General features: G+C 35.7%; 1 protein-coding gene across 3 annotated transcripts; it reads right to left on the bottom strand.

Moving 5' to 3' along the window:
* Positions 1-52,054: 52,054 nt before the first annotated feature.
* Positions 52,055-128,047, bottom strand: TBC1D32 (TBC1 domain family member 32). 3 transcript variants are annotated; one of them, XM_039731610.1, is made up of 34 exons: positions 127,997-128,047; positions 125,750-125,904; positions 122,242-122,403; positions 120,880-121,057; positions 120,175-120,246; positions 118,896-119,021; positions 117,931-118,009; positions 117,675-117,775; positions 117,527-117,588; positions 116,894-117,038; positions 116,068-116,127; positions 113,434-113,533; positions 113,036-113,173; positions 111,547-111,639; positions 111,154-111,296; positions 110,310-110,434; positions 109,165-109,366; positions 105,853-105,935; positions 103,363-103,501; positions 102,751-102,838; positions 101,189-101,307; positions 100,489-100,605; positions 96,963-97,051; positions 86,689-86,811; positions 85,331-85,439; positions 84,401-84,494; positions 76,456-76,581; positions 69,175-69,258; positions 60,730-60,799; positions 59,830-59,945; positions 58,723-58,877; positions 57,177-57,317; positions 55,183-55,371; positions 52,055-52,798 (listed from the first exon to the last, which is right to left on the bottom strand). In XM_039731610.1, exons 2-34 carry the CDS (start codon positions 125,902-125,904, stop codon positions 52,640-52,642), a joined length of 3,942 nt encoding a protein of 1,313 aa, XP_039587544.1. In that variant the 5' UTR covers positions 127,997-128,047; the 3' UTR covers positions 52,055-52,639. The 3 variants fall into 3 exon arrangements, with proteins under 3 accessions (XP_039587544.1, XP_039587543.1, XP_039587545.1); XM_039731609.1 differs by lacking the exon at positions 127,997-128,047 and adding an exon at positions 127,329-127,429; XM_039731611.1 differs by lacking the exons at positions 120,880-121,057; positions 125,750-125,904; positions 127,997-128,047 and having other exon boundaries at positions 122,242-122,374.
* Between the last annotated feature and the right edge of the window lie 16,132 nt (positions 128,048-144,179).

Here is a 144,179-nt window from a genome sequence, read left to right as displayed (position 1 = left end):
GTAGAGTGACATTTATGCTCTTGTTTAACTTCTTGTCCTTGAGGCTGGCAGCTTGAGTAACACTGTTTCCCTAACCCAACATCTTGCTAGGGGAAAAAAAGAAAATCAAAAAAAAAAAAAAATCTGGGTTTTACCCCAGGATCAGAGAGGAAACACGATGCCCTGTACACAGCAGTGTTCTGGCTGCTGGTACACTTACAAATGAGAGGAGCAGCCAGCAAACCCTACGTTATTTATGCTTCAGTGTTTCGCTCTTTTTTTTTTCCCCTGTGGGGTCATGTAAGTTTTATCTGGTTTTGTAATTTATACATATTTTAGCTAACACATATTCATAGGGTCTTTGGGCTATGCTTTGGGAAGTAGATCTGTGTTTTAAGGGTAGGCTTGGCAAATGAAGACTGAGGCAGAGTCCCCATTAATTTTGAGATTGGACCACTTTCTCCTGTGTATGGGTGCTGGGGTACAGAGTGGCAAAATGACTTGTCCAAGATACCATCTGTATTTTCAAGCACACAACCACAAATCACTTCTAAAAATTGTATGTACAAGTGATATTTACCACAGCACTGAGAATGACAGGCCCCTAGATATAAGCTTTTCTCAGGAGAGAAGAGTCCACAGGATATCATCAACATCATTATGACATGACACTGTTAATGCTGAAGGTGTGCCAAGTTTTAAGCTTGTGATGATATTTAATGCTACACATTTGGTTTTCAGAGGTGGGGATACCCCTGAGAGTGTTCAAGGCCAGGTTGGATGGGGCTCTGAGCAGCCTGGTCTCGTGGAAGGTGTCTCTGCTGGTGGTGAAGGGATGGGAACTGGGAGATCTTTAAAGTCCTTGCCAGCCCAAATCATTCTGTGATCTTAAATGGAATAGGTGGTGGATGCAGAGAGAGTCTACACATCAGGATCTACACACATGTTGTGGTGATGGGGTGGGGTGAGAAGCAGAGAAGGTCTTCACTTTGTGTGTGCACTGCTCAGTAATAACTAAAGCACCAAATTATCAAGTGTTTTGATCACAAATCCAAAACACAGACCTGTGTCAGATTCTATGTAAAGGAAAATAAGAGCAATAACCAAAATAAAGGGCAACAACAGGAAAAGAGTATGAACAAGTCAGATGTCAGTTTAGTGGGAGTCAGTTAAAGGTGAGAACAAGTGACATTTTTTAATTGACTGTGCTTTTTACCAGTTTTAGGGTTTTGAGGTTTTGTTTGTTTGATTTGCTGGTTTTTTGGGGTTTTTTTAGTAAAGGAAATACATTTCTATTGTTCATTTTGAGGTAGATAGATTGACTTTATAGATTTTAGAATTATGTTGGACTAGGTGATTTTCACAGTTCCTTCCAACTAAATTATGGTATTGTATTCTCTGTCTACCTGTTCATCACCCCACTTCAAACAAGCACCAGATAGTTATGTTCAGAAAATCCTCACATTTATTTTGTCACTGGATACTGGACTTTTTTCTTTTTTTTTTTTCTCAAAACCCAGAGAGGAACATACTGGACTTACCTCACAGCTATGTGTTTTAATATTATTTGCTGCCAGCTGCTTGTAAATACCTGTAAATAATAAAATGATTCTGATGTATTCTCCAAGACATTTGAAGGATTATGACTGAAAGTGCAAACAATAACCTATGCTTAGAGAGAGACACACATAGCCAGAAACATATGGTTTTGAGTTGAAATGATCCTTTTCCTCACTGTGAGACAGTGTGCATAATCCTGAATTATGGAAAAAGAACAGGCAGTTCCTGCCACATTGGGAACCAAGTTATGAATAGTTAATGACAGCATGTAAAGGCAGGATTGATTTGCAGTTTTAGGTGGCTTACCTGCCTTTTCAATGATTTTCCTGGGAAAAGGAAGGAACTCAAGTAATGCGAACATAAGAAATGGAAAATGAAGATCTGTCAAAATAGAGGGGAAAAAAATTGAAAAAGGCAATAATAAGTAGGTAGGTATCTTGGGAGCTTTTTGGTACAGAAATATCCCAAATGGTAGTGTTGGGAAAATTAGGAATAGAATATCTTTATATTTGTCGGGAGACTTCAATTCTTTCATTCATCTGGGGACCTTCTTGTAGGAGTCTGGTATCCATTATTATTCCAAAATCTAACAAATGACATATGGAAAGTCTGTTAGGAGACAGAAAACCATATTAGAATTAGGCTGGGATCTGCTAGGAACCAAAAAGTTTTTTTCTTCCTTTCCATTTGGTCCAGCTCCAGAAAATCACTAACAGAGATCTTTCTGCTATTCATAAAACACTGAGGAATGTCAGGTCGGCCAAGGCCTACTTTGTGTTTCATCTAATTCTGTCTGAGCAGCATTGTGTAGCTGAACAAATGTGTAAGTGATACAACCAGCTCTATCATCCAGTTTCTGCCAATTCCTCCTGAAGATAATAAGCAGCTCCTTGCGTTGCTGAACTGTGATTCCCTGTAATGAGACAGGACAGAGCAAAAAGCAATATACATAGAGCAAAACCAATGCAGATGAACACTGTAGTGGTGTTGCTGAGAGCAATGGAGCCACATCCCACCTGGCCCATTCAATAAGGTTGTGTCACTGACTCCTCTTCCTGTGAAAGATAGAGGAGAAATCTTCTGCTGTGAGTGCACAGCAAGAACTCTGCCCTTCCTTTCCTGACTCTTTGGCCTCTTTTACAGCAGTGGATTGAAAAGAAGGCGCTCAAATGTACCAGGCAGTCAGTTTGAAATAAAGGGAAAAATTGCTTCTGAGCAGTGTTCAGTCATTCAGAAGGTGGATTCAGCACTTGTTGTCTGCAAAATCTTTTGTGTGTATCTCTAGCTTTGAAAATGTTGCAGTACAAATGGTCCTGTGAACTCCCATAAATATTTCTTCTAAAGAATTGTCAAATCAGAATAGAACTGTAATGAAATATAGTGGGCTTGCATTTTTGTCTTTATGTATGCCTTCTAGCTGCCAGTCTTATCTATTCAGCCTGGACCCTGAAAAGCTGCTCATGTTGTTTTTAATTTCTGTTATCAACAGAAATATTTTGGTAATGGAAATCACTTGGCCCTTCCTCTGCAAGGCCAAAGAGTGATATCATTTGGAAGCAGCTACTGTTCCTCTGGCAGGTGTGTACAACTAGCTGAAGATACCTTCTCCCTAGTACACCAAGGACTATTTCCTGAACTTGTCCTTTTCTTGATTGCCTTCCTCCTGATACAGTTTTACCAACTAACTGCAAGCAATTTTCTGTAATAGCTTATTTTAAAGGCTAAAATTTCCACATGTCTGTCTTGTAGGAACTCCTCTACAAGGATGTTTAGAAAACATCTTGTCTCACATTCCTCAGGCTACACGTCAGCTTGTGGAGATGCAATTTTTTTTTTAATCCTATCGCTGTCTGAGTTTGTCTAGACCTGGATTTTGCCACCTATGTATTCCTCTTTTTTAGTAGTATATAGTAGTTTGGGGTTTTCACTCTTGTAAAAAAATTTTCTCCCTTACAGTTTTATGAGGAAACTTAAAATAACAGCAAGATCATGTATTCACCAGTAGCTTAAAAATCTTTATATTTTTATATATGTAGGGATTGAGCTGCTTGAGAACTTGGACAGGATGTGCTGAGCAGGATTGGGCTATCCAGACCGTAGTTGGTTCCATTAATATGATTTAGCTGTTTGATATATTAATAGATCAAATATTGATATATTGATATATTAATATATTTATATATTTGAAAATTAATATTTGCTAATGCTAATAAAAATAAGATAGGGGGAATCTTGCCTTGTAGCAGGCCCAGGGTCTGCAAGGCTTCCCTGGAGCCCAGTAGTCTAAGCTGGGAAATGCCAAGTCATGATGACTGGGCCTTAGACGCCCCTCTCTTTCACCTTTGGACCCTGCTTATCTCTCTGTAAGCCTAGAGGTCACTTTCCTTTGACCCTTAATACTGGACAGTTTCCAAAACCCCTGTAAGGTATATAAACCCCTACTCCTGCCCAGTTCAGCAGAAGAGCTGTCCCTGAGAACCTTGGCAGAAGACCCCAATAAAGAATCTCTTTGGAACCTCACACGGCCTTCTCCTCTCTCTCCCAGCGTCTGCTGCGGCACCTAGCAAGCTAAAGAGCTGAAATCACAAAGAGGTGAAAATCACTAAGAGCTGATATCACTTGAGCTTGCTAAGGTTGTGTGCAGCTAGCAGCTGCTTGAGAACTTGGACAGGATGTGCTGAGCAGGATTGAGCTATCCAGACCATTGCAGCCCACCGCGCATACCCTGTCTGTGGAAGCAGCCGTGTTATTGCCTAATGTTATCCTCTAGAAATGGTTACCTAGCTCTTGTGAGTGAGAAGGGTAGGGGAATAGAAAGTATTTTTGTTATCATGGAGAGTCATCATCAGTGTTTGCTGGCTTGTTTTCATGATGAAGCCTGGACTTTGGTAATGCCTATGGCTGTTGGACTTTGATTAGTGCAGTCAGTCAGAGCATGGTGCTGAAAACACCAAGCTCATGGGTTTGAGCCCTGTACAGGCCATTTACTCAAGAGCTGAACTCAAATGATCCTTGTGGGTTGCTACCACCTCCAAATACTCTGTGATCCTTGCACCTTTGCTTTGAAGTTACAAGGGCTGTGTTCTCTGAAATAGAGGATTTAAGTTGTTCTCTGAATGAAAAAGAACCTTGGTGGCAAATCTTCTGTATAATATAACTTCAATAATTGTATAATTTAGCACCTTTCACCATTGTTCTCTGGGTACTGTATGAAATAAATTATCATTTGCTGATTGATAGAGAAATTTAACTGTAGAGATAGGATTGCCCATTTTTATGGGAAAGTTCAGTTCTTGTGAATTGAGAGCTGAGTTCCTGATGTATTTCAGGGCCTGTCATAAAACCATTTTCTTGTGATACTTTAACGAGACTCTAAGAGTAGTGGAAGTTTATATACTTGTTGAATCTTTATGCAGGATAGATTTATCTTTTCCAAATACGTCAGATTGATTTTTTCAAAGAATTTCACATTGAAGTTCAGAAACTTTTGATGGGTGTTTGAAGGATACAGTTTAGTATTTAAATGTGGAGTGCTCAGACATACCAAGCTGTCCTAATTAAGTGCTAACTTTGATCAAAGGCTCCATCTGAAAGCAAAATTTGTTTTTTAAAGTTAAACAATTTCTGACTGTGTTCTTGATAATTTCAGTCGGTACCCATAGAGATTATGTTGTAATATATCTATAGGTACTGTGGGAAGGTAGGATAGTAGGAAGATGAAGAGATTTAAAAAAAACCAAAACACAATTGGCTTATTAGACAAGTGCAAGTTGTGTTGAAAATAAGGAACTGTCTTGCAGGTGGATTTTTATGTATTGGATTATTATTACATTGTATATGATTATTAATCATATAAATTTATAGGCCTTGTTCAGACCTTTATATGTAAAAGACAGGGTTAAGGTCAATTGGCATATTTCATGGAAGGACAAGAGAGAAAGTAAATGTAAATATAGCTAAGTCTGTACAGCATATACAAGTAAAGGAATCTGAGAGCATTTGCTAAAAAAACAAAGCAAGTACTCTCCTTGTTTGTGTATGCTGAACATAACTTAATGGGAATGACATGCCTCATTTCTTCCCTGTGCTCTAGTTCAGGCTCAACTCCTTTGTTTGCCTTTTAAATAGTGCTCAGTTTATTTGAATTCCTTCTGACAAAAACAAGTCTGCCTTAAAAAATAATGGAGGTCATTCATTTAATTGGTATTAGCTAGTTTTACTTACTGCTTATTTTAAATCTCAGCATTTGTCATCATGGTTAGACTGTGAGGATGAGAAACTTTCATTCTCAGAGGCAGAAAATAATGCATGGATGTGTTCAGTTTTTGAGAAGTCCCTGTCCCTCTCACAAATTACAGATATTAAACATCTAAAAGAAGGTCCACTTGTAGCTGAGCAAATGCATATGTGGAAAGGATTTACATGATTTGCTTGTGTTGATGTTCCACTGACAGTGAAGTAGGCATGCAAGCAGGTCAGGTGCATTGACTCTGCTACATGTTTCTCTAGGTGTAGTGGGTCACAATTTCCAGTGATGGCCATTGGATCCTGACTGAAAGATCAGGGTCTCTCTTATATGTCTATTTCAGTTGGAATCCAAGCAAGATTCCACCTTAACTTCAGAAAACAGACTTTGTTTCACTGAAGTAATACCTAGGTGCTCACATACAAGTCCCTTACACTTGCTTTTCTCTATTTTACTGATTTGCTGTGATTCTCAGATGAGCATGTTTGATTGTCCTTATACATATACATGCAACTTTGACTTAGAGAAAACTCAAGAGACCAACACGATGGGAAGTGCTTATGCAACCCGTATCAGAGAGCTGCTAATATGAGTCTAAAATAGCCTCAAACCACTGCAGTTAAAATGAAGTGCCCTAGAAACTTTGTGATTTCACTTGAGTGACCAGCCTGAAGGAAGGTCACATCATGCTGGGAGATTATCTGGCCTGACATACTGAAACTCTTTTCAGACTGAAAAATATAATTTTACTAAGCAACTGAAAATAGAATATAGTTTATGCTCATTTTCTTTGTTTTGTTCTCAGTGGTGGGCTTGCTTTCTTAAAACAAACTGTCCTTGATCCAAAACCTGAAAACTTGTCTGTGGTGAAAATATGCAGCTGGCATTGTCTTTTTCGTCTTATTTAATTTCTTTATATAGAAACATATAACATATGTGTAACTATGCACGTTTATTTGAGAGTTTATATATATGTTTATATATTTTCTGTGTGTGCAAAAATAAAATTGTGCCCTGTTACAGACTGATACAGAGGGAGAGTTTATTTCCATTCTTAGGATATTTGCCTTCTAGATTTCACTACATCTTAATTTTTTCACCTCCTAAGCAAGGGGAGTGTATGAGAATAGGAACACAGATTTAAAACTACTTTAAGTAGTTTTAAAAAGGAAAAGGAGGATGATTGTGTGTTACTCACACACTGAGAAGTACAGTTTACTTTTGACCTGGCCAAAAATAATTTGGAGATTTCTATAAATAAATCTTAGGGCACCTGATGAGTACTCCTCAGTGCTGGCTGGGGCTTTGGCCTTGGAGAGCTTGCTGTATCCAGCAGCACATAAAGCCAATGCTGCAATGCTGCCCTAGCTCCATATTCCAGGTTCAGCCAGCAGGGAGACTGAGCATGTACCTCCAGCAGATGCACATACAAACAGGTGAATTTACACAAAAACATAACATAGCCACACAGATCAGTGCAGACAGAGACACTCAACACTCACAAACAGCAGTGAGGGCTTCATCCTATTCCCCTCCCTGTCTGACCAAGATAAAAGTTCATTTTTGGGAAATATATACATATCCCCCTACAGTGACCCTGTAGTCTGTAAGTGATCTCAGACAAGGTGTAGTGATGACTCAGAGACTGATGTCACTCCCAGTCCTGGGGGCAGAAACCCTCCTGGGATGTCCTAAGGTGGCCAAGGAAGGGACTCATGTCCCTGACTGGGTGATGAGGGTTCCCTCCCTCACAGCTCTGGGCTGTTCTACTCCTTCATGCCTGGAGAAGCCAACTTCTTATAACCCTCCTAACAGGGCTGCTGGGCAGGTGTTGATTCACTGTCTAAAGGATTAACAAGGTAAACAAGTTTCTCAAGCAGTTTTTAGTTAAATTATCTATCTTTTAATAATTTATCTTTTTTTTTTTTAAATTTTAATTCAACTTTTCATGACCTATGCAAATGTACTGAGGTGTACAGTGTGGTATTAACTAATTGCATTTCTTCCTCTAAGGTGTGTCTGCATGGCTCTGTGGTACTGTAATAACTTGCATGTGCTCATAAAACATTTTGGAGTCCTAAAAGTACTGTAAAACTTACCTCTACATTGCCTCTTCTTCAGATGTTCAAAACTGACTACTTAAAAAAAAAAGTTAGCAACTACTATTTTTTATTCAAACTCAGTAAGGAAGTTGACGGATTTCATGGTCACAGTCTTCAAGTCAAGTGCTTGTACACTTCAAAAGCAGCATTATGGAAATAAAACAAGACTGCAGTCATTAGTACTGAAGGAAACCTTCTCTCCCCAACTCCTCACAATAATGTTTGTTCATGCTTGCTGCTGTAAAATAACAACCTCTCCTAAATTACTGCAAGAACTGCTCATTTTTGAGATTGTATTCTGATAGGCATATAATTACAGTCAAAACAACAGCAAAATACTGTGATTTCAGTTTGAAATTTAATTGCCTTACCTGCATAATCATTGCAGTATAAATTAGGCACAGCTGTAGAGCAGACAGAAGGTTTCTTTTAACTAAAATTATTTCCTTTCTCTTGACTAAGTTGAACACATGTTTTTCAGAGTTCCAGATTTTGAGAAGATCTTGCTTTATGGCTAGAGAGTGTGTATGCATATTTTTTTACATATGGGCAAACATTTTTTTATTGCCATTTTTCTTTGAAATGTCTAAGTAAAACAGTCATTTGCTAGAAATGTCCATTTTTGCACTGGTGTTTCTGTAGCTTATTTATTGAATCCTGGAACTCAAGGATTTGGATTTAGTCAGGTTTGCTCTTCAAAATTAAGGCAGCACATAAATAATCTTGTGGCATTAAATCAAAGTAGTTGTCATGCTTGTCAACTGTTTGTAGTCTACACAATTAAAGGCCCTCAAAAGGAAACAGGGGTGAGGGGCAGTATGGTTTGAAAGAGAATTTACAATGAAAAAGAATCTCCTCTTAAACAATTGACAGGATGTTAATGAGGTCAGAATAAGCAGAAAAGAGTGGGTATTTTTGCTTGGGAGTTAATGCAAGAATGCTTGAGCTTTATCAAAAAGGAAATGGGGAGCTTAGAAGTCTGCTGGCTTCATATGCGTGGAAATTGGTCTCTCTTCAGTACTGTCCCATTTTCCCCAGGGTAGCTGTTAGAAGGCAACCTCTCCCTAGAGTTCTTAATTAAGATCCAAACCCTTAATCTGAAATCTAAAATTATATTCTTCAGAGTTTTTGAGAACAGGGAGAGGGCTTTCATTTTTGTTTGTTAATGATCTGAGGTTTTTTTCATTTAAATCTAGAACTAACTTTCAGAAATCTTTACAAACAAAAATGTATTTGATTTTTCTGATGAAAAGTAGGCAAATGAAGTCATTCATCGTTTGTCTTGAAAACTCATGTCTCTACTGGAAAAAAAAGAGGACTTTCTTAATGTGGCAGCCCATTTTTCAACATATAGAAGAGGAATGAATATTTATTCTCCTCATTTTTCTTGCCTCGGGGGTGCTGGATGATAATATATTGTGGAGCTCTTTTATGATCTTTTAAGGTGTTTGGGGACAAGTGCATATTTAATCATTCAATTGTCTGACTAGACATGGCAGAATAAAATATGTTCATAGAAGACATGTCTTCAAATACTTACTGAGTGTTAAACAGGATATCCTATAGAAGAGGTGGTCATCTTATTAGTAAATAACATCTTAAGAGGATCATCTCCCTTTCATAGGATTGACTTTTGTCTGTGGCCCCCTCGCCTGGGGTTGTGACTCTTTGAAATGGCAAAAGAGAAAAGCTGTGTCTTCCATTCAGATTTTATTCTGTTGCTGGCTTGTTGCTTAAAAGTTTCTTTCCTTCTTGAGATTTTATAAGGCAGGCATTTCAAAGTCCTTTGTGAATCAGATAGATGGAGAGAAACACAGTAGCTGTAGGAAAAAAAAATAACGTAAATACAGAATAAAAGTTTGCATGTACAGAATTCAATGTTATCTTTTAGGTTTTTCAAAGCACTGTGTGAAATTTTTGCCACAGAGGTTCTGTAAGCAAAGCTCTGCATGACTGATAGAAAATGCTGAACTGCTGCTTCTGCATGAGGAAAGGCACACTGTTTAGGTTGAAGTATCACCTTTAATTTTTTTGTCTTGTTTTCTCAAGAGGTCATATTTCATCTAAATATCCATAAGATGAAGAAAAGAATGAACAACCAGTCTGCAGTTGCAAACTTAGCTTACTAAGCATAACTGTTTCTGAAAATTGTTTCATGCATTTTCAATTCCCAGCTGACTTACTATGCCTGTAAATAATGACACCGTTGTGTCCTAGGGTTGTAGTAAACCTGGAAGACAAAATGTTGCCTGTGGAAAGCTCTTGTTAAGTACCTATGAACCAAAGTTTGCATTAATAAATATGCTTATAGTTGGAATGACTGTGCTCACTCTTCCTCTCTGTGTTGTCCACTGTGGGGTAAGGCAATTCTTGCAAACGTTAGTGATATGGTCAAATACAGTGTAGAAAGCTCATTTCTTTTTCTCTCAGATCAGTAATGAGAAATAAGCAGTTCAAGTCTGTGCTGTTCTTTGAGAATCCAAACCCTTTTTTTCAAAGCCCAAAGGCCTGTACTGCCTCTGAACCAATTTGGCAATAAATTGTGTCATCAGGCAAAAGATTTTCAGAGACACCACTCTATCCCTTCCCATGACAATAAGTGTCACTCCTACTTCATTTGGAATGAACAAAGTTGATTTAATCAATTTTAATCCTGAGACAATCTGAAAAAAAAGAAATTAGGTTGTCAAGCGTTATTGGATTGAAAAAGAACACATACCAGAGTATCAGTCTACAAATGTCATTGTTGTCAGCTCACTGTCTTAGAGTTCTTCAAAACAACTGTCTTATGAAGCTGAAACATAGAGCCTGTAGCCCTCTTTGGGACTCCTCCCTGCAGGACAAAAGTTTGTTCAAACCATCCTCAACAGCCCTTTGATTAGAGGGAATCAGGCTGTCTGCAAGTTCATTTAATGTCTGCTTCCTCTTTAAAATAGCTGCCTACTCATCTACAATGTTGGATAAAATGGCTGCCAGTATGATTAATTTGTTCAATCATTAGCCTTTCATCTAAGAGGTCTTGAAGAGGTTTAGTTTTGGTGACATGTTCTTCATTAACTGGTTATTTCTTGTGATTGCCTCCCAAAGTTTGTTCCCTTCAGAGCGATACAATTCATTGCACAAGAGTACCCTGGGCATTAATACATTGTAAATGCAAACAAATGTATTTTCAGCCATAAAACAGACTGACAAGGCCCATATTGAGAAACAGATGGTTATATTGAAGGCTAAATGTAAAAAGTTATTTACTAATATATTTGTCATCCCAGACTGTATGCATTTGGACTGAGAAAGCAACAATGAATGATTGTTCTCTGGGAGATTTGTGCATTTTTAGGACCCTGGTCAGCTACAGAGTTAAGTCCAAGCAAATATGTACAGTAGCACTTGCCTGCTGGTTCAAACTCTGAATATTTGGTTCAGCAGCACAGCTTTCTTGGTTACTCTCTGCCTAGCAGTAGACTGGATAGCCTTTGCATGTTCACTGATAATAATTAAATAAAAAAAATTCTATGTTCCATGACATCTTCAAGGTATAACATGCAAGGTTCAAAGAAGTTTGGTCATTTCTTCAATTTGACCTGCCTGCTAATGAACTTCTTCCAAAAATGTTCTTGGTTAGAGTAGAATAACTGGTAATTCTGATAAGAGGATGAGTGCTCTGCCAACCTGTAAAACTGTTGTTGTTTTTTGTTTGTTTTCATCTACAGATGAAAATTTTGCTGAGTTTGTGGTGTGGGAGGCTGCAGTGCTCCAGCAGTGAATGCTGCAGTAAGAAATGGTCTTCAAGCAATGTCAAGAAAGCGATGTGATTTGATTCCTGGAAGGAGAGTGAAACTCATTGCTGCTAATCACAGAAACACCCAAAGAACCTTAGTAAAAAATTATTTGAGCTTCATTGATAAAGACCAAGTTCTGAGGGGGATATTTTGCCTTTTTTTTTTTTTTTCCTCTCCTTTATACTTTGATATCTCCTCTTTACTCCATCATTTGCAGTTTGGGGTTTGTGGGGTTTTTTATTTGTTTGTTTGTTTTTTAATTTTTGTTTTTGTTTTGTTTTTGTTTCTCCCTTATATATCATCTTCTCCAGGAGAGATGGAAAGTGGTAGAATGGGCAAGATGTTTTTCTAAGGACCTCCATTTTGAGATTCTTTTGAGCAGCAAGATAGATACATATCTTAAAAAGAAATAATAAAAAACATTGTTAAACACCATACTGATCAAAATGTATTCTTTGCTGGCAGCTACTTGATTGCTGCTGAAAGAATTTAGATTTTTTGACTGTCAGCAGTGTTTTCATTCATAAAACAAAATTTTTTAAAAATTTTTCATCTCATTTCCCATGTAATATAACGTCACAAAGATGTTTTGGTCATTCAGCAGTTAATTTTTTTCCTAATAGTTATTCAAATACATTTGGTAAATTAAATGTCTGTTCAGAAGATAATATGCAACATGCACATTGTCAAAAGATTTTTAATATTGTAGAAACAATGCCATTTTGCTCATAAGGGGAATTTTATCTCTCTTCATGATGTGGTTTTTTTTGAGCTTTTTGGACTGAAATGATGCACTGAAAACTCACAATTATATTTTGAGTGCACTGTAATGTTCATGCAACATAATTAGGAATTTCTGCTGCCCCTGTCTGAAGGTATATATGCAGGTATGTGTATATATAATGCAGGTAAATATACATACAAAATATGTGTATAAATATGTATATAGAGAGACAATCCTCTTTTACAGTGTGATTCTATGAGTAAATGCTTTATTTGTAAGTGCATATACAAGCACATTGTCCAACTAGCATAATTAATAAGGAGGTCTATACCACTTTAAGTATCTCAGGCACTAATTTTGGAGAAGATACCAATTTCCATAGGGGATTTTTTGCAGTGAAATCTGTCCTACATCTTCTAATGATTTAAATATTTATTAAAATGCACATTAAGAACTGTTTTTGTCTGATCACTGGCCAGTTGGTTCCTAGAATACCATTTAAATAGGGAGAATCAGAACATGAGTAGTTGTATAAGGATAGCTAAGTGTGTTCTCTTTTTTTTCTAAAAAGGCAAAATCCAAGAAAACTACCGTTTCTGATGACTTCTCTCTGAAATCATATTTCTAGGTAAAGGAATGAATGATGCAAATGTAAGTGGAGACATAAAAATAGTAGCTAAAGGGACACTTTTGCTGAGAGCATATTTGAACCTTGTTTATATTTTTAATTAAAGGATTTGTGTATCAAGAAGGATTACCAAGTGGTTGTTCTGTGATGTTTCAATGCACAAATAAGTATGACTTTACACTTCTGCTTTTTATTTTTGGATAATCCATCACTTTCTGTCAAAACTGATTTTAATCAAAATATCACTTTTCCATTACATGAACAATTTCATGCCTGTTGTCTTTTGTCTATGCACCAACTGAGGTGATGAAAATTGGCTTCATCTCCCAAGGATAAATTCCACTACATTTTATCTTGTAACTGAAGAATGCAACTTGAGAGATCTAATTGAGCTTAGAGGGGTATATGAATCACGGAATCCATTCTGGATAAACATTTTTATTTTTCTTAGGGGTTCATTTTTGTTTTATTGTTAATTTGTTTTGTTATGTTTGTCATTGAGCTTTCTTAAAGAATATGCTCTTTCTCTATGGTCAAAATGCATATTCAGGGTTGAGGAAAAAGGCAGATATTTTAGAAATAATTTTAATTCAAGCATAAAAATTACTTCTTTCCATCTATCTAAAATAACACAAATAGCCTTAGAAAGCTGAAGTTGTGAAGTACCAGCAGTTTGAATCTGTAAGCCTCCTCTTCCATGCTCCAAGGCCTCTAATCTTTCACCATCTCTTCTGGCCTTGACTTCTTCTTTTTTTTTTCTAATCCTTTTTTTCTTTTCTTCCATAAGTCATTTGGAAAGATCACCTTCTTAGTTATTTTCAAGTGCTGGTATTTTTTTAAGCCAACATTTTTTTCTAAGGGTAGGGATTATGTCTTGAAAATATGTTCTGAGTAGAAATTCTAGCTGTTTTTGTTGCTATTTTGTAATTACAGCTAGGCTTGTGGGCATGTTTATATGGTTCTGAAAACTTAAATTAGTGATCACTGGGCTTGGTATAGGAACAGCTGACACAGACAAGCACAATCTTGTGTCAGACATATCGACATAATTTTTCTTAATTAATGCAATTTTTTAGAAGTGGACAAGCCCATTGGGGATTTTCAATGGTATGAATTCTGTACTCTTAATTCCTAATCACAGCTGTATTCTTCCCTGTTTGATGACAGATTGTCAAGTGAGCAGGTGCAAAGAAGCAAAAATAGATTGTGTTCTGTTTGTAAATGAGTGGATGTTTCCTCCTTTTTTTGATTGATGAAAGCTTTATTCCAGGAAAGGTTATTCTCAATTTGTAATTTATACCTTGGATGATCAGCATAGTCTAGAAAATGCTTTTCCAAATCAGCTTTCACTACAAACAGATCCCATACACATGAACTTTGAGGCTTTAAAAGAAAAGGGAAAGGGAGATATGTCCAGCAGAGATGTTCTCATCAGTGTGTTTTCAGCCAGGATCAACCCCCTTCTTCACATGCATACAGGACATAAATGAACTTCTGCTCTCTGATTCACCTTGGCTCAACTTCTGAATCCATCCACACCTGTCTATGCAGAGATTTAGAAGTTTACACCTCCTTGTGTCAACTTTGATGAAATGAGACATTTTCCTAAAATACACAAAAAAAGTCCATTTTTCGTGTAAAAATAAATTAAACTTAGTACTTTAATTTTTTTTCTGAAGCTGAAGTGGTGTTTTTTATCATTATTCATAATTTCTATAACTGGCCTTTTTGGTTTCCTTCTGAACACTAAGTGTTCAGTCAATGACTGCAGTAAAAACACAATTTTGAAACTCAATAAGACCGTAAAATTGAAATATATTTTTGACACTGTAGTAGAATTACATTTTATGAGCTTTCTGGAATTGAAGGATGTTTGCTTGAGGTTCTTACCTCAGCTTCATATTTTGACAATAATAACTTTTTTCTTGGGATTTATTTTCACTTGTGCATGTTCAGTGAGCCAGTTCAAAGGATGGTTGTGTCACTTAGGTGCAAGAGTATGTATGAAGAGGAAAAATCTCAACACTCCTATTACTGCTGCTGAACACCTTGTATCATGGGACTGCCAATCTGTTGCAGGGTTGCTTTCTTTTAACTGGTCTTATCTCCATAAAAAAAGATGAAAAAAGTGGTTGAATGGGTAAATAACTATAAAAGCTATTGAAACCAGCAGTTCTATTTAGAGGCTATGTAGTTCAAGTTCAGTTTGCAAGAAAAACCATGAAATCTCAAACATTTGATCTTGTGCTGTATCTATAACCAGCCATGAAGGATTTTTCTGTGTTCTGCTTTTGGCTCAATTGAGAGTATCAGCTGTTCAGATGCTCACTTTCAAGTCAGGTGTGTGAGGTGGCATTTTCCCTTTCTGGTTTTTCATCTCAAGCAGCTGAAGACTCATGTTGTGAAGATGTTGTTTTTCCAGCAGGAAGACTCTGGCAGTCTGGAATTCCTATTTATGCCCATCTGGCTGCCTTACCAGCTGTAGTTTGATAGTTACTGCAATTAATTTACACATAAAAGAAAGGCTTCACTGTGCACTGCTGGGACAATTTACACCTGGCTAGCAGAACAATCACCTTTGTATTTACAATGCTATTCCTGCACTGCCGTGCCTGACCTTACTGATAAATCTGAGTCAGAGAAGTGCACAGGAACCTGTAATTCACAAGCTGTCACCATTCTCAAACTGAAATCAGAATTGAAACCTTCATTGATATAAAAGGGAAAATTATTCATCTTAATGTCTCAAATTCAGCTTTTGGTCCAAGAGAAAAGCATAACATGGGGAAAAATTGCCTTCAAAGACATAATTTTGTGTGGAGTAATGTATTATTTTGTTGTCTCCTAAGTATTAGTATTGGTTTAGCTAATGATAGGTTTATAAATAATGGCTTGGGCCTGAATGCAGATAAATATACCTATAAACTACCATCTACATGCTCATATTTAAAATAATCTAACTTGTTTTTCTTTTGTGTATGTATTTGGGATCTGGAAGGAAAAATTGCTGCATATGGTCACCTGGAGTCCTGTAATGTAATTAGCCTAGATTCAAAGGGAAACTTTTGTGTGACTATATGGTCTTGAAGATGTTTGGCTGATAAGCATCAGTCTTACAGCCTGGTTGCTAGAGCATTTGGATAAGTTACAGAAACATATTTGCCAGCACTTGACCACTATCCAAAAAATGTAGAGCATCCTGGAAGTGAGAGAAGCAGCATCAGCTGGCTGCCTGACTCTAGTCTATTTGTTAGAAGATATTTTTCATTTATGCATGTGCTTCTAAAGTGACTCTCCCCCTTCAACATACTCCTGTGACTTTTTGATGCAAAGAGTACTAAGGAAACTCCATCGTTATTCCTCAGGGTATGCCTACTGCATGGCCCTTAACAGATCAAGCATCTTTAGGAGAGTGGTTCGACCCATATATGATGTGCACTGCTGTCTAGATCATCTCACTGACAGGAAAGACCCCGATTTTCTCATTTGCTTAAATCTCTACCTTCTATAGGATCTCTGTGTTAGACATTTAACTCCAAATTTCACTTTCTACAGAATGCCCTGACAGAAGCCCTGGAGACATAAACAGTTCAAGAATCAATTTGACAGTACTGAAAAAGGAGAAAAGTCTGACCAACTAGAACCAGATTATCTCAGGTTTCAGGATCTTTTGAGAAAAAAGTTCTTTGAATAGTTAATTGAACATTACCTAGCAGAAGGTTTGACCTTCTCAGGGGTTTCTGGATCATTTCTAAGACCTTAAGTGTCACCAAAACTGGTTAAAAAAATCACTAAATACAGATGCATAATTCTATTCTCAGAATCAAAAGTCCTTCTAAGACCTTAAATGTCACCAAAACTAGTAAAAAAAAATCACTAAATACAGATGCATAATTCTATTCTCAGAATCAAAAGTCTGGAAAAGTTCTTGCCTGGGATTCACATACTCTTTGTCACTGCTTTGCTATGCAGAATCTTTAATAGATGACTTCAAAACAGAAGAACTGAATGGGTGTAAACTGTGAACAGAGTGGAAAACTGATCCAAAAATGCACAAAAATCCTACAAAAATCTTCAATACAAAAAATTCATGATAATTTAAAATCCATTAAGTATTCAACGTGCTTCTGATGGGAAATTATCCCATTTTATCCCAATACATTTCTGAAATAAATTTTATTTTTAAAATCATAATACATGAGGGAGACTATTTTTGTTATAAAAGCAAGAGCCAGAAGAGAAAAAGTCTCTACTTTTAATTTTCAATCCACTTTTCAGTTTAAGTGTGTTATTGCAATTATAAAACAGTAAATGATTTCAGAGCAAATTTGACAGCAAGTTGAATTTCATGAATTCAATTTTCCATCAAAAGAATTCAAAGTATTTCCCAGTTCTAATAGTATTCTTGAGTCTTGATAATACTATTTCATTCTCTTATCTTGTGGATGAAAAAATTAACTTTGTATAGAAATTTTAAATTATTTTCTCGTTTTAAATAATTTTTAAATTATTTGAGGTAAGAAGAAATGTTATGATGTAAGGGAAACTTGTGGAATACAGGTAATCCAAGAACATTGAAATTATAAAGATAAAACAGAGATACTCTGTCACTGAAGAGAGATTTTCTTTGCAGTCTGATTGGTCCCACACTGCTTTACTTCTTGCTATCTGAATAAGGTGGAAATCACAGAACTGCTTGGTGTCCTGCTCTTTATTTAATTTCATAAATGTGCCTTTAAACAAAAATTATAATGGAGTTCTCTATTGAAGCCCTTAAACATGATAAAAAAACTTATAGTCCTACTGTGACATTAATCAATGGTCATGAGTAGTATCTAGTATTTGCAAAATTGATCCTCTTGTAGAAATGTTAAATTTCTGAATCCTCGGTAGAAAATTATAGGGATATTATTTTCTATGAACTTCTAAAAGATGGAGTTTTGCTCTCCTGTGCACAGACTGCTTGAGTCATAGGGATTTTTATTTATTATTGAAGTCCTTTCTTCAGAATTTGCTTTTCTCTAGTATCTTCTTGTATACTGGCTGCCATTACATTTTTCCATACAGTAAGGATGAAAATTGTATTTCTTAGTCTCAAATCACCAGTTTAAACTAAGTTGTGACTATGTGCCAGCCAACAGCTATTTTTCTTTTTTTCTATCAAGTCATCTGTCTAAGGTCTCATTCAGCAATCACCTCCCTCAACTTCTTTTACATAAGCTGTGGAAAAGCTCCAGCTATCCCACTGAAGTGGGATTTTTGCTGCTGCATTTGTTTTGACCTCAGCTAGTGAGTTGAATGCACCACATCTGCTCTGACAGAGTATTCAAAGTATTCCAAATGGAGCAAAGAGCTCACAGGCTTCAGTAATGTAGCTAGCAATTATCTATTAGATGGTGTAAACACACATTTTGTAGTGAAGAGAGGTTTCCTATGTTATTTCTTACAAACACTTTTGATCTAAATAAAGCCAGTAATTGATGGCTTTCTGATCAACTTGTGCCATCAAATTCAAGGCAAGAACTTTTATTGAAACCTGATGAGCTGCTCCTGACTACACCTTGAATCTGAGGAGAAAGGAATAGAAATTCTCCCATGTAAATGATGAGGGAACTGTCTGACTTGCAATGTGATCCCAGTGAGTTGTACAGGGTCTCAGTGTGATGATGGTCAGACAAACAGTTGTGAATATATATATTTATATATATATTTTCATTTCAAGGTCCTGCATCTGGGCTGGGGCAATCCCAAGCACAAAGACAAGCTCAGGGATGAAGGGGATTGGAAGAAAGCCTAAGGGAAAGGATTTACTGGTGGATGAGAGGCTGGACTTGACCCAGTAATGTGCACTGGCAGGCCAGAAAACCAGTGGTGTCCTGGGCTGCATCCAAAGCATCATGGCCAGCAGGGTAAGGGACAGGATTCTGCCCCTCTGCTGTGCTCTGGTGAGATTCCACCTGGAATTGTGTCTCGAACTCCTCAACGTAAGAAGGATGTGGATCTGCTGGAGTGAATCCAGATAATGTCCGTGAAGTTGCTCAGAGGACTGGAGCATTTCTTTGGTGACAGGCTGTGCAGTCTGAAGGTGTTCAGCCTGAAGAAGAGAAGGCTCTGGGGAAACCTGATTGTGGCCTTTCAATACTTAGAGGGAGCTTATAAAAAAGAGGGAGAGAGACATTTTTCCAGAGCCTGGAGTGACAGGACAAGGGGCAATGGTTTTTGTGTTGACCGACTGTGGACTTTCAATACTTAGAGGAAGAGAGGCATTTTTACAGAGCCTGGAGTGACAGGACAAGGGGCAATGGTTTTTGTGTTGACCTGACAACTGACAGTCTCCAGGGGCAAGGTGGTATATATAAGCTAAATATATATAGGCATTTGTGCGCAAGGCTTATATGACATCAGATGCATCAAAGAGCAGAATTGTTTCTCTGATGCTTGAGGATTTCCAGTTTCATTAGCTTTGTTTTATCTCTCATAAGTACAAACTTGACTAATTACAATAGAATAATTCTGTTTAGAGTGCTGCAGGTGAAGTTTTGAGGAGTGGACCTACACTCCATTGGGTCTACACTTTGAGTATACATTATGTGGAGAGATACTCCCCCCAGTACTAAAATGACCTCTTTAGGATTGCATCTCTTTTTTTCTCCTTGTTTTATACAACTACTACTTTTTACAATGGTAGAAAGGAAAAAGTGATCACTCTCAAGTATTAATTAATTATAAACATTTAATTGAATTGCCATTAATTTTTCTCTGTCCTCCTAACCATCTAATTCTCTTAGTTAGAATCTCCTGGCATATGTAAAATATGCACAGCAGAAAAAACTTCTGCAGACATTGGAAGATACATCAGGAGGTAATTCTGCCATAAAGGTTGCATTAAGCTTTTCAATTAAAACAGACATAAATTTCTCTATTTCACACTTTAATGATCAAATGTAATCTTCAAAGTTTCTAATAGCCATTAATTTTTTCTAGAACATTTATAAGCTAAAACAAACTGTTCCATTAGTAGCAGAACTAATGAAACTTGCTTTCCTATTGTCACCAGGCCTTGCACACCAGCCCACACTTCTATGCAACCACCACAGCAGGAGTGTAGCTTGTCTGGAGCTGTTTACCTGATAAAGGAGTCTTATCTTTCTTCCTGTATGTTGCTCCTTCTCCTTGGAAAATATTTGGACTAAGCTCTTTCTGATTTTCCATTACTAAAAGAATAAATACTGTCTTCTCCTTAGAAGTAAGTTTCTAATGGGGAAGCAAGGGAAATTAATACTTTAATATCCTTAAAAACTTGTCCACTTTCAAATATGAATGAAATAAGCTCATTGAGGGGACAGCGCAAGTATTAGCACTTGATTTTTACTTTTTAAGAAAGCTCATTAAATTTGATACGCTCTATAAAAATTGAGATGGAACCTGGTTTTGAAATGCAGCTTTAAGTGCATTGCTTTACTTTATATATGGGCTAAGAGTTGCTAAGATAAAATTCTAACTCTGTGAAACAGTACAAGTTTTCTGTTCTATGTCAAGTGGAGAGAATTGGATGCCTTAAGAGGGCTTTCAGTTCAGCTGATTTTAATGTTGCTGAAGATTTGCTTTGAGATGAAATTAACCCTGACTTGCTCACCTCTGACTCAAGAGGTTGTCTGTGGTGAATGATTCAGATACTGATATTTAGTCAAACATATATATCTACAGCCATTTATGAGCTGTTGTTTGCTTCTTAAAATTTAAAAAAAAAAAATAATCCACTCAACATCATCTCTGTAAGCTGAAAAAAAAAAAAAATCCACTCAACGTCTGTTGTAGTTAAGGTTGAAATGAAGTTCTGAATTTGGGAGACACAGCTGGGGTGCTGTTTGAGAATGGATCTGTAGTGAGGTTCATGTTGATGGGACTTCACCACAGCCATTTTTGTAGGAAGAAGTTCTTGTGGAACAGGTAGTGCTTCTGTGAGGTCTTCATGTTAGGGTTGCATGATTCTTGGCAATGATTCCTAGTTCAGGTTGTTGGGGCAGCACTGATGATTAGTCTGTTTTACTAAAACCCCATAAAACCACTTTTTTCTGTTACATTCAGAAACTAGAGGTGTCTTCAACCTTAAAGAGTTATTTTTAATTCACAGTTTAGTTCTATTTCTTTGGTTTGAAAACATGGGATTTTAAATTAAGCAGGTAATAAAACTACAGTGGTATTCCAATTTTTCTAGAGATTATTCTTAATTTGAAGAAATAACATTATTTGCACGTAAAAAAGATGCTAACACTCTGCCTTCCTGCTAATGAATGTGGTCTCCCAGAACACCAATTTAAGCATTCATTTTGGCCTTTTTGCTGTGTTCATGAGTTTTTTTCTTAATTTGCAGAAATAACATTATTTGCAGGTAAATGCAATGAATGTGGTCTCCCAGAACACCAATTTAAGCATTCATTTTGGCCTTTTTGCTGTGTTCATGAGTTTTTTTCTGTCCTCAATTTTGTCATGTCACACCTTTCCCCTGATGTATTCAATCATGGTCCCTTTTGGGCTTTTTGCTGTGTCTTTTTTCTGTCCTCTATTTTGTCATGTCACACCTTTCCCCTGATGTATTCAATCATAACTGAACAGAAGCTTATTTCAGTTTCTTACAAAAATCACAAGCAGGAGGGGTTATAGTCTGAAGGAAGGGATAGGAGGGAATCTACTGCACCTGGTGCCTTGCAGCACACCTGGTGTGAAGCCCACAGGAATGTGGGTATTGTTGAAACTGAAATTTCTCCAAGAAATTTATTTCTGCCTGAATCAGTGACTCTTCTAATTTAAATAACAATTTGTGCTGTGGTACTTACTGAAAATCATCAGTGAGTGCATGTGAAGTAAACTGATAAAAAAAAATCAAGGTTTCAAAAGACAGAACGATGAACGAATTTGTTTTCCTGAAGCCTCTGCACTGTGAAATACAAGTGGTGGAACAACTGGCTTAAGTTAGCTTCCAACAATTTGTAGATACACACTGCTGTGCAGGCAGTTGCTATTTTCTCTGTGAATTTTTGTTTCTTGAAACAATACAGCAATTAACAGTGATAATGCAGGGGAGGGGAGAAGAGTTCTGGTTTAGTTTAACAAAAACCATCCTTTATTACCCTGGCAGGTGCATGAGCCATTTTGTCACAAAGTTTTCTTTGAAAATGAATCAGCACATTCTGTTCTTTGCAGAAGGCAAGTATGATTTGGAAGATAAAAGCAGTTGCATATAAAATACCTCAATTTACATTCAGGCATCGTTGCTTGGGTGAGTACGTGAAAGAAATCTTCTTTACAATATGTATTTCAAAACTGAGGGAAGAAAAGCAATCCTACCCATGGATTTAAAATATGCTCATTAGTGTTGAAGAAGGAAGTAAATTAAAACAATTATGAAGTTTTAAATTCTCTTAAACTTCATTTGCTATGAATGCAATTGTTTCAATGCAATCTCTGATGACAGTGCTCAGATGGGAATTTAAGATTTTAAAACTTCAGGATGGATGGGACATGAAATCTTGTGTTTCTGACAAACTCTTGTCAGACATAGATACAAATGAGATTGGATATTTAGATCTGGAGAGTGAAATGCTTGAACAGAAGATATCCCAGACTCTGGGAGGAGAGAGATTGGAAGAGATTTTTGACTTGGATGCCACTCTCAGACAAAAATATAGGCTGAGATTTTGAGATTTAGAACTGTGTGTGATTAAAGAATAGGAATTGTAATTTCTTTTAGCACTTGCTAGAAGGGAATGATTGGAAGTTAGGTGATGACTGTTCTTCCTTTGGTAGTGAATCCTAATACCGTGTTTTTTCCCTTATCAGAAGGGCAAGGAGGGGAATGCAGGAGCTACAACAGAACTGGTGACTAGGATAGCACTCCAGTTGTTGACTCACTAATTCCAAATGTTTATTTTGAAATTAAAAGCCTCCTATGCTCATTAATATACTACTTGGATGTTTTAAAGAATGTCTTTCAGTGTCAGAAACTAATAGCAATATAAGAAAACACAAAAAGTATGTCTGTTATATTTAAATTGTTCAGCATTGTTAATATTGTTAGCACTGCCACTTGAGGATATGCCATGAATTCCTGGCCACAGATTGGAAAAGGTGCCTATTTCCTTTTACTTTCCAGATGAATCAAAGTCTCACTTTCATCAGGTTTTCTCCATCAGTTGTCAACTTTTAAGACGTTGTGATTTTGGTTTGAATTAGCTGGTGCCATCTTACACTGGTCTGTAACTCAAGGCATTTTTCAACCCTCTTTCAATTCCATGCATATATTCAATGTCTTGGTGATAATTCTAAGCCAGATTGCAAAATGATTTATTTTTCAATGGCTCCCTGAAATCAATGTGAATTTTGATATTTACCTGCAAGATAATTATTATCAGGTTATATGGAAGAAAAACTTCAGTACTGTCCAGACAATATTAACATGTAGATTAAACATTTTAACTTTTTTTTTGTTACCTAAATCTAGTTAATCTAATTTATTCAGAATGTGTTTATAAAGCTGACTTTTTACACTTCATTTTCTCTTTCTATTTGTAAGAAGTGCAAGGTAACTCATAACAAATCCCTGGGACATCTAAAAATCTGGTTAAGGGGAAAAACTGCTGAAAGTACTGGCTTTAAAATGGCCAAGCATTGATATTCAGCATCTTTATTAGTATTCCTTTGCAATCCTTAATCCATTTTTATTGAAATAATAGGAAAAGAATTTATTTCCTTAGGGGTAACCTAATATCTGTTATCTCCCATAACCATTAACTAATAAGAAAATACTCAGCTAGCTAATGTAACACTATAATATGTTTAGAAGTAATGTAACTAAAAGCTAATGTAACACTATAATATGTTTAGAAACACTATGTTTATATAGTTCAATTTCCACTGTGATTGTCCTAGTTTAAAATAAGTAAATTATTATTTTGTCACACAATTTGTAACCACATTTTGTGTGTAAAACACATGTAAGGGATGTTTGCATGTTAAACATGGCAATAATTCATCATGCTACAGAATCAACCCTTCAGATTGTATTTTTTGATTGAAAATTTACTTCTCAGCCACAAGAAATTTAAATATTATTTCTCCCTTTGAAAAAGACAGACCAGAACGGGGAATTGCCGTGGTCTCTTCTTTGGCTAGAATGGATCTGTGCTTTGATGTTTCTTGGGTCTAAGTGGAAGTTTTACTACTTCCTCCACAGGTGAAAATTAATTATATTCATCTGCTATAGAGACAGTTTAAAATTGCTTGTGCTATAAGCAAATTAGTACTCTTTATTTGTAATGTAAAAAACAAAACAAATAATCTAAACAATTTTAAATTTCTGCATGTTGTGATTAAGGAAACATATTTCCTTCAATTAAGAATCAAAATGTTTCTTGTGGTATCTAACAAGGTAGATATAAGGAAAGTTTAGTTTCCCACATAATATTTTAAAAATATCAGTTTTACAGCTGAAATGCATATGTAGCTTTTTCCTTTTTATTTCTGTGTAGTACTACTGAGTATCATCACCAAATGTATAATTCTTTTGAGCCTCTGCATAATCATTTACAAGCCTCTGTATGTTCTTGGCCTCTGATCAAATTGATGCAATTAATAGTTGCATCTTTGAAGAATTTGATACCTTCAGAAACCATTTTAATTACAGAATGGAAAAATTATCCATCAGTACATTTGTTTGCATAGGCGTGCAACAGTTAAAATATGTATTTTTGGGTATTTAATATCATTGCAGATTTTTCCAAACATATTTAACTTGTTGACCTGCTCGCTGAATAGTCAAGCAGTAGAAAATTTCAGTTAAATGTAGTAATTATTGCACATTGCATTTGTCACCAGTAGAACAAAGTAATCAAGATTTTGCTTTTATGCCACAGCTGAAAAACACCCACAATGCTGCTGAGCACATTTAACTTTAAACAACTGTGTCTGAAGCAGGCAGAAAAATTCCTGGCATGCTTATTCTCTTTGTATTGCCTCTTCATTCATCTTACTGCCTTTGCATTGTTCTAGTTCATGCACTTTATGCATTGAGTGCTACTTAATATTGAGAATGTGAACTCAACAAAATTTATGAGAGCAAGAATACAGAGGTGTACCTAGCAGATAAGACATAACATAGTGTATTTGGACATAAAAAAGCAATTATTAGTAACTATTGTATTTGCATATTCTATTTGTTAGTTATTTTTGACATGTTATAGGAGAGTGCTATTTTAAGAAGAGTTAATGTGCTCTGAGACTTGTGACTACAGCACTGTTTTGAGGAACATTTCTGAAATGTGTGCATAGTCTGACTTTTAAAATAGCCTTAAACCTAAGAAATGGACTTGGTATGTATGTCCCATTACTTAAAGTCTCTACAGAATAAAACAGTGGTCTATTTGTTTAGACAACCAGAAATCTTCTCTGTGGAGATACATACAACTTATTAGCTAAGCATATAAATATTTTCTACAACTATTTTGGATTTTTTCTTATTCTTAGTATTGACAAATGGAGTCCTGAAACACATTGTACCCCCAGATTTTTTTTCTATGAGCCTTGCATTGATGAGCGATCTCCAGATTCCTCTTAGGTAGGAGGAACTTGTTGCACTTTGTTGCATAAGAGCGCTTTATTTACAATTCTATCTCTAACTGTTTAATTGTCTCAGGAAGAACCAAGTGGCACTGCTGATACTACAGAGCAGAGTATTTCCTTCTCTCCTTCCTCTTTTCAGCGTCCCTGCACTGTCACAAAAGGAATTGGATAAACATTGGAATCTTCACTCTTGTTAAATGTCTCTCTGAAAGCAAACTTAATTTTGTTCAGACTGGAAGCATATGTTTGCTTTCTGAAGACGTGGAAGCGAAATCACTTTTTAATGTGAGTACTAAATCTATGAAGTCTGTCAAGTGAGCTGCGTTGCATTATCTTGAAAGCTCCTGTCACACATTCATGAAGGTGAAGACCTGTGCCTCTAATTTCATCAAACAGATTTTTATGTCCACCAGGTGCTAAGCTCAGAAGTGTGAGTGGCAGGCACATGGGGCAGACAGAATTTGGAATACTGTACAGGCAAAAGTAATTTTGGAAGACCTTTTTTATCTGTATATGGAAGCATACAAATTTATCATAAACTGTTCAGAAGACAGTGCTAATAAGTTTCAGATCAGGTTATCAGCCAAATCTGAACCCTTCAGCAGATTGGAACATCTATTATTTTGCTTTCCTTTCTCAAGTGTTTCACTAGCAAGGACTGAACAGTCATATAAAAGTAAAAATATCTATGTCTTCAAGGTGAGTTTAAGTAATTTTAATAAACTGTCAAATATCTTGTAGAAAACTGTGTTGCTTTTATGACCAATGAAGCTTTCAGTGAAGCTGAGTATTTGTACAATTTATTTTAAGAAATGCAAACTTTTGCCACTTTCTCTTAGTAGTTGGAGCATATTGAAACTGTTTTTAAAAATAACTTACCAGGAAATAGCAATATTTATTGAACTTTACAGACTGGTATAATCTTATCTAAACCACTTAATAAGAAAATCTTTGTTTTCCAAATTATAATGGGCTTGAATTTAAGCAAGTACAGCATTTGGTGCAAATCCGTTGTTCTTTCAGGACTCTCACACTGGCTTTGTCTCTGCTGTTTTCAAAACTTCAGTGCTTCACTGTTAACGATGAAAGAAATGTCAGAATTTCAGGACGGGCAACTGAATACAGTTGATATTTTCATGAATACAGAAAAAGGTTCAAACATGGATCCTTAAGTTAAGCTTTAAACCCACTTTTGTAGACATCTAAAGTTAGGACTAGAAACATAATTGATAATGAGATTCACAGTGTGTAACATCAGATGACAGGATCCCATCTGTTCATTCGTATTTCACAGGTCACTGACTGACAGAAATTCACTAGACTGTAATCAGTGTTTGATAGACATGTCTGATCAAGAAGGCATAAAATATTGATGTGAAAATGCTAAGAAATCAGCATTTGCCACTTATTTGTTTAGCTTGTTTCAAGTCCTATCCATGTCTGATTTAAAAGATCCTTACTTTTAAATTGAAATACTTTGATATGTTCCTCAAGACTACATCAACACTGAATGCTCAAAGTGCTGAGGAGTTAGGATGATCTTCCTCAAAGGCATCTCCCAAAAAAAAAGAGTTGGATATTTGGATGAGGATGAAGAATGTTGAGAGCTGGGTCTGTAGGGGTGTAGAGTATCTTTGCAGAGCATCTAAACTTGATCCTAAATTCTGGCACTAAACCTCTGTGCAAGAACATAATAATGTTGTTTTATGAAGATGTTTGTAAATGTTTTTATGCCATCTTTAGGAGAGACTACATTGGAAATGCTTTTTATTTTAATGTAGGTACACCTTTTTCATGTGGAGTATGAAATATTTTGCTTCTAGTCATAACAGGATATTGCATGTCCTGATATTTTACCCAGATCTAAGAAAGGGACAGTTAGATAAAGGACAACTTTACCAAAATCATTGACCTTACCAAAATCAAAGGCTAACTCTTTGGGAGTAAGCTGTTCTATTTGAAAATCTGGCTGTCTAACCTGAAGATGTTGTTTCTTTTTCTTCTTTTGAGACTTTCATTTTTATCAGATTATGATTTTTTCTTATATCTTTTAAAAGATTCAGAATATCTGGGGAAAAAAAGCTAGCAAAAAGCACCAAAACAAATAACTCAACACTGTTTATAATGCTGCTTTGCTAAGTGTTATCAACACTTTGGCAACATGAGTAATGTATTTAAAAATGTTTAGGTAATACCAGAGGGACTATTATAAGAAAATAAGAAAAAATATCTGATAGTCTTCTAATATGAAAGTACTTTGTAACTTATTTCAAATAATAGGAAAGTTTAATCTACAAATTACAAAAACCAACTATTGCTTAGGTGCATTACATTTCTTAATGTGTTCTCATTTAGTGACAGGCTTTTGAATCTAAGATGTTAGACAGCTACATCTCCTGCTTTTGTTGTAAAGAAATAGAATGTTCTTGTGCATTCAAGGTATAAAATTGCCCTTTGTATAGCATAGGTTAAGCAGTTTCCTGATTTTGAGGGTTCCATAAATCTTTTTAAGCCAAGGTACTGGTGAGCCAGTGTCCGTACATGATTGTTTTAAAGCTACTGCACATTGCTAGCTGAAATTCTTCCATTACACTGGGAACTAAAGAAACTTGTTTAAAGACTGCTTATTGCCATCTTCTAGCATAGAGAGTATTAATTTGACATTGAAAAAGGGATTAAAAAGTACAGTGATTTGTCATCATCTCAAGATTAGCAGTTAAATTAAGTCTTGTGTGAAGAAAAAGGGATTTGGGGACAATACTGGAAGAGATGTAAAAGCATGAAATGGGTCATAAAGCAGTGGAAGTTACATATGGTACTTACTGGTCACTATGAAGTAGGATGAGAATAAACTGGTTTTTTTACATGTAGCATCAAGAGTTTTCAATAATGAAATGGTTTCTTATTTTCCCAAGTATGTATCAGTGAAAGAAATTATCTAGAAAAACAGCTTGGGACATCTTACTAACTGAAGGCCTAAGAGGAATCCTTTCCCAAGGAAAGCTATTTATTCACAGGCTGAGGATTTCAATCAAAGGAGGGATGTCAGCCCTTGCTCTAGTTTCCCTGGGTGGCTGCAGCTTTGCTGAGAGGTTACAGAAGGGCCCTTGGCAGCATTTTATCTAGACTTCTTTGCCTAGCTCAGCCCCTTAACAGAGGGTCTCTATTTTCAGGTTCTGCAGTTCTTATACACTGTTTAAGAAGATAATTTAACATTTTATATTTCTCTTCTTAATAAGACAGGTATGAACTTCAACTACCCTTGTGATGATTATAGTTTTCAAAGTTTCAATCAAAGGAAGCAAGCAAGATACATTTATTACCATTTTGGAAATTTTAAAATTTTACTCTTGCATTTCCCATCCTTGAATCTTTACTGACAGTGTGATCTGATCTTTAATGCACCTTCACCGAAAAAGCTAGTTATGCATAAGAAATTTGTCATGTAACTCAGATAACTAATTGCTTATATCAAGGCAGCTGGCCCACAGGAATTTGTGTCTTTGTTTTTCCTGCTGAATTTTTTTAAATTTTCTTTTATCTAGTCTAGTTTATATTAAATTAAATGGGGCTCTAATGCTTCTTTCTGTATCTACTTTGTTTCTCTCAATGTTCACCATTTTTACTGGAAGATGGTCTAAGAATCTTCTTCTTTTTCAGGTTTTCTGAGCCACTTTCAAATTAATTAGGCAGTGTATCCTTGTGTATCTCCACACCTGATCCCTATTTTGACAATTTTTATACAGGCTGTGTAACACTTTTGAATAAAAGCATAGAAGTATTTTAGGTTAGCGATATCAGGATAGATTCTCTAAAACAGGACATAGGACCTGCAGACCTCTTGCCTGTCTTTTTTTCCTAGCAGACTTTTCTTTTTGACTTAGCCCTAAGATGTGATTGATGTTGGACTGTTGAAATGCCCTAAATCAGTTGCCTCATTTAAATGCTATACTCTGGAAATACTGACAACATTCAAAAGGCAGAGCTTTTTTGACCAGAAAGCTAAAGTATAATATTTTATTTGTTGGCCCAATAAAAGGTATTGCATTATCTACCTTGTCAGTAGACACTGACATTCATAGTGCTTGGCCCTTATCCTAGGATACATAAAATGCTTTTGGTAAATTACTTATGAAAAGGCTGGGTAGACAACAGCCACAGTGACAGCAGCATATCTCTTTTCCCTGCCTCATTCAAACAGGAGCAATGGTGTGTTTGGTTTTTCCAGTACGGGGTGTTTCAGGATGATTGCTGTAATTGAATCTGGTAGCAGACACATTTGTGGCTTTGCAGATGTTGTAAAATAGCATTTAATGTTTTCTGTCATGAGTCTCTTGCAGCGGCCCCCACCTCTTCCCATCCAGAGGAATGGATTACCCAGCTGAGGTAATGGTGTTTATGTTTGTGAAGGAGTTAGCCAACTGCACATCAGACCAGCTTTTTTATATGATTATTGCCTTCCCATAGAATGTCAGGACAAAGTTGGGGATTTAGCACTGTCTAGACTGTGTTCTCAAAGCCATTCCTTGATAGCCAGTGTTTCAAAGTGGAAACATTGTCCCAAAAGTTGGCTCAGGTAAAACAGAGGTTTCTGCAGGAGAGTAGGGAAGGGACAGAGAGTTCCCTGGCTCTGGCCCAATGCAGTGCAGGAATATTCTGAACCAGTCATGAGCAGGGCTTAAAGTTCAGCACCACTCACTAAAGAAAATCCAAATCTGGGCCCCACTAAAATAAAACATTCTCTAGCCATTCCTCTGGAAAGTGAGCGAAAGATTGGACACTGTTTATGCAGCCAATGTGTATAAATTCAGGAACTGTGAAAAATACTTGCATGCTACAATGAACTTTTTTTTTACAGGTCCAGGGAAGCGATGTCATTTCAGTATAGGCTATGCAGCTTTGAACTGATATATGGAATTTCTCTATCCTCATCCCTGAAAATTTACACCCTAAACCATCAAAATCTGAGGGCAGAGAAGGATGGGAAAGCTAATTGATTAGCTGCTGAGAAATGCTGCATTTCAATAGGTTGCAAAGAATAGAGTGATTTAGGTTGGAAAAGACCTTTAAAATCATTGAGTCCAACTGTTAACCTAGCATCCCCAAGTATATCTCTAAATGATGCCCCTAAGTGCCACATCTATGCATTCTTTAAATACATCAAGGGATGGTGACTCCACCACTTCCCTGTGCAGCTTGATAACCCTTTTGACAAATAAATTTTTCATAATATCCAAGATAAGGCTGGATGATAGTGTGTTCCCACTGGAGCACTGTCTGGGCAGCTGGATCAGTTGTGGTGGGTGCAGAGCTTGGTGGGGCAGTGGCTTTCTGCTTTGTGGGTAACAGTGCTCCTTGGTTGACCTGTCTGGGTTTCAGTGCTCTTCCTGTGCCCCTTTCTGCTCAAGGTGTCAATCCATGCCCTTGCTGATGCAACACACCCTGGCTATGAGCATTCCCCAAGGACTTTTATATGGTTGGGGTGCTTGGTTGCCATGGCTTCTGGCCTCACCCTGGTCTCATTTGCCACTGTGGCACAGGCTGTGAGCTCCTGGCAGGTGTGTCTGCTCCCCGATATTCCCCTAACTCCCACGTACACCATACTAGAGCTTCCCACTGCGGCAACTGAGAATAAATCTCACCGGAAGAAAAAAATCTACCTTTTTAAATCTCCCAAGTTTTTAAGTATAGGTACAGATGATGTACTTGCTTTTCAGAAGGTATTAGTATTATAGGTAAGATATTTTTGACCTATTTTGTGGTATTTTTGTTTTTCGTTTGTTTGGGTTTTTCCTGAAGACATTTTTGTTTCTTTTCCCCCCTCTACATATTTTAATTATACAAGTGAAAATTATATAGAACTTTAAACTCTTCTTGCACTCACAGAAACTGGCTGATCATGCATTTTGTGGGTCTTATTGGGTTGGAAATGTAAAAACTCTTTTAGTACACAGATGTTCATCTAAATGACAGGAGACAGCCTTTAAAATAAGGCAGGTGCTGTATAAATGATTCCTATGTCCTGAGGTTCAGGAGTATTGAGTATTAGTAAGAAGTTTTTATTAGGGATCTTAGAAAGAAGTGGGAATTAATTGAAATACTACTCAGAAAACATGGCAGAATGAGTTCATATAATAATGATGGAAAATAGTCTGGGTCCTGAAGAAACCTTGATGTGCCTTCAAAATCTTGGATCTAATTTAGTTTTGTAGGTTGGAATGTCACGAACACTAAAAAGGGAACCTGTAGTCTATGTGGGATACCATTTGAATACAAAAAAAAGGTTGTGACTTTCCTTTTATCTTCTCTTTCAGGCCTTTCCCAATAACTCTGCAAGAATGCAGAATGAATCAGAACAGTCATTTACATTTCATTTGAATGCAGGTAGTACGTTTTGTGCCAAAGACTTGGACTTACCTCTTACAGCGGAATATAACTTTGGAACATCGGTACAGAAAGATCAAGCCTGTAGCAAGTAATTATTAGAAAATACTCATTTGTTCATGTTTTATTTCTTCAATCCAACTAGCTATTTTTCTGTTTTCCACCTCTTACAAATATGGGGGAGAGTCTCGGTCCTTTTTTACTTAGAGAAGCAAAATATTAGCTGTTATTCCTCTTTGGTGTAAGAAATGCTCTAGGGAGAATTTCAATATGTATTTTAACAGACCAAAATCTTAGGGAGGAATGTTTACTGCAGAAGAAAAAAAGAAAAAGAAAACCTTGACTACACTGCATAAAATGCCTCTTTCTGGTAAGCTGCTGGGAATTTTTTTTAAACAAACAAAAAAAAAAGTACTCTTACCTGACATATCAGGTGAGAAGGTTTGTCATCTCATAAGTGGTAGATGAAATTATAAAAAAATATGTATACAGTGGGACATTTTGCTTCATTGTGAAGGTTGAAAGGAAGAAGATGATATTTTTGTCCTTTAGAATAATCAAATAAGATGTTTGATGTAGCAGGAATGCTATGACTAATTCAAGACAGTGATCATTCATGTAAAAGTTTTCTTTTCATGGAAGGCCATTTTGAAAAAGAAAAACACAAATAAAAAGAACAAACCTAGGAGCATAGACCAACCTTTCTGATGCATGAGTGGGAATAAGAAAAAAAATTGTGTAAAAAGAATGCTTTTCTTAAGGAGAATTCTGTTCCTGTTAGAATTTAAAAAAAATATTTCAGTTTGGACAATGATTTTCATTTTATGCTATTACATTTAACAATTTCATGTTGAAGTTTTCCTCTTGTATGTTCACGTATTTATAAATAAATTTGAAAAATACTAATGGAAGCCTAGGTTACTTCTGAAAAATGCACCTGGACATGAGGATGTGTTGTTGAGTCCACTGTGAACTATTGGTTGTTATCAGTCCACTGTGAACTATTGGTTCCCTTCTGTGCTAGAACAGACTCTGTAGGTGCAAAAGCAGGGATCTATCAATGAAGAATTAAATGTCTACAATGGAGCACACTAAAAATGTGGTTCAATAAGAAATAAGAACATTTTAACTCTTTGAGGGGAAGAAAAAAGTAAAACCTTAACAATAATTTTTTTCCACTTTAGAGAGAGATTTAAGAAACCCAGTCAATTTGGTGTTTATTTTAATATGGAGCAAATTAAAAGGTAAATCAATTACAGTACAGAAGTACCTAGCAATTGGTACTGGGATTTCTGCAACTAAGTAGCTTATTGAAGTAGCAGAAATATGTGAACTACTAAAGAAAGGTAGAATACAGGCAGATGTGTTTCAACAACAAGGAATACATTGCTGCTTTTCAGTTTTCTTGAGGCAGGCAATTAAATATGATCATCAAGAAGCATGACAAGCCTTTAATGCTTGAGCCTTATGTTAAGATTCATAGATCAAATAGAGCAAAGTTGGATAACTGGGTCAGGTGTGTGGCATGTGTTATGGTCAAGAATTTGATCACAAGTCACTTGTTTAGCCTGAATATTTGTGGCTTTTCTGTAAAAGCTGTTTTCTTAATGGTCCTTTAATCCATACTGCCAAAGGTCTCTTAAACTTCAATTTATCTACAGCTAGGTTGTTCAGAGAATTTAAGCTTTTTAGGAATCCCTGAACACTTATGTTTCAATTCCCTCAAAATCATCCATCCATCTCCTTGGCAGTTTTGAAGTAAGACTATATTCTGTACTTTGCTAGCTGGAGTTGGGATGGACTTGGGATCAAGTTACATGGCTCTTTGACAATGTGGTGGTTTAGGTTTTGGGGCAGAAACAAGGAAGGGCCATCACAGAGCAGTAAGGAGACAAGGGTTGCCTGAATGTCCAGGGAAATGCAGTGCATTTTCCCTGAGCAAATGTTTGTTGCCAAGGTGATTGGTGCCATGTCTGCTGTTTGGATCTTGGGTAGCAGCAAGCAGATCTCTTACCACACATGCTTATTTGGCCATGTGCATCACAGCCATCTCTGTGCTATCAACATGGCATAGAATGGGAGCTTTGTGGATGGCAATCCATATGTAATCCCTGTGCAGAGCATATGGACTGGCAAGCAATGCTAACACACATTTGTCCTCCTATGCTATGTTTTGTCCATATAGATGATACAGTCTGCTTGTCAGTGACTAAAGAGGATAAAACCGTGTTCTTTGATTGATTTATTTATTACTCAACTACAACAACAACAACAACAAAATTATTGCAGACAAAGTTTTCTTTTGGGGTGGGTTTGTTTGATACCAGTATTGAGGGTTTCATCTTAGCAAGGACATTGCCACATTTTTGTATACAGTGTATATATATATATATATATATGTCTGGCTGTCTATGGAGTCATTGTGGGCCTGATAGGTCGCAATTTAGTGGCAGTCAAAAGTCTCTGTCATAATTTAATTTCATCTAGCATGGTCTGTATAATAATTGAATTTAGTTTTCAAATGAAGAGGTTTGGCTAGTTTTCATCATAATGTGGAAATCTTTTAACTGCACTACAAATAGAAGAAAGTTCCTCACTTTGTTTCTGGCTGAAAACTCAGCAGGGAAGAATGTTTTTTGAAGTGGTAAGAACTAAATAGTCTGTGCCATCTTTACTCACCCTAGTAAGATTAATTTCTTGCAGATCTGATCATTATGCATCCCAAGGTGGGCTATCAGTTCCAAAGCAAACCAGAAGGAATGAATAAGTCAGCTTCACTTCCTTGCAACATCTGGGTTTCTAGTGCCCTTGTTAGCTAAATCAGAAATGTCACAGAAGTCTTAAGTCATGACAATGCTTCCCCCTAAAAATTGCAGAAAATCACTTGCTTTTATAATGGAATGCCATTTGTGGTGTGGGCTGTGCTTTCCAGATGTGGCTTGAAACAATTTTCATAGCAGTTGAAGTGTCTATTTATTGAGTGTAAAGGAACTGGAGGCCAAATGCATTACATCTTTTCAGCTGAATTCAATTTGTGATTCTAGAATGGAGATTAGGCTTTTACTAATAAAGCTTGTAGTGAGCCTTAGAACAGAAAAGATAACCACATTGCTCTTTTTGCTACTCATTTCTGGGACTGAAATGTGTCTGAACTTTTTCAAAGGTGCAGAACAGCACTTTGGGATATTTTGAATAGTCTATTCTTCTTAATGGGCTTTAAAAAAAATACCTATTCTGGATGTTTTTCAAGTTGAAGCCTATTTCAGCTTTTATCTAGCACTTTGCTTTTACTCTACTCCTACATTGTTATAGCCAGAAACCCCATATATCTGTGTTTCAGGGGAAGGCAGATGAAATATCTGCTTTGGGCTGTTTTGTTGCCTTTTTTGTTTTTTGTTTGTTTTCTGGGTTTTTTTGGGGTTTTTTTTGTATTTTTTTTTTTTTACCTAAGGCTTCACTTTTTTTGTTAGAGTACCATGGCTTTTACTTATTTGAACATTTCTTATTGCCAAAGCCACTCTTCAAATTGAATCCTCATTTTGCAGTCTTAGTAGCAGAGCCTCATATGGGTTAATTTCTGTAGGTGGCAGATATTTTGATGAAGCACTGACCACTTTGTCAGGAGAGCATTGTCTCTGCTCAGGTTTAAGATTCCATTCATCCTGCTGGGAGTTTTCTCATCTCTTCTTGAAGGAAAAATGGAGTTATAGGAAAGAGACAATATCCTCTGTGACTGTAAATCATAGTAGGATTGATTTTGGAGGGAGGATGAGATGGGGAGACAATGGTATAAAGGTATAACAGGTAAGATATTTGGCCATAACAGGCAGACAAAATGGAATTTTTTGCAGTCCAGTACTATATATTGCCTCCTTCAGGAAAGATCTTTCTCACACAAAGGTGGCATCTGCAAGAGTTTGTACATGTCCAGCCTGCAGGTACTGCAGTGGGTGAGGAAACTGTGGGGAGAGGATGCACTTAAACCTATCTGCCACAAATATTCTGCCCCAAATGTGCCCCTGGGGAGACAGTGAGAGCTCAATGCACTAGAAAATGCTAGTGGGTTGAATTAAAGTCAGGAAAATGTGATTTTCTCATCAAATTTTGCCAACCTGTAGAGAAAGGCATCAGTATTCCGTCTGAGCTGATAACAGGTTTAAAAGATGTAGTATAATCAGTGCTGCCAGGAGACAGCATAGACACATCATTCCTTGTGTGCTGCTGTAGAATAGAAATTACATTGTCCCAAAGGACTCTGTTGAAATAGAACTTTGAACTTTTTCCTTTATGAAAAGTTGTGATACTTGGAGATCAGTGAACCAAAAGTTTCTTTTTTTTTTTCTTTTTTATTTTTTCATACTTATCTGAGGAAGTCGGAGAAGTTTTAGTAAAGTAATGTTTCCTGAGGAGCTCTTGAAGGTGGCCTCATACTCTAATGCCTGCAGCAGGAAGCAACAACCTAAACAGCCTCAGGGAAGGCTTTTGAATGGACTCCAGGATACCCGGTAGGTTGTGTTTGGAGAATTTGTCTTGATTTTACCGAAGCTAAAGTAAGGAAAGAAAAAATTTAAAGGAAATTTTCCCAGTGTAGGTCTTTGACAGGATCTTCTATATGTCTTACTCTCCAGTCTCTGCTGAATGAATAGTGAGAGGACTGACACTGTCAGTTGGGATGCATGCAGAACTAAATAACAAAATGTTGAAAAGAAACAGTTTTATATACTCTAGTTAGAGATCACAAAAGTTACAGAATCACATGAGGTATGCAAATATTCACAGCTTCTTGGAAGAAGGATTGGCTGACTTTTTCGTTAGGTCCATTTTTATGTCTAACTCGTTTTTAGGAGTAAAACATTCTAAAATTTTAAACCCACAGCATCCTTTTAATGCCTTGTTACTGTGGAATACTGCTTTTGCATAAGTGATGTAAGCATTGCTGAAAAGCCAGGAAATGTCTCAGCTCTGCAAGTTGGATCCTTAAATGGTGACTCACAAAATATTTTAAGTGTCTGAGAGTCTTTTATTGGTTTGCACAGAATCAGCTCTTGTTATGAGAGAAACATGAAGCCATAAATAAGCTTAAATGTTATTAAAAAAGCAAATCAGAACTTAATAATGGAAAGAGGTATGATTTCTCATTCTTCCTAAAATGCAAAAAAATTAGTAGAAATTTTTCCTTGCAACCTCTGTTAGAATTGAGGAGGGTGGAAAACTTTAAAATTTTTGATACTTTATCCACATTACAATCCATATTGTAATGATTTCTGCATGCACTGATCATAAATTGTTAGTTCTATTTACAGAAATGTAATCTTCCTACATATTTGGTACAGAACAATTTGATTCTGTGTGAGGATAAGGAGGGTTGATCAAATGAGTGTAAGTTATGTTGACAGCAAATAAGGGACAACCTGTAATTGAACAGTCCTGGAAGCATGGCATCAGTTCTTACATGACAGGGAAAGCAATATGAACACTTCCTTGTTTTCCATGTCTGCCTCTTTGCATGAATTTTGATTAATTCATCAGCAATGGAATTCCGTTAAGAAGTGTCTCACTGCCTATCAGAGAAAGCTATTGCTCAAGATGGCAGTGCCAGGCAAAATGGACATGGATTTCTCTCCTTTCTCAAATTATGAACTTCTGATGATGCCTGCTATTTTGTTAGAAGGCATTATGTTTCTGATATTTCTGGGAGCCCAGAGGATGATCCTAAATACCTCAAAGAGGCTCAGATACCAAGTTACTCTCTCTGAGTTGAAGAGTGATGAATTCTTGATCAACAAGAACCAAATGTCAGTTTTTCCTGATGCACTGCACACACAAAATTAATACCTGCTTGCAAAGTCTCCCTTCTTTCTCACAGCTGTTATTAGATTAACAGGCATCCTCACAGAGAAAAATGGACCATTTTATGCCACATCATGGTGTGTTAGAAAACTTCGGTAAGATGGCATTAAAAAGCCTGGAATTAGCTAATCATCTGGGACCTTCAGAAATCCAACGGCTGGCAGAGTTGACCTTGCCCTAGGTAGGTGCAGGTGTGGCATGTTAATGTCTGGTTCAGAGCTTAGGACTGAATTAGAGCTAATCACTGCAGACAGCATAGCAAGATGGAGAGAACAAATGGTGACATACAAATAGAGCAAAAGAAAATTGTGCTAAGGAAGGAAGGAATAAATAATTGGCTAGGTTTCTTTATTACCTTGTAATGAAAAATTTGAGTTTGTTACTGACCTGCTGTTAAAGCCAGTACCATTAAAGTGGATCTGGAATGTTAATAGCATAAGTATTTCTTTTTGATGTTTCTGGCTTAATGCACCTTTAATTAAATCTTTTGGAACAACTACTTTGCTTTTCTTGGAAAGGAGAACAATATTGGTAATAAACCATTGCTAATTTAGGGATATAATTTTTGTAACCATCAATGCAATTAGTAAAGGTTGCTTGGATATTTTGAAGGAAAATTAAATGTAAGAGCTTTGCAATGCACTCCATAATCTTTCTACATGTGTAGCTCTTAGCATGCTGCTAAAACAGCAAGGTGTTAACAGTAAGATGATTGTTCCTTTTTGTTATTTTTTCAGTGCTTTCCCCATGGCAAGTACTTCTGAGCATGTGAAAGATATGCCACCAAATCTTCCCTTTGACATACAAATAAAAGAACAATAAGAGTGTTGTCAATGAGGTTTAATTAGATGGGAAAATTACCCTGAGTTCATCAGAGGCCAGTATGAACTTTAAATTCTTAAGTGACTGAAAATTCAGTTCTGGCAGGAGGTGCAGAAAGCACGGCTGGCACACCTCAGGCTCCCACCAGTGCTCAGTCACTTGCCCTAACTTGCAGTCATGGTTCAGATGATGGTGGTGGAGGGGAAATGAGCTTGGGTAGGGTCTGTTCCCAAGGATGTACATCCCACTCATTTGCTATTTGTGTGAGGACAGTGGGGAAGGGAAAACAGAATTAAAAAGGGAGGGATCAAAACCTTCTGAATTTTCATTTTCTAAGTGGGAAGAAGAAATGCAGTGCTTAATGGATGATGGTAGACTCCTTATGAGGTCTAAAAGAGCCTATTTGTTTCTATCAATGAATAAAACTGGGGAAGTTTATCTACTGCTCTGATATCCAAGGAAAAAGAGAAAATTTAGTGGGAATATTGCTGATGCCAAAGGAGCTTCAGTTCTCATTAAAATTCCCCCCATGCTGGCATATAGCTCAATTTGCTTCTACTCAGTCTTATTTCAATACCCGGCATGATGCATCAACAGGGAAAGAATCCTCCTGAACTGCAATCACTGGCCTATGGCAATGGATGGTGGTAATGGCTCCCCTGGGACTGTTTGTAGACAGAATTCAGGTCTGCCCTGGTGTAGGCAATATTGCTTTGCTTAAGACAGAATAGTTTGCAACAGTAAAAAAATACCTTTAAAACAGAATAATTGGTGTCCAGTGAGACAACATTTGTAAGATACTTTTCTTTTTTCCAGACCAGTATGGCTGGGTTCACCCCAGCTGGATATCACGTGCCCACCAAAACTTCTTTCTAACTCCTCCCCTCAGCTGGACAGGGGAGAGGAAATGTGGTGAAAACCTTTTGGGTCAAGAAAAGGACAGGGTGTTTTGTGAAACAAAAATACCAACGGCACATCTCCTCTCCAAGTACTTTTTGGTGAGGAACATCAAATGTTGCTGAAAGTCATTAACTATTCATGGGCTGGGAAAGTTTTTATCTTTGGGAATATATATTTTTCCATTACAAAATAAACGATAATGAATACATGCTTTGTACTGATAGATTCTCTTAGGGAAACACGGCCATAAAGAAGAAATTTTCAGCTGCCCTGTAATAAATATGTGTACCAGTAAGAAATAAGGTCTGCTGAGTTTGCACCTCAGGGCAAAGATAATTTAGAACCATTAGGGAAGTCTAATGACAATCCTGGGATGGTAACAAAAGTCTTGAAAGTATAGGCACAGGACCAGGAGGGGCCTAAGACCCTGAGCACAAATGAGCACTTACTGATCAGTCTGGATGCAATATGGAGAGAAACTTGTTTTAGGGCATAATAAGAAATGTTGTTTGGCTTTGCTAACTGAAGAGGCAGTAGTGGAACTGAGATGTGTATCCTGAACAGTGTTGAAAAAAGGAATCTCCTACTAGAAGAATCTCTATATTGTGAAAAATGGTAAGGAAAATCAGCAAATGTCTTTTAATTCTTCGGCCAAGTACTGTATGCAGGGCTCAGGTAGCTTAATCATAAATAGAATTGTGCATCAGCCTGTGAAAATTGACTAATAACTTATTATACAGGTGGGTTTTTGATTGTTTTTGCAAGTCTGCAAGACAAATTGCTGAGTTAACTGTTTCTCTACTTCAGAAAAGGACATGCAGAATTGATCACTGTAATATCCTCTGCTGTACATGTCATTCTCAAGGTTGTTTATTATTTCTTATCTAAAACATTTTCTGTCTGGCCTGCCAAGGTCTGTTCTGCAGGTCAGTCTGAGGCACACTCTGCCCGCCTGGTGTTGTCTTTTATACAACAAACCACATATTCAATATTTACAGTTATTTTCCAATACCTATCACCTATGTTAGACAGTGACTTTCTATTCTAAACCAATCCCAAAATGCCACCATCACCAAGAAGATGGAGGCTAGGAAGAAGAAGGAAGAAAGACAGAACAATTCCCAAATTCCTCCATCTTGTTCCTAGACCCCCATAGTGAATTTCTTCAAAATTCCACCTTTCACCCTGTTACAACTACTGTTATGCTACTTAAAATTTTGTGACTTGTAATTCTTCATGTAAAGTTGGTAATTTGCTCCATGGGTTGAGATCGAATTCCCAGGTGTCTTTGGCTTCCTGCCAGGGTCTTCGACCCCCCCTGCCAGGGCTTTGAGCCATCCAGAGCATCCAGAGAGATGTCCCGGGTTCTGAAAGTACACACAAGTATCATTACCAAAAAAAGTTCTACGCAGGTATTTGGTTAAGGTTTGGTTGATTATGTTTTCATCAATTTCATTGGTTATATGCCTTTGAAAACTGGATATTAAGTATGAATGCAACAGAACTTTAGGAAGGGCTTCAAAATTTCAGTCTGTATTCACTGTCATAGACATATTTTTCTCTCTGCATTTGGAGATAATGCTCTCTTAATACAGCCACTGTAGCAAATCCTGCTATCTGTTCAGTTGATCACGCATTATGATTTGGTTTATCCTTTCAAGTGGGTTAGAATAAATGAGATTTTCCACAGTTGAATACTTAAATTGCCTTAAGCTGAACTTGGCTATTGATGGTGCTGTGGAAATGGTGAAAGTTGCATGGCACCATTCATCAGTATACTGGGAAAGTAACATCTGAAAGGATGGGAATGAGGTAAATGTTACCTGTTTAAAAAAAAAAGGCAACAAAACCCAAACAGTTACATTATTTACTCCAGTTTTACAAAAATGTAGAAAAAAAAATAGTTGTTCATTTTCTGTGTGGAAGAAAAGCAAAGACACTGTAAGAATTGGAGACAATGTATTTGATTTCCTCTTAAAGTACAGAAAATACATGATTAGCAATATCAGAAGAAACCAGATTGTGTGAGGTTGACATCAGCCAGCTGCCAGACTATCAAGTTGCCACTGTTTCACTCTGTCACAAAACAGGTGTTGGGAGGAACAAAAGGGGAAAAAAAAGAAAAAAAAAGGAAGAAAATAAGAATTTTTCGCATATGCTGTAGAAGAGAGGACAAAAATAAAGAAATAAACTGTAGTAATAATTTATCCAGACAGCTGGAATGGATGGCCAAAATATTCTTACTGCTTTGTTCTTGGTGTGGTTCCCACACCAGGCTGCTGGAGCACCTGCCTTGCTGCTCTTTCAGTTTTTAAAATATTAGCTTTAAATGCAAAATACAAACTCAGTTTTTAGCAAAGATTCAGAAAGACATTATGTCCAAAAATCTAAAGGCTTCTGTGTTTCAAAGGATCTGCTGGGAGCTCAGCAGGTCTGAACTTCCATATTGGAAGTGGCACATGTCATCATGGAGCCATGGACAAAGGGGGCCTCACACAGCCTGCAGCCCTGCGTGCTCCTGCCTGGCTCCTGGAGATAAAGCAGAAAGACAACAAGGAGAAATGCTACGCAAAGAAGTGTTTCTCGAAGTGCTGATATGATTTGAGGTGGGTCATTAGCTACAAAGCCTATGTGGAAGAACTCTGGCCTGTAATTCATTAATCGCTACTGCTTTAATCCACAGCTGTTTCTGAGCCTGCTGCAGCTCTAGTGTCATGGGCAAACTGGACTCCAGGTAAACTGAAGCAGTACAAATAAGGATCACTGTCATGTGCACGAACAGTACAGAAAAAGAGGTGAAGTTGAGAAAGTATTCCTAGTAAACACAGAGGCCTTAGGTTGTGAAATAACAGATCCTTACAGTTTCTTTCGAAATGTTATACATGTAGCACTAGTAGCTGGTATAAATTTATTTTATTGACCTCTTTGGTGCACAGGCAGGCAGGCTGAGATTATACCCAAGATTTAGGTATTATTTGGTATAGATCTAGGAATTATAGAAGAGCCAGGTGTAAATTTTAGAGTTTGACTTTGGTTTGGCCATCTCCCTGCCTGAAGTTTCACAGGCTGAAATGTCTACAGAGTTAGATCAGAGAACAGCAGTGAGTCTTAAAATATCAAAAGCAGATTAGCCGAAATACTCTTAAGTAGTTGGGTCTTAATTCTTTTGGTGTTATGAGAAGTGGCCTGATAATTTTATCAAGAACATAAATTATACATATATTTCTCTTATTGGCATTTGATAGCTGTGTGGAACTGAAACTTTAAGTTTTATTAGAAGATAATCAGGAAAAGATCACTATCTAACCCCATTTTTATTTATTTGTAGTGGTAGTGGTTTGAGGATTTTTTGGGTTTTTTCTTTCACTTTTTTCTTCTCCAATTAACTTCTGGTGTTTACTTGGAAATTTGAGAAACCAAAATATTTGTCATTAATTCCTCTGCAATTCCTCTTTTGCAGATGTCTCATCTATATCAGGTTCTAATACTTGTGTTTCACTTTCAGTCTAACATACAGCAAGGAATGTGTTTTCTATCAAAGTGTGTATGTGCTTAATCCCTACATTTTTGTTAATGAAGGGCGTTAATTTTTTCCAGCCTGAGCTCCTTCTCTTTGATGAACAGCCTTTGCTATTTAAGAGCTTTTGTACCTTTCATCTCTAGACCAGGTGAAGTGCTGCATTGCTTCATTTCTGAACAGATTTTCTTTAAGAGCATTCTCACTTCACAAAGAAATGAATAGCTCTTTGCAGAATGATATGGGGTGAATCGCAATTTAAGGAGAGTGAGAAACAAAGCAGTCTTCTGAATGAATGCTTTCCTACTGCATGTGGCTAATTAAAATCCATTATTGTTTTCTGCTTTCCAAAAAGCAGTTGAGATATGGATTATTGGTGGCTTGTGGAAAAAGCCTTAAACAAGATCACATTGTAAAGCAGTGAACAATTTGCAGCTAGATATTGAATGGTAATGTATCAGTGATGTACATTTGGACTGACTGAATGACCAAAATACTGTAAAGCAAAACAGAATAAATTCTTACGGCACACACCCATGGCTGGCCGTGAAACATCCAAACACATTTAAGGTGTTTGATCCTTCTGAAGATATGAATAATACCTTCAGAATCATCTGAGTACACATGTCAATTTGAATCCCTACACAAGGAATTGGATGCCAGGTGTTGAGTGGTTCCCCAAACTTTGAAACAAGTATGTTTCTTTGAACTAGTTTCCAAGAATTACTATCTGTTGTAGTGCTATTGGAATGACTATATCTAAACAAATGTATAGAGTTAGAATTTCCAGTAGATTTATTTTTTCTTATTGAAAAACCTGGAATTATTTGAGCACTTCCATTTTATAAGAGGGTGTTCAGAGTTTGCAGTTTTTTGGTGATATTTAAACTGGCTAGGCTGACATGGATATGGGAAAAGATGTGCTAGTTCAAAGTTGATCGCTCTTGCCTGAAAATTTGCTATTGATATTCTGGAAGTTGCTACCACTTCCAGAACAGCCAGGCTGGGAGGGTAGGAAAAGCTTGATCTTGGGTAAGGCAAGGAAGGTTTTCTAAATATTGGTCGTGTGTTTATAGAGAACTTTCACTGTAAGATATTTCAAAAGAGCTGCCTCAGGTTAATACACTGGTACTTCTAAAAAAAGAGTTCTGTCAAGAGATTTATGGTTGTGCAAACATAGCAAGGCATTGCACAGAAAACACCATTCTACAGTAGGGTAAGAGCTCATGTACCCCTAGGGGCTGATTGTTGTTCCAGGCAGATGATGCTTTCATATCCATTGAAACCGCAATTTTAAATTCAGATGGTCTCTGTTGTGCTCTGATTATTTTATGAAGGGCCTTGCTTTCCAGCATCATGCTGGCATACTAATTTGATAGTTATTTCTTTTCTAATTTCTTAGTCTCAGACCTAATCTTTATGCTCCTTCTAATTGTTTTTTATTATTACATTTACTGTTTTAAGCTCTGGTTTCTCTCTGTACCTTAAGTAGCTTGCTGCCAGTGCATCTTTGCTACACCACTGTGTGCACAATGTTCACTGCCTGTATTTGCATAATGAGCTAATCTTTGTTGGCTGATTACTTTGTGGAAAGAATTGAACTTTTAACTGATAATAATTGCAGTCTATGAAACTGCACAGTCACCTCACAAATGCTCAAAGTATGTTTGCTCAAAGTTCTGCTGAAATTGATGCGCTCTCACTCTACATATTGATACCCAGCTGGAAACTTTACCTAACATTCAGATCTATCAGAACAAAAACTGGGATCTTACTAGGTCAGTTGCTCTGGAATTAATAAAAATAAAATATATTTTAAAAAATTCCCAATACTGTTCTTTGTATAGATAATGAGGTATCTTAATATAATAGTTTGTGGCCAACAGAGAAAAGCACGTACTTTTCCAAGCTATAGTTTTAAATTGAGCGCTTTGCCTTGTGCACTGAACTAAAATATTTGCAAGAAGAACACACAAAGCTTTAACTTCTTCAGAAAGATTAAATATGTCTGAAGCTATATATTAACTTGCTCATCATATCTAGCCTAAATTCCTTAATTTACTTTTTTTGTGAAAAAGATTTTGTAAGTGTTAGCATTGCTTTCTCTGTTCACAGATGAAACTTTTGAGGTAGAATTTGCAAATAATATAATCTTAGTGAAATTGTCATCAGGATTAAATAAAACAAAAATGTGTCAACTCTGGCCTTTACTACGCGGCCAATGAAGTAAAGTTGAATGTTTTGCGACAGCAATAGTGTGCACTTACATCCCGTGGTCTTTGTGAGCAGCACATTCTTTTTGTGAATACTGTTTTTTTTTCATGAACACAAACCATGAAATTGCTACTATATTTAAAGGAATTATTCATACATTCTGTCTTATCACCTGAAATTTTTTGAAATTGCAATAGAAACTGCTGGTGCAAATACAAATGAGAAGGCTCTTTCCTGAAGATCTTGCATGAGCTAAGGGGGAGAGGGACCAAACACTCTTCTCTGTGTTCTGCAGCTCTGGATCTGCAGCACGGAGAACTTGATTTGCATGCCATTGCCCATGAGGAGGGATGTGTAATGAGGAGCTAAGACAACCCTTTCCTGGCAAAAAGCATTTGAAGACATGTATGTGGAGTTCTCCATACTGCTCATACTTTTAAGCAACACTCAGAGTATTCAATTTATGACAAGCTTCCATACAGATTTCTTTTAGGACCTGTGACAACTTTTAAAGAGTAGCAAGTTGGACAAACCCTTGTGTGAGGAGGCTGTGGTTAATGTCAGAGAGGCTGGAGAAAAGGCTGAAAGAGGCTGAAAAAAAAACCCTTGGCTAATCCAAAACCACATTGTGAGAGTTCAAAATCAAAGTTGACTGTATTGTCATCGATCTGGAATTTGCAAGTAATTGCTCAAGTACCCCTTTGCAGTTTGCACCCCTAAGATGAGTTTATAGTTTACTGTTGCAATTGTTGTATAACTTCACTGTTGTTGTTTTTTTTTAAAGCTGTAGGTGACATGGGCATACAAGGACCTTAGGGATAGGCACTGGCAGCTGTGGTATAGAGTGGGAGAAAAGGACAGTACAATCAGCAAGCTGAAATAAAAGGTATGTGCCAAAGAATTCTGCTGTGGGTCTTACCAGGAGTTTTCCTGAAGGAAAACTTTAGTTTTAGGTGCTGAGCTTGTCTTAGTGTCCTGGGGTGACTTTATGATGTTGAATTGCACTCCTATTTGTCTGTTTAGCCCAGAAATTAGTTTGTGCACCTTTAAAACTAGATCTGAGAGCAAAGAGGGGAAGAAGGAGAAGCAGAGGAATGTCTGAGGTGGTTGTTTTCAAAAACACATATATAAGAGCTTCAGCTTTCCTTCTCACAGACTGTGTTGTCTTCAGCATGGAAGGACAGTGGAATAAAGCTCTCTTTTGCTTTTTAGTTAGTTTTTGTTAGCTAGCTGGGGCAGAGAAGCTCCCTGGACTGTGGTTTTTCTTTTTCTTTGAGCTGTTCAAACCTGCTCTGGATCCAAAACCCAGAACACCAGAGAACACCCAGAGAAGTTCCATTGTCTAATATTATTCATTTCTCCATGTTTTGTGAGTACTTTGCTTGTTAAATAAACACTTTTTTCCCCCAGTTTTCTCTAAAGAGATTTCTGTCTCCCAAACCAGGTTGGGAGAGGGGCCATTAGAATTTGCTTTCTAGAGGGACCCCTTCAGAGATTTCCTCCCTAAATTTGCCCTAAACCAGGACACTTAGTTAGAATCAGAAGTAATATTTGGGGTTTTTTCAAGTTTCTGGCCCATTTTTATCTTCTGAAAGGATCATCTGGAAGAACAGTTCTGGACATTTACCTCCTCTGCTCTTCAGAGTCAAACTGGCTGCTCACAATCCAGACCATGATGTACCATAAAGAATGTTAATATATTTCTTTAAATCTTTCAAACTCTTCATTGGCTGAAATTTACAGTAGAAATAAGTTCATGTTGGGGGAAACAAACTATTCTTACGTTGGGATTCTGACACTTTCATCTTCTCTACTGTAACAAATGACAGTTTAAGTACTTGTGACACAAGTGGAGGAGCCATTTTTCCATGTGCACACTATTAGTCATGTTAGAGGTTCACCTTGCAACCCAGATGGGGCTTCCACACCATCTAGAAAACAACCCTCACAAAATAAGATTATGTCCTTCTGCTGTTTTAATTATATAAAACATATAGTGGAAGGATCTGAATAGGAATCAGAGTGGTGCAAGCAGTGAGACTATTAATCGCTCAGGCAGGGATTACAGAAGGTAGCAGATTGTTAAGATTTTTTAGCTGTCTGAAACAGCATGTTCCAGGAGTTCTGTACTACCATTTTTCTGTAATGAGTATTATGTTTGAAATAGTTCCTTGTAATTTTGGGCGGCAGTGCTGATGGTGAGGTGGACTATTTTTTTTTTTTTTTATGAGAGACATTTAAAAGGATTTACCACTCTGAAAATAATCACTGTGCTTTTGGAAATATTTGATGAAATCTGTTGTCAAAATTCTGTTGAGTCGAACTGTCCCATTATTATTCACCAGAGAGAATGAGCTAGCTGATTCAGAGTGGAAGACATCCCTGTTTTCCTCAGCATTGTGTGTTAGTTAGTTACATGATGCTGCCCATAGCTGTTTGAAACAGCTGGCACCAAGAATAGCCAGAATGGTAGCTGCAGCAGTATTGCAGGCTAAAAACAGACCAATGGTTGTTAAACACTACACTGATAATTCTCCCACTCCTTCAGTTCAGGATGTTTTGGAAGCTTCAAGTCTACAGCATGTTGAAGATCAAGGCAATTATTCAGGATATAAAATTAGTTTTTCTAAGGGACAAAGTTGCGTGGCTCCAAGTGACTTGGCTGAAAATTCATCAAATTTAATTTTCATGGGAATCTGAAAGGGTTGGGATATCTAGAGACCATGATTTCCTCTCAGTTCCAGATTCTGTACAAAATTAATTTCCTACAAATATCTGAATGACTCCAAAGTGATTTAGACAGATGGTCTAACTGGCTTCATGGGTCTATAGTTTCCCTCAGAACAAATTCCTTGCCAAAATTGTATTTGTTCCAAACTTTGGTTTCCTATTTTCTAGCAGGAGGATTTTCTCTGTTGATTTAGAGCTATAGGAAAAAGGGCAGTATAACCAAACATCATCCTGAATCAGCATGGGAAATAAGTTTTTTGGAGAAGAAATCTTTGCCTAGAAAATCCATGACAGAAATTATGACACTGTACAAATTATGCCATTGTTCACAACAGTGGGTTTTACAAATTAAGAAAAGGTTGAGCTGAAAAAAACACTTGTAAATATGCCTCCTAAGTGAAAATTGTGTGGCAATAGATAGCCTGGATAATTCAAAAAAATCATATATAAGCCATCAAAAATTTTGAGAAGAGAGAAGTTTAATTGGATTGTTGTGCTTGTGAATGTCTGTTATAAAACTAAAGCAGCATTTAAAAAGCTGAGTCAAATTTTAAAGGAATTAATTGCCACAACATGGAGGAATCTGATTTCATGACAGGCTTTTAGTTAGAACAGAGAAATTACCAAGAGCTGATGAAATAGTAAGCACTAATTTCTTTTAAATTGTTAATTTCCTTTGGAGTTTTTATTCCTGTGGTGTCTTTTTCCTTAAAAACCTACTCCAAAAAAGCCTGCTTTCCTCATTCATCATTTTAAGTGAATTTCATGTATTCTCCTTGTCTTCTTGTATTTCTGAACAGGAAACAGACCATATGAAATATTAGTCAGGTATAAGTTCCTGATTTAACATCTTCTAAACTAATTTTTCAAACCATGTTGAAACCTCCCTATGCACCACTGCTCTATATATTATGCTTTAAGGCCTTTTTGTTTTTTGTGATGAAACAGAATCAAACAACATTATGCTCTGGAGCTGTGGGGATTTTTTAATTTACTGGTGTTTTGGTATCAGAGGAACAAGGAAGATGTTTTATCCTTATACACTGCTGAGTATACAAAACTTTTTGAATCAGTTCTTGCTAGGTGAAGTAATAAAACTGGTACCTTATTCACAATCTGAAATGTAAAGAATTGTTCTCCTTTAGTTTAGATGTTGACTTTAAAAGGATCTGTATAAATGGAAATGTCATTTTAAATTACTGGAAACTACCTTGAGTAATCTAGCTTGGAAGAGTCATATCCCTGTCTACTTATGTATGATCAGTTAATAAACAAAAATACCAGAAGAAGTGTCATAAATACAGCCCATGGATTTGCAGAAACACTGCAAACACTACAGCTCTCCAAATGACTTCCTCATGAGAAATAAATGATAGTTACTTCTCCTGGCACAAATACACCGTTCGTTTCAAACAAGTTTTTAAATTTTATCTGCTCAAACTAGGTAAAATTTTATCTTCAGTTCTAGTCCAATGTGATATATAGGTAGATATTATAATTTGAAAGGCAAAATGTATGCTGAAATCACCACCTATTCTTGAATCTATAGACAATTGCTATGGATTAGGTAAAAAGTACTTTAAGATAACACAAAATTATTTAGAAAAGCTGAGACCATTTTATCTGTTGTCATAAAACCCTAGTGATTGAGCTGGACATACTAAAACAGTCAAACCCAGAGTTTTGAGTGCAACTATTTACCACTGATCTATTTTTTTTCCTACCACGTCTAAAATATTTTGTTTTAAAGTTTCTAGCTGCTTTCACTGCCAGTATTTATCTTGTTTCATGAACATTATATATAGTAATGGAGAAACTTTCTACCTGCAGAACTGTCATTAAAAAAAATGGCAAAAGGCAACTGGGCAAACATGAAGAGGTGAAGAGTATTTTTGGATGTTACTGTTTTTTATTACAAAAGGCTGCCTCATGGTACAGAGACTAAAAGAGGTAGTTTGGAGATGACATATAATTTAGAAACAACACAGATATTTCTATCCAGCATGGCATCCCAGCTGATGGTCAGGGGGATATGACAGACAGACAGAGGCAGCAGAGCTCAGTTTCCTCCAGTAGGAGGTTAGGACTGCTAACAGCATATTTGGGAGGGTCATGTCTTCTACAACCAGCTTCTCAGTTTTTCCAAGTTGGGGATTTATTTACTGTCTTGTTTTGGGGGTTTTGCACCATTATGTTTATTTTAAATCAAGTTTAGTTACACATTTTAGGTACAAGGAAGGAAATACTTCTTATCCTTTAGCACATGGGCTGTCACTGGGGATTGGGAACAATGAGACAGCTGAAAATAACAGGAGAAAAAGCCTGACAGAGGTAAACACAATCATGATGGAAAGCAAGGAAGAAGCAGCTGGAGGAGGAAACCAGAAAAATACAAATAGATTTTGAGATAAAAACTGTCTACATCTAAGTAGAATAGCTCCCTGAAAGAAAATAAGGAGCTGAATGGAGAAATTTATATATAAACCAGCAAAGCTGGATAAGGGAGTCTTCAGACTGGAGGTAATATAGCATGTGAGCATGTCTTCAGGTATCTGTTGCTAAAATGGTCATTGGTTTTCAGACTGTCATTGAGTTAAAGAAGATGCCACTGGTTTCCCCATCACTTCAAGCTTTATTTTGGTCTACTTGTAATAGGTGTCAATGTCTTTTTTCTGTCATAGGGCACAACGGAATTTTAAATTATTACCAGGTATTAAGATTTAGCATTTACATAACATTTTCATGCACTAACTATTTTATGGATGTTCTCTAATTAATCATCTCAGCATATACAGACTGTGTGAAAATGCAGTGCTTTGCAGATGGGAAAACTGCAGTCCATTGAATTGCTGGAAATGCAAAAATTGCTTTTATCAGTAGCACTTCTTGGTAGTCAGGCTGTTTGCTTTCTACTATTTGTATCTGAACTTTATTTGTATCTGAACTGGATCTCTTTGGATTAATTTGATGCAATAGTGATGAAAGTTGTTAATATTAAGGGTCAGCTCTGCAGTACCTCTCTTTGTTGGAGGACAAGGAATACAAAATGACAGCTATTTATATGTCAAGAGTCCCTGGGTTACTCATATGCCTATGACAAAGGCCTATTTTCCCAAAAAAATTCTGCTGCTGCTAAAGGAACTGATGACTTCATAATGGATATTTAATCACCCATGGTCTGTCTAGAAATATGTATATATTAGCGTTCGAGTGTTATTCACCACCTAGATATTTGTATTTTGTTGTTTCTTGGTTTGAGATATATGACTAAATAAGTTTATTTAAGTAAAGAAAAACTGCTGTTAAGGTTAAAAGAATCAATAAAATGCAAGTCATAGCACTCACTGGCCTCAGTGTCAGGCAAACACTTGGTTCTACCAGTTTTTGTCATAATTCCTTCCTCATACTTGCCAGCCTCTTTTATTAATGTAGATGAGCTAACAGAGTTCAAAAAAGTGCAAAAATATTTAAAACATATTTTTGCTAAACAGGAAAAAAAAGATAAACTTGTGAACTATTGGCATGCAGAGTCAGGAAAGTAGAAATTAGTGGCAAAACCTTTGTCAATGTTCACTCTTAGGTTGCATATAATTTCAGAAATTTCACTGCAGGTTCTAATGTGTTTTATAATTTGAATTTGAGTATGGGCTAAATTAATGTATATATAACTATTTTATCTAGAAAAGTTGTTTTTCAGGAACTTTACAGTAACGTTTAGTTTTTCTCCCAGGAATGTGGTAACAATACTGGATAAATCTAAATTCAACATTTGTGTTTTCCAATGGACTTGCAAACCACTCTATCATTATAGTCACTATATCACTACATAGTCACTGTAACACTATATCATAATCAAAATATTCTGAGATTCCAGACATTATGTCAAGAAAATGTTATTGCATGTATTGACAAAACACAATATTTTATATGTTTTTAATATAATATTCTTCAGCCAAATAATAATTTTAAAAATTTTAATTTAATTCACAACAAAGGTTAATAATGCTTTATCATATAAAACTATTTATTTGGTTTTTTTAAAGACAGGAATATCAAGTCTTTTTTCATTGCATGTATTCAAACATCCCATTTTCTCAACATTATCCACAAAGTTGGAACAGAGAATTTGGTTTCCATTTGTTGACTTTTCATGCACATGAATACACAATAGCAGTTGTTTCTAAATATTAAAGAAAAAATCCATTTGTCAGACCTGAGCAAAATATGAAGGCTTTAGGACAGTGCTACAAGGAGATGACAAGGAGACAATGAGTCAAGAACAATGAGTCAAGGTTCAAGGCTTTATAAGGAAGAAATTTCAGCATCCTACAGGTAGCTTCTGAAGCTGCCTTCTGGTAACTGAAAATGAGACTGTGCACATAACCTGCCTGGGAAAATCTGGTTATCAAAAGTAGGTTATGTCTTATTGAAAAACTATATTCTAAAAACACTTCTTATTTATTTTACAGTATGTACATTTCAACAGCCTGGCTGATTTTAGGTGAGACTGAGGTATCAATCAATCAATGAATCAGCATCCTTTTAAAGGATGTAAACAAAACTGTAAAATAAAGTGCTTGTTTGCTTCATCTGTGTGTTCTCTTTCTGTTCTTCTGCTCATCTACGTGTTCTGTATCTGCTCTTATGGACTTCATGTCTTTCAGCAGCATTGGTCTGTAGATCTCCTCCAAGCTTTCCATGTAGTGTAAATAATCACTCACTCGAAATCCATGCAGTGCTTCCTCCTGCACAGATACACATAGAAACATTTATTAGCGAAGAAAATAAAATGAACAACTCCAATTTAATTATTTCCAAACTTTTAAAGATAGCTCATTTTTTTCTGATTGTCAGAGCCTGGCTGTTTAAAATAGATTTTATTATGGTTTTTTTTTAGAAATACAGATTTGGCAATCTCTACTTCCAGACAGTTGGGGTTTTTTCTAATTACACACTTGGTATCAGAGAATTTCATTTCACTAGGATGTTGTTTACCCCATTTCTGGAGAATATTTCATTGAAGATTTTTTAAGGAAAAGAAAGCAAGATTTAAGAAGGGAAATCCAAGTACTAAAATATTCTTTTGAAAGAAGATTTCCTCACCAGCATATGGCATAAGTTTATGAGTGTGGCTTTTATATCCAGCTAGATTCTACAGAAAAACAGGAATTTTTTTTTTAAATCAATGATAAAAGGATCTTCATGAAGTGCTTAAATAAAGCCAGAATAAAATGTTCTGCACCACTAAAAGTGAATAATTCTTACTAATTCTGAAGCACAAAGTAAAAGAAAGTGCCCTCAGAAAACAAACGGATAACGTTCCTTCTCACGGCTACTATATTGGAGGGATAAGGAGGATGCCCCACAGACCACAGGATCCTCAAGAATGGTTAAGTGTAAAAAGGGTTAACTTCTTGCTGTTGTGGACTCATCATCTACTAATCAGTATTACCACTGTTGGCAGCATGTGCTGCAAAAAAACCTCTCTGCAGCCAATCTCTGTGGGCATAAGTTGTACCTCTGGTGTATTAACTATGAATCTCTGCTAAGTGGAATTCTCCTGAGAACAGCTACTCAGGCTTGGAAAACTGCACTTTGGCATCTGAACAGGAATTCAAAATAGTCTTTATATTTCTTCTCCTCTACACAGAAGCAAAGCAAAAGTAAGATTTTACCTTCCAAGTTGCTCCTCATGCACTGTGAGAAAGCTGACTATGGTGAAATATAAAATTTTTTATATATATATATATACACACACACACACATATCTGGAACTAAATACCATGTAGTGACAAGATAAGGTGGAATGGCTTCAAATTCAAAGAGGGTAGGTTTAGATTAGGTATGAGGAAGAGCTTTTTGGTGAGACACTGAAAGGAAGTTGTGGAACACTCTGGAAGTGTTCAAGGCCAGGTTCAATGGTGGAGTGGAAGATGGATTGGAACTAGAGATACTAGAGATTGGCTGAGATACTTTTCCATATTTAAGCATATGTGAGTTGGATGCAAACCAGTCAGAAAACTATTATTCTTGAGACAGACTAAGATGCTGATGTTAAAGGTTCCTTCCAACCCAAACCACTCTATAGTTTAATTTCTTTTTTAGTTTCAATTAAGACTTATCAACAGCAAGAGTACAAGTATGCTCCTTTTTTTTCCTGCAGTGGTCACTCAGTAAATTGTAGGTGTTCCAGTACTGCATTAATTTACATTCTTTTCTCATTAATTTAACAATACCATGCCAAACTATTAGTGTGTTTATACTGCATGTGGCAACGTACAAATTCTTTCTCCTATATTTTACATATTCAATCCAACAATGCCATCAAGATACAGCTTTTAAGACACTTTGTCCAGAACCAGGGAAAACAAAACAATACAGTCATTAGACTGTGTACCAAACGTTTTCAAGGTCGCTGATTGGGCTGAGATACTTTTCCATATTTAAGCATATGTGAGTTGGATGCAAACCAGTCAGAAAACTATTATTCTTGAGACAGACTAAGATGCAGATATTTAGTTCTATTAAAAATTTTGACAGGTGAAAAAAAACTAGCAAAAAAACCAAAAATGTTCCTGTGAAGAAGGGTAAGATACTGTATCAAATTATGACTGCAGCCACAGCTCTGCACTACACTTCAAAAAACCCCAAACCCAAACATAATTTATAATTGGGAAAGAATATGAAATTGTGAGGCTGGTCATATAGCAATTGGCATTTCTTCAAACTACCAGCTTGATCAGCTTCATGCCAAATCTCCACAAACTTCAGCAAGGAAAAAAAACCCACCTTTCTGGAGAGCACCTCGTTCAAAGAGATTGAGCCCACATATAGAGAACCAAAGAAAATGCTCTCCTGACTTAATGTGCCTATTTTCTTTGCTCATGAAAGAAATTGCTCAGTAAAAAATGCAGGAAAGCTATTTTCTGGAAAATACTACACACAATTTCCTCCAGGAAACAAATAAAATTAAAGTATTATTTCACTTGTTTAAAATGACTAAGTGAAATTCAGTAAGAGTTTCAGATTAAATATATAATAATATATATATTAATATATATTAAGTGTATATCCTCAGTATTCAGAACTTTGCTTCTCCTCAGCAGCTGAAAAATTAAGAAACCCTTACTTTCAGAAAAACCTGAAGATCTCGGGCTTCTGTGTGCTTCATGATGTCTTGCTGTAGGTGTCTGAACAGAGAAATACATATATATATTTGATAATCAGGACCAAGGACAATACATATGGCAATGTAGTGACAGATCTCACTCCAGTCCATGTAATTCCAGAAACACTGAGTTATCCATTGCAGACAGATCTAGATGAGAATGAAATTATATACAATTAAATCATTCTATACATTCAGTCATAATTAATCAGCTTTATCTCTTTTCTATACTACAGAACCTTTTCCCTATAACATTACCCCAGCTATGAAAATAAAAGGGATAAAGTACAAAACAAGCCAAGATTCACCATTTTTAATGTGAAGCCTCTGAATAGATTCCTAGTGAGTTAGACTAAACATTACAGCCTGTATCCGTGCATCTCACTTGTATGAGTATATTCCAGCATCTCCTCAGCTTGAGACTCAAAGTCCAATGAAAGCAAAAGTGATTTTTTTTCAAGATTTTGTTTTAAATGTGGCCTAAAGAGTAATGACAGTGATGAAGACATGTTCAATGTGGGTTTTCCTTTCAATTAAAGTAGTTCTCTGCATTATGAATGAATGTTAGGTCCTTCCCAAAACACGTTTTCATTTAATGAAGTCAGTATGAACACAGTGACTCCTTTGCCCTGATCTAAATTACAATATATTAAGAGGTATAATGCACATTTCATTTGGTTCTAGACCACAAATCTTCTGCTAATCATTCCTTAAATTGTTTAAAAATATGCAGCAGAATTACCATGATTCTAATTAGATGACAACCATAGTCTGGCATTAAATATGTTTTGAGGTATTTATGGAGGCACACAATCACTTAAATATATCAGAACTGTTTCCACAGTTCAGTTTGTTTTTAATGCTGCACTAGAACTGCAAAATCACAGAGAAGATACAGTGGAACCCACAAGTGGCATTTCAGTAACTCATTAAATTAATGAAAAAAAAATCATTATTAGGAGTTTAGAACAGTACCTAGTCTATTATTGAATGTACACAAATGAAAAAAGAAAATAGTGCAAATTGCACAAGAATAGCTGAAGGAGTGACTGTCCCCATGTATTTTCTTCATCCTAAAACAGGAACCTTATTACAAGCACCTTATTCCTATGCTGAAATAAATTCCTTCATCTGCTACTCTCCTCTCCTCAAAAACCAAACCCCAAGCTGACTACTTTAAGCAATGTTTGTTCCACACTGGCATCTGCCCCCATTAAAGAGTCTTTTCAGCTGCAAATCTCGCAGCAAAAAGGAATTTTGAAGCCATAAAAAGAAAAATATTTTTCTTGCCTCGGCACAGCAATACACTCTCTCTCTCTGGCAAGTGTCCTTTGCACAGACAATCTAACTCACTGCATGGAGCTCTTTATTCTTCATCATGACTGCAATCTTAACAAACAATGCTTTATCCATAGCTTTCCATACTATCAAACAATTTTTGTAAGTAGGAAAAATGAAAGGTGGTGTTGTAGATAATTATTCTTCTGTTGTAACACCTCTTTATTATGAAAGAATAGTATGTTACCTGATTTTAATAGTTATAGTAGCTCATATAAAATAAATTTTTCTCTAATATCACAGGAACTGCTTCCTAATATATAACTACTGCAAATTACCTATTTCTCTCCTATGGAAAATTCAGATAATTATTCCAGGGAATAAGGTATTTTGTTTAAATGCTAAATCTGAGGATTTAGTATATATTAATCAATTTTTCTGCATGAACATGTAATAGAAGGTCATCAGCTCCCATACACTGGTATTATTCTATGAGTCAGTCACTTTCTATTTTCACATGCTCAGATAAGTCTATGTGTTCTTATCTCTTCCCCTCAGTTTTATGACCACCACACAAGTGCCATTTAGAAAAAATGGTCAGTAGGTCCTCAGTGTTCTTGATTTTGTAGATTTAAGTCAATAGGTTGATGATCATTTAATACACTTTGATCAGTTACCTGGGATGGAGTGAAACCAGACATGTGGAAGGCTGAACAAACAATGGGTAACTCAGCTTTCAGCAACATTTCAACGTGGTGAGCACTGCAAAAGTAGACTGGATGGATACCATATTCCACTGTTGTAACAGGCAGGTGCATCTGGTTAACAACAACAACATCATCAACGAAATTGAGGAACAGGATTACAAACTACAGAAATTGTTTTTTAATGCCTTGCTGAGAACAATATATAAAAATATACCCTTTTATATGTAAGAGAAGTAATTCTGATTATTTGAGAGACAGGAAACAGGATAAACAGAATAGGTTGTACTTCCATCAAGAAAAATATGTAGGTAACTAAAGTGTTAATAAATATATCCTGATTGTTACTGTGCATTAGTAGTGTAGTTCCTTATTGTATATAGGCTTTAATTGTCAAAACAGGGATGGAGAAACTGTTGTTATATTTTAAACAGGAAAACAGAAGAAAAAAAAAAGAGATTGATTTCTGCTTAGCATTCTTCCTCCATTTAGTGGTGAAGTAGAACTTCATGATATTTGAAGTTGGTTTTTGTGTGCACATATCTTTGCAGTATGTGTGGAGGGTGTGAGTGAAATTCTATTATGTGCAGCAAAAGGAGCAGAGGTTTTATCACTATGGAAGGCTCTGGATATCAATGCTCAGTTCCAGTTAATGAATCCTTGGCACCAGTGGTTTTTCAAAGTGGAGCAAATTTCAGCCCAGATTTCATTATGAGGATGCTGGAACATCGTCAGGCCAGACTCAGTGCTGAATGAACTGATACCATCATTCCTTCTGGTGACAAGACAGATCACTTGGTATTGCTGCAGAAGCCTCCATGCAGAAGAAGCACAGAATCTCATCTGTGCTTCTTGTACCTCAGAGTTCTCTAGTAGAGACTACAGTTTAGAGTTTATGTTCAAAACACAACATGACAATGTACAAAATGTTTTATTTTAAATACCTGGGAACTCCCATAATGCAAGTTAGAAATTATGCTTCCTGTATTACAACCTCAATCCAGATACTGACAATTTAAAATTGTCAATCATACAGTATTTGTAAAGTAATAATTTTTAAAATTTACCAAATATACTCAAATGTATTAAGTAAATTTCAAAACTGTCACTAAAAAACCCTAAAAAAATCAGATCAACGGACTTGCCCTCTTACTGGAATCTGATAATTTAAAAAAAAGGTCATTCAGCAGTATCACAGTCTTCACACAGAATTTAGTGCCACTAACAAAGTTTGTTTTACTGCCAGCTTTAAAATTCTTAAAATTAACAATGTCTTCAGTCCACCTGCTACTTCTCTCCTTTTAAACAAAAATTTGAGCAAATATCAGATCTAAATTTTTCCATTAATTTTTCATAGTCATGTGTTCATCTAGGGGGTCTTAAGGATAATATAATGCATTAGAAAAGTAAGAAAACAAAAAAAAAATGCCAAGAAAAAACGAAACTAAGGACATGAATAAATTCTCATTTGTAAACTTCCAAAAGAGCCTTTCAGAAGAACCAGGTTGTAAATTCTTACAGATAAATGCAGTCTTGGTAGCCAGAGAAATGCTGAAACAAGAAGACATGAAAATTGCTGAAGAAATGTCAGTGTCCGCTCCTTGTCCCCTGACATTATGAGGAAGATGGAAGATGCAAACCAGTCATAACCAGCATAGTGCTCCTGCAAGCAGCCTGAACAGGAAGGTTAAGGAACATGGGCAGAGATCTCCTCCTCACTCTCCTGCAGCAGCCAGAGCTCTCCTCCTTCTGAGGTGCACACACACAGAGCCAGGAGCTGGATTGTTAAACATGGCCAAGGGCAACAGAGCTACACAGAAGGCAGCACCAAGGCACAGTTATCTCTCAAACTACATTAAAAGAAGCAATTTAAGCTGTTTTCCCCATATACTACATTATTTTTAGTTCATACGTAGTCAAGCTAAATCAGTAAAAGTAAACAAAAAGCAAGTAAATGCAAAAAAATCTGCACCAAAATGAGTGTGCTTATAAAGCGGAAGAAAGGAGAATAGTGGAGGAATAAAACAGGACTTAAAATTAATGGGGGAAAAAAAAGAAAAACCTTAAAAATGAGATCCAGCACATTCTGAGTAATACCCCTGAAGTATAATTTAATAGTGGTATGCAAATCTAACAGAGAATAATATAGCAAAGCTGGTTGAAAAACTATTATCTGTTTCAATTTTATTTTTTTTTACAGGAAGTTCCACAGTAGATCCAAAATAACCACTCCTGTTGATCTGACTACATCTACTTATCACACCACTACATGGGCAGTATCATTAACAGTGTTGGTACTGTGGGAGTACCACAAGTGCTCACTAATGTTCAAAGGTGCATTGTTGCAGTCTCTATCACGTTCAAAGACATGATCCTCCTCCAAAGCAGCTGATGACAAAAGTGAATGAGAAACATTCTAAAGTATGGGAACAAAAGGGTGAACATTTTCTTAAGTGCATTGGAAATGCATTTAATTTAATAAACTTTCAAAGTAAAAGTGCTCTTTTAATATTTTTTCTTTAATATAATATAACACACCTACACCTCTACTAAATGTAAAAACCAGGAGTTCAAATTCCACTAAAATTTTTAGACAACATAACTTATACTATCAGGAAAAGGATACAAAGTGAAGATACCACAGTTCTTTGCTGTTGTTTCAGAAACTCCTCACAATTCTTTAACACAAAACACAGCCCATTTTCAGCATCTTCTTTTAGCAAGTTTAAGTATTTTCCATATCTATTTCAAAAAGTTTTAAAAAAAACCCTCTTTAAATATTTTTTTAATTCCTAAAAAGGAAGAACTCATATTTAATAAACCTGTAAAAGTTAAGCTGTCATAAAGTTGTCCATCTCTAAAACTATGCTGTAGATAGACCATTAAATCAAACCTTCTGTGCTCTACCTGGTAAGGATTCAGAGCAAACATTTGCTGCTCATTGTTGCAAATCCTCACCCAAATTCAGCTTTAGAGATGGTGGTGGGGAGGAACAATTACTCTGACATGCATGACTCAGTTTCTTCACGTACAATATTTAGAATTCGATATAATTGTTGCACGTGTAATTATTATAATCAGAATTCAAACATTAATGCTAAAGATAGCAATCTGTAGAAGTACAGATATCTAAGTTTTCCTTCATCACAGCTCTGCAAATTACCAGCCAAATAAAATGTTTAAATGGCATGTAACTAAGCTTAGCTAAACAGAACCATTTAGAGAAGTAATGCAAGGAAAAAAAGACACATAATTCAGGATAATGCAATTTTATGGTAAATCTTACTAGCACGTTACAATTAGTCTTTATAAAAATAGAGGATAATAACATACATAAACTGTAAAGATGATTTAATTTTGTACTAATACCTTTTTCAATTCCAGTTAGAATTCATTTTCTTAAAGTTTATCTTAGATTTAAATGCTATAAAGCAATGAGTTGATGGATTAAGTATTATTAAAGCCATTCCATGAAAATCAAACAAATCCTAGAAATACTCTAGGGAAATATTTTAATACCATGTACCTGACTGTCATTTCAACACCAAGCTGCTGCACAGATGACAGGCTTTCTTTCTTCACATCTGCATCCATGGCTAAAACAAAATAAATTAAATAAACTATTATAAGAAATATGATTTGAACTGAATGCTAATGTAAAGCTCATTCTGTGTATGAATACCAATTCTGGAGAACTGTCTGCTATTCAAAGTTATTTTGGTAGTGTTTGGAAAGGATTCATAAAAAATCTCCATTCTTAACAAGACTTTTTTAAAAATGAAAATCACTCTCGTTATAAGGAAATCTTCATGGTAGGTATGGTTATCACTACATTTACAGCAAGCAACATCTTTTTCAGCCCCATATCTTAGCAGAATTTTATTCTTTCTGGCCTAGAAATCAGACAAGGTAGCATATTCAGATCCACTTTTTTCCATTCCAGAGGCCTTAAAATTTCCTAGCTGTAATTCCAACTTTATTAACAAAAATTTTATTCTGATATGATCACAGAAAACTTTAAAACTGATAGATTTAATAAATCAATTAAATCCTATATTTATGTGTATTTTTTCATACAGTAATATATAACCCATTTTCTGCAGTTTTTTAAATTAGAAATCCAAGCTAGAAAAAATTAATAAATAATGATTTAAAGCTGTTGCATTTCCTCAAAATTTTAAATTCTAAATTAAATTTTAAATGGGCATTTTCCCTATCAGGTACATGATATAATGTAAGATAACTAGACCATAGATAAAAATTGCAGTCTAATAATATTATGAGCTACAAAGCTGAGAGAATAAACCTTAAATATACTTTGAAAGTGCTGCTTAGAAGCAGAAATGAATGAAACAAACAAAAACCTTAATGGACAACACCTGTTAAAAATGTACATAGATATGGCAGCAGAAGTTAAGGTATTTTCATTTAAATGATAAATGTAAAAATCTAATTAAGCAAATCACACAGTAACTTCTCATTAATTTTTTCTATATCCTCAGACAGACAGAGAAATCAAAGTGAAGGATTCCCTGGCTATTCATGTGTAGGTAAACACTCTATGTTCCTGGCACACAAACTGGGACTAAGGTATTAAAGATGAAATAGTTACAAGTTCAGGGAGGAAAAAAATTCAAAGGGAAAACAAACAAACAAACAAAACAAAAAGAAAAAAAAAAAAACACCAAAAAAACAAAAAATAAGATTCCATCCGCTCATATCAGATGAGGTAGGGCAAAATTTTTATGAAGAAAATAATACAGCAAAATACACTCAACAATGAAGCAATAAAATTCAGCAGAGGAAGTATGGCAAGAATAAAACCGCCCTCTGTTTTATAACTTTCACAGGGAACAATAATTTAAGTGTTAGGGTTGTGAGAAGTTAACCTTGTACCTTTGACAATATATTTATACATAACAAATTCCAACTGCTCTTTGAAAAAAATTCTTATTCAATAATTTGATGAGACAGAAACAGTAAATGCACATCAGAGAGGTTTTCTGCAATCCAAAGAAGAGTAGTTCAAATATCTTTTGCACAGCATACCAGCAGTGCAATCTTTGGAAGAATACACATAAGTTCACAGAGCATTTCAGTTAAAACCCCACAGAAATAACTGAAACATTCATAACTTTTCACAGATCCTGTTCCAAGTTACCTGTTTACTCAAGCTACAATTGCCATACTAAGCAAATATATTTTCAAGTTTGTGTGTGCAAGTGGGAAGGCAAGAGGCATACATTCCCCCTAGGAAATAGGGGCAATTTAAATGAGTTAGCTGTGGCTAATGACTAATGCAGTCCTGTCACCACCATGTTTAATGGCATCAGAGGGCAAGGACAGCAAAGACCTCTAAGCTCCAATGCATTCCTGCTTCCATTTTGAGGTGGATGCTCTTGTGGGTGGCAATGCAGGTACCCCAGTCCTGCAAGGGTGTAACAAAGAAAGGCTGCATCACAGCCCACTGTGTGAGCCCAGGGTGCACTCTGTAACAGTTTACAGCAAGTACTGAATGCTCATTGTGCATTAACACTAAGAGAACACAACTGACTTCAATGATTTTCATTGACTTTTCTTCTTTGTTGTAACATTTCTTAGTGGCTGGAAAGGGCTTTTTTTTTCCCCACCACACTTCCTTCTGATATTTTTCTCTGTATTGTGAAGGAAGATAAAATTAACTTGAAGTCTGGACTCAATAATAATTCTCTAGCACACAGTACCTCATCAAGGCAAAACCTCTTGCTTTCAGACACCACTGTATTTGACATAGTCACAGCTCTGTATCCTGCTAATCCAAAAATTGTGCTTCTTTGTCCTGGGTCAAAAGTTTTTATCTTCACTTTTGTTTATTGTTTAACAAACTGGGAAGACTAGGCCTAAGAACACTGTAAAGTCATTTAGAATACACAAAGAACTACTTTCCACTGATTAAAAGCTACACCTAGAAACCTTAAATGCTCCATTAAACTTAGAAAAATGCTATGAAAAACAAGTGGAATATTTAAATACTGTATATTGCCATCCATGGACAAAAAGCTTGCTTGTTATGACTGTACTATTGTGATGATGCCCATATATCTGATTTAATGCACTGAATTAATTTCATACAAAAAATTTTGGACACATATTTTTCAATACACCTGATATAACTGTCTTGAAACACAAAAGGTTTCATAACAAAAAGGCATGGAGAAGAATCAGTTTTCTAAATAAGAATGCCATTCATCGTCAAAGGCCAGAACACCTCTCTGAACTCTGAATTAATAATATGATACAACACTGGCCATTATTAAATTGAATGAACAACATATTTTGGCAGCTTCCTTTTTATTTATCTTAAACCAAAAAAATCTATGTTGAACAGATATTTCACACTTTTTTCTTTAAAAATGAAAAACACTGTAAAACAGAAGCCAAAATTAAACTGGACTTGATAGATATTGAAATTCTCTAGGAGCTGATTTACAATTTAAGAAAATTCTTAGAAAGCACCTTAATAGGCAGCACTTTTCAAAATGTTTTGTAGCATTCAGGAGCACAACAAGAGACTCCCATGAAGCATGATTTTTTAAAATTATTAAACTCAGTGTATAGCTATAAGCACTCCAGCATAAGTTAACTGCCATGCAAGTCCTGTGGCATTCTTTCTGATCAGCCTATTAATTAAGTTTACAATTTATAGGAAAGATTGCTTTCTTATTCATTTCTCCTCTGACCATTACAAAGCTTTTATGTGTTTAAGTCAGAAAATGGGCTACATCGCATTCATACTGACATGACAGGATGCCAAGTTGAAACAGCTTTACAGCACGTGTCATGTAACTTGTATGGTAGTTGGATAATATTTAATTTATTTCCCTGTTTAAAATGCTGTTACACCAAAGACACCACTGGCTTCCCTTTTGTCCTAAGTAAAAAAAATTACTAAAGCTGTCATTCACATTATTGGTTTAGCTATTTCATTCCTGGTGCCCAGGCCAAATGGTTTTATGTCCATATAAATAATCTTTGCAATATACTAATGGATGCTGAATTTTCACATCAGTGACAATAAGAAGGATTAGGTTTCTTGCTATGGATGAAAAAGACTTTTGATTCAAACAAAATATTTTAGTAAAGGTTCTGCAAACAGCTGAAAATACCATGATAGCCAGAGCCACCTGCTTAATTCCCACAAACACTTTAAAATACTTAGAAGTATATAGGTGTATTTGCTATCAGATGTCTAGTCCATGTCTTTGTCCATATAAACTGAATTTATGTAACTCGTATATTTTTTCTATGATTTATTATTTTTGTTAACAAACCAGCAGGTTTTCACTTACTCTTCAACAGGTACCTAAACACTGACCCTGCATTAGCAGATACCCAGGCAGTCAATATTAATCTTTATGCTAAGCCAGTAACTATCCTTTCTCATTCTGATGCTCTTATGAAAGTTTTATATTTTAAACATTATTTGGACAGAGCAAAATTTATGAGTTTTTCTCCATTATCTGTTCTACCATTTTGCTACTGTTTCTCCTCCTTCAACCAGGCTACTCATCTAGAACACTTGTGAAATTCTGACCTCATACTCATTGTTAGAAATGTCTATAAAATAATATTTTTTCAAAGAAAAGTATTACTTTTGTTGGATTTGAACTGGGAATGGAGACAATGTAAACAGGATCTAAGAGTGACTGCTGGAGAATGTTGATGGCATCTCAGAGATAGCCTTGTGCACAATTCTACTTTGACTATTGAGAGTATCTGTTATGTCATCAGTACTCTTGCCATAACAATACAAGATCAAAATATTAATATATAGAACTTCAACTTATGTAAATATTATCTCAAACACTCAAGCTGTTTCTGGCAACAGCTTCATTAAGAATGAACTACATTTTCTGTCCAGTTACCTAAATTGGCAATGGGTAAAATGCTTTTTGATAACAGCATCTTCAAAATGGTAGACAGTTTGAAGAAGTGAATTTATCAAATCATGCAGAAAGAATGGAAAAATTCCTTTCCTTCTTCTTTCCTTTCAGCACAATTTCAGGTTGTAATCCTGTGTTTCTCATTTGCTGCTCCTTCTGAACAGCTCTATATTGATACATTCCCCTGGTGTTTTTAAAATTTCTCAGTTTGATACCTGACCCACCGGACCCTTCAAAGATTAAGAGCTCATTAAATGACAGAAAGCTCCTACAGATTTTGTTCAGTCACAGAACTTAGGCTCATCTAGGAGAAGGAACACACCATGACATTTGAGTTTTATAGCCAAGACCTGCAATCCCGGAGGTTCTGTCCCTTTGGCAGTAAATGGCAGAGCTGTTTCAGAGACAAACTCCAGTGGAAACAGAGGATTCAACTGCAAGGTCATCTGCAAAAGCAGAGCTCCCAAAAAAACCCTGCTAATCACAAAACATTGCAGCAGTCCCAAGTGTCTGCAACACATCATGGAGACCAATTAAGAAGCACAGACACCAACACATTAGATGACTTCACATTTCTCTGATAAATGGTTGTTTAAACCTTGAGAAAACAATGACATTTTCACAAAGCATTTCTGTTACATTGAATGGGAATTTGCTAACAGAAAGAGCGAGAGGCTATTTTAGCAACTTCGCATACCTAATATATAATGCATGGTATTTACTACTACAGAAAATTTCAGTTTCTTGCCATTTTGTTACCTATTACAGCTAGACACCAATGATTTGATTTTCAATGTTTCAGGGTTTATAATGGAGAAAGAAAAATTAAAAGCAAACTAGAAATTATTAATTCTAGGAAAGGGAACAGACAGAGATCATTAACATATGCACAGATTCAATCATCTGAATAAACATCACAGCAGTATTGTTGCTGCTAGAGGAAAGAAAACTTCATTTAAGATTTGTGTTACTGTTTATAATTGAATATTGCAACTGCATAGTTTTTTATCAGATATTTTTTCCTTCTCTTTTATCTTGCAAATGGTAACAACCCAATCTAATTTAATTTTTCCATATTTGCAAATTTTATAAGACACTAAAATCCTGAGGGGCTCCATGGCAGATGGATGACTGTGTTATTCTAATTACAGCTAGCTACAGGTTTACAAGGCTGTCATTTTTTTTAGGATAATCAAATTCTAATTTCAGGAAACATGATAAATGCTGAATATCTATGTGCTATACTGAATCCACTTTCAAGAAAAATGTGACTTTTCTTCATTGAAATGAAACAACTATTAAAAACAGGCTTTCAGTTCCTCAGAACCAAATTTATTTAAAAGAATGGTGGATACATACCATTGCCAAGTTCATGTTGGCATACTTAGATGTGGAGCTAGAAAGATGTTACCTTCTAACAACTCACTAGGTTTACCTCATACAGAAAAATATCCCTACTGTAACTAGTTTTAGGATTTAGGTTAGATGGCTCTTACAGGAGTATATGAAAAACATACTGTGAAATAATACGGCATTCAATAATTCTCTTCAAAGAAATTGCAATACTTCATAAAGACTACCAGAAAACCTTGGGAAAGGTACAGAAATCTAGCCAATCATTGTTCAATCAGTGAGAAGTTTAATTTTAAACAAATAAGGCCTGAGAAATATTTGAGCATGTTTTGTTGTCCCTTTGGTACAAACATAGGAAGCATAATGCATCCTGGGTTCCCAATGTGCATTACCCTCCCTTCACAGAAAGGCCATACTGTTTATTTTATTATGAAAAAAAAACCCCAAAATGAACATAATTTTAGCTATATGACCAATCCTTAAAATCATGCCCTTTTACTGTTTCAGAGTAGAATTAGAATATGATCACAGATTCAGTTTTAGAGCCAGACTTTTGTTTCATGTCAATTAGAATGAATTTATTGGCCTAAATTAACTTACCTGGTTAACCCTTATTTCTACACCTTTCTGGAAAAGGTGCTATGAAGTTTTAATAACCATTTTCCTATAAAAGTTAAAAGAAACCTTTGATGATACACGGTGTTTGCCTGAGCAACACTCTTTCCTGGGCTGGAGAACTCTTTACAAAAGAAGTCTGTGATAATGCTGTTGCTGACAGGGAAAGAACTCAATTGGACACCACCAGTTCTCTGCCTACCTCTTACCACCCGATTACTGACTACCCTTGAGAAGACTTCTTATTCTCCCATTTCCAAGCTCTTCTTCATTAAAGAACATGGAATATCAAAAGCATTTGCAGATGAAAACTGTTTATTGGACAGCCTGTTAAATGTTGGAACCTTTATCTGATAACCAAACCAAACTTATCCAGAATTAATGTCCAGTAGTGCCTGTATAAGATCCAAAAATCCCCTCATACAGAAAATAAAAAAAAATTAGACAGAGTTGGTTTATCATTAAAAGAAAATCTTTAAGGCTCCAGAAAACCAAGAACTGAGGTTTTCACTATGTTATTTCTGTTTCTGTATCTATTCTTTTGGATTTTTAATTATATACAATATATGCAATTGTCACAGGATTTTCAAACTTGGTTTTCTTCGAAATTGACATTAAATTTTAGATAAATAATGCAGTGTTGATGCCACCTCTGTCTAATGAGTGGTTCATGGTGAAATCAATTAAATAGAAAATCTAGGTTCAACTTTCCTGAATGTACTTTAAATCCCAACTTTGACCAGAGGACTGAGAGGAGCAGATTAAAAGTAAAGTACTTGATGTCTAAGGGAATGGAGTAAGGCCTACTGCTTCTCTTTAGAGATCTTTCATATTATGTGGAAGCACTTAGCTATCATAATCAAGGAAGAGCACGATGGCTGTCTTTGCTGGGCAAGGCATCCATTCAGAGTATGCAAGTCAGATGTTTCTTTTTCCTCTAGGTAGTTTTTGCATTTTTAGCTTTTAAAGGAACAACCAAAATTATCATTTGAATCAGGAAGTCTCAGAAATATGTAATTAGCAAGCCTTGTGTGTCCATAGAATTATTTTATTGCTCATTATGCCTCATGGGAAGTTGAAAAGTAATACAGGACAAGACAAAACACTTTCAGTATCTTTTAAGAAAAAATAAAATTGTGATTGAAATAACTGTCCCATCAACAACTCTCTTCATAAAGCAAAGAGACAGATTCTGAAATGAAATTAAGGGTATCCTGTTAGCAAGCTTTTGGAAGGTAAAGGCCACTAAACATAAAGAGTGACAGCTTCTAAAATTTCTAAAGGGGTTTTATGCTTTGAAACATCAAAGGCAGGCCCCAAGTCTCCAAGGACATTATATTTGCATCCTATGGATAGGAGAGTAAAGTATCAGTATAAATAACAGACTCTCCCCAAAAGCAGACTTGATTCTCCACAGTTAGTAACAGAATAAGTACTGTAAATGGCTGAACTGCAACCTGAGAGAAGTCATGGACCAACAGTGAAGAATGAAAGTGCGTCTTCCAGCAGATATTAACATTGCTTCTAAATCTTCTAATTTTACCAGTGCTTCAAAGTATTAAAACACATTACTTTACACTCAGAATAAATCAACTTTATCATTCATCCTTTATGCTTGGCTGTAAGCACAACAACCGTACTAACACTCAGGTTACTCTGGCAACAGTAACAGTTCTTTATTACATATCCCTTAATACAATATAAAGTGTCTACCTTTGCGGGGCTTCCAAAAGGTGAGCCAGATTGCTTACACCATCTTAAATATTTATGCCACCAGCTTTGCAAATCATCTATAATAGGTGTCAACAAATACTCTGAATCACACCTTCACCTGTTCTTTATCATCTTTCCATTATTACATACGGAAATGTGAAAGCCCATCACTAATAATTATCTGTTCTGTTCACTCGAGCACATAATTTTCTTCTTCAAAGTGAGGTTATTTCCCACCAGTGAAGTAATGAACTTCTGAGCTGTTAAAGAACATTTTAAACAACCCCCAAAATGATACAGATACATTTGGAAGAAAGGCAATTTAAATACTAAGAAGTTGCATGGCAATAAATTATTAGTAGACTGACCTTTATAGCTTCCCGTGCTGAAATAACAATCTGTTTTGCTTTCAGAAAGATGTGACACAAACTTTTCAATTAATTCTGCCAAAACTGCAAGAAGTAAAAACCCATTAAAAAATTAGAGGCAGCAAACAAAATATGGAACTATGTCACCTAACTAAATGACAATATGTGGGAAAGTAAAGCTATTTAATTTCCTGCATATTTATTCATATTTTTATAGGGGAACAACTCAAAACATACATTGTGCTTTTGCATTCCTAACACCATTCCTAACTTAAATTAAATTTTAATAGCTTTACTGAGAATATATTCAGTGTAAACAGAAAGAGAATCTCATATTATCTTCATATCCTCCAAGGATTACTTCAGAATTTGTTACATGATTTCAATATGAAATGAAAATTAACTATAATTAAACTATAATGTCTTACCACATTTGTCTGTGTATGGAGACATGAAAGGAAAACAATAAAACGAACAAACCACAAAACCAACCAACCAACAAAATACCCCAAATAAACCCAACAACCCACATAGAACCAAAAGCTGACACCATCCCAAAACTATGCTAACAAAAGCACATGAAGTTTAAGGGCTGTTTTCAAAAATCCTCAATAGAAAACTACCTATGCCATCACAAGAAAAAGATTATTCACTTAAATTTATGCAATAGGAGTATTTAATTTTGGAAATTCTCCATTTAATGATGACCATAATGTTCTTTTTCAGTTCTTGCTATGGAACTTTGAGTCAGCAGACACTGCACAGCTAAGTCCAATGCTGACATTTGTTCACTGTGGAGGAAATCTTATCTCCCATCTTGATAGGATGGTAGCCAGGAAGTTAGCAAGGGTGATAAATCATTATCCAAACTGTCCCTGATTCCTCAGTTCCCCAAGTCTGAGGCTATGACAACTGAACACTACACTGTAAAAGTTTAAACAAAGCTTATGAGGAAGCCTTTACACAAACTGCACGGAAGGGGCCCACATGAGGTAAGCCATAATAGGAATTTAGGATAGCACAAATGAATTTCTTTTATAAGTAAATGCTATCCTAAAACACCTCCTGTTGGCTCCATAAATAGGATATAAAGCATACAGATATGCATCCTGATACTTCTCACAACAATGCAAAGCAAGGGAGCCTATTTAGAGAGTAATGACTGCTGCCATCTGTGGGATTTCCTGTTTTAAGACCATGTTACCATTTCCCTGGCAGCACTTCAGTTAATAGCAATGAAGCTTCAGCTCCTGATCCCCCATTCTTGCACATAACTCCAGGCACCCACTGTCCAGGTGGGTTTGCTGATTTAAGCTAGTTCAAAGAATAGTAGAGAATGGCAGGAGTTGGAAGGGACCATAAAGAACACCCAGTACCACTGGTACCAGTATCACTACACTCATTAAGCAGACAGTGGTAGGAGCAGCTGCAGCAGCACAAGTGAGGCAGAGCAACGACACATGCTGGAGGTGGCAATGGAGAAAGCTAGAAACCTCCAGAGCTAGTCATGATGACAGGAAAACTGACACAAGCAGTTAAAGAGCAGTGCCTGCTCTTTTGAGAATGAGGAGAAGACAGAATTTCCACCCACACTCTGATGCTTGTTATGCCAGAAAAACAATAAAGAAAAAAAGATATAATAAAGAGAATTAATTCTTCTTCCAATTATTTAAAGCTAACATACTGACAGTAAATCACCATCTTTTTTTGTCTTGATTAATTGCCTAAAACATTTAGAGAAATTACACTGAATAAATCCAAATAAAGTTTTTAAAAGGTTGTGTTTTGGTAATGCTAAAGAAGTTTCACTACAACAGCTAAACATGAATTTTTCAGTTCCAACTCCAACAGTAAGAAAATTAATTTTGCATTGCAAGGGACTACTAAATTAACACTAAAAACCTACATGTGTAATTTATATTCTTAGGCATTCTTACAGTGAAATGAAACTGCTAATTAAATATAACATAGCTACTCTTAATCATGGTTAATAAAACACATGGGGCTCAAAAAAGCAATTTACTTTACAGAAGAGTAACAACTTATTCTTCTTTGAAGAATATACAAACTCACTAATCCTCACTAATACGCTTAGTGGAATTTGGCCCACAAACAATATAACAAATATTTGTGTAAAATGAGCAAACGTGTCTATTCCTGAAACTGCAGACAGCAAAAAGCAGAAATTAGACTTTAGGTTTGTAACTAGCTATATATTTACGGTATGACTATTAGTACAGTCATTACTGAAATATGCCCTACTATAATAATAAATGAGAACTATGTTAAGACTAAAATATCCCATAATTCAGAAAATTTAAAACCAAGCTGGGACATTGTACATTTCTTCTCTTTTTGTCATAAGGCAGACACATGCTTGACCCAGCAGGTGAATACTTCAATTTAGTGCTAGAGTTAATAGAAGTGAGAGTTCAACTGCTAAGCAACATTTTGAAACTCAAGCACTAAATTGAATTCCACCATTTGAAAGTATTTATCTAAGTGCCTGGCAGGACTTTTGAAAATATTTTCATTAAGTTTGAGAGACAAAGACACACAAGAATGTGCCTCAAAACACATGTGGTTAATACATAAGTAAATGGTTTTCACAGGACACTGCCTTTTCCAAAGGAATGTCCATGTGAAATGACAAGTAGCTACGTTCATTTTTTTGTTTTAATACTACATAATTTAGCTGTCATCTGGACACCACTGTAGAAACTTGTTCAGTGATTCTTCATTTAACTGAAAAACTAGACAAAAGACATTTAGGCAGGTTCATTGTACAGTACAGTCAGTATTGCTGTAAAAGTCCAAATTTTCAGGTAAAGTTTATGTGGCCTACCAACATAGTGAAAATGTTGATTTTCTTAAACTATGGTAGCTTGGCTGTGTTAGTATTGAAGTTTTTAAGAGTCCAGAAATAATCTCATGGAAATTTAATTCTTACACACAAAATAAACAGAATTTTAATTTAGGTGTGTATAATCAGATACAAAATAAACAGAAATGTTTTTAAATTCTTAAATTACTGCAGTATGCTTATAAAACACCTACTTTCCTCCAGGGTTTTCTTTTTCCTTGAAAAAGTAGTGTACAAAAGGAAGGTAACTGAAACAGCTTCAAAACTGCGTAAGAACACTGCTTTAAAAAAAGCATGTGGTTAAAACTGTTTTAATAGGTAACAACCACAAGCACTAGCCTAATTCCTACTCCAAAATTTTTGTGAAAATGTTGATTTTCTTAAACCATGGTAGCTTGGCTATGTTAGTATTGAAGTTTTAAGAGTCCAGAAATAATCTCATGGAAATTTAATTCTTACACACAAAATAAACAGAATTTTAATTTAGGTGTGTATAATCAGATACAAAATAAACAGAAATGTTTTTAAATTCTTAAATTACTGCAGTATGCTTATAAAACACCTACTTTCCTCCAGGGTTTTCTTTTTCCTTGAAAAAGTAGTGTACAAAAGGAAGGTAACTGAAACAGCTTCAAAACTGCATAAGAACACTGCTTTAAAAAAAGCATGTGGTTAAAACTGTTTTAATAGGTAACAACCACAAGCACTAGCCTAATTCCTACTCCAAAATTTTTAAAGCAAAATGGTCAAAAATGCAAAAGGCATCAGACTTTTTAAAGTCCTCTAATATAACTGCTGTTACTGGATCATGTTCTATGATCCAGGTGTTTCAGAGGAGTTTAAAAGAAAATACAAAGGACTTTTTAAACAGCAGTTCTGCTCTCAGGCACAAGGTGTGACTCTTGGGGATGGTCCTGTGCAGGGCCAGGAGCTGGACTCAATGATCCTTGATGGCCTCTTCCCACTCTGCTGAGTGGAAGGGATTCAGTGATTCTGTGACTTCTGTTAGAGGCTAGAAATTCAACAGTGAAAATCTTGGACAGATTACTTTTTTGCAAGAGTAGTGTCAGAAATTTTGAACTCCATCAACCATACTTCAGTTTAATAAGTATGTGGAAAAACAGAGTTAGCAATTCCATTATTGATGGCAACAACAAGGAGGACTTTCAATTAGCGTACATTAAAATGACAAATGAACAACCTACATTTTCTCTGAAAAGAAGAAAACAAGATAAAAAAAATTCTGACAGTGCTTTCACTAGAGATGAACATTGCATATGTTATATCAATACACAAGTATTTTCTTTATTAATGGAAAAAACAGCCCTTCAAATCCAAACCAAATCTTTACACACCTACACATACATTCACATGCCACTGCTTACAGTGGCTCCAAGCTGATTTGGGGATCAGAAGAAAGAATGTCTGATCTGCAATTGTTCTTTCTACATAACATAAAGACCCACTGTTTCACTCAAATTCTAACACAAGCTTCCTTGGAAAATCAAGGACATAAAAATAAAAACGCAAACATCTATTTTGTATTATTCTAAAAACTTCTTTTGAAAATCCAATATCAGCATTTTGCTATCCTGAACTAAAAACAATATTACAGCATACAATAGTCATGGGTTCTTTATCCTATGGGGAAAGTCCTGAAGTTAGTTTTAACTTTTTGTTGCAATTACTAAAGGGTGCAGCACACATACCTCACGAACAATGACACTGCCTCAAAGGCACATTGTATTTTTTGTCAACATGTTTTGATAGAGGTATCTCAGATGATGGACAGCTCACACAATATTAAAGGATTCCAGAACACTGTGTTGACTGTAACCACTCTGCTTCCATCAAACATTTCACTTATAGAAGCTGGAGAAAATTCCTGTGTTTTACAGTAAGTTCTCACACACAAGTTCAAGAGCTGCTATATTTTCTTTTCTTGGTTGGTTGGTTTTTATTAAGAAAGGACTATTTGGAGGTAAATTAACAGGCCCTAAAATACTGGAAATCTAAATCCAGATCAGATAGGTGATGAAAAATCTGAAAGACTCTATGGAGCAAGTAATTTTAGCTGAATTTACTATCCCAATCCGTATCACATATGAAAATAAAGCTTGAGAAGAAGAGGATTTGGTGACAGAGTATCTCATTACGAAGGGAAGAATGTTAGCATATAATTGATCTCTGCAACACCTTTAATTTATTTTGGTTTGGGTTTAAAGTCTCCTAAAAGGGGAGAGGAATAAGGATGTTGAATCTGCCCGGAAATCAGGTGCTGATACAATGTTAACTGGGAACAGATGAACAAACAAGTTGCTGGAATGGAAAGCAACAGAAATGCATTCTGTCATACCTGAAGGACAAAAAGGAGAAAAAAAAATTGAAAAATGCATGGCTAAAATAGTCAAGATGAGATTCTGGTTCAAGAGAAAAAAAAAAACCAAACAAAAAGCCACCTCTCAGTGATGTGAACTATTTGAACATGCACTATGCTAAGCCTAGATTCATACAGAGTAATAACTTTCTACATAAATCTAAGCTATTGTTCAGAGGAGTTGATTTGCCTGCTTCTTTTTCTGCCAAAGCTTAGATGCCAATACACAGAAAACTCTTTTCTAGATGTACTAAAGACACTTGAGGGAGGCCAAAAGTACTGTAATGAGTAGTCCAAAAGAAGTCAAGACATAACCCGATCAAAGGCTCTCCCCATGGTTCTCTTGCTGATAAGTGACCCAAAGAAAACAAGGAGCTATACACCCTAACATCCACAAATCTGTGATACCTTTATGGAAGGAATGACTAGAAGAATCTCTTTGTCATAGCTTATTGTGCTTAGAACAACAGATTGTAGGAGATGGTTGTCTACAATGTTTTGTTTTAGGAGACCAAGAAAAATCCCAGACTTTCAGTCCTGATGCACTAAAAGACATGCAGGCCTGAGGAAGGTTTGTATCTCCTTTTAGCAGTTCAATAAAGCCTTTCAAAAACCAGATTTTGATGTTTGAGCACAGAAATTACTTAAAAGCCACAGTCAGAGGTGATGCTTTAGCAGAGAAATCCCCAGTCTAAAGGACATCCCAAAAACAATGCATTACCCAGAGCACTTAGCACAAAAGTATTGACCAAGTCGATGGGAGAGTAATCAACATGGGAAGGGTGAATTAGAGATGTTGATACTGTAGTTCGCTCAATAATTTTTTGATTGAATTCAAGCAGATTCTATAGATTCAGCATCTGGTAATCTGAACACCAGATCATAGAATATTTTTAACAAATCAATACACATTACACTATACAGTCCTTGAATCTAATGTTATCTTTGCTCATTATATTCTGGTTTAATTCCTGTTAATGACAGTCCCCCTTAGAAGGGGCCCAGTACAGAAAGCACAAGTGTACATCTTTGTTCTGTAAACCATGGAGATTGCTCCATCTTGTAACTTTAGAGAAAGCTTTGATTTCTGGGCATCTGGACTGAAGTCTCTCATTCCTCTGAAATTTGGGAGAGCTTTGCATGCTGCAAAAGATACACAGCAGCACAGCTGTCTCTTATAAAATGGATTCGGTGAATATGATGTTGTCTCAAACCACAGAGCTGCAGATATCTTGCTGCTTCTGAAATATCTCCAAGCAGATACACAACATCTGAAGAGCTTTGCAACAGCCAGTTGTATTAACTGCTTATCTAAATAACATAAAAGGAAACCTTGGGCACCTGTAAACAAGTCAGATTACATACTGACTATAATCAGAATTCCTATGGAAATGCAAGCCAGCAATATCTGAGAATACCTCACTTATTTATGACTACACAAGCTTATATGATATCATAAGGGAATTATTATATCTTGCTTCTGATGATTTATGTCATATGTGACGATCTGTGTTTTTGCATTGGCTGATTTGGTTTTCCAACTGAGCTATAGCAAGGCTCCTGCATGACCACAATTTTCATTAGAAATGCACATGAAAATTAAGAAAAACCTGAATGAATGAATTCTTTGATGTTTAGTATGCCTTATTTCTGACATTTTTTACAGAAAATGCCCATTAATATAATTTCCCAACCCATGTTAACTCATTCTCTAATCTCTGAGAATTGTCTGTTTTCTTTCAGGCTTTCTTTTTCATTTTCTCATTATCTCAATAATGGACCCTTTAGAGATCTGGTACAAAGACTTGTATTTGAGCCCTCTTTCTCTGTCAAATTTCACTAACAACATAGAGGGATAACAGTCGTAAACAGAAAAATAGGACATAAAATACATAAACCTTGCTTTCTTGGGAAAATACCATTGAAATAGTTTTCATAATCAACACAAAATTATGCGCTACTTGTATAGATAATGAAAATAATAAGAAGAGTTGCAGTCTTTTGTCTGCTTTCTTTGTTAAAATCCTTAAGTCATACTCACTTGGTCCACTGATGCTATCTGGTCTGGTTTTCATGACTTTGCAGAACTGTTTTCTACAAATTTCTGCCCACCCGGTTGGCTTGTCTGGACTTTTTAAGAGTTTTAAGAGCTTGTCAAGATCTTTATCTGGAAGAAATGAAAAATTAATGTTATTCTCTAATGATCATATACTGACAGAATAGTTTGAGTTGAAAGGGGCCTCAAGGATCACGTAGCCCCAACTCCATTGCCACATGTATTTTTGGCAGACCTCATGAGAAAAGACTACATAAATATGTCTTTTCCTAAGAAAATTAAACTGGAGAAGCAGTCCTAAAGCTGATGTCATTCTGCTTTATACACAACATTCTATTTACTGATGGGATTTTGTGCTTATTTTGGCTGGGGTAGAATTAATTTTTTTCACAGTGGCTGGTATGGGGCTATGCTTTGGATTTGTGCTGCACACAGAGCTGATAATCTAGAGATATTCTAGAGATCTGTGTAAGCAGAGCAGAGCTTACACAGATCTGGCCTTTTCTGCTTTCATACTGTACCCTGGCAAGGAGGCTGGGGTGCCTGGGAAATTAGGAGGAGACACAGCTGGGACAGGTGACCCAACCTGACCAAAGGGATATTTTACACCATACGATATGCTCAGTATATAAAGTGTGGGGAAGAAAGAGGAAGGGGAGGAACATTCTGAGTGATGTTGACATGGTGGTGTTCAAAGGCTGGACTCAATGATATCCGAGGTCTTTTTAAACCTGTTTGATTCTGTGATTACATTTGTCTCCCTAAGTAACCATTACATGTGATGGAGTCCTGCTCTCCTGCAGATGGCTGAACACCTGCCTGCCACCCAGATGTAGTGAATCAATTCCTTGTTTTGCTTTGTCTGTGTGCAGAACACCTGCCTGCCACCCAGATTAGTGAATCAATTCCTTGTTTTGCTTTGTCTGTGTGCATGGCTTTTGCTTTTCTATTATACAATCACAGAATAAGCTGAGTTGGAAGGGATCCGTCAGGACCATCGAGTTCAACTCCTGGCCCTATGCAGAGCACCCCAAAAGTCACACCATGTGCCTCAGAGTGTTGTCCAAACACTTCTTAGAGTCATAAAGGCTTGTTGCTGTGACCATTCCCCTGGGAAGCCTGCACCAGTACCCAACCACCCTCTGGATGAATAGCATTTTCCTGATGTCTAATCTAAACCTCCCCTGACTGTCATACCATTTCCTCAAATCCTGTCATTGATCACCAGCATGAAAAGATCAGTGCCTGCACCTCCGCTTCCACTTGGAGGGATGTTGAAGACCACAGTGAGGTGTTCCCTCAGTCTCCTCTTCTCCAGGCTGAACAGACCAAGTGACCTCAACCATTCTGCATAAGGCTCCCCCTTCAGACCTTCACCATCCTCACTGCCCTCTTCTGGACACTCTCTAGTAGCTTAATGTCTTTTTTATGTTGTGGTGCCCAAAACTGCCCCCAGCACTTGAGGTGAGGCCACCGCAGTGCAGAGCATAGGGGGACAATCCCCTCCTTGCCCAGCTGACAATGCTGTGCCTGATGCCTCCCAGGACACAGCTCGCCCTCTGGGCTGCCAGGGCACTTGGCAACTACCAGGTAACTTGGCCCCAGAGTACTTGATGCTGCTATAAAATACTTTCTGGCCATCTGGAGGGGGAAAATAAAGATGGTACCTGACACAAAGCAAATGCACAAGCATTCACTCCAGATGTGTACAATTCCTCTGCTGTTAGACCATTAATATTTTTCATTTTTCATGTTTGTGAGTACTTTGCTTATTAAATAAAGTTTTTTCCATTTTTCTCAAAGTAGATTTTTTCTCCCAAGCTTGTTGGGGGAAGGGCCACTTGAATCTGCTTTCTAGAGGGACCACTTCAGAGATTTCCTCCCTAAATTTGCCCTAAACCAGGACAATTGTCAACAATTGCTTGAGCCAGCCTATGGATATGTAGAATATTTGCTGTTTCTTTTACTTCTTTATAGCATTTCTATTTCAAAACACTCTTTTCAAATGAACAAATGATCTTATTCTTTTTAGAATATTTTCAACAGAATTATGATTTTGCATGTAATTTATTTTAAGCTCATCTAAAGAACTTAATGATTTCTAATTATTAGATTGTATCCCTGTCATTGGAATTTATTATACAATACATAACATTTCAAAACAATCTTATTATAGTAACATAATTGTTATAATTAATGACTCCAAATTAATTAACCTGAAATTTCTTTGTTATCCTCACATAAATAAGTCCTCAGTATCTTCCCAAATAACATGCAGTGATGCTTAGAACAGCTTACTTATGAAAATTTAATGTGAAGAAGGATTTAACTCTTACAGTATTATCAGTATGATTTCTAGTTCTTTTTCTACCCTTTTTTGTTATTTCTGAAACAGTTGAGTATTGAATGAAATCCTAGAACTTAAAAGAAACACTCCTTGATACAAGTTAAATAGTTATTTTACTTCCTCAAGGATTGTAGTAATTCAGTTTGGCAGACAAGGATCACAGACTACAAGACGAGACTTAATCAGTCAATGTACCAGAGACGCATGCAACCAAGATACTGTGGTGCAGTCATGTATTTAATATATCCAGTACAAACTGAAACTGGTATCATACTGTGGAAACTTACTGTGGCTTATTTTCTCTCAGGGAAACCATTTGCTTCCCTTAACTTGTCATTAAATGTGGACTATCCCTTCTGCCAGCAGGTGATCACAGTGCAAAAAAAACAACAACAAATAAATAAAAAGACAGAACCTTGGGGGGGGATTGGAATGACAATTGCTTCCAAAAACTCATGATATCAAAAAAATGCCAGCTCACTTTCACAAGGCAACTATAACATGCCCAACAGTATTACCCTCTACCTGGAACTTAAGCAACAACACAGTTCTGGGCTTATATTAAGTGTTATTGAGCGCAGGCTGTCATACTACCACTACCACTAGAGCATTCTAAACACACCAACACCAAGAAACAGAAGTCCTGCTTTTATTTTTTCTCTTTTCTGGTTTGTCACTAAATGAGTTCACAAGTTAACCTAAATTAATGACTTGAATTTTTTTTTTCCTGGAAAAATACTAGACCCGTTGAATGACGTGAAGGACAGAAGGTGAGGGAACAGGGGAAGGAAAGAAAAAAATAGAAAGAAGAGAAAATGTGAGGAAGAAAATGACTATGACCTTCCTCTACTGATGCTGGCAAGCTTTTCATGATTGAAAATAAGCTAATGCAAATTTAATTAATCTGCTGCTCTTCTACTCTCTTCTTCATATGTGGTTATGTTTTGCCATCCCATCCCTTATTTGTACTTACTTTGTGCTAGCAATGGTTGTTCTATGAAATTCCATGAAAAAAAACCCAAAACCTCCACATTCACTAGTTTATGAAGCAACGAAATTGCACTATAAATAAGGTGCACTTTCACACATGCATGAAATCTGAACCACTACATTATAATAGTAAGTTTCAATTGATCTCCCTTTTCTAAAAGATGCTGCTTTATAATTCTTCAAATAATTCTTCAGCTAGCTTGTTTAGATCTTCCAAAGCAAGTAGGATCCAGAAAAATTCATCAATGTTTTATAGAACATAAGAAATGCAACAAGCCGCTTCTCATCTGACTGTGCTTTGTGGCAGAAGCGTTTTTCTGTGATTAATAACTAAGATCTGTAACTCTATGCATATCTTATTCAAAATCTAAATTGAGAAATGAATAACCTGACTACAATTTATTTGACTAGTACATAGAAACAAATCCATATAGAGATATATAATTTAGGAAACTTCATGCATATTTCTCACAGACCTTACTACTCTTTCATCTTTTTTTAATTGAGTGGACTTAAAATCAAAAGACAACAGACATATACCATAACAAATATAAAAAGGAGTACAAGTCAAAGAAGTGTAGGTGATAAAGGCATTTATGAGACATTATAAGGGATAATCAGTAAGATAATACAGCTGATTCTTTGACAGAGAAAATTTAAAAAAAACTTAAGGACACTGCTAAAACCAGGTATTACCAAAAAAAAAAAAATAAATCAGATTTAAAGAACAAAACCAAACATAACAAACAAGCAAACAAACAAACAAGAAACCCTCAATGAAACCAAACCTGAAACCTGAAAAACCTGAAACACGTCAGCAAGTTCCCATTGAAGTTTGAAGTTTAAAGCAAAGAACTCAGAGAACAGTGGCTGAGATAAATTATCAAAATACTTTTGATAAGAAATAACCACAGATTTTTGGTACCAATTCTGGAATGTACGGTTTCAGAAGAAAATAAGATTAATGACTGGTGGAGTACCCAAGTTTAGAGAAATGTTAAGCAGTGAATGCATCATTGCAGGACATTTATGGACAATATTCTTCAGCCACAGTCATTACCAACTGTCATAACTGCGGAGCTAGGACTAGAAAGGAAAAACATATTCTGTGCAAATAGAAGAGTCAATATTACAGTTTAGTAGCCTTCTAAAGAGTTTAACTTTTAATAATCGACACTATAGTTAATATTACAAGTATAAAAAAATATTTTCACAGTTGTATCCTGGATGTAAAAGGACTATATCACTCTTTGAAAATTACTTAATAGTTCTTCCTCAAATTACCTTAATGAAATAATAATTGAACAAATAAACAAGAAAAGCAAAGGGTATCTTGCTGGAGTGTAAACAGGTAGAAATGGCATAATTAATTTTCACTTATAAATAATGATCCGCATAAATCATTTGAAGTTTCACTATGAATTATCTTTGACAAAAGTGAGTCATTAATATACGGCTATCCAATAGCCTTCAAACTCTAACTACTGGTTGAAATTATTAGAGTACATTAATATACAATCAAACAAATTTCTTTTTCCATAAATCCTTTCCTGCAGACCCATATACCACACAAACAAATACCTAACACCTCCAAAACCAGGACAGATATTTGTAAACATTAACTCACAACAAGTTTTCCCTCTAATACAAACATATTTTTGGGTGAGTCTGCTTTCTCAGTCCTCATGAAATGGAAGAGATACTCCACTAAGTCAACGCAGTTACTAAATTACAATAGAGTCCTTTTTTATGCAGTGAGTCAAAATATCCACTTGCCAGTGTCTGTGGTAACAGACACTAGCAAGTGGATATTTTGACTATAATAGCACAGATAGCAGACTACAATAGCACAGAATAAAAGCAAGAGTGTTAAAAGAAGAGTTCTGTTACATACAGCCTTTAAGTCTTGGTGCTGGGAACATGTTCCACACACTGTCAGAGTTACCACTGCTCTGCTTTTTAATACAGCTGAACCATGAGGTGTTAGTGTCGCATTTGAGGTGTTAGTTTAACACTGTCCTTCAAAAGAATTTATAGAATAAAAACCCTACCCACAACTTGGGTTTTCATGCTGGAAAACTCAGTGTGAACAAATCCTTTTAATTAACCACCCCTCATAAGCTACTTTCAGTTTTATCCATGGTTTCCATTATACCAGATAAATACACAATAAATGAAGTCCAGAGATCTGGAAATGAAATTTCCTTTTCCCTGACCTCAGTTTGGCAACACTAGTTCCAAAATGTTCTGTTACAGCATCTGTCACTGAACTCCATCTGAAAGGAGGGTTATTAACAGAACTATTATAAGTATCATATTCAAAGCACATCTGTAAATTTAATTTTTTTTTTAAATGCTCACAAGCCATCTCCATCTATTATATAAATATATTAAAAAATCAACTTGGGTTATGTTTCTACAACTGCCATCACAATTATGTGATGTATATAGGATACATTTTAAAAGTACAAAGAAAAGGTAAGTCTCTTGAGCTATAAAAGAGGACACAATAAGAGGTCAGGACAGACAGAGTAACCTACAGTTACAACTTTTTCAGCCAAATAAACTAGTAGATTCTTAGTACTATTAAAGAATGTATAGTCTTAATTATTCATATCATAGAAACATGCAAAAATAAGAGGGCAAGAATGATACCTCACAGGTTACATAATGAAACACTACAGCATGAAATCTAAACATAGACAGTTTCAGGGAAGCAGAGACATCGTGCTGGCCTTCAATCCTCATCAACAGATACAATGAAGCAGTCATGCATTCCCACTCATACAACGACTGCAGAACTCCTGCCAGTCAAAAGTCTGTGTGAACTCTGTCTTGCACTAAAGCAGAATGAAAATTTAACAAGTATTTTTCTAAACTCCAAGCAATCGGAGTAAAACACAACATGAATTCTGAATATTCACAACAAAGAAGATGTAAGATCTCGTACAAATGGATCCATCTTGTAATCATATTTTTAACCTGTCTTTTGAAAGAAAACTTATATCACTGCCATATCATACCACTTAAAAATACAGTTCAGATATTCTTCATTTTCTGTTCATGCTCTTTGATTTCTTGTTTTTGCAAACACTACAATAGCAATTTATGAACTTCATTATTTTAATTTTTGATCTATTTCCTCTAATGCTTTCTTTCAAAATAACTTACACATCATGAAAGCTTCCGTCTGGCAAATCAGATGTTCACAATTGAGTCGTTTGTTTGTTGTTGTTTTTTTTTAACCCAGTACTGAAATAGAACACTTTCAATGGTTTATTTCCCTTTTATTTTCAAACAACAAATACAAAATATTTTGACTCCACTACCAAACTTTCTGGTCATTTTGCAGTTATATAGTCTTTTACTTTAGTTACTTATTCCAAATTAAAAGCCATTCCAAATTAAAACATTTCTTTGATTTCAATTTTTCATCAAACTCATTTGCAAACCTTTGAAACTTCATTTCAGCAAATTTATTTTTAGCCAAAATTTTACCCAAGTTTTCTTAGTTGGCTGTCATCCACAAACGTGACAACTCTAATATCTATTTCATTAGCCCACTGGGTAATGATGAGCAACAGAATTATGCTTAATAAGAGAACCAAGGGATCTTTTGAACATGTTCTGAGAATAATAACACAATATGCTTTTCCAACCCAAGACTGACACTACTGCCTCCTTGAAGACACCCACCTTACCATTATCTGATTGTTGTCTCATGAAACTTGCCTTGGGAAGCCTGGAGCAGTATTACAAAAGCTAAGATACAGAAAACTCACTTATTTTATAACTATATGACCTTTCCTCTGGTCAGAGCAGGAAATCACCTTTTAAATTTTTTTCCCCAGATACATACAAAGAGACTATTTTATAGTCCACAGTTAATGTAAAATTTCTATCACTTCTGTAAATCTGTCTCTGCTAAGGAAATTCACAGTTTCTAATAAGTTGATCTCAGGGCTGTAGTAAACATGAACAAATACAATGAATTATTTATTTACCAAACAATTCACCTAATTCTTTTGCATTGTCTATGCAAACTAAAACCTTAAAACAGTTTCTCTGTGAGAATTAAACTGCTGTGCCTAGGTAGTTCTTCAAAGGATTCTTCAGTCTGCTCACATTCCAAATTGATGTTCAATGTGGAAACCAACTATCCTAAACGCTGTCTATTTCACACACCACCAAGCTCAGTAAACACAGGGATGTGAATCACGAAAATAGTGCACAAAGAACTCTGCAGTTTAAGCAAACTGTCTTGCTTCAGTTACTGGAGAGATGATATAAATGTACCTTATGAGTCACCCACCAGAGACGAGCCAGGAGGTTAATCTTGAAGTGTGCATAAGAATTAGATTACCAAACAGCTTTTCAGATTGACAGCTCCACAAAGCCAAACAAGCAAAACCAAACCAACTTACTTAGCTACAATTGCAGCCAGCACTGAAATAAACTTAAGTACTTAATGAGATTATGATCAGTGGGATGTGAGGGTGGGAAGCAGGGTGCAGAGAGGAAGGAAAAAGGAATTTTTTTAATTGACTGAGATCCTTGCACGAAATCTACACTGGTTGCATGCTTTCTACGTACCTTGTCTGAATTCAGCTTTCCTAGGAATTTCTGCAAGATAGCACTTTGGCACAGGGAATGATGAAAACATTGGCCAAGGATATAGACCACTGCCCTAGAAACAAGACCAGAAATAAATTAATTTAGCAGAAACATTAACAGCTTTTTCTCGATTAACACACAAAGGTACAGCTCCCAGAATTACAGCCTATGCACCAAAATTGTTTGATACTACAATTTCCAATGAGATGTGCTATAACTAAAAAAAAAAAAGGATAGAAAATCCAAAAAGCATTTGAGAATATCATTTTTATGGTGTATATACCACTGACAGTTTTGATTTTACAGTTCCTTTTTTCAACCACAAAGAAAATTGCAAGCTTTATAAAAAATATAAAAACCCCAACAACCTACTAAATGGTATTTCCAGCTTTATACATTGATTTAGGTGTCTTTGTTATGCTGACAGTAATCTGCATTTCATCTCAATGAGACTAACAGCCAGTGAGAAGTAGAACATTTAAAGAAGTTGCTTAACAAACATTCCTTTGTTAAAACATCGATGAAAGCTCCAGGTATTTCATACTGCATATGAAAACCCAAGAATGGCAAAAATATCAAATAATACAAAGATAAATGGAAAACTAGTAAAGAAAACACAGGAATATAGAAGTAAAAAACCAAACAAATTGTATTCGTTTAAAAGTAACATTAAAATGGAGCAAAATAAACATGTCGTCTGAACGTAGTATGTCCTAGGTACATGACAATCCCCAGACAGTGGGAGCAATGTATTTGCTCAGTGTATCACTTCTTTGAAATATTAACACTTCATAAAGATAAAGGTGGTCTGGTGTTAAATAATTTTTCACATGCCAAATTATCAGCAAAAATGTTCAGTTAATGAAAGCAGAAGTTACAGAAAGAAACTGATAAACTTTAAATTCTAACCTTATCTAATTCTCTCAAAGGCAAAATCCTTTCCTGTGGTCCTCCGATCAGATTTATCCTTACAAGAACATGGTTTCTCTCCACTGACAGACCATCAATTATAAAAACTCTGTGGAAAAAAACCCAAACAAAACACAACAAACCTCCAAAAATTAGAAGCTTTAATTTACTGACTATTGAATTCTCAAAACTGAAAGAAACAAGAATATTTTGAGAAACATACCAGAGTTAAAACACAGCCTGGAATGCATATAGGCATAAATAAACAGAAACATTAAGCATTTTGCGATGTCTCCAAGCATTATTGTAACTTTGCGCTACCCTACCTACTACTGATTAGAAAAATTTGAGCAATTACTGGACCCAAAAGTGTAGAAAATCTCACAGATTTTCTTATGTCACATAAAAATAATAAAATTAGGGTAGTGACAGTTAATGGACCATAAAAATTTGCTCCTTATTTGGCCTACCAGCATATTTCTGCTGTCACAAATAAGCAGAGTTATTCATTACTTGAAACAGAGACAACTTGCTGTCTGAAGACACTGGGCAGCCCAAGGTACAAAATTTTTGAAAGCAGTAACATTTTTATTCACCATGTTTCTTAATAAAAGTTTTGCCTTAGGAGGGAAATAGCAGCTTTCATCTTCAAATAATAAATAACTGTAATCTTCACCCACACTGTTTGACTTACATTCTGTAATGGTCCCATATAACAGTAAGAGGAAAATACTTAAAACTCAGCATGCCATGAGAAAGGAAAAAATGTCAGTAACTAAATGACTGTCCGCTTCTGTCCCAAAAATACTTTTTTTCTTTTGAAAGAATTCGCTGTGCAATTTTATTTAGAAGACAGCAGTGGAAAGTCACAGAAGCTGGAGAGTTGACGAAGCTACAAATAAACTGTTGGAGAGTTGACAAAGCTACAAACCAAACAATAACAACGTAAAAACCCCAAAGTACTGATGATGCCTGTAACTCCTGATTTTATATTAAAAATGTAATATTAAAAATATATCAAATTAAAAGGTATACTTACATTCAAAAGCTTTAAACACTTTTTATTTTAGAAACAACTTAACAGCTGTTTTGATGACTAAAAAGTAGAAAAAATAACTGCTTTTTTATTTCTTATACTTTTGGGGCCAACATGGGAGAAAGAGAAAGCTATTGTATTGTGCCTGTTGTATCCTTTCATAATTTTAAACTGCTGACAAAGCTGCATGTAAAGAAACTTATGAACATTAGAAACCAGCGTGACAGCATTTGTATATTTAAAGCTACTAAGGCATTCATGTATTTGTTCTCAGAAGAAGAGTCTGATAATTAAAATAACATTTACATCAATCACTTCTTACCCTGGTCCTTCTGAAGTTTCTGTGACATTTTCCTCCTGAGCAGTTAGTAAAGCTTGTGACACTTTATACTGAGTCTCCAAGAGTAAAAGAGTATTGAGCTCACAGCACAGCACATTTAACAGCCTGCAGAAGGACACATTGAAATGGTAGCACATCAGTCAGGACTCGAGTAATGCACAAGAAGACAAGGGTTTACATGTTTATGAGATTTTGCAATGGAAAGGGAGAGGAGGAAAAAACAACAAAAAAACCCACTCTAAAAAACTCAGACACAACTAGGTCAGGAACACCCTTTTATATCTTTTTTAACCATTCAAGTGGCACAACCTTAAGCAAATGGGGAATGGTTCCCAACAGGTGTTTTTTTGCATGCACTGAACAACCAGAGAAAATACCCACTGGTCAGCTCAGTCTGCTTTTGAGTTTACATCACAGTGTAACAAAAATTATACAGGCTTAGTAAGACACTCCATGTGAAATATAAGGAAATTATACAATAATAAGCTGGTAAAGCAACTCAGAATTAGGTTGTCTGAAGGGGGAAGGAGGAACGGAGGTAAAAAAATATCTTTCATTTAGAAAAGAGGCTTTTAAGCCCTTCCGTATAATCACATTTAACGCAGTTCAAAAGCAATAAAAGATTTAACATGTAACATAACCAACAAATCTGCTGGGTTGGGTTTTTTCAGAGAAACACAAATGGTAAATGAAATTAATAATAACAAGTGCACAAGACAGTACATTATATACAATTTTCTTTCATAACTTTGGGGCAAATTAAGAGGGTAAGTACTCCAATATATTTTCATATAAATCTGAAATAAAGCAATCCAAATCATATTACTTTTTCTTTTAACTAATCTATTCACTCTAAGACCACAACAGAATAATTTCATTGAGGGCTTCCAGTTCAAGGAAAACAATGTAACTAAACATTCTTGTTACTGGTTTTATTTCCTATTTTAACACAGTCATAAAATGCAACATAAATTAAGGCTGATCAGCATTATATTTTGCATTCACATAAGATTTTATATGAACTAGAAAATATACTGTTTTAAATTCATGGTCTGTTAGTCAAAGCTTATTTTCTTCCTTGTAATTCCTAATATGTTTCTACTGACAATAGCAAAAATTCATAAGCCATTCTCTCAATAATTTAACACCTGCAAATTCATACAGTTGTGGCCAAGGATTAAACAGCCAAGATGAGAATACGTCTCAGTTTTTTTCCTGTTGTTTTTTTAAACAACTTGATCTGTTCAGTTTCAGTACTCTTCAGCTTTATTTCTTTTACATTAACTATTTTGTGACATCACTTTGTTCTCAATACTTTTATAAATCATAGAAGAAGAAATGACAGGTCAACTATAATTTTTATTATTATTTAGAAAAAAAAAAACCAACCAGAAAAGAGCACTGAAACCATTATGAAGATGGGTAATTTTTTCTGTGAAGTACAATAAATGGCAAAGACCAGCAGTTAAAAACCACTTGGAAGAAGACTAGTAGCTGAGAATGCTTTATAACATGATCTCCTCTGGTAGGCAAGACAGAGCGGAAAAAAAACAAAAAAAACAACCAAGACCAACCAACCATGAGCAAATAAAACCAGGTAGATGGAATAGCGGTAGAATAAATGACGAAATATACAAGATCTAGTAGTGTAAGCAGCTGCTGCTTGGGCATTCAAATGAAATTTTCACCTATATAGAAAAATACATTTAAAAATGCTACTGTTGAAGTACAGGTTATTTGGTTAATAGTAATATTCCGTTAACTACCTTCCAAAGTCATAAATGTATAAAGTTTCCAATAAAACAAAAAAAAACCCAAAAACAACACCTATGTTTTATAGTAAGTGTATTTGTAACCATGCTTGAATACAGCTATGGAGTTTTTCTTCCTTTTTGTTTGTTTTTGGAACATAAGAATTTAATCAGACTCGCCATCTCAATATCTCATCTATAAGAAGTACATGCTTAGGAGAATGTATAAAACCTTTACAGATATAACACAATTTGATTAAAGCATATATTTTTGAGATATGCTTTTAAATTTTCTTTAGAAAGCAGAAGACAGAGCTCTCAACCTAAATACTGCTGAAAATTGGAAGACATACTTTGATGAAGTTCTTGTACCTGGGAAGAACCCAATGCAACAGTACAGGCTGGGGACAATCAGTCATAAGGCAGATTTGCAGACAAGTCTGAACATGAGCCAGAAACATGCCTTTGAGAGCAACACCATCCTGGGCAGTGTAATGAAGAGTGCTGCCAAAAGTCACTTGAGGGAGGTGACCCTGCCCCTCTACTGGCTCTGGTAAAGTCATACCTGGAGTGCTGGGTCTAGTTCTGAGCTCCCAAGTAACAGCATGACATGAATGCACTGAAGCAGGTCCAACAAAAGGCCAAGGGGACAATTAAGGCTTGGGCCATCTGACATAGGGAAAAGTTGAGAGAGCTATGATTGCTCAGCCTGAGGAAGAGGATCCTCAGGGGAGATCCTGTCATTGTGTATAAATATCGAAGAGGAAGGTTTGAAAATTTAGTCAGACTCTTCCCAGTGATACCCAGTGAAAGGACTAGATGCAAAGGGCATGAATTGAAAGACAGGAAATTCCATTTTAATGTACTGTGATGGTGGTAAAACAGTGGAACAAATTGCCCAAAGATGCTGCAGGATTACCAGCCTTGACAATATTCTAAACCAGACTGGACACATCCCTTAGTAATGCTCTGTAGTTGAACCCACTTTGAGCAGAGCAGTTGTACAACACAATCTTCCATCTCCCTTTCAATTCTGATTATGTAATTCTCTGATCACTAGTAGTAAGATATATACATCCAGGAACCAACTGCAATGAATATAAAATAAAAGTTTATCTGAAGCCAGACCTTTATAGAAGAGTAATTCAATTCAAAGAAATTCAGAAATATCAAAATACATATCATAGCTGTGAAAATATGTAGGAATAAGTAGTTTTGTTCTGAATTCTGCATTTCCTGCCCTATCTGTTTTTCTTGAAAGGTGCTTCCTGGTTTCTAGCCCTTCAACTACAATTTCACAACTAATACTTCACTGCAGAAGTCCCTGATCTAAAAGAAAGCATTCTTACTAGTCCTTTGTTCCACAGGCTATCTCCTTGGTTTTGGTATGTGGAATCATAATGACTTCTTTAATTATGACACAACAAAAGGTCCTTTGCGGGGTATAAATCAGCTAGTAAATAAACCTTGCTAATTTTTATGCCGTCTCTCTAATTTTTTTTGCCTGAAAATAATATAATTAACTGCCCATGATTTACTCTGAGTTGCTAAAAATGCATATTATGAGGATAACTTACTAACAACTCAATATTTTTTCTTGGAGTTCCTTTTAAGAACACGAAACAGTATGTTCTTTGTTCTTTTTCCCAATGTCAAAGCACATTTCTCTCAAACAGGACCTTTATTATGGTAAACCCAATTCTATTTTTCTGCAGTGACCACTACACCACCATACACTGTTCTTCCTTATTTTCATATGTTCTTTCCAAAGCCACACTGATGTTCTGTCCTTACTTCAGGCATATCTGCTAATGCTCAGCTGGTGGTGAAAGATGCAAGACACTATTCTTGAACACAGCAGCTGTAACAGTCTATGGTGGGTTGACACCAGTCAGCAGCTAAGCACCCACTCTGCTTCTCACTCCCTTGACACTTGTGCCTGGCCAGTCTCTGACCAATAAGACCTGCAAGACCAACCTCCAAGGCCCTCAGTTTTTATTACTGAGAGGGATGCTATATGGTATAAACCATTCCTCCAGTCAGTTCAGATCAGCTGTCCCAGCTGTTTTCATTCCCAACCTCTTGCACATTGCTAGGTATGGGCAATGTTGATAAAAAATAAAGCCCTGTTGCTGAGCTGTTGCTTGCACAGCGTCAGTAGAAACATGCTGTGTTATCAATACTCCTTTAGTCCCAAATTCAAAACACAGCACCCATGTGGGGTGCTATTAAAAAACTTGACCCAAGTCTGTATGTACTCCAGAGAAACAAGATAAAATTTTATGCTATAAGCAGCACAAAATTTCCACCACACAGAAAAAAGAAAGCAGCTCATCCAAAGTAAACTATACTACAATCTCAGTAATAGATGTGTGCATGCAGCATAAAATGACCAACTAAACACAAAATGCTTACATCTCTGCTATAGACAGTGACATGATGCTGAAATAGAGGACTAAATCAGTCCTTAGTAAAAGGTTTTCTTTTGGCTTGTAGTTACTGCCTTCTACTGATATAGGCATGGCTGAATCAGGCCAGTGCAAAATACATAGCATAATATTTGTAGAGACTCAGCTGTGGGGCAAGGTAAGGTGCTTTTTTTTTTTGTTTGTTTCATCTCTCAGGAATAAATATTAAAAACTGAAGAGCAATAAAACAAGAACTGGAACCTGTTTGCAGTAGCAGGACCTCCTTTTCACTAAATGATTACGTACAACAAAAGTGAAATCCAAAGCCAAACTTGCATTAAACAATTCCAGTGTCATCATCATGGGGGACAGCCTCAAAACATTTAACATCAGAGCTTACATTAACAACTTTATTTATTCTTTATTACGCATTAAGTAAGAGCCTAAGCTTCAACGAGAACATGAATCCAAACAGTGAATGGCAATTATTATCAAGTGCCAGACCAGTAGACAGAGACAATGGCTAAAAAAAACCAAACCCTAAAGATGTCAAAAGCCACTTAGTGTTGGAACACAAAGGGCATTTGGAAGCTTCAGCCAAGCAAAGCTTTGTACACTGCCTTTGCAAACTGAAAGAAAGGCCTTTGCACTTGGTCTAGCTAAAGGATTGAAGCTTCTAATTGTTCCACTGAGGGCAATGCATGGTTTTGAAAAAAATTATGAATTTCTGGATACAGGAGTTACACCTTTGGTGCCTGGGGCACTGGAAGCTACTACCTCAGGGCAGTCATGTTTCTCTCAGAAAGAAAACTCAGGGACTAATGTATTCCTTACAATGTTTACAACCTGAAAAGATTTTCAAAAGACTACCAACACCATTTCAGCTACCCAATGTACCTACAAGTGACAGGTAACGTGAATGCTAATGATAAAAGGTTTCCTCAGGTAAACAAAAATGGTTTTCATGAGCATCACTTGCCAGCCTAGAGGACTCAGAAGTGAAGAGTTTTAATTTCCCTCAGTTAAGTAAAGAAAAAAAAAATCAACAAACAAGTGATGTCTGATCACAGAATCTACTGTTCCTATTTTATTAACAATTATTTGTTTTAAATTAATAAACCTAATGAACTTCTATTAAAGTATAAGTTAGAAAAAAATTGAATTAACTGTGTAATTACATGATCACAGATAATGTGGAAGCATTCTCACATAATCCTGTTGCAAATCCCCATCACTAGCAATCACTACTAATCCAGACCCTGTCCCCTTTTACCTTTGGATTCTTGTACTCATAATGTTTTTTAATAAAGAGAAAGGAAAAGAGAGTAGATATAAACAGCACTGCGTTGCAATCATTGAAATCACACATTCTCTTAATTAACAATACACATAATGCAAGTATAATTAAGGACTGACCTATTTCACTACCTCACTATTAAAATGCAATTATATAAGAGGGTGTTTAAAATGCAGTTGACAAAAGTAATGGAGAAGAATGCAGGGGTGTTTATTATTTGTATTTTCTAAACTCAAAGTTATTTTTTACCTATCACTTTTTTTTTCATTTAATTCATTCACCTGGATTTCACTGGAATGCTCTAGATTAAATTTTGACAGATATGTGCTGCTTTAAGGCAAATTTCAAGATGCTGATTGATTTTGATGTCAGTAAAATATAAGCCATTTAAATTTTCTTTCCAAAATCTTTCTCTACTACGTTTTTAGGGCAACAGAAATAGATACAATGCATTTTTATCATTCTCTGCAAGAAAACATAAACAAGTAAGAAAGAAAACATAAACAAAAAACATTCATCATAATATTTTATATGACAAAGAAAATGTGACCTAACAATGTCAAAATCTTTATTACACAAACCTGAAAACAACAAGCCAATATTATTTTTCTATTTGCAGCAGACAGTAGATTTACAATCCTCAGGCTAACACAGATGAGCATATGACTTGGACTAATATTTACAATTTTCTATAATTCCAGAGAAACAGAAATGCATTTATTCACACAGAGCATTGTCATAAATATTGGGTTTTCAGCCTTGCCTCAGAGAAGCCTAAAATAAATCTATTTTCCATTTCAGTTCAAATTACACTTCAACAAAATGGGTTATCTTCAGAGATCTCTAATGATAGGCAAACACATTGTGTCTTTAAAATTAAACAGTCACAAGTTGCATATCTGAAGGAAAAGTATTTACCCCCAGAATTTTCCAGGTATTTCCCTGCAGAAGGCCAAACTCTTTAACAGAGTGCTCTCCTTGTCACTTGATGCTCACTACCAGGAGGCACCTCAGTGAACAAGTGTGGAGCTAACAAAGGTCCTTCTGATTAAGAATATATACACAAAAGATCTTTTGTCTTCACAATATTTAGGAGTTTTATTGATTTATGCTCAAAATAAGCCACTGAGAAAAAAAAATAAGATAGCCAACAACAAAAAAAAAAAAGGGTCTAGTTTTCGTCTTTAAAGTATTCAAATGTCCCTTACTGCCATTTTATCATATATCCACAAAAAGAGATTCCAAGAACAGTATGTGACAGAAGTACTCTATTAAATAAAGGGAATTTTTGCAAATCTGCCTGTAAACCACCTCTTATCCCCTCTCATTGCCCACAGTCTAGGCATATTCCAGTAATGTTGTTTCTCCTTCTGTTTACTACTCAAGCCCACACTAACTGAGTATCTTCTAATTTATTTTGGGGTATTGATACTGTTTAGAGTCAGGATTAGCAAAGCTAGAAATTTTTACTCTGCCACACTTTAATCCAGCTAAGAAAACAGTACCACTAACGTTCACAGAAAACCTATTTTCTGAATAAAGAGAACAGCAATATGTAAATTCGCTTCAGGCGAAGACTTTGAAAATATATATATTATGCATATATTTTCTTGGCAGGCTGTTAAAACTCAAAACCCATGAATGCATTTACTGTACTGAAATACTAGACAAATTGTGTTGATAATATATCAATGAAGGAATCTTTCAGGTTAGTAAGTTAGAGACAGTTAGAGAGCTCTTCAAAGAGTTTGGTCTTAACAGAGAGCTGGTGAAGACTTAGTGCCACATTTTAAGAAAACTGTTATTTCTCAGATGCACTATCTTTTAAAATCAGATTGATGGGTATACTTGTATCAGAGAAATAAAGCTGATCATTAAACTAAGAAAATACTCTCTGTTTAGTATGTAAAAAAACATTGCCTTAATTATTGCTCTGAATGTCATTTCTGTAGGATTTGTGCTCTGATGGCAAGTTCAGAAGCATCTAAAACAGAAAGACCACTGAGAATTTCTACATTAGTTGCCGTGCATCCAGATTTTCAGCTTGTACAAAAGAGTGCCTGAGACAACCTTCAGAATTCTTTTATCAACTGATATTGGCCAACTGGGAGACTTCTCGATTCTAAATAAGTGTAAATCTGCTTTGAAGCTGAAAGCTGAACCGACAATTTTAAAATCTTTCTATACAAAAATTAGGAACTGTCTATATACTTAGACATTTCTATTCCTATCTCCAACTTCTTGCCTAAGGTTTCCCTTTAATAAATAAATAATAATGATAACAACACCTTTTTTTTTTTCTCCAATTAGCTTAAAAGGACTTTCAAGTGAACAAATCTCATGACAGAAACACACAATAGATTCAATTAATGTAATACCAGATCACTGTCTGCAACAACTGTAGAACCATCCTAGGCCAAGATACTTCCAAGAACTTAAAAACAAACAAACAAAAAAAACCAAACAAAAATCAATCCAAAAACCCCAAACAAACAAACAAAAAATCCCTAACAAAACCAAACAACAACATGAAAACCAAAGTAACCACAGATTGGAAATTAACCACAGGTTGTGGTGGAACTGCGTATTTCACCACTGACCACACAAACCCTAATCTATATGAATGCACCATAGAGAGTATTCTTTAAAGACTAAGAGATATTGGCTGTGCCCACCATATTTTGCTTCCCTATGTTTTCCCTTTACTTTCTACAGCATGCATACCACTTTACAGTGGTTAAGCTTGAAAAGTGAAGTTGACAGCAGAGCCTCTACCAGACTGTAATTCAAAACTATAATTCAGAATCCTACTTATTCAAAATGAAGAAAACTATTCACCAGAAAATGCAATAATGACACTACAAACATAAATATATACACCTGTGCATTTTGGATTAAACAGACTGTGGAAACACCAATGTATTTTATGCTTTATATGCAATTACGCAGCTAATAACCAAAATAACTTGCAGAAGTTGTCTAACAATCAAATAAATGTGTAACTGTTTTGAAAAAGAAAAGTAGCACCTCACAGTAAAGCCTGTAAGTTCAACAGATCTGAAGTTCAACACTCAACAATGGGCTGAATTGAGTAGTGTATGGCTGTGTAGATCTGTGAAAAATTAAAAGAATGTGGGTTTGGCTGTACTGTTGGTATTAAGTCTAGCAGAAATGTTTCCAGACAATTGCTTCACAAAATCATACTGTTTTTCAATGCTGCAATTATCACCTAAATATTTAATTTCTACATAACAGCAAAGAGAAATTAGATCTTTTGCTATAATTTCCACATTTTCAGATATGTTAAGCATCTAATATTATTTGGTATAACTACCACTGAACTTAGAACTCTTGATGGAATTTGGTCAAGGAGCAAATCAACTACACAAGGCAAGGTTCATTTTACAGAACATGGATGTCTGCAGTCAGTAGCATTCACAGGAAAGATCACAGAACTTTGAAATGAACTGTACACCTCTCATGTTCAGCTAATATAGGCCATGGTTACTTGCAAGTCTTAATACTCTAAATTAAAGTCTTAATACTGTAAATCCTGAGTTAGAAGGGACCCATCAGGATCTAGTCCAACTCCTGGCCCTGAACCCCAAGGACACCTCAAGAATCACAGGACATGCCTGAGAGTGCTGTCCAATTGCTTTTGTGAACTCTGTCAGGCTTGGCGCTTTTGTCACTTCCCTGGGGAGCCTGCTCCAGTGCCCAACCACCCTTTATTTTAAACTGTAAAACATCTCATTTTCTCTTGATCCTAATTAAATCAATGAAAGTTCTGTCAAGTTTTCTATGGAGTCAGTCTAATCCTAAATGAAGGACACTTTTTTTTTCAAATTTCATCTTAAGACTTCTCATTCCTATATAAACTAGTGATTTCCCCCAAAGCAGCATTTATAACTTCTGACTTATATGTCAAAATCATATATACCTCCCAACCCCAATCTCTGCCATTGTTCATCTCCTCTATGCTCATCCTTATCAACAAATTGTACTGTATCTTATGGTCATTCATATATAGTATGAAATCATTTTACTGTGATATTAAAGTATAAATATGGCTGCAAAAAGCTAATGTTTCAGAACTTAATCAGTTGGGCTATATCTTGCTCAAGCAAGGTAATCAATGTTTTCCACACTATGAAGTACAATCCAACAGATTTTTATTTCAACTGTCTAAAATAAGTTCCCAACAAAAATGTGAATTAAAGGATATATATATAGACATCCTTGGAAAACAGAATAAAAATGCAGAAACTAATTTCTATGTTAAAATTATAAAGCACCGAATATTACAATTCATGAGCATAACAGTGTGAGCATCTTTTAAAGTGTACCTTTAGCTTCTAGAAATATTTGGAATCAAATGATACACTCCCTAAACTAAGTTTTTGTGAAAAAGGTGATAATCAAGCAAACAGTTAAAAAACAATTTTACGTACAGGGAAACTACATAAATTACATAAACATAGTAAAAATAATTTCAGTATTTTGGAATACAGCAGATGTACAACTTGTTTTTTACAGTCAAGTAGGCAAAGTAACATGCAATTTCTATCACTGCTTCTCATAATACAATATATCAATTTACAGATAATAAGATTAGATACGTCACTGTTCTCATGTTGTAGGCCATTTTTCATTTCATCTTCTCATGGTAAAAAAAGGGGGGAATTTCACCTTCATACATAATAAAACCCAAACAATGTTATCTTGTCAGAAGCAACACATCCAAGCATATTATATCCTATTTAGTTAATATGAGCAGAGAATAAAAAACATGCATCTTACCTCAGACCAAATACATGGGATTGTTCATAATTGAATAAGGAATGAATTTTAGCCTCTGAGTTCAAAATTATAAGCCTGTCAATGACATCCTGTCAAAGGAAGAGAAATGTAAAAAACCACGCATGTTTTTATAATTTAAGCACATCATAGTTTCATAGGGATATTTACTATTGAATGATAGCTACTATTAAAACACACACTGAAATTATTTCTGCAACAGGAAGTGTTTTCCACACAAAAGTCAATGGCAAAATTGAAGGCAAAAATGGCAAAAGTTTCCTAACCATGTAGAAGGTTAGGAAAAAAATCTATTAAAAAATATAAACATACTAAAAGATCTTTGCAGATCAACTATCCTAGTTCTTCTTTAGTGTTAAACTACCAAAAAAAAGTTTAAAAATTTGTTGTATGTTTGAAGTGTGTATATGTCTACTTTAATAAAGAGAACAGCAACTCCTTCAGTATAATAACCCTTTCTCACACCGGTTAGTACTATATGCTTCAAGACACAGCCGTTTAGTCTTGGTTTAACAAGGCTTGGCTCAGATGTTGAGGCTTACATCTTTCATCCTGGAGCATCTCATGTAGCAGACAATGACTTGTGACTGCTTCCCACTACTTCCACAAAGCCAACCCAATTATCTTCCCCTCTGGCTCACTGCATATGCAAACTGGTTCTGAAAAAATTATTTCATTAAAAAAACTAAGGAATGAATTAGAACATTCAGTGAAGTTATCATGTCAGAGAGAGATTGCTGTGCTATGGTCACAAGAAACAAATTACAAAATCCTTAAGAGTTTTATTTAATTTCGATTAAATATAAAGTTTTATTTTCTCCACATTTTAGAAGTACAGTTTCAGAGACAGAGGAGGGAGTTATTATTCACCTAATTAGACCAATGAGCATTTCAGTAAGATATGAAGTTAAGACCCATAGTTTAATGAAATTAACAAAAGCTCTAGTTTTCAATGGAGAAAAGTAAAAATCACAATAGAAGAAAAAAGTCTAGAACTTTTCAAAGTAAATTGTCTTCACAGAATGTACTCTTATATAAAATACAGTGAAAGATTACTTTTCCTATTAGATTGTTGGGGCAGTGGGGGAGAAAGCTTTTTCCACATAATTGATTTACAATAAAGTTATCAATTAAAAAAACTCAACTTGGACCTCAAGGCTGTTGATAAAATTGATAATGCAAGCAATTGATTTGTTTGGGAATTGAGATTTTTTCAGATATCTGTGCATACAAAGAGTTAAATGCTAAGGGATATTTCTCTGGCATTATCTTCCTTCTCTCATTTATAAATCAAAGCTTGGAGCTGCAAAAGAATACAAAGAGCGGGCACAGAGGACTATTGAGAAAGGAGACTAAGCTCTGATTTGGGATTTTAGGAAGCAAGATAATGAATAAGATCTAACACAGGATTACATCCAAAAAATGTGTCGATAGATTTGCACTGCTCAGCCACAGAACATAGCTTAAATATTACACGTCAGATGTCATCTACCTTGAATACCTAAAACAAGCCATCTAAGATTCTCTAGAATCACTGAAGAAAATAATCTTTTCTAATGTCTTTCAAAGCTACAGGTCTAGAGAGTACCTTCCAAACTAGATTCCCCTGAATATATACACTGCAAAAACCCTCAAAGACTGGAGGTAAGCAGAAAACCCTAATTTACGTGTTCCATTCTCTAAAATAATTTTATATGCCAAACACAGTAAAGAGAAATCTTGCATGTTTTAAGAAAATTTTTCCTAAGGCCTTAAATGAAAACCTGATTAGTCTACAGTTAAAAGTTGAAAAAATTGTTATCAACTATCACGATTATCAGTTGTTATCAACTGATAATCTGTTCAGTCAATGATACTAATCAGATTTATCTGAGCTAGTCAGATAAAAATATAAAGGAGGTAAAAATATTTAAATCCTGGGTATTCAAGAAATAAAGGATAAACAAAATTGATTAAGTTCTGTGCATTAGCAAATATAGTTTAGCATAAACAAGTCACATTCTGTGGCAATGTGACACAATTCAGAAGTAGAGAAAAAATAAGATACACAATCAAATCTTCTAGCGGCACAGAAGTTGCTTTTACTTTGCTTCTTGTAGTTATAGCCAGTCAAAATCTTTTACCTTTTGCTTTCTGGAATCACTGCCCAAAAACATGGTCATAACAAACCTGTATCTCTTAACTTCAGAAGTTTTCTGAGTACTTGGACTCAGCCATTATATGTTAAATAAACATTAGAGGATTTCCATGACCATTTCCTTTCTGTTAACAACATAGTCTTGAATCCCTATCTTACATAGGCATATCTTGGATGGCTAGGCTTACAAAACCCACTGCTGCACAGTAGTTAACTGAGAGAAGCTTCATCCAAAATACCTTTATCTCCTTAGGGAATTTTGAACAATTGTATCAGTATTGGCATTTCTAAAAACCCAAAAAATTTCATAAAAATACTCAAGTGCCTCTAAAGCTAAAATAACACTGGCTTTCAAAAGTTGCAAAAATCATTCTTGAGATCTACCACAATTTGAATGCTCTCAAATAGTTATGATCTTCAGCATACATCTATCTTCCTGACTCAGAGTTCATTAAAAAACTTGATAACTGAACAAAGCTATCCATCGGTGAACTCACTAGCATTGAGTAGATTGGAAAAATGAAATTTATCATGCAATTTCCTCCTGAAATCATCAAAACAGTATTGCAAAAAAGCACTCAAAAATCCCTTCCAAACATAATATACCCTATTACGATAAAGTCTGTCTAAACAACTTAAAATATCACCAATCCAGAGCCTGTGCCAGACAAACACTTCAACATAACAGCAATTTAAAGTGCTAACTCATTATGAAAAAAATCTGATTTTAACTGCCACACAAGGTCACAAATTGTCTATGCTTTGTAGATGAGAAAAAAAGCCATAATTGACTGCAGTAGAATGACTGAATACAAAATAATACCAAATACAGAAATAGTGAAGCTATTTCTCTGAAGTATGTCTTAATCAGTAGCTTTCCAATTACTGATTTTTTCCTTTGTGTGAATTATGTGTCCTATTAAAAAATAGCCTGAGGTATGAGGTTTTTCTGTTTTCATTTTGTTTTTCTTTTCTTTTATTCTTTTTAAATCCATAGATAGTGTGATAGAGCAATGCTGTATAAAGTGCAAGTATATGTATTTTCCGACATTTTCCCATATGTACCTGTATGCACATACAAACATGATTATTTATGTTACCTTTTTTGGAAAAAACCAGAATTCTAACACAAGTCAGGAAAGACGATCTTTAAATTAGGCATCAAAATTTATATTACCTTTAAGATTTCAAAATGAAAATTTAGGTTAATATGAAGTGATATGTGCATATACTGCCCTCATGCTGTATATAATACAAAATGCAGAAAATTTCAAAATCTTTCAATAGGAAAAAAACTTACTCTTTTATAACAATAACATTTTCTCAGGTAAAAATGTCTTCACTGAATTATTTTTCCTCCAAATTACTTACAATGATATCTGTGGGTACTTCACGGAATGAGTACATGGGTTTATTTGGTATATCTCGTTTACTCAGGAGCTCAAAAACTGCTGGGTAAGTGAGCAAGTTTACCAGAAACAAAAATGACTAGAGAAAGAAAAAAAGGAAAGACAACAGGGAATGTTAATCAGTTAAGTGCAACCAAGTAAGTGTTAGCAATTATTTGTCATTTACATTGTCCTTTACAGGCTAAACTTAACATAAAGAGACCTGTCCAAAATAAGACTGCAAACCTTGGTAGGCATCTATGTAATCTAAAAGGGCATAGTATCTGAAACATCTATTACCTATCAAATTGTACATACAATTTTGAAAATCACAGTATTCCATTACTACTTAATTCTAAAATCTTGAGACAAAGAATAATCTAAAACGTCACTCTTCCTGATTTTATTGAAGTAATCTGGACATAAACTGACGGCCAGCACTTAAGACTTAGTTTTGTCATGATTTTTATCCATTATTTCATAGTTAATCCTTAGCATTGTGAACTGCCATGCAATATAAGAATTCTGTACCAGTCATCATTTAACTAGTGTATTATACCAATTTTGACACACATCCCAAGAAGCTGATATAATAAAAATTTACAGAAAGGTATGTATCATCCTATCTGAACCACAGCACTGTTTCTTTCCAAACAAAAATGTAAGATTAAATAATTTCTTACCTTCTGACAACTTTGGTCAATAGGGTCAACTGGAGTAGATTTGGGTTGGGTTATTCTCAAATCATCTTTTCCACATTCCAAAAGAGCCCATAATTCAGTTACAAGTGCCTTTATAAAGCCTAAAACGAATGTTTGTTCTAACCATGAGTTTCATATTAGAAATGTTTTACACCACAATTCTAACCAAGATTTGCAAAATTTCTCTATACTGAAGGCTGAAATTTCATAACAGATTGCCTTAGGGTTATTATCCCTGCTATTCTCAATCCTTTACTCAAAACTACCTTTCTAGAGCAGTTCAATCTATAGTCTGCAGCAATGGTTTCCAAAGACTATTATACTAGAGCAGGATTACAGTCATATATCTTCTATGTAAATGAGCTTCTGACCTTCTTAAAAAAGTTAACTGCAATGGATCAAGGCTTAGCTACTATTGTCTCTGTGGTTCTAAAAATACAGATTCACTATAACTCATAAATAAATTATAATAGACCATAGTGAAAAGGACTAGAAAAACCCCAACTTTAAGAGAAGCACTACTAGCTGAATTTAAATTGCTAAAATTTAAAATGTTAAATATTTAAATAGAAGAGGAAAGAGCCCTCTTACTCTGAAATCTTCAAATGTAAGGGTTTAAAATGCTGATTATTTTTGGTATATCATTGGTCTCTGACGCCAAAGGGCATAAAAGGGCTATAAGAAGCAATTTGGCTGAAAACCATACAACAGGACAGATAGGTAACTCCTCAGTGGATCTGCTCCCTGCTTTGTGAAAAATCCCAGAGGCATAAATAGTAACGAACTAAGAAATTAATCAGTTTCCTTGACTGGCAGAATTTGCCTGTCTTTCTGACAGTCTTTCAGTCAACAGCAGTCCCTTCTAGATACTCAGAGAGACGATCTGCAACTTGTATACCTCATGGACTTCCTTAGCAGCTTAAGACATTCATTTTATCAATGAGATTCTAGTTTTAATATAATGGCTACCTGGACTGTTGATGCTATGGTAACAGTTGGGTTATCTGAGATTGACTCTGAAGGGACTTTGTCTGAATTGACAATCTTCTCACACCACAATCTCTTTTACATCTCACTAATGTGTAACTGCACTATGACATCCAGGCCCTTGCAGTTCCTCACCCTTTGAGCAGTCAGTAACCATGGAAATGTACATAAAATTAGAGACATCAACACTTATTAATTCTGATCTGCAGATCAATAAGAAGCACATGCAAACTTATTTTTAAACAGTACAGTACAGATGTCTTCACACACATACAGGAAATTTCTGGAAATCCAAACTAGTGAAGTAAAGATTTTGCGCATCAGAAGAAAAAATAAAACAAACCCTAAAATGCTGCATCAAGATTAATGAATGACTTGAAAATTGGAGAGAATTAATTTCCATCAAGAAATAATTAGCAAACATTTAGGAGTTGTTGTTAATACTGTGTAATTATTTTACACAGTTGATCTTTTTTTAACATCTTTCTCACTGTCTTTTTTCAAAATGAAAGACTACAGCATGCAATTATTCATAATAACATCATCCTTTAGTTTACCTGAATTCTGCAGAGCCACTGCAGCCATTGGTGTAGTTGCCATTTGTGTAACAATGATTCTATTACCAAAATCTTCATATTCATTTGTCTGTTGATAAGAAGTATAAAAGTGCAGTGTTAGTTATTCAGAAGACATGAAACTCTCAAAGCAAATGATCTCTTAAATATTGATCTTTCTTACACTTGTTTACAGAATTTAATCCACTTTATGTTGAACAGTTGAACTTGAACAGTTCATAGATATTACCCTCTACAGACTTATCAGGGTCAGATTCCTAACCAAACATCTTTATCAAGTATCTTATAAAAATTTAAACACAAAATACTGTGGTTGAGACATGCAATATTAGCAAATAAAACCATTAGTATTATAATGTTTTTGTACACATTCAGTAGGATGCCTTTGGCATTACTTTTTTGCACATTATCCAACTAAAAATGCACATTATCTGATTTTTTGTTTTATTTCAAGCCTTGTCTAACATATTTAGATTTCAACATGACCTACCAACATTATGTAAGAAAGTTTGCACTTAGAAGAAAAGAAAAAAATTTTTTCTAGCATTTCAAACTTTACAGTAAAAAATAATCTACAAATACTGCAATGCTTACCTGGATTTTTTTTGACAAACTGTTAAACATAAAGTTCACACAGTCATTCATGGCATCTGTACTATGAAGCAGAAATAGTCCTTTGGGTGTGGTAGAAAAACTTAGCAAGGCATCTAACAAAGTCTCTTCCCATAACAAGCTGCAAGAGTAACAAAACAGTAATTAAAAGCTATACGTAAAATGGGAAGGGAAGAAAGAAAAAGTATGATTCCAAACTTTGACAAACAACAGTACTTTACTCACTGTACTCTATGCTTAATTTATAAGCTTATGTTAGATTAAAAAAAGCATTCGGGGAAAAAGATAATAAGATAATATACCAGACTGCATTTTGTGTGAACATTCAAACTCAGCGTGGAAAAACTAAGGTTATGTAGGAGCACAGAAGACAGAGATGATGTAAAGGGGAACCCAAAAGACCTGTGATATCCCTAAACATATATATGACTTACAGTCTGACTCCATACACTCTTAAGATATTAACGTGGCAGTTACGTGTTGGCAAAACAGGCATAGAATTTCTCAACAATGTAAAAACACTATGAGGGACTCACATTTGAGGAGCTAAAGGTTCCTGCAAGAAATTGGTATGGAGTTATGAAGAATGGTGCTATATTTACACAATAGCTTCACATAATATAAACAGTAAATGGAAAATCAACGTTGTCCTGAACTTTCAGACTCCCAAATACTTGTGTATTTTTCATCTCAATGAATATAAACTTCTATAAAGGGACATTAAGTTTCAGTATAAAAGGAAGGACACCTTTCATTTGGTATCAGCCAAAATGCTGCCAATCTTGCTACATAATATTTTGAAGGTGTAAATATGATTCAGCAGAACAGCATTTGAAATTAGCACCACATCATCTTAATATATTAGCGTGGCAGTTGGCAAAACAGGCACAGAATTTCTCAACAATGTAAAAACACTATGAGGGACTCACATTTGAGGAGCTAAAGGTTCCTGCAAGAAATTGGTATGGAATTATGAAGAAAGGTGCTATATTTACACAATACCTTCACATAATATAAACAGTAAATGGAAAATCAACGTTGTCCTGAACTTTCAGACTCCCAAATACTTGTGTATTTTTCATCTCAATGAATATAAACTTCTATAAAGGGACATTAACTTTCAGTATAAAAGGAAGGACACCTTTCATTTGGTATCAGCCAAAATGCTGCCAATCTTGCTACATAATATTTTGAAGGTGTAAACATGATTCAGCAGAACAGCATTTGAAATTAGCACCACATCAAAGGCATAAGATAGACAGCTATTTTGTCTTGTGCTTTCTAATTCACATTTTCCTTGAACTAAATTTAGTCATAGAGGATCAACTATAAGTCAATTTTACATAGTTCAGACACCACACTCTAAGCCAAGGAAGCTCTCCAAGGTCAGGAAGAATTTTGTACCTCTACTGAGACCTATGCCAGGATAGTTTCTCTACCTATCACTATCCTTTTGGCAAAAAAAACCTGTCCTGGGTTTGGCTGGGATAGAGTATGTTTTCTTCTAAGTACCTGGTGAAGTGCTGTTTTTTAGATTTAGGATAAGAATAATGTTGGTAACACACTGATATTTTAGTTGTTGCCAAGTAGCGCTTATCAAAGTCAAGAGCTTCCAGTTTCCCATGCTCTGCAAGTGAGCAGGTACACAAGAAACCATGAGAGAGCACAACCAGGAGAGCTGAGATCAGACACAACACTCTAAGCCAAGGAAGTTCTCCAAGGTCAGGAAGAATTTTGTAGCTCTACTGAGACCTATGCCAAGATAGTTTGTCTACTTATCACTATCCTTTTGGCAAAAAAAAAACTGTCCTGGGTTTGGCTGGGATAGAGTGTGTTTTCTTCTAAGTACCTGGTGAAGTGCTGTTTTTTAGATTTAGGATAAGAATAAAGTTGGTAACACACTGATATTTTAGTTGTTGCCAAGTAGCGCTTATCAAAGTCAAGAGCTTCCAGTTTCCCATGCTCTGCAAGTGAGCAGGTACACAAGAAACCATGAGAGAGCACAACCAGGAGAGCTGAGCCAAACTGGCCAAGGGGATATTCCATAGCATGGGAAGTCATGCTTACTACATAAACTGCAGGAAGCTGGCCAGAAAGTTGGCCAAAAATCACTGTTAAGAGATGAGCTGGGCATCACTCAGAGGGTGATGAGCAACTGAATTGTGTGTCACTTGTTTCTCTTGTGTGTTACTTCTCTCTCTCCTTTTCATTACTATTAACACTATTATTACCATTGGCAGCATTATTACTAGTAGTATTACTATATTTTACTTTATTTACATTATTAAACTCTTTGTATTTCAACCCATAATTCTTTTTTTTATTCTCCTCCCCATGCTATTGGGGTGCAAATGGCTGTGCAGTATTTAGTTGCCAGCTGGAATCAAAGTACAACAAGGACATGGGGTTAGATGATGTCTCAGTTGTGTGTGTTCACACTTACACATGTGCATAAGTTAAGTACCAAGTTACCTGGTTTTTGATTCTTGACTTATCGATGAAGTGGAGTCTGCATCAGTTACAGGAGTAGGCACTCTTTCTGAAAGCAAACTTGTCTGTAAAATTAAAAAAAATAAATACCTCCTTAATATTTATTTACAGCATTTTTAAACCCCAGATCTTGTTAATTCTCTTGTTATATAAAAAGAAAAAAAAAGCACAGTGATCCAGTTATAGTCCAGTCTTTGGTACAGAATACACTATTCCACTACACTGTTTTTATTCCAGAAAAGCTTATTTTTTACTTCCTCTGTGGGTATAAACAGTTTGAAAGTTAGCAATTTTTTTAAATAAGAATTCTTAAATAAAGCTCTTTACTTTCCAACTGGAGACTCCCAAATCAGAAATTGGTATTTAAAAGAAAAAAAGGAAAAATTGTTAACACAACTCTTTACTCCGTTTCTGTCACAAGAAATGGAAATAACAGCCTCTGGAGTCACTATACCAAACTTACTGATTAATTCTGACATTCTTTATTTTATTTATTTATAAATTATAAATTGATCTGTATTAGTAGGAATGACATTAGAGTTACAGACAAATATATACACATATTTTTATATTTGATCATTTAAATTATGAAAGAATGGCATATTTTAAATTATTTAATTTGTTTTATGTTTATGGGATACAAAACAAATTACCCCATTGAAATATAAGTGAGCAGTTATTAATTTACTGCCTTATAAGTGTGATGCAAAAAATCAACAACAGATTATTCTATTAAACTAGTAAACTGTACTGGATCCCCTTTTATTGTAATCTCTATAAATTGTGTTTTAGAATTTCATCAGAATCTGCCAAGAAAAAAAATATTTTTTCTCCATTAATCTTAAAACTCCAGGAGACATGTAAAAGAAAAGGATACAAGTGACCAGTCCAGCCATTAAAAATTGAAATCATTGCTTGGAAAGAATCTACCACTATTTTTTCAACACTATAAATGGCAAGATATTTTATAAACTTCAGGGGTTTTAAAATCAAGAAATGACAGAAAATAATTTTAGAAGTAGTATGATGATGGAGTTGACTTTCCTGTAATAGCATGTTAAATCTTGAAGAATCTTGAAGAATAGATTGATTCTACTTCAGTTTATATCTGACTACCAAAGTGAAGTGAAGAAATAACATTTTGTAGGGTAAACTTTGTTTTCACTCAACACATTCTGTGTACTTATCTTGTACACGTCAAGACAATTTGTCTAAATTATGTTCTATAGCTTAATAAGGGATTTTAATGTGGAAAGAAGTCTTTTGTACACAGTGTAAATGCTGTGGTTTTTAGAGGAAATAACTGGAAATGCCCATCAAATGCTTTTAACATTCTGCCTGTGGTAAACATTAAATAGAGTAAGAGGCTAGTTGGAGTAAGACTGACAAGTTACACAATATGAAAGCATCAAAAAAAAGATTGCTAGATTGCTGAGTTACGTAAATTACAGCATGGATCAAGTGAACTAAGCTCCTTAATTCAATAAAAATCCTCAAGTTTTCAATGCAAGGAATAACATAAGTTTCAAAACCAACATTCTTTGATGAGAAACAGTATTTACTGTGATATAATTATGATTTTTAGTAATAATATATTTTATTTTTAAGACAATGTATGGCTTTGTGGCAATATTAATATATGAAACAGAGAGAAATACCCTCAAACTGGGGATTTAAGTACCTTCTATTAATGTTCTCCCTTTTGGCATTTTCTGCCTTAGTTTACATTGTGACTGTATTTTTTAAATGCCTCATAATAATAAAAGCATATAGTAGAAGCATACAAGAAGGAAGAAAAGCTCTTCCATTCTTTTTCCCTTGCATTCATTTTCCCTCCCACTTCCTCACCTCCAGAAAAAAACAAATTTGGTCTTTTAGTCCATCCTTTGTTCCAGCTTGATCTGATCCCTTTCTAAGATATGAAACGGTAGTTCCATTTTTCAGGTTAAAGTGAATAGCACACTAGACTTTGGTTTTCCCCTATGAGTCCTAATACCTACAGTTTAAATACGCTTGCAGTTAAGCTGGAAGCCCAAGTTGAAGATTTGTTTGCTACCTTTACCTAAATTGTTGCAATGTTATTTTAATGATTCAAACGTTGAATTTGCTTCCCTGTGAACTTTTTGAAAACTGCATTAGCAGGATCTGCCATTATTTCTCCATCTTAAATAACTTTTTTACAATACACAAGGATTTTCACACTGCATGTGACTTTCAGAACAATGAAAATAGAACTGATGATGATGAGGGACTGGAGCATGATCATTTATGAAGCAAGGCTGAGAGAGATAGGCCCGTTCAGGCTTGAGAAGAGATGACTGAGAAGGGGCACCATCAATGTCTGTCAGTATCTGAAAAGACGGTGTCAAGAGAAGGGACTCAGGCTCTGCTCAGTGGTGCCAAGCAACAGGACAAGAGGCAAGGGACAAAAACTGATGCACAAAATGTTCCACCTGAACATGAGAAAGAGCTTCTTTAGTGTGCAGGTGAACGAGCACTAGACCAGATTCCCCAGAGAGATTGTGGAGTCTCCCCCACTGGAGATACTCAAGAACCCTCTGGACACAGTCCTGTGCCATGTGCTATAGGATTACCCTGCTTGAGCAGGGAGGTTGAACCAGTAGACCCACTGTGGTCCCTTGCCATCTTACCGATTCTGTGATTCTGTGACAACAGAAAGCAAAATACACAGAACTGTTGGATCCAAGCACTTTCTTTCATGTAGAAAAAACACTGGACTAGCAATCAAACTGAAGTACAGAATCTAAACTTGATAACAAATCCATGTACGCAGGTAAGACAAAAACTCCTGCCTGGCACTTCTCACTATGGTTTCTTGATAATATTTCAGTGTCATCTCATTATTTAACAAATAGCTGCAATCTGCTATTTTTTTCTCTGTATCTCTCACCTGACACAAACCAGTTTAACTAAAAATTAATAAGAGCACATCTCAGGAGTATCTTCTTTCCAAATATCCCAAACCAAGAGTGAAGGCAAGATCTGTCGTGGTCAGTGGTTATCATGACATCTAGCGACTTCTATCATCAATTAATGACAATGACAGGTCTACCAATGCATCAAGAGTTCCTGTTTTAATCTTAGGCATAGAAATCTCAAATTAAATTCCTTTTTGGTTTACATTCAAAAGGAAAATTTGCAAGTAGAACTTCATTTTTACAACATTTTCAAGTACTACTTAACTGCTTAAAAATAATTAACCTATAAGAACAACTATTACACAAGCTGAACCTCTCATTGGAAGATGTTTCCCAATCCAAAAGCAAAATTTACCTTTCTCCAGGCCTCTGCAATAGATTCATGCAAGCCATAAGGAATTAGCATCTGTAGGCCTTCACAAGTTTTGTACATTTGACGGCATACAAAAATGAAAGCTCCTTTAACAACTGGCATAAACTCACATCCAGATAAAAGAGAAAGGTCATCATGAAGAAGTTTCTTTGTGAACTGAACAAGTACATGAGCAGCTGTAGAACTAGAAATAAAATAATACATTTAAAATTTTGTTTTGTAGTGAGCCTTGAAACAAATCCTCTGACTAAACTTACTTAAAATTTTTAGAGGAAAAGAAGCTACGGAAAAAGACTAAGACCCCCGATGGAGGGACAAACTATGTTATAACTTGTAACACCAGTCAGAAGAAAAGAAACTTACAGCAAGTGATGTCACCTTGGCAAATAGTTTTGCAATGCAAAAATACATCCATTGCCTTCCACAGAAGCCACAGGACCATGAACTACATAGACTCTAAATTTTATAGACCAGTTGGAAAGACAATTCGGAGATTTCTCCATTTAGAAGACATACATTGCAAACATTTTCATGACCTGCTGCTTAGCTGTTTTCAAAGGATCGTCTCAGTTTTACTGCTGTTACAAGCTTTAGCATCAGCTAACTACATTCCACCCACAGGAACACACTGATCCTAAGTTAGGTGCAGTATTGCACATGGCAGCTTCTTATACTAAATCTGTCTCTACTATATGTACTGAAATGTAAATGCTACATTAAATCTATTCTTTCAATAAACTTGGTTAGTTTAAATACTTATTCCAAAATCAAACATATAAAATTGAAGAAGAAAGGCCTTTGGTCTGAAAAGTAACATTACAAATATAATGGAACTATATTCAGAGAAAAGAAAGTCCTCACATGAATTAGAAAAATCAGAAAAATGTTAAAATCTCCCTTATTATCAGTATTTCTTTACATTGTCATTTCACCTGGTTCTAAACATAAAGATCTCCCTCATACATTCTATAAATTGCTTACTAGTTTAATTTATAATCAGATATTTTACTCAAACAAAACCAAAATGTATCACATTATAGATAAATGAAAGATAAGCAAATGAGTCTAATAAGAACAATGTAATTCATTGAAGTGCTCACTAATGCCATCCATTAATGCACTCTTACCTGTCTTTGGCATTTTTTTCATTTTCTCCATAAAGAAGAAGAGAAAGACCATTTTCTGAAGCAGCAATCCTTGCCAAAATATCAGCTACATCAAGTAAAGTGGTTTCAAGGCAGTTTATATACACCTATTTGGAAGAAGAAAAAAAAAAGGAAGCTTTAAATTCAATGGTTTTGTGAAAGCTGTTTTTTCAAGTCTGTCTTAGGTATGCAGAACCTGAAGGTCACATTTCTGATGATTTCTTAATGTCTTAAACACAGTAAGTTAACAGCTTATGTTCCAGTGTCATTACACAGAAATCTGCATCACAAAGGGCACTCATTCCCAACATTTTCCATAATCCTTACAAAAATGTTTACAGGGAAAAAAAATAAAAAAGGAGAAAATCCCTTTTTCTTTTATCAATCCAGAAAATAGTAGCTTTCAATAAAGAATTATAGATTTTATTTACACTAATTATTGAGAACACCTAACTTACAAGTTGCCAACTGAATTAAAAAATAAAAGCAGGTTGCCTTTCAAATAGAAGGTAGAGAAAATAGTCATCCATGAAATATCCAAATGATGACAGAAAAAAGCCAAAACCAATGAAAAAAATTGAACAGTGTGTTTCTTCCCAAGGAAACAGTCCCACTACAGCACAATTTTTGTTACTATTCACAAGACTTCCATGTCACACCAATCATAGTAACGGACTAAACTATTCTGTGCACACTAGGATAGTTAATGTATAAAATACCACAGAAGCTACCATATTATGCGAGTAAATAAACTTTCTACATAGAAAATATGGATAAAGTATAATATTCTATACATATAAAAATCATTTGGAAGATTATTACAAACCTCTGTGCCATTCAGCAAACTTTGAACAGGATGAAGCAGGGCATCTATCACTGTGTCCGTATACAAACATTCAGCAGCACATCCTGTTTGATCACAAAAAACCTGCAGAATCTCCATAACAAGACTTTCTGGAGAATAATTTTCTGGTGAACACAAGAAATATTTATTTATACTTTCACTTAAATATCTGTATATGATTTTTGTAGTTGCTTCTGACTTATTATTAATTTTGTTAAGTCCTGATTCAACATAGAGGGAGGAAGAAAGGGTAAGGGTGGAAGGGAAGAGAAAAACTGCACTAATAACAGATGAAAATTAAAAATTGCAAAAGAAGTTATCATATGCCTCATTATAAGTATATATATTAGCATAGAAGGAAAAAAATGCATTTACCTGTATGCGCTGTCACAGCTGTCTTTGGGTAACTTGGAGAATAATAAATAAGTTGAGCAAATAATACCAACACATCAGTTATGGATACAGTAGCTATTAAAAAAAAAAGAAAGTACTTTGTAAATTAAAGATTAGTTTAATTTTCCAAATAAAAAATTGATTTTGTAAATATATGTGAAGAATGTTTTGCTGTATAGAGGAAATCAATTATGTACACAAGTTACAAAGCAAAGGACATACATGTCCTTGCGACTCTACTAATGTATTTCATGATCAACTTATAAGGCTTGATCTTGCTCTCAATTTAGCCAATTGAAATTTTACAATGTCTTTCACTGTAACAAACAGCAGCCAACATTTGAAAATACTGGCTGTAGAAAAAAAGCATTACCTTACTATTAGATTAAGTGAAACAACTGGAAAAGAGCGGAGTCACACAACTCTTACTCAGGTCTAAAACAAAAACAATAAATATAGCTAAATGCAAGATGGGAAAAATTGCTCCAAGTTTAATGTAATTATGTTAATAAATCAACCAATCTGTGAGGAAGGAGTTGTGATCAATTAAGCGGAGAAGGACACTATTAAGAAGAGAAATGGCGAGATTGTTACATTTTATGGGAAAGAAATAAGCAACCACCATCCCAGAATCTCTGCTGGATGGGTGTTACACTGGTAATGCATAAACGACAAAAGCACTTTATTAGTAGATGTTTCTAATTCACAACTGTTCTACACTGGATCAAGTCCTGATCCTCTAACCAGGGCGACAAAAGACAAGTCACAGAATATCCAGTAAGGTCTGGAATTCTACATTGAATTAATAGAGACACTAAAGCAGTGGAATGCTACAATTGCCCTCACACACTTCTGTTTGCCAACCCTGCACCACAGAGATAGAGATTTCTCTCTCTGCTGAAGAGCTTTTCCATCTCATACCTTGTGTCCCTATTAACACTTCTGTTCCACAGGTATGAAACTTTTCTTCTACTTTTATTTTATCTTAATTAACAGATTAAACTCAGAGCACTTGTTTTTAATTTGCAATTAGCTTGAAATAATGATTTTTCTTTAACACCCAAAAAACAGTTTTGGTCCCTGAATGTGTCTCTCTTCCAACCAATTACATCAAATGTTTTGACAGAAGCTATTACTCGCACCTAGTAGATGTAAGTGATTCAGTAGAAAAACTGAATCCCTTACACACTGATCCAACTGTCCTTCAACACAAAAATAATGTATTAAAAGTAAAACACATAAGCAATCCATTCAATCACATCCATCAAAGAATAAAAAACTGTGTGTAGATGCTCATATATAGATATATACACACACCACCGCTATGAAAGTTTCCAGGCGCAGAATTGGTGAATAAAGTATTGTTCTTCAATATCCACAATATTGCAGTGAAAATATATAAATATATATTGAGAATGGATAGTTTTTCTGAACAGGCTCCATTTTCCATTTTCCTCAACTCTCCCCCTACCTTTTTTATTTTTCAGCTGTACTGGAAAGAGATTCTGGCCTTCCTTATAGATCAACAATCTTCCTAAGAGGCACAGCGAATGAACAAAATAAATGTACTGCAATTCTGGTCCAGTGTAAGAAAAATTCTGCGTATCACCTATAACAATAAAACAAAGAAATTAGAACTTTACTCTTGTAGCTTACGGTACCTAGTTACTTCCTGCAACACAAGCAGATAATTTTGGATATAAAGATAGTTTAAGTAATCAACCACTGCTATCAGTTTTCTCTTAAAAGAGTCATACAACATTTGGGGAATAGAACAGATAGAATGTCTTCTACTTGAGGTAGCATGCTCAAAGCCCTAAATAATGTGGATGTATGTGCTTATAATCTGAGACATGCAAAGATACTTACTATGGTGCTGCTGGGAAAAGTCACTGACTTTGGAATTTTTATTAACTGCTGCCTTACAAAATTCAAAATAATCAAGACATTGCTGGACTGCTGCATTAATCTGTGGAATAAAACACAAAGGAATAAAGTACCTGATATTTCACAATAAATTCATTCTCTCTTGTATGCAAGTACTGTCCTTTAACACAAGAGCTTAAATATCCACTTCAATTACTTGATTTTTCAGTGCTTTGGATGTATTAACCAAGAGTAGGCAAAATTTTATAGGGCTATTAAAATATATCACCATTATTATTATTATATTATCACACAACCAGTTCTATACACATAAAGACCGTCTATGAAAAAGAGTTCAGAGAACATGGAAGTGTTTTGAGAAGTCAACAGCAATCTGTGGATGCCCTATTGTCATTACTGTGGAAGATTTTAAATTTCCACATGTGAAAAACTTTGTCTTCAATACACTTACTAAACTGTAGGTTTGGTTGCTGGGTGCTGTCAGTGCTATTACTGCTCTTGGTGGTGTATCATTGTCATAGCACTATAATCTAATCAAGGTATATAAAAGCTTAAAAGTTATAAGCATTGTTGTAGCAAGGAAACACAAAGCATATTGTCCTGGTTTCAGGTGGGATGGAGTTAATTGCTTCTATTTTCTAATGATCTGAAAAGAATTATTTGATTTATTGCACCTTGGAGCTGCCAAGATTTATTCACAAGTGTATACACAATAAAAAAAACCCCAACCTTAATCAGATGTTTACACTTGCTTATAAATTAGATTAGACTACTCTGCTTATGGACTTGCTATTATGACCTCTTTGTTGCATGGATCATGATTTAGTCTATGTCCTGATCTATGCACACAGATAAAAAAGATCTCTTATAGTTGTCTGTGTCCTTTTCTCCATCTTAAGGTTTTATCAGTCCCATACATTTTACATTTGATTTCATTCATTATTGGTTTCTCTGGGTCCAGACTGAAGGCTCTTGAGACGGTAGTTTCATGTTCAGACTCAGCTGTTTATTATTTCTTATCAGTAAAAGAATCTCACAACCATGAGTTCAGCAGCTTTTCAATAGAAGGCACAAAATGGCTAACAATCTCTTGTTACAAGGTCTTTTAAGACTAAATCATCCAATTAAGAAAGGACACCTAGATTATTTTCCCTTTTAACCCAATAACTGATTCCAGGAAGCTCACAATGCAGATTTTTTTGCTCAATTACAAAATGCCACCCAAACCCATGAAGAAGGAAGAAGCATGAAAAAGAAACTCAGGATGACAGCCTGTGCCTTCCATCTTTTTTCCATCTACAACATACTAAAAATCCTAAAACCTAAATTTCTCACCAAGTGATAAACCTACACTACTGTCTATAATCTATTTCACACTTTGTGGATTCTAGTCTATCTTGAAGTCTAGGAAACTTTCTCCATGAATGAGGGTCAAAGTCAGTGCTCCCCAGGGGGTCAGCACACCCCAGAGCAGACAGAAAAATATTCCCAGTACCCTGGGTTTCCACAATTTATATGACAAGATTTTATAAAATATATAGCCAAGTCCTTTTTATATGAATGGATCTCATATCTACAGTGGTCTTATAAAAAACAATGAAAATTCTACCCCAGTAAAGAGATTTGCCCATACCAAATATATGATAGGAATAACAGCTATATTACTAGATATATTTTCCCAGTTTAATTTATCTTGATGACTTTGAACACTTTATGATTCAGAGAACACAATGGCAATTTTTTTAGCCTCTTTTCAACAAAAAGAGAAATTTAGCGCAGTGTATTTACAGTATTTATCACGCACCATTTGTCATTTTTATGCTTTTTTGGAAATAATTCTAAGTATGAATGAAACATAACAAACTAATAAATTATAATACTAAGTAAACACCTGCAATAAAATATCCAAATTCCCCTTACACTGAGCTGGCCATATATGCTTCTTTGCATTTATCAATTATCCATTTAAGCAAAGAAAAATTGACAAAAAAGTTCAAAAATCCAAAAGGTTTATCTAGCTGAAGAACATGGAATAGCTACCAAAAAAAAAAAAAAAACCTACACACAAAACAACAACAACAAGGGAAACAAAAACAAAAAAAAACCCAAACCAAAAAAAAAAAAAACAACCCTACACATAAAACATAAAACAACAACAACAAGGGAAACAAAACCAAAAAAAAACCCAAACCAAACAAAAAAATAAAACAAAAAAAAACCCCCAAAACAACAACAACACAAAAATTGTACAAACCACTATGTGCAAAAAAGACTAAGTTGCAAATAAACATGCCTTGTAATTCATATAATTGTAGAATGGCCTGGACTGAAAGATCTTCAAGATCTAGTTCCAAACAATGTCTTGGGGGCAGGGACGCCTTACACCCTCATCCAACCTGGCCTTGAATATTTCCAAGGGAGGGGCATCCACAGCTTCTCTAGGGAATCTTTTCCCATGTCTCACCACCCTCACAGAAAAAGAAGTTCCTCCTAATGTCTAATCTAAATCTACCCTCTTTCAGGTTCAAGCCATTACCCTGTGTTCTATCAATAAATTTTATTTACAGACTATTATTGCATATATAATCAATACAGTATATTAACAGAAGTACTTACCAAGGATTTATATTTCCTTTCCAGAAGCCTAAATACCACTCTTCTGCTGTAATGTGCATGCTTGAATGACAAAGAAGATGTAATGTCAACTACAAAGAAATGTTCCAGTTTTTAACTAAAAAGTATAAATTATCTCTGATTTTGTTCTAGTAGAGATCCCATATATATTACATATTCAATGTATTGAACTCCAGCTCGAGTAAGCCAGTATTATACTCAACTGAGACTTTTGTTTGCAGTACACTTATGACAAAAAAGACCCTTATATCATTAGAAAAAAAAATGTAGTAGAACATGTAGATAAAAGAATTAGGAAAAAAGTGTAGTAAAACTTGTAGTTAAAAGGGAAAACCAATAACCACACTGAAATGCTAAATTTTGTATTTCGAAATTGCCAAGTAAATCCTAAATTGTAAGTTTATATATGGTAGGCTGGAAAAAGTTCTAATGTCCACTAAAGTTAGCAATTATGTGTAGTGTGTAATACATATGTGTTCTTTCACGCTCATCACTTCTTCCAAAAAAATACTTCCATCTTTTAATGGCTGACAGTCAGTTCTTCCAAAGGGAGAAAATTCTTCCAAAGCACAGAAAATCCTCCTAAATTTCATGAAAACAAGTAACTGAACAGAAATTGAGGTGGAGAGTAATATTGAAAAGCAGTGGACATAAAAGTCTAAAAAGAATCTGCACTTCCTTAATTACAGTTCTCAGTATAGGCTGTTATAAGACACAATAGATCTGTGATGTCAGAACCATAACTTTTCAAAATAAATGTCTTACATGAACAAGTTATGTGTTGGTGGGTTGCAGGTTATTTGCTTACCGTCCACTTCTTAAACCACACTGCTTTGATATCTAGCAAGGCCAAGAAGTGCATTGGACTCAGGAAGTCTGGGGAGGCAGGATGATTAGGCTTGTGTTTTAATGACAGAAGTGACAAGGTACTCTCCACTACTTCTTCCATGTACCTTAAGACACAAGTAGGAAAAAATGGACAGGAAATAAAAAAAATCACTGAAGTCCTTCAACCAGTAACAGTCAAGAACAATCTTCCAATAAAACATTGTTCAGATAAATCATTAATACCAACAGCATTATCTTTAACTTGCTCTTGTATGGGCATTAATTATTTGTAATACCACGAATAAAATTAATATGCATCTATATTCTCCTAAGTTATTACAACTTCTAAGTGTATTACACTTGCTACACTTACATCCAAATTATTTTTGGTTCAAAAGTACTTAGAAGACTCCAAAAGCTAAGTAAGCTAAATATGACTCCTATGCAACTTCCTCATTTTACTTTTTCCACCCTCTGCTTTTATTTCCCCTGTTGTCACTGACCAGCCACTGTGCATCCTATAATCAAGCCTTTGCTAAAATTACATACATATTATTTCATGTCAATAACTATTAAATTAAGAAATAGTTACAGGGTGTTGAAGGTAACATACTTTTCTGGATGTCGAATCCAGGAAGATGGTGCTTCTTTTTGGTACTCATTTAAAAGGCGAACCTGAGAACATAATTATTAAAATTTAAAAATAATTAATGCATAATGTTTCAGTAATGACAGAAAAGCTACAAAAAGTTCATTTATACCTTTTTAAGTAAACGATTTACATCTGAGTTAGATACATCCAGACCAACTGAAATATGAAGAGAATATTCTTCAGAAAGAAAGTACAACTCCAAGTGTCGTGCTAAAAAAAAAAGAGAAACCAAACAACAAAAAAATCACTTCAGCTCCATGACACCAGTGACAAAACAGACTGTCTTATACAGTCTTCATGATAAAATTTAACTTTTCAAAAAGTACATGACCCACAAAGTTTGAAATGTAATTAAATGTACATACCTAAACTTATATAGACTTCTTTTGTCATATTAAATGGAGAAGAAGAAAAGGTTTTTGCATAGAACCTAAGAATTTTCTCCTAAGGGTGCAAAAAGCAAGCAATGGATTAGTCATTAACTGTGTATTATAATTGCAAAATAATCAATACTTCACTTATTCTTAATTCATTTATTCTTAATATTATTCATCCAGACATCTGTACAGATACTTTTAAGCATACTTTATAAAAATACAGTTTCTGATCACAGAAATCTCAGTTCAAAGGAAATTTTATTCAAATACTTGAACTACAGCACCAATGTAAAGCCTCACTGAGTTACAAAGCAGACCAAGGAAAATTACTTTTCCATTAAGAATCAGTAACTTGTAATTATCACTGTTTTATAAGAAACTGTAGAACTCAGATGAAAGAGAAATATATGACAGCAGCTGGGGCAACTTTCCTATTTATTTGGTAATCACTTTAAAATGTGAAGAAGCAAAGAAGTTTAATTGACATAATAAATAACCTAAAAGCCATTTAAGCTGCTGTCATTTCTTTTCCTCATCACTGCCTGTGTCATATTACTATGTATCATTTTCTCATCATCATGGGGCATAAACGTGACTTGAACAGGAAATATTAACATGACCTATTTTACAGAGCAGTTTTGTCCATTCTTTTTACATGGGTTTCTGCTAAAAGAAATTTAAATGTCTTCACTGCCATTAAAAGAAATGCAGATGACTACTCTGGAGTCTCAAAATCCTATGGAAAGTCTTGCAGTCCTTTAAACCAAAATGTAATGGAACCCTGTATTTCTGTTACTTAAAAAAATAGTTTATGTGATTCACACACAAATAATAAAATGTCTTAATCCCTGCTTGACTACTTATAATATGTAATAGGTGTAACTTCTTACACCTCTTTGGTAGTCCTTTCTTTGGATACAAATCTGATTATTAGATACAAAACATTCCCTTACACTGAATGTTGCATCAGGATCTGCGAGAGAGATTGTCAGATGCTTACTCAGACTTGGCCAACTCTCAGAGCTCAGGATATCAGAGGCAGGGGCCAAGCACAGCGTCTGCAAAGCTTCTTGGCGAACCTAGAGCAGTCATAAAGATAAACAACAAAAACCCATTCACAGCAGCCTCTGAAATTTGTAATTTACAAGTCAGAGGGAGAGAGGACAGGAAGCAACACAACTTGGCTGTAGAATAGATAAGGAATAACAAATACTTATCTTCTGCTATATTTTTTACAGCTATTTAGACAAAACACTACATCACTGAGTAGGGAAAATGTGTGCATTCAAAGAAGCAATAAAACCATTTTAACTGGGTTTTCAATAGTGGATGCAAGGTTTATGTTTTATTTTCTGCCTGTAATCAAATATTTTGAAACTGGGGAATATAGCTCTCTAAAGCTCTCAGCTAGGAGAAGCAGACACAGTTATTAGACATTGTGTTATACTGCTGAATTTTCATCAGCATTCTAAGTAATTTCAAGTAACTTTTTTTTTTCAATTCACAGACAACTGTTACCTCCAGCAATTTATTTCATTTTACTGAAAGAAACTGTAAGACATTTTAATAACATTTAATAGCATCAAACTTTTTAGCTGGTTTTCTAATAGAAAAAATTGTTTGTACCATCTCCTACGTACCATGCCTGTTTCAACAGCCAGACAAGCCCCAACAAGTCTTATCAAGGCAGCACATTCAAACTGGTATTTTTCCAAGCTTCAAAAGTGCCAGCAGCTGGTGCTGGTTGTTGGTTAGAGACACAAATTAGTACTGCCACTGACATGACAACAAACCTAACTTGGATTTATATTTTCCATTTGGCAGCAGGTTGTTGGCAAATCAAGCAGGCATCTCTCCCTCCAGACAGGGGTAACTCAAAGGGCAACAGAGAAGTTACCAAGAAGGGCAAGGGACATGTATACAGGACAAATAATGTTCAGTAATTTTATTTATCATGGAACAACTTGTCATTTTTAGTTCAAAAGAAATCTATAGCACACAGATCTCTAAAAAATATAGATACTTGCTGCAACACTAGTTTTTGAACCAGATGGTTACAAACAATGAAATATTGCACTGCAGAGTAGCTTCTGCCCTGAAGGTAAGATAAATGAACTAATAAAGGCAAGTATCCACTCAGGTATATAGGAACTCGTATGTACATACAGGCTACTCTACAATATGCAAAAACATTCATTTGTATCAACATTCTATTTCTGTTTTTAAACTTACTTCCTTGGGCTGACTAGGGTCAAGCTTTTCTGTGAGTAGCTGCAATTGTTCTTGACTCATGAATGCATAACTCTGTAATACACATTATAAAATGATCATTAGTATATTTTATTAAACTGAACAGCAGAAGATTAAAATAATCAGTCTTTCTGATTCCTAATTTACTTTTAATAATTAGGACTTCAACATTTATACTAATTTTACCGTAAAGTCAACATTTCAAATGTTTTCTGCTGCTTGCCCAAAGTTAAACTTATGATAATGAAATCACTATGACATATTTTGTTTGCTTTACTTCAACATTTTCTGTAGCTACAAAAAGTCCCTTACAATAATATATTCAGCAAGAAATGTAGCCTAGTACAGCAGTCTGGAAATGAACTGCACATTATTTGGCTTCTGAAGTTGTTTGGCTTCTAAAATCACAAAAGTTAGATGATGTAATTATTTTATCTTTCTATACCATACTTGGATAGGTACTTTGGTGCATATGGGCATCATATTGATCTCATCTAGCATATGATGCCTAAAGTAGCTAGTATAAGCCTAGTACTTAAAACTGAAAGAAAAGCAAATAGTTTGGGTTTAAGATATAACAAAGATGGGAAAAATTAATCTTTCTCTAGGGCCATTCCACTGAAAAAAAACTTAACAATTTTGCAGTATCACATTTATTTCATAACATAGAGAGAAAACCCATTGTACTTGGTTGAAGGAGGAGTCACTGTCAGAACAGTTGTCTGTGTAATAGCCACTCTGACGTTCTTTCTTTGCTTTACTAGCCAGCTCCTTATCATGCATCCGATCTTCCTCAAACTTGTTAATCAAAGATTCTACCACAACCATCATGACATTCTTCAAGGCATGGATCATTTCTCTGTATCTTCAAAGTAAAGATGATTTTAATATATAAGAATATAAAAATCACTATGTAAAAAACAAAAAAAGGAATCACTACATCATAAATAACTGGATATAATGTAATGCTAATATGCTAATTGGACTTGAATTCACTGAATTTACAGAAATTAATGAATACAAATCCAAACTGGGCAAGGAAACATATGTACCTTTCATCTTTCAGTTAATGATGTTTTAAAATCACAACAAAACTCCTTTTGTTCCCTTCTAGAACCATTCAATGAAATACCACTATCATAATTCTATTTTGGGATGTTCTTAAGAAAGAACAACATGAGTCCACCAAAAAGGAGGATCTGTCCCTGAGAGAACAGGTCAGTTCTCATCCTTGTTACTGTTTGTTTCCTGTAGCTCAACATCCAATTTTTCTTTTGCTATAAACCCTGCGCAGATCCAGTAGAAGTGAATATCATCTTGATTCAAGATCTTGAGTACAGGTCATGCACACAAAATAATTTTCTTTCAACAAAACCCATGTTTTTCTAATTTCCACAAATTGAAAAATAATATCCACAAGGATGCAATTCAAAATAAAAAATTGCTTCAGAAAAGCATCCTATCATAAAATGTTGATGTTTTATTTCAAATTATTTTTGACTTTAATGCTACAATTATTTATTTTACATTCATCAACGATAGAGATTATCGTACTGTGCTTTATTATATTCCTACATGTCAAATTAAAAATATAAGATACATATTTAGTTCATTGGAGTTTCTTTTACCAATTTTAATACACACAAAACCCTAAGGTCCTGATCCTTGAAACAAAATTATACAAACAACATAATCTAAAAAATTTTCATGCTAACATCTATTTTCCTATTTTCTTATTCTGCAACACGTAAAAATAACCAATGATGCTAAAATCCTAAATACATCAAAAATTTCACATATTTGGTACCTATTTTTTTATGCAATTGTTCTCAACCTTAATTCCTGGGTGAGACAAAGCACAACAAATTGCAATATAGGGTGGGAATATCTGAATTTCTTAGCACTGATTTTGCTTGTTACATGTTCAGAGTTACATGTTCAGAACTGTTATTGGTTCAGATCTTATTTTTCCAAAACACATTCTAGCAAAGCAAAAAGAAGACTAAGACAAAGAAGAAATAGAGATGTGAATTTCAGGTATATACTCACTCTTTTGATTCACGGGCCTTCTTAGTAAGATGTTGGACAAGTGTGTCATAGCCAGATATTTCACCCTGGCTTTGAGCAGAGGTACATTTTTCTGTTTCCTCTTCAATCACAGGTCCCACAGTCTTTTTTATGTATTGTCTAAGGTATTTCACAAACTCATAGCTGTAATAAACATGCAAAATTAAAATGTTATATCTCTTTGAATTCACCATGAAACATTTTCAATATTATATCAACAACCACTATCTTCTGTCCCAGAACATCTGTTACCCTGAGGTAAGAGTTTATGACTTGCATGGAAATAAACTTCAGGAGTGTAAAATAACATATTACAGTTTGATTTTCTTCAATATGGTGAGTACCATCATGTTGTAGGAAGAAACAATACCAAGAAGAAGAAACAAAGCCAATAGCTAGTTTACCAAAATGCACATTTTCACTTCGTGCTTCTTCTAAAAATAAAGATCCACTCAGACAAAAGGTAAAGGTTTTGCAGACAATAAACAAAGAGTATCAAGAAATTTCAAATTCCAAAAGAAACATTCCTCGTAGCACTCTGAAGATGTCCTAGAGTATATACTGTCTGGTAATATTATTTATGCATCATACATACACAATTAGAAAACACACAGAAGACAGTTTATAAATTAGAGCATATGAGAAGACCTATGGCCTATGAAATTCTATGTGTCATGACAATACACAGATCTCAATCAAACTAACAAAACAGCCATCTGTGATTACACAAACATATCAAATTCAAGAATTCACCACTTTGCAGTCTTATGATCAGATACCCCCAGACAATACACTTGCTAACAGAACAGAATAATCATAGAGAGATCTCAAACTAAAGACTCTCCCTGGGTCTTACAACTTTATATTAGCTATAGAAATTGCTAGAATAGTGCTCAGAATAAATCAACTTCCCTTTTTGGCTAGACTTGTGATTTGTATAAAGGGCAAGGCAAACAGAAACATATAAAAAAGTAATCATATAGTAACAATACATGCATCATTTTATTTTCATTGATTCAAAAGTAGATGCGCAACTACTTCACATTAACTTGGATAAAAAACAAAAAAACAAAAAAAAACCAACAAAGCACACAAAATTGTATCATGATAGATACTTCCTCACTGGATTGCCTACTTCAGGTTCCATCAAGTATGTCAGCATTTTTCTTTTCCCCTACCTTTCCATTCTTAATCTCAGTGAAAGTAACAGAAATACATCTCAAGAAGTACACAAAAAAAGCTTATTTTTGTTTTCATTTATGAAATTGCACACAACTCTCCACTGCACGAAAGCTTTCATGAAACTGTCTCCCCTTTGTTCTATAAGGGTAACACTTCCAGGGTATATGTTTTTGCAGTGACTCCTTCACTCTGAAATATACAGTAACCACATCGCTGTTCACACCACTACTTTGATGAGGTTCTAGTCTTCATCTTCGGCCTTATTCTTCCACCTTAGACATGTTTTGTAACAATTATGCGTTTCAGCAATGACAATACTACTTCTTCATAGGCAGAATCAATTCAGACTGATCTGGTAGGACTTACAAAGGAATAACACCTGGGTGTTAAAATACTTCTAATATAACAGAAAACATGCTACTTATGTAATTTAAAATCCTTTTGTCTACTACTGCACAGAAGTTTTTTACTTGATTCAATTTTCCTTTTTATTAGCTTTCTGAGGATCCTGCATTTCTGTCTTTTCTATGTCAAAGTGGGAACAAAGGGTAAAGCAAGGCCTCAAAATCTTGTAAAATTACTGTGTCAAAATAAGCACGAGGCAGAAACAGTACTGCTCAAATGCTGAGCTGAACCAGAGCACTGCACAATTCAAAAGCACACACTACTACTAACAGACCTTGCACTCTGGATGGATAGGTTAAGGATAAAGTTTCTTAATGGCCTCACTTATAAATGACCATATGACCTCTTGACTTTCCACGAAAACCAGTCTGCACCGCCATGGGTCGCAAACAAGATAAGAATACCTCCAGAAATATTGCAGCACCAGACAGTAATCCTCATATTCTGAATGTAAAGATCACTTGATTTTCCATTAAATGTAAATTATAAGTGTTCTCACGAAAAGAAGTATTTTTAGGATTGCCAATTTTCTAACATACAAAAAAAGAGTAATGGATGTCAAGGTTTCACTGCTGCAAAAGGAAAAGCTATATAGGCATTGCTTCAACCACTTACAGACCTTATTCCCTCACCCTGGGTATTCTATTAGGTTCTCAAAAAAATTGTCAGAAATAGTGGGGTTTTTTTGTTTAAGCTTTATTGTATATATCTTCTCTAAATATTTTTTGTCTTTCAGAATTACATTCTTTCAACTCTGACATGTTTACAACCAAAATATTTTATTATCATGCTTGTCACCCAGCAACCTATTATTCAAAATTCACAAGTACAAGCAACAGTGTAATTCAATGCATTGGTAACAAAAACTAAAACACCGTTTAAAGAATCTTCAGAACATATGCAAGTGTCAAGATTTTAAAATTACAGTGAAATACATTGGTAACAAAAACTAAAACTGAACTAAAACACCTTTTAAAGAATCTTCAGAACATATGCAAGTGTCAAGATTTTAAAATTACAGTGAAATTTTAGATAAACCCTAGTTCTACTTCACTTTTTTACTTTTACCTAACTCCTACCACTGACAAAGGAATGCTAATACCTAGGTAAATTTAAGAGAATGTAAATAGGGCCACTTCTGAGAAAGCTGGTTCCCTATCAGTTTTTTCAGAAGTCAAATCACAGAGCTCTTTCTTCTTAAAATGTCTTCAGGTCACTTTAGCCTGATGTTGTCTTGGTTGCATAAACCATGTACTAAAAATTTCCAATGTAGTAAAATATAATCAAGTTATAACATCATGGAAAGGAAAGAAGAGCATGGGATCTAGAAATTTACATTGCATGTGAGGTCACACTGTCAAATCTGATTTAACAGAAGTGTGATGGGGATACATTTCTGTTTTACTTACAACATAAACTAAAAGAATTATTGGAATAGAAAGATAAGACAGTTCAGTAACATAGGCTAGAGAGAACAATCAAATATGGAAGCCAATGGCCCTCTGAAAAAGTACTCTGTTTTGAAAAACACAACTATGCTGTCTAGCAGGTATCAAGTATACTGAGAGTCTCCAGTGACTACTTCTTCTAGCTCCTTTTCATGTGTGCACATGCATCAGAGCTTTGTAAATTCCTCTCTCACAAACAGCTCATGAATTACTACTACAGCAAAAATATATCAGCAAGAGTGGATGAGGAAAAAAGCAAACCAATAAAATGGCAACGTTACTTTTATTCTTTAAATTGGCATCATCTGAGAGTTGATTAGTGACAGGAATATCTACATGTGTATAAATACACACACATTTACAAAGTAATGTAAAGTATAGACATTTCCCAGGAATAGTACGGTTTGACATACCAACTTCTTAAAAAGACTAAAAATAGCAAAAAATATTTTTACTTGTGAAAATTCTCATCCGTTTCCTCCAGATGCAAGAGAATTTCTTCTGCACATTCTACTGATGGAGCTCCAGTGATTTTTTCCTTCACACTCTGCAGCAACTGTCTAAGCATAGACTGTAATAGAGCTTCATCTTCACTGGTAAAGTGAGACATCTGCAGAAAACAAACAGAAGAATAAGAAACTCTCATAGTTTTGTTTTTCCTCAAGATGCTAAGAAAAGCACAAATCCCTTAAATTCCCACTTTTTTACTGTTACCAACAGGATTTTCATCAAAAGGCATAATCACAGACAGGAGATATTTGACAGAGTTTATCTTAAGACCAACTGAAAACACAACAATCAAATCAGTTTCACTAAAACTCCTGATATTGTAGCACAATATTCCTAAAGGAGATAGTACATTAAGAAAAGTTTGAATATTCCCCTTTGTACTTGCCCATGATAAAGGCACAAGACCACATGGTAAGCTAAAAAAAATAAAAGGAGGGAAGGTTTTACAGATATAATTACTGTATTTTGATAAGAAAACTTGATAAATAGTCTCTCACCTGCTTCTCATCCATTATTACTACCCAGTTCTGACTTTGGAATCCCTCTGCTCAGAGCTATTGCTGTGCCCATGACTGAAAGTGTTGTCAGCTTTTGCAAGGGCCAGGTGGAATTATCAGAACAGTTTAATTACCCTGTGCTAATCAACAGCAGTGACGTGACAGAGTCCTGTCAAATTAAATGGAAACTACTGGGAAAAATTGGGAGGAGAAGAAGCAGTGAGAAACTGGAAACATCTGCCAAGTTCAGAAGACAATCAGTTAAATTTTCAAGAACTGAAAAAAAAATACGTGAGCTCATTTTTAATCTTAATCAATGGCTTAAAAATCATTATATGCCATGGAAGACTTTCAAACCTCAGTGGCAGTTTTAGCTTATATATTTATAGCCTATTTAAGGGAAAATTACTTAGAGATATTTGATTTTTCTGAATTAAAAATAAAAGACTCTCTAAGAACCTATGAATAAACAATACACACACACTTGGAAGAGACAATATAGCAAATTGCTGTTTAAGCATCAAATAGTATCAACCAGAGGAAAAAGAAAAAAAAAATCTAGCATCAGCTGGAAAAGAGTTATCTTCAATGAAAGATAATAGTTCATCAAGGTAACACTGTTCTCTAGTAAGTAACACAGTTGCTGAACATTTTACTTAGATCTATCATTACTCAATATTAACTCAATCATCCTACCAGAAATTTCATTAAACTAAACTCAGAGCAAACAAACAAAACATCCTAAATCCCTTGCAATAATCTTAAATCACGGATTTGCAGCCCTCTTTTTCTTATAGAATCTCAAGACACTTAAAGTCAATGCACTTTTAGGTCTATATAAACATCAGACAATGTTTCCCGGGGGGGTGGAAATCACCAAGTGTTTTTGTATAACTAGGCATTTTTAGAAGTGCAAGGTATCCAGATACTTGCTGGCAATCAGTGCAAAGCCCTGCTCAGGTTATTCATAGAGAGAAATCATGACAATATTGCAGCTTCACCTCCAGTTTGCCTCGAAAAGTCTTACCTGACTTATGTAATCACTAAGATACATATCTTACATTTCATTTGCAAAGGTTTGCGGTTTGTTGTGCTTGTTTTTTTGGTAGCTGTTGCTTTGGGGGTTATTTCCCAGCAGGTATTTCCCCCACTCTGTTTCCAGGCAACACTTAAATGGTCATTTTCTCCCAAAATTACAACTTTACCCAAAGCCCAGTTAGGGCAGTCTTTTCGAGGTCCCGCACTATCCCAGATGAAAATCCTGCCCCACATCTCAGGCAGGATTTTCAGAATTCAGAAGCGGCCTGTTGTTGCCAGCATCTATCCTCACACCAGCCTCCGCTCGGCAATGTTAGCCACAAGCCGAGGGGAGCAGCTCCCAGACCGCGAGCAGCGCGACAATCCCTGCCCCTACCGGCGCTTCCCCCTCCGTCCTTCGGCCGCGCACCAGGGCGGGGCGGCAGGCGGCATTCCCGGGACAGCCCGCAAAGGAGGGGAGCAGCCGGTCTGTCCCCAGGCGCCGGGAGAGGCTACGCCTGCCCAGGTGCTTCCCTCAGCTAGCGCTGAGAGCGCAGGCGAGCTGTGCTCGGGCAGCCGCTCAGCTCCGCCACGCTTCCCCCCGCCCGGTATCCCGGGATCCCGCATTCCCAGTGTCCGCCCGCAGCCCCCGCCGCCGCCCGGCCCGCCGGGATTCACCTTGGGCGGCCGCGGCCCTTGGCAACCGCGCCGCCGCCGAGTCTCGCCGGGCCCTGGAAACATCGCGAGAGGGCGCGTGGGCCGCCCGCGCCCCGCCCGCGCGGGATGACGGAGTTGCCGCCGTGAGGGCTCCGCGGGGAGCCGCGGCACCGGGAGCCGCTCCGCCGCCAGCCGGGATGCGTTTGCCGATACGGGCAACCCCAGCACAACTCAGGAACGTTCCTGGCTTCAGGCTCCTCTCTGTTCAGCCCGGGGTGGCGTCCCTCAGGTTTTCCACTGAAATCGAAGGAATGCAGTCGTGCCGTTATTCCCAATTTACATCACTTGGGGAGCAGGTTGTCTCAGTAAATAAAATAATGAAAGGCAAGGAAATTTTAGCCCTCTTTGGCTCTTCATTCTCTCCTGTGATGAAAGAAATATTACAAAAATATCAAATAGCATTTTTTCTGTCCGACAAATAAATGTGTAACACAAAAAACAGCAAAGCAGTTTGATATGAGATAATTTATATTAGGTCAGCTATAATAAACCAGAATTTGGTTACCGTAAACACTCGTAATGATGTTTTTCATGTGTTTCAGTGCTTGCATGCAAAGTGTTGTATAGTGCATTATTATCCTTTCCTTCTTCATTTTTCTAATGATTCTAATGTTGGGTGATGCTAATTTTCCATTATGATGTCCTTTAAATTTTCCGTGATGTGTCCTTTAAATCTTAATCCTCCATGTAATGCTAACCTTCCATGAGGACTTGTTTGTTTAACTGTAGCCCTTTCAGTTAACTGAGCTCTGCTTAGTTGTGGGGATCCACTTCCACAGTAGAATTAAGCCTGTAAGCGCCTGTATTTCTATTGGAAAGGGACGATTCAGGAGCAACACAAACCCCCTTGCTGGATCTCAGAAACTGGATTTTGATCGGTTGCAACAAAGTTTCTGTGATAGCTTTAGAAGTGAGCTCTTCAGTGCTTGGATGTGGCTAGTGCGCTCAGGTACCCACAAAATAAAATTGGAAAAATTGTCTGCTTACTACTGCTTGCATAGGAGCTCCAGGAAGCTGACCAGAGTCCTGGTAGCTTGGCCATGCACTCTCCCCATCTTCTGCATTGTTTGGAATGGGCTACACGTTACAGCAGCTTATTCCACATCCATGCCAGGCTCTTCCTTCACAGGCAACAGGACAGTTTGCTTCTTTTCTGTCCTCATACCCACTGAGAGGTGCAGTGGTGCAACACTTCTAATTCCTTTATCACTTCACAAGCACTGATTCAAGTGACAGCATCTCAGTTTCGTAGCTGATAAGGAATAGAAAAAAAAAAATCAATGTACATAGTGCTCAGCATTCATACTCCTTACTGAAAGAGCCTCCACTTTAACAAGCCTTCCCTATCTTATAAAAAACCTTATAAGAAAAGTTGCGCTTGTAGTGGCATCACAGAACAATGTCCTCATGATGCCTGTAGTGTTCCTGAAATCCGTCCATTTCTGTCTACCCTTTCCCTGCTTCTGTATAGCATCCAGCTTCTCTAGCCACGTTTTGCAGCCATTGGAACCTGGAGCCCTTTCTTGTGAGCAAAGCTGGCAGACCTCAGATGCTGTTGGCTACAATTATTAGGATGCATCCAGGCAAAAGATGATACCACTCTGAGGGTGATACTCCAAAGTGAACAGCACCATTCTGAAGTACAGCGTGTTTACATGGATGGATATATCTGTCATTGAGAGAGGTTGCAATCACTGTGAAATTGTTCGTGCAGATTTCACACTGGTGAATTTCCACTCTCACTCTAGGAATTCATTCTCCTTGGTAAAAACACTCCAGATGTTCTCCCTCTGTTGTACAAACAGGAAAGCCCGGCTCGTAACCCCAGTTCAGGAAGGCATGGTCTTCATAAGATCTCAGCATTGTTAGAAAGTCACAGTGCTGACTTCCATAATTTTAGAAACTTAGAGGAAACAACACACAAATTCTTAGAGTGTGTAGCATATAAGATAAGCAGAGTTTCAAACTATGAAACATTATAGGAATGTAATTTAAGTATTATTGAGAAGTTCAATTTAATTTAATTATTTATTAAATTACTTAATTTAATTAATTTAATTATGGCTTTCTCCCCATACCTTGAACATGTCCCGAAACTTGAACTATCAGTTTATGACAAATTTCTGTAAATTTAAAATGTTTCTGCAGTGTCTTCAATGTGGCAGACCATATAAAAAAGGAAACTGTGAAAAACAGAAGAATTTTCTTTACAGCAGGTGGTAGTAGTGGAAACAGCTTGTGTTGGTGCCCATGTCATTACAACAGGGACATAATTTCTCTCCCCTCTTTCTGCTCTTTCTGACTTTTTTCCTTCACTGGAATTTCCCACAAGACCACTCTTTTTCTGGATGGCACAGAAAGGTTTGGAGAAATTTTGATTTTATGTAGTTGATGCACAGCTGGTAGTTTCTCCACGACTTTAGCTACAACTTTCACCAACTGTACGCATAGGACCTGCTAATGAAATTGGGGTTTAGTATCTGATGAAAAAAATTAGCGTAGCCAGTATCTATTGAAATTCCAGTTTATCAGCCTTTCCTTGTCTGATACAGTTTTCAAAGAACTCTATACCAAATAAATAAAAGGCAAGGCAAACTCCACTTGACTAAGACAAACCCAACCAAACCAAAACAAAAGCAACTTTCTATATTCCAATTTCAGAGCTAAATCAAGATCAGAAGGAGCCACGGTGTCCTCACTTTAGAGTTTCCCAAACAGGGACTAAGATATGAAAAGGAAGAAATAAGTTAGGAAAGGAGAAATATGTGTGAATTCTGATTTTGGAGGTAGCACAAGAAGTCTTCACCGCCTTGCTGCACACTGACATCCCTTAAGCAATTCTTGAGTCTCCAAATAAAAGATGAGGACAGTTCATCAACCCTTGTATGAATGCTGTGGCATTTGTTGCCCTCTCACCTCACATTTATGGCAGTTTCCCAAATTTGGAGGAACAATGAACATGTTTTAAGACATCATTAGATCATAATCTAATCATAAATATCAAAAAGGAAACTGCTTAAAATATTACGGCTGATGGGAAAATCTTTTTAAATAATCTCCAAAGGAAATTTTCTGTTTTGGAGACCATCTGTCCTTTCCTCCCTGTGCACTCTGGGGAAATACTAACCCCTGGATAGATGTTTCCGCTAAAACAAACACTAAGGAACTGGTGGGTAAATGGTCACGAGGGTTGCAGGCTGGAGCACTTATGTGATCAGCTGCACTTAGAAATCTTGTGTTAAAACTCATGCAAACAGAATTTATATCACTGCCCTAACAGGGAGAATGTAAAGTGTCCTGACAGGTCAAAAGTTACATCAGATGACTTTGTATGTACCTGTTGAGAGCTAAGCTGGTATGAGATGCATGTAAACTATTACAGGAATCAAAAAATTAAATTGGGTCAGTTTGCTTATTTGGTGATTAAACTTCAGTTATGCTGACATTTCAAAAAGACTGAAGATCTTATTTTGCTGTTCCTGATCTCTTTTTTTCTGAAAAGTGAGAGACTGGCAGGAAATCAATAGGACTCTCACAATGGTGCATTGTAAAGCACCAGCTCTGAACCAGCCTGTCCAATACCAATCAGGAATGTTATTGATTAAAAATGTAATTTAGTGAAAATATAGGTACTGATTTTTCCATCTGTATTTTATGATGCAGTTTTCAATAGATGCCCTGTTTGCAGTTGTAAAAGTAACTACTGGAACTGAGGTGATAAAATCTATATTGAAATGCTAAGTAACTACCTCAAAGAATCAAAGGAAAAATAAGCTTCAATGACAATGTAAATATCTAAATGCCAATAAAATAATTTTCTGATCCACAGCTTTTTTTTGGTGAAACTTCAAGGAGCCAAGGACATGTGAGTGTCTAGCTCTGAGTGGCCTTAGGCAGATCTCTTAGTGTCAGACTTAGGTCTTTATTGGAAATTTAGGATAATAAAATTATCTTTATATGCCATTACAAAAATTAATCTCACAACATAATAACCAAATGGCATCATAGGTCTTGACTTTATTTCCCATTTCTTTTTTAATTAATATTTTGGTCCTTTTTTATCATGTGTTTCCTGAAGGTGGCAGCAATATTCAGGACTTGCACGAATGTCTGACTTTTGAACCTATTGACCTTAATACAGCATTTCTTGCAATGTAAATATGTTTGTATTTATGGATATTAATAATCTGTTTAAATCAAAATTTGATGATGTTGTTGTAGACAACAACTGTTGCTGTAGACATAGGATGTACAATATCACTAGAAAATATGAAGAATCTATGTTGACCTGGAGTGTTAGAATTGCTTACTCTTTTGTATGATAAAAAATCATAAACTAAAAGAGGATTCCTAAAGTATTTGATATTTTTAGTTAACAATTTACCATTGCTTGCAGTTAAAATTATCCATTTCATTATCTTCATTGAAGCCTGTATTTTATGCTTTTTCTGAAGTGAACTGTAAGCTCATTTGTGGACACTACATTGGCAGTTCAAAACACTACAAATGTTGTGTGTGATCACTGAAGGAAGGTTATAGCCTATCTGTAGGGTTTCTTTCAGTTCCATTCCTCCATTTGATCCTAATGATTTAAAATTACTGCTGGAGTCAGGCAGGCCAGCTATCTCACAGAACTGCAGTGTTTCAATTAAAAAAGAAACTTTAACATTTCTCCTTTTGCTTCAGATGTGGTACACTGCGTTGTTGTGAAATGCTTCTGCTAGTGAGGCAAGGCAGTTGCATCAACATTAGAAATATTAAATCATTTAGAGAACTTTTGTCTTCTCCTTTCATTTTGCTAGTTGCCTGGTCAGGGAGTTGCAGATCCCACGGCAGTTTAAATGGAGGATCATGGAAGCCCACAAAGACATCTCTGCAGCAGGGCTTTCCTCCCCTTTGTCTTTCGCTAACAGAACTGCATTATATGAGGTGATTCTTTTGCCTGCAAGTCTTCTGTCAGCTCCAGGGCTGCTCTCACCATGCATCAGGACAAGGGCCCAAGTACTGGTACTGCTGTCCCAGAAATGCCACTTTGATGCAGGGCTCCTCAGTACGAGAGAGTCATGGAGCTCTTGTAGCAGGCCCAGCAGAGGACTATGAAGATGATGAGGGGACTTGAGCATCTCTTTTAAGATGAAAGGTTGAGGGAGCTGGGCCTGTTCAGCCTCAAGAAGGAGTAGCTGAGAAGGAACCTCATCAATGTCTGCCACTATCTGAAGGGGAGTGTCAAGACAATAGAGCCAGCCTCTGCTCAGTGATGCCAGCAACAGGACAAGAGACAGTGGGCAAAAACTTATGCAAGAAAATTCCACCTGAATGTGAGGAAGAACTTTTTTACTGTGCAAGTGGCCATGCACTGGAACAGGCTGCGTGCCAGCAACAGGACAAGAGACAATGGACAGAAACTTACACACAGAAAATTCCACCTGAATGTGAGGAAGAACTTTTTTACTGTGCAAGTGGCCATGCACTGGAACAGGCTGCCCAGAGAGGTTGTGTAGTCTCCCCCACTGGAGATGTTCAAGAACCATCTGGACACAATCCTCTGCCATGTAGTCTAGGATGACCTGACTTGAGCAGGGAGGTTAGACCAGATGACTTCCAGTGGTCCCTTCTATCCTTATTCTGTGATTCTGTCAGTTGCATCCTGCCAATGACCATGCTTCTAATGAAAATGCAAAACAGGGCTTCTTTCTGAGTTTTCACTGGTCCAAGTGAACTCCCTAATCCTTGCATGCCTTCAGATCTGAATGTTTCATCCCAAGAGAAAAGTAAGGAAGAATTGTTTTTTCTTTAAAGTAATCTCCACTCCTAAATATGCATGGAACACAAATGCTACAATTTTAAATTATACTGGCAGAATTTATCACATTTTACTTTTTAAGGAGTTTGCTCGGCAAACATGGTGGCCTTTTTAGTAGTTGTATATGAATATTTCCATGCCTTAGAATTATCCATCTTTCTTCTTGTGCTTATCAATGACTGTTTGTGCTACCCCTCAAAACATTACTTTGATATCCTGAAGTGGAATACTTTCATAATTGCTCAATTTATGTTCATCCTTAGTGAAGTATTGCTAAAGTAACTTCCTTTAGATTTCCTCTCAAGATCAGCATTAATTCCTGTGCTTGTCAAATTGACATTTCAGAATGCATTCATCAGCTTCTGTGAACTGCTGATGTGGTATTCTTTTGCAGACATTGACTGGTATTCCTCTTTGCATTTCTGCTCCCTCTTAGATTTCCCTAAAATGTGTCATTGGTATCACTTCCTTTATTACACCATTATTCCTACAAAGCCTAACACTAACTACAAAGCCTAATTACTAACAAAAGTGATTTTGTTATTTGTGGTTTAAGTGTTGAGTGACCCCACCTTCCCTTTCCTGTTTCCCATTTGTCTTCTGGAAATTTTACCAGTCCAGATGAACTACTGCTCTTCTTACCCAATGGCTTATCCTGCTATACTTCTGAATCCCAGTGTCAAACACAATACAGTTTCCTTCCTGGATCCTCAACCAAGTGCTGTCTGTAATCTTAATATTTGCAGGGAGTCAAATGCTGGAGACATTTGCTGTGTAAGCTGTTGTTTTATATCCTCTTGTTAATATAAGTTATAGTCTTCTTGTAAGAGTCTCTTCTACGAGTACAGATTAATCTGACCAGATGTGACGCACAGATAACTTTGTTCTGTTCATTTTTGGAATGTTGTAAAATGCTTGAAAAGTAAGCAAATCGTGCTCTTTGCTGCTCATTTGAAGCTGTACTCTTCTTAAGACAGTCTCAGGAAGACAGAATTTGGCCCATCCTTTGCCATGCTTTATTCCTTTGTGTACTTTCAGCAACATGAACTGTGTGCTTTGTTTTTCAAATGTTTTGTGTCCTAGCAAACTGTGACCTCCTCTTCAAAGTTGTGTTTTAAAGAAATAGTCAAAATATTGCTTGGTAACAACACTGTTTATTTAAATTCCAGAAAACACTTGTTTTTACTTTTTTCTTTTATTTCACTTAGATATTGTCTGTGATCCTAACAGAATTTTACATCTGAGAAAATTTTTTGGAGATTCTGTGGACAAATGCAGTGTCTGAAATTAAAAAAAAAAAAAAATGGATGAAGAAAAACACCAGTCCTGAATACCTTCATACACAAAATATGGTCTTTTAAGAAAAATGTGTCTTAAGATTGCTGTGTAATAGAATCTGTTGTGCAATAGAATCATATTAGCAACACACATTCCTTAAGATAATTATTCTAATTTCTTTTTTTTTTTAAAGTTATAGTTTTGCATTATTGAAGCCAATATGCCACCATCATCTCAATGTAATTCCAGTGAATTTTAGTGTTAAGGATGAATTTGATTCAGTAAATCTGCAAATACATTTCTCTGAAGTGAAAAATAATCTCCAAGTAACAAGAAGTAGACTTAATATTTTCACTGGCATTTTTTGGTGCCCTCATGGTGTGAGTGAAATTCCAATAGAGACATGTTTTTGTCAATAGAATTCCTTTCACTGAGGAATATGACAAATACTTCTATATCTTGATACACCTGTTGACTGAGTGTTACAAATTTTGTAATGCATGTTTTATCATACAGCCTGTAGTGCTGGGTTGTTGTGACCCAAGGGCACAACTCGGCACTTGGCCTTGTTGAACCTCAGACAACTGGCCTTGGTTCATCAATCCCGCCTGTCCAGATCCCTCTTCTCCCTTCAGAAAATTCATCTTTTTATTTCTTTTTTTTCAGGGAACCACCTTTTCAATCCAGGCAATTCTGCACCTGTCTGAGGCTACTCCCAGAACAAACACACACTGAATCCCTGTTCTCCTGCTTAGAAGTTTATGCCACCTTTTCAATCCAGGCAATTGTACTTCTGCACCTGTCTGAGGCTATTCCCAGAACAAACACACACTGAATCCCTGTTCTCCTGCTTAGAAGTTTATTTGAATTCACAAGATGAGACTCAGGTCTCTTGATTCAGAAGGTATCTTTTTCCTAGACTTGTGAATACTCTTGTTTACTATATCAGACCTGCAGTGTGCAAGTCAATGCTACTGAGGGGGAAAGAGCTGTGATTCTGGAGTAAAAGTAACTCTTGATGGAGGGTGGAACTTCATAATTGGCTTTACAGTCAAAGCAAATGGGAGCATATTCTGTTTTGATGAGGTAGTCTTGAGTGTAGTCTTCATCCCTTTGTCATCTGTCAGATGGGTTTTGTGAATTTGTTGTGATTTTTCTGATTATTCTGCTTGGAATCCTTGGAGCACTCCTGTTATATGAAAAATATGCTATGAATGTGATACTTACTGTTTTAAAGTCTGATTCTCTTTTGGTGCACTCTTTTTTGCTTAGCTGAGGTTCCTGAGCTTTCATTGGAGAATAATGCAGTAGCTGGAGGGAAGAATTCATGTGGATGTAGACTCTAGGCTGTTGTAGGTTAATGGACTTGATTTATGCTGATGGATCTATCAATGTACACCAGTAGAAGATTCAACCCCAATTTTAATGAGGAAGGAAGATACACTCACAGATGAATAGTTCTTGGCAATGCTCTCAGAACGCTTTAAAAATACCTTTTTCGTTTTTAGAATAATTTTGCTAGCTACTCTGATGCTTTATAGTGTTTATTGCACTAAATAATTGTAATGCCATTGTGTTTCATACTCTTTGTTTTACTGCTTATGCACCATGTGGTATTGATGTGTATTATATTGCATATAACTCAATACAATAAACATGGTATTACAAAACAGAGTTTGTGGATTTTTATTATAGGTAGTTTACCTACTGTGATGAAAATAATATAAAATTATAGAGAAAATATTATTTGCTTTCTTCCTAGTTTTTATTCAAGATATAACCCGTGGTAAATTAAGTGCAATTCCACAAAGTTTTTATAGAAGCATAGATCTTGATATAAAACAGTAAATAAGCTCTGCTAGGATTTTATGGTTTTTACACCTGTCCTTTAAAATGAGTTTATACTTGTAATGCTTTGCCTCAAAGGTTACTTGAAAATCACTCCTGAGTGTTATTACACATTCTCAATTGTTTCTGAAGGCAATGAATGCCAAGAGTCTCACTTTGCAGACCAAAACCTTTTATTCTTTCTTTTATTTATCCCATGCAGATTTTTTTGCATGTTAAGCACGACGCCTCAATTCCTATCCATTAAAGATTTAATACTTAGACAAGAGAGTAAATTTAGACACTAAATAAATTTTCTGTTGTTCTATGATATGATCCTAAGCTTAGTGAGATGAGCCGACCTCTGCAAAAATAAACTATGTGACTCTCATTTTGTTGATTTAATTCCAGAATGGGACCTAAGAGGTAAAACAAACCACTGAATTTGCATTTTTTAGGCAAACCTTGCTCTCTCAGCTTTCCATATTGTGAGCTCCACAGAGAAGGGAAAGGAAGGGAAGGAAAGCATTCCTTTCCCAAAGGAATTACAAATTCCTTGAGCTCTTACACAGTGATGAAGCTTTACTGTAGCATTATGGTTAAGTACTGATGTGGGAGTGTATGTACTTTGCTTTTTATTAAGTCCAGTCACTACTTAATATAAAATGGATGATCAGTCCTGACAATAGAGACAGTCCCACAACTCACTCCTACCCAAGTCTCTCTCCAGCATAAATTTTCCACTTGTTGGATTTCCCTCCCTCTTTGGCAAATTGCTACCTCCTTCACAAATCTTCACCAGAAGAGGAAAGCCCTGCTCAGCATAGCCTGCTTCTCAGCCACTAAAAAATTCTCCTAGAAGCAGATTTGTTTTGAGTTCCCTGTTTCTAGAGCTGATTTAGATACTGCCAGTGGGCACTGTGAGACTGTGGTGAAAAGAGGCGTGTAGGCATTTGGGGTCTTCAGAGCCAAGGAGGAAGCTGCACCCTGCACCCTAATTTTCAGTTTCAGACCTTCTGAATCTGGTCCTAAATGTCTTCCATTTTTCACATGTGCCTCTTTTTCTAGGTCAATGACAGGTTATGTATCAATTCTGTTACCTAGGATAACATAATAAGGATAGGACGTAGAAGAAGTTGGTATCTTTATATAAGCATAATGGGGTTTTTTTTCAAATTTTCACTCATTTTGTGTAAATGTAAGACTTTTTATCTGACAAATGTTACAGCAAATTAAAACCTGCATGGGGTACAGAAGGAAGTGAACAATCTGGATCAAACATATAAGGAACTGTGCTGTATGTTTAGAAGTTTTATCTGCAAAAGAGGCAGCATGTAGAAAAATTCCTGTCAGCTTTTCACGTCATCTGTCTGTCAAAGATGATTTGTGTTTTATGTAATGTTAGTTGAAACTATCATCTCCCAACACTATATATAGTTTTATCAGAGCACCAAAGCCTTGGTTCATAGTACACCATGCAGATTTATTTGTCTTGAATAACTTTTCTGTTGTGAATAACACAGACAGTCTTATACTGTTACGATTTTAGAGCAGCACAAAAGCAATGGAGCTACTTCACCTGCATCATCCTCCCCTTCAGTCTTATGCTAGCGTAGCACATCTACCAGAAAGAAATTACATCTATCTGCTCTACCATTAGTGTCCTAGTCACTCTTGGTACTATAAAGGAACGTGGGACTGCCCCCATGGAATGAGCATCCAATCGAGGCTCAGACTCCCTGCAATCATTACTATTCATCCTACTGCAACTGTGCCCCTCTGGAATTTTAAACACAGGCACTGCAGAGGCTCATTAGGAACAAGTGAAGCTGTTCAAGTGCTGATTACTCTGGCAGAGCCTGAGCAAATTAGTTAATAATTAGGTGTGAAATTAATGTACACCTTCTGTTTTCCTTAGTGGATTTCCCATGTTGTTAATTTGCTTCTGCACCACCAAGGGACAAAGTACATTTAAAGAACATATGTGGGAATGAGCTAAAAGTGTCCCCAGGTAAACCTTGTTACATTTGTTATCTGAATTTTAGTATTGTATGGAGCTTTGCTTGAACTCTTCAAAATGTCTCACTTCTTAAATCCTTGCTATGTATAGTGCCTGTTTGAGCAAGATTTAGTTGGCTGATGAGAAAAATAAAGTATTGCTTTGTCTTTATGTTACATTATGTTAGATAGATATGTAGTATATTACTTCATTATGCCTTATCCTGTATGTAGCATTTCAAATGTTGAGGGTGTTTATATAGAATGTACTAGCTAAAAATTGTGTGACATGATCTTGGACCTGCAGTTTAGTGCCTAATGTAGCAATGTGTTGTGGAAGGGGTTTTAGATATTTCTGTATGTTAAGCATACAGAAAGGATGTTTTACTCAGAGTGTTTTGTGATTCTTTACTATGAAAAATACATAAATTAAGTTAAATAGACCTGAAAGCCTCTGTAGGAGCTTGTAGACTGCACTATAGACTGCACCAAAATCTGGAATGGACATTATCGACCTTTCACTGTCACCCTCAATATAGAGTGTGGGAAGATCTCTTGGAAGTCTGAGGTGGTGCAAGATAAAGTTTGAATCTCTGCTCCTTTTAAATGATGAGCTTAGAGACTTTTCGCTCTAGCAGACCATTTTTGGGCCCTTCACTACATACATAAAGCTAGCTATGCCAAATCATTGTCTCACTGCTTATCCTGTTAACTCAGACTGTAACTTTTGTTTTCTGTAGCCTCTCTGACTTTTTCGATCACTCCAGTTTATTGGACAGGGATGAAAATATCTGTAGCAAAAGGGCAAACATGTAAGTGTGGAAGCTGCTATGGGAGTAGGTAGAAGCAAGTACCTTGAGAAGCACACATTGCTGTAGCAAGCAGGGCACATAAGAAAATGAGAAGTTCTTTCCCTTTTTCTATAACAGACCTGGTGCAGGGATCAGCAAGTCTTTAAGAGATTGTTTTGTTGCCTGTTTTGAATTTTGTGCTATTCAGGTGTCTCACTTCTGCTGGAGGAAGAATACCATTTTGGGCAACTGGAAACATTGCAAGATGACATAACTTTGGCAAACTCTAACAGTCTGAAGTAGCCCGTATATAATGTAGATAATTTCCCAAACTGTTCTTAATGCATATGTTAAGCAAACAATCAAAACAAAATTGAGCTAACCTATCAGGTTCAGATTAGCCTTCTTGCAAGAATGTCAGCATAGGGAATTTTTGTGATCTCTAAGGGTTTATTGTAATGGTACACCAAAAGGTAACACTTTCTTTTCTTTGAATGCTATTTACCATCAAAAAATCTAGGAATAATCTGAAGGGTAAATAGTTAGGCTACTTGTAAACTGTGGTAGGAATATATGCCAACATTTCAGTTTACACAGGATAGTATTTGCATATAAATCTAAAGAACTGTTTACGTAAAAAAATTTAAAAGGCTGATTCATCAAAAATCAGTTATAAAAATACATTAGGATTAAATAGAATCTAAATGTTATGGCTGGACTTAAGTGGTTTGATTATACTTTTAAATATCTGGCATTGAGTTTCCATAGTTCTAATAAACTGAAGCATTTTTTCTTCCAAAAATTGTTTCTACTGTTTATCCCATTTGAATAAATATTAGTGATTGAACTGGCTGGCAGGGGAAGAGAGGCAAAACCCTTTCACTCAAGTCACTGCTGGTGAAAACTCTGAGAAGCACCTGCCATCTAGACTATGATCTGTGCCTGGGTGAGGAACTGTGTCTTCATGAATAGTCAAAGCTGGTCTGCTCACCATCTCCCAGGATGAAAATTTTACAGCTCTCTCAGTGTAGTCTCAGGTTAAAATATTTTTGAGGTAGGCTTATTGTTATTATGGATTTTATTTTATTATCAGTTTTCTGATGTGGGTTTTCTTTTTTTTCCCCATCTCATCTCATAATCCCTTTCTAAGGCCACCCATTCTGCTTCATGCATGCTCATGAGTGATAGAGGACCATTTTTACCAGGCTGTAGATAATGATCTTTTTAGATTATGTGTCTTTCACTTTAATCACAAAGAGTTTTTCTGAGCTAAAACCTTCTCTTCAGTGTTAACTTATGAATGCAAGACGCTGTATTTTATTGGCCCGAGATTTGCATTCTCTCTTTTCTCATGACTAGCATACTTGCTTCTTCTTGCCACCAATGCAAAAGCTTTCCTGTTTGTCTTTGCTTTTTTGCTTTCAGTTTTATTGGAATTTGCAATAAGAATAACAAAGTGGGAGAGGTACTTGGAGGATACTGAACCCTTTCAGCTTTAATCAGAGCTCCATAAAGGAGCTTCCACCTGTGTTATTCATTTCCCTCTGCTGTGCCAGGTTCATCTTCCTCCCTCTTCCTTGGCCCACCTTGCTTTAATCATGTCTCTTCCCTTCCCTATCAATTTCTCCAAGAAGTACATAGCCCATAGCTATTCTCCTTTTTGCCTCCACAATTCCCCATTCTTCTGCCTGCCCTCCTCCCTTATTGTTCTTTTCTTTTTTTTTTTTTCCCTTTCCCCTTGTTAGGCATAGAAAGGCCAGGACCTTGTCCTCTGGGCTTTCTTGAACTTTGAGTGCTACCCATAAGTTCATTTCACTTCATTCACAGAATGTCAGAGTCTATTTAAGTCCGTGGAAAGACTCCAATAATTTCAGGGAGGTTTTGGTACTGGCCGTGAGACCGTGTCTGTGTTGGTCAGAATTTCTTTCCATAGCAACTTATCCAGGGCAATGCCATGGCTTGCCCTCATTCTCCAAAACACTTGTTCACTGTTTCAGTAAGTGATAACTACAGCAGCAGTGAGAAGCTCTTTCTTGACTTGTTTCTTGAGCTATTGCAAATATTACTTTTTCAGTGATCACAATATTACGAATTTTTGCTCCATTCTACAAAAAAACCCTTTTTTAAAAATAATAAGAAAGTGGCCAACTGATTCATACAATACATCTGCACTTTTACAATGATGCTTCACTTACTAAATATTCCTGTGGTATACAATTTCTTTAATTTTTCATAATGAAAACCAGAAGATGCTTATTCTTACTTTTGTCTGATAATTACCCAATTTTTCCCCAGTTTTACTTTATCCATAGCATATTGAGATTAACATTTTTAAAGAAATATCTGTGACTGGTTACATTACCCTGCAGTCAGCCCCCTGCTAAGTTTGAGGTATTCAATACTTTTAATTGTTCCTTATAATTAGTCCCAACATTCTGACCATTTCTGTTACTCTTCGCTGAACTTCTTAATTTAGTAATGTTTTTCTACTTCTTGAAAATATAAAAATTCTCGACCTATTAGCCAAATTGTCCTATTCAAATTTCAGTATTTGACTGGTAAATTTGTATAACAAGGTGGACATGATGTATTAATATTTTAAATGAGCTATTGAAGAAATTACTTCACATATCTTGGAACTCCTAATTTTCTTCTTGGCACATATATCCAACTATGCATACCCATGTAGTCATGAGTTCTTGGCTTAAGTTACACAAGATCTTTTCTCTGTAATTTTTTTTTTTGACAGTTACTTCTGACCCCAGGATGCAATTTTTCCAGACTTTAGGAATAAATCAGAATATCCTCTGGAGTCTTTTTTTTTGTTTGTTTGTTTGGTTTTGGTTTTTTATTGGGTTTTTTTTTTGTAACTAGAATTTTCCTGGTTTTTTAAATCCTTGGGGTTTATGCACTGGATTTGTGCTTTAAATTTATGCCAAATGAAGATAGTACAAAATCTATGCAAGCTGATCCACAAATTACATTTTTTGTCAATATTTATAATCCTTTCCTCATTTTATTGTGATTTCTCAACTGTAGAATTTTTTTCCTATCTCTTAGCCCTGCCAACTTAGATGTTCAAAGTAATTTAGTTTATTGAAAAACATCAGCATGATCCTTCATCATGGAAAAAAGAGGTCACTGCAACACTGATAATTTTGCTATATTAGCCAAAAAATCACAGTGTGAGGCAGTTATGCCATTTGTTCAATGGCTGACTATGAATTGGAACCACAGCAGAAGAAAATCTTTCATGTCAAAACCAAATCCTCAAATAATGTATCAAATCTGATTTAGAATCCAGGAGAATTTTAAGGAGGATGAGACAAAGGAGATAAAACATTTTGGAGAGATCTGTGATGCTACCTTGTTCAGGCAAGCAAATGGTAAATTGTCCCATCTGCTTCGAAATTTCAAGCTTGGATGGAATTCCTGAATTTAAAAAAAAAAATTAAAAAAAAATAAAAAAGAAAACCACAACTAAAAATCCCAACAAAACACTACCCCCAACACCAAAACAAAAAGCAACCAACCAAAAGAAATAAACAGCAAAAGTAAACTGATTAATAATGCATGTCCAAATGCTAAAAAAAAGTAGTAGTTGGGTCACAGAATAACAGAAGAGCCTAAGTTGGAAAAGATAGTTCATTTGATTCAAACTTTCATGGGAAAGGGAGCCCTAATGGCATCTAGCACCTTGTCCAGTGGTATCTTAAAAACCTACAATGATGGAGGCTATTACATAAGTGGGAGAGTGTTCCAATTGCTGATTGTTCTCACTATGACAAAATTATTTTGTATATCAAGATGAAACCTGTCCTTATGCAGCTTGAGCCCATTGTCCCTTGTCCTCTCCCTGTGTGTCCTTGTGAAGTGACCTTCTCTCTGCTTTTTAACTGCCCTTTAAGTGCTAGAAAATTTTGGTGAGGTCACATGAGCCTTCTCATGAGAGAAAAGGCCTAATTACTTCAGTTTTGCTTGTAAGTCAGGTTCTTCAGCAACTGAATCAACTTTGTGGCCCTCATTTGGATCCTCTCTAGTCTGTGCATGTCTTTTTTTGAGTTGTGCAGTTGAAAACTGGACACATCCACACACAGAGCACATCCTCATTTTTGTTGGCTAATACCTCTGCAGATAGCCTTCAGAGATGTAATGAAGCATTACATTTCTTTTACTGTCTTTAAACTCAGTTAAATCTTGGCTTTCATACACTTTGCATTAATAGCATTCTTGCAATTTTTTCAACAAGACTCTTTATATATATATATATATATGAATAATTTGCTGGAGGATTTTGAGAGGAGGAGTACTTATAGTTGATGAAATATTTCTTCTTCGTTCTGTTAAATTCTGGTAAGCTTCTGCTGAGTTGTAAATGTCTTATACCTCTACTGGCCTTCTTTAGCTCATGATTGACAACAAAAGACTATGATAGCAAGCAGAAATA

This window comes from Passer montanus, unplaced genomic scaffold, assembly GCF_014805655.1.
Source record: "Passer montanus isolate IOZ18808 unplaced genomic scaffold, ASM1480565v1 scaffold79, whole genome shotgun sequence".
Taxonomy (NCBI): Eukaryota; Metazoa; Chordata; class Aves; order Passeriformes; family Passeridae; genus Passer; species Passer montanus.
Note: the sequence above shows the minus strand (reverse complement) of the source record. Positions and strands in the feature narration are given on the sequence as shown.

Excerpts from the sequence above, each read along its gene's own strand:
- TBC1D32 (XM_039731609.1), bottom strand. The coding sequence starts at position 127,355 with ATGTATCTTAGTGATTACATAAGTCAG. Across the intron at positions 122,404-125,749 it reads ACGGATGAGAATTTTCACAA|CTATGAGTTTGTGAAATACC; the intron begins GTAAAAATATTT and ends TGTTTATTACAG. Across the intron at positions 113,174-113,433 it reads CTTTTCCCAGCAGCACCATA|GTGATACGCAGAATTTTTCT; the intron begins GTAAGTATCTTT and ends TTATTGTTATAG.